General features: G+C 38.3%; 7 protein-coding genes across 11 annotated transcripts in view; 2 read left to right on the top strand and 5 right to left on the bottom strand.

Annotated features, from left to right (window-relative positions):
* The window catches only part of ppargc1a (peroxisome proliferator-activated receptor gamma, coactivator 1 alpha), a 24,840-nt gene extending 10,608 nt beyond the window's left edge, over nucleotides 1–14,232 (bottom strand). The window contains exons 1-5 of one of the 2 annotated variants that reach the window (XM_087789236.1): nucleotides 13,928–14,232; nucleotides 13,088–13,267; nucleotides 2,013–2,204; nucleotides 1,501–1,623; nucleotides 1–1,018 (exon numbers count right to left, since the gene is read on the bottom strand). The exon at nucleotides 1–1,018 is cut by the window's left edge and continues 111 nt beyond it. In XM_087789236.1, the coding sequence (XP_087645362.1) occupies nucleotides 1–1,018; nucleotides 1,501–1,623; nucleotides 2,013–2,204; nucleotides 13,088–13,267; nucleotides 13,928–13,975 (1,561 nt within the window). In that variant the 5' untranslated portion in view covers nucleotides 13,976–14,232. The remainder of the gene's footprint in view (nucleotides 1,019–1,500; nucleotides 1,624–2,012; nucleotides 2,205–13,087; nucleotides 13,268–13,927) is intronic. The other variant, XM_087789237.1, reaches the window with a different exon arrangement.
* A 16,668-nt stretch (nucleotides 14,233–30,900) lies between these two features.
* On the bottom strand, nucleotides 30,901–43,157 carry LOC148082124 (coiled-coil domain-containing protein 149-like). Its single transcript, XM_087789234.1, has 12 exons — nucleotides 43,026–43,157; nucleotides 40,089–40,250; nucleotides 39,494–39,532; nucleotides 39,314–39,421; nucleotides 38,788–38,904; nucleotides 38,311–38,483; nucleotides 38,162–38,234; nucleotides 37,427–37,508; nucleotides 35,301–35,445; nucleotides 35,153–35,229; nucleotides 32,940–33,014; nucleotides 30,901–32,510 (listed from the first exon to the last, which is right to left on the bottom strand). Exons 1-12 carry the CDS (start codon nucleotides 43,086–43,088, stop codon nucleotides 32,110–32,112), a joined length of 1,515 nt encoding a protein of 504 aa, XP_087645360.1. The 5' UTR covers nucleotides 43,089–43,157; the 3' UTR covers nucleotides 30,901–32,109.
* A 1,727-nt stretch (nucleotides 43,158–44,884) lies between these two features.
* Nucleotides 44,885–52,969, bottom strand: lgi2a (leucine-rich repeat LGI family, member 2a). The gene is made up of 8 exons (XM_087789233.1): nucleotides 52,704–52,969; nucleotides 52,569–52,640; nucleotides 51,473–51,544; nucleotides 48,838–48,909; nucleotides 48,688–48,759; nucleotides 48,454–48,623; nucleotides 47,593–47,757; nucleotides 44,885–46,548 (listed from the first exon to the last, which is right to left on the bottom strand). Exons 1-8 carry the CDS (start codon nucleotides 52,877–52,879, stop codon nucleotides 45,731–45,733), a joined length of 1,617 nt encoding a protein of 538 aa, XP_087645359.1. The 5' UTR covers nucleotides 52,880–52,969; the 3' UTR covers nucleotides 44,885–45,730.
* An 801-nt stretch (nucleotides 52,970–53,770) lies between these two features.
* On the bottom strand, nucleotides 53,771–64,761 carry sepsecs (Sep (O-phosphoserine) tRNA:Sec (selenocysteine) tRNA synthase). 2 transcript variants are annotated; one of them, XM_087789256.1, is made up of 12 exons: nucleotides 64,747–64,761; nucleotides 62,140–62,255; nucleotides 61,914–62,068; nucleotides 58,708–58,826; nucleotides 58,490–58,648; nucleotides 58,263–58,416; nucleotides 57,335–57,437; nucleotides 56,954–57,083; nucleotides 56,661–56,752; nucleotides 56,152–56,245; nucleotides 55,995–56,085; nucleotides 53,771–54,881 (listed from the first exon to the last, which is right to left on the bottom strand). In XM_087789256.1, exons 2-12 carry the CDS (start codon nucleotides 62,251–62,253, stop codon nucleotides 54,638–54,640), a joined length of 1,455 nt encoding a protein of 484 aa, XP_087645382.1. In that variant the 5' UTR covers nucleotides 62,254–62,255; nucleotides 64,747–64,761; the 3' UTR covers nucleotides 53,771–54,637. The 2 variants fall into 2 exon arrangements, with proteins under 2 accessions (XP_087645382.1, XP_087645381.1); XM_087789255.1 differs by lacking the exon at nucleotides 64,747–64,761 and adding an exon at nucleotides 62,420–62,509.
* On the top strand, nucleotides 64,466–74,028 carry aco1 (aconitase 1, soluble). The gene is made up of 21 exons (XM_087789250.1): nucleotides 64,466–64,522; nucleotides 65,144–65,279; nucleotides 65,394–65,562; nucleotides 66,315–66,452; nucleotides 66,529–66,598; nucleotides 66,671–66,854; nucleotides 66,963–67,102; nucleotides 67,828–67,999; nucleotides 68,157–68,257; nucleotides 68,348–68,464; nucleotides 69,069–69,228; nucleotides 69,295–69,430; nucleotides 69,845–69,929; nucleotides 70,983–71,139; nucleotides 71,810–71,934; nucleotides 72,073–72,177; nucleotides 72,915–73,057; nucleotides 73,156–73,303; nucleotides 73,385–73,507; nucleotides 73,580–73,765; nucleotides 73,830–74,028. Exons 2-21 carry the CDS (start codon nucleotides 65,168–65,170, stop codon nucleotides 73,944–73,946), a joined length of 2,688 nt encoding a protein of 895 aa, XP_087645376.1. The 5' UTR covers nucleotides 64,466–64,522; nucleotides 65,144–65,167; the 3' UTR covers nucleotides 73,947–74,028.
* A 2,029-nt stretch (nucleotides 74,029–76,057) lies between these two features.
* Nucleotides 76,058–121,485, top strand: LOC148082120 (uncharacterized). Of its 3 annotated transcripts, none has more exons than XM_087789246.1 (43): nucleotides 76,058–76,349; nucleotides 92,264–92,365; nucleotides 94,070–94,168; nucleotides 95,734–95,832; nucleotides 95,901–95,999; nucleotides 96,903–97,088; nucleotides 97,453–97,476; nucleotides 99,656–99,754; nucleotides 100,660–100,758; nucleotides 100,905–101,003; nucleotides 101,433–101,627; nucleotides 101,700–101,798; nucleotides 101,915–102,013; nucleotides 102,082–102,180; nucleotides 102,261–102,458; nucleotides 103,682–103,780; nucleotides 104,274–104,372; nucleotides 105,101–105,298; nucleotides 105,366–105,464; nucleotides 106,020–106,118; nucleotides 106,350–106,448; nucleotides 106,667–106,765; nucleotides 106,842–106,914; nucleotides 107,352–107,493; nucleotides 108,225–108,276; nucleotides 108,789–108,889; nucleotides 109,195–109,419; nucleotides 109,766–109,864; nucleotides 110,794–110,948; nucleotides 111,025–111,236; nucleotides 111,789–111,993; nucleotides 112,063–112,159; nucleotides 112,230–112,458; nucleotides 112,651–112,776; nucleotides 112,859–112,981; nucleotides 113,340–113,366; nucleotides 113,469–113,490; nucleotides 113,965–117,450; nucleotides 118,307–118,499; nucleotides 118,651–118,696; nucleotides 119,338–119,490; nucleotides 119,570–119,728; nucleotides 120,674–121,485. In XM_087789246.1, the coding sequence occupies exons 1-43, from the start codon at nucleotides 76,125–76,127 to the stop codon at nucleotides 120,674–120,676; spliced, it is 8,541 nt and encodes a 2,846-aa protein (XP_087645372.1). In that variant the 5' UTR covers nucleotides 76,058–76,124; the 3' UTR covers nucleotides 120,677–121,485. The 3 variants fall into 3 exon arrangements, with proteins under 3 accessions (XP_087645372.1, XP_087645373.1, XP_087645375.1); XM_087789247.1 differs by lacking the exon at nucleotides 76,058–76,349 and adding an exon at nucleotides 81,790–82,049; XM_087789249.1 differs by lacking the exons at nucleotides 76,058–76,349; nucleotides 92,264–92,365; nucleotides 94,070–94,168; ... (2 more) ...; nucleotides 96,903–97,088; nucleotides 97,453–97,476 and adding an exon at nucleotides 99,277–99,313.
* Nucleotides 121,486–124,573: 3,088 nt separating this feature from the next.
* LOC148082119 (retinal guanylyl cyclase 2-like) lies at nucleotides 124,574–139,839 on the bottom strand. Its single transcript, XM_087790185.1, has 23 exons — nucleotides 139,596–139,839; nucleotides 139,286–139,516; nucleotides 138,841–138,996; nucleotides 138,567–138,709; nucleotides 138,336–138,491; nucleotides 137,310–137,459; nucleotides 135,364–135,583; nucleotides 135,218–135,293; nucleotides 135,060–135,144; nucleotides 132,533–132,649; nucleotides 132,382–132,465; nucleotides 132,126–132,302; nucleotides 131,752–131,905; nucleotides 130,990–131,133; nucleotides 130,771–130,919; nucleotides 130,517–130,680; nucleotides 129,625–129,748; nucleotides 129,495–129,563; nucleotides 129,242–129,416; nucleotides 125,066–125,164; nucleotides 124,916–125,001; nucleotides 124,756–124,841; nucleotides 124,574–124,667 (listed from the first exon to the last, which is right to left on the bottom strand). Exons 1-23 carry the CDS (start codon nucleotides 139,837–139,839, stop codon nucleotides 124,574–124,576), a joined length of 3,183 nt encoding a protein of 1,060 aa, XP_087646311.1.
* Between the last annotated feature and the right edge of the window lie 4,340 nt (nucleotides 139,840–144,179).

Raw genomic sequence — 144,179 nt, 5'->3', positions numbered from 1 at the left:
ATGGACCCTGAGATCGCACTACTGATGTCCCGTTCATGACATGGTCGTAATTTTCAACGCCATTATCATTATCAACATCATTATCAGTGTCTTGAACAAAGTCACTTCGGCAACCTAGATCTTGTCCAAGTGTTGGGTCAAGATCTGGATCAGACCAGTGACTCCATCTTGAGACCATGCTTTTTGATCTTTTACCTTGTGGTTTGGTTAAAGGTATCACCTTCCGTTTGGGTAGGGGTGGTTTGAAGGAAGCAGGACCCAGTTTGGAGGTGAGCATTTGGCTAAGTAAAGGGTGTTCTGGCCTATTGTTTCTTTTTCTTATTTTAACATTGACATGTGTATGTGGTGTATGTATGGCCCCACATCTCTTTCTATGGCTTGGCCTGCTAGCCTGAGTGGGGCCTGCCGCCTCTTGGCAATGCTCACAGCTGTGACTCACCTCTCGGGGAGGGAGGGAATAAGAATGCATATACCTAATAAACCTAGCAACAGCCAGGTGGCCCACATCACCTGGTGGCCTTCCTTCTTCAGTGGACGCTTTGGGACAAGGGTGGCTGCAGATGGAGTTTCTGTTGCTGGCAGGGTCAGAAGCACCCTCCAACTTTTCAAGCCCAGAATCATCAGTACAATGTTTCCACTTGCTAGCCCCAACACCAGCCACATTATATGTGCCTGCAGCCTGGTGCTCACCTCGCTGGTGATGCTGTTGCGATGACACTGCTGACTTCTTCTTGACATCAATCGAGGAACAGGGAGAGGCAATAGAAGAGTATGAGGATAATGAAGAGGTGGATGATGAGGACGGTGAGGATGAGGTGGAGGAAACTTCCAGAGCTAGCCCGTTGCTGTCTTTGCTACTGGCAGTGGCCCAGGTACCCTTGGCATCACTGGCTTTGGTGTAGAGCAGGACTTTGTCAGTGGCTGTGAGGTATTTTAGAAGCTCAGTGCATGGCCGTCTCAGAGGGCGATTCAGAAGGTTGGAGCCTCCCCTTCCTTTGGCATTCCATGGGCTCTCCGCCTGTTAAAAGCAGTAGCAGAAATGTTTGGGGATAAGTAATCCTCAGGAAAAATAACTTACAATCAACTGAACAGAAACAGTGCCATGTGCAGCAGTAAGAACTTACATACATGTGAGTAATCTATTGACCTTCACCATAATCCATTTCTAGCTAATCTAAGTGATGACAAATGATGGACAGTATCCAATAAATTCTGTTTCCTTAATGTATTTTCTGTATTATGACAAGGACATTTGATACATATACATTCACATGTGATGTTTCATTAGAACAGTTGTTCAAAACAAAGGAAAATATTGCAGAGACGGCCATCTAGTGGGCTCTGAAAATAATGACACTGCTTAATGAAGCTTCAACAGACCATCACTACTTACTTACTGAACTTTAATCATGAACAAATGCATGTCCATTATTCTAAGGTCTATGAAACCCTGCTGACATTTTTTTTACATCAAGATTAGAGTAAAAGAGAAAGAAGTACCTTCAGGATGGGAGCTGGTGGTCGGTTTCTGTGTTTGCAACTGGTATGGTTTTCTGTCTTGCCACCTATGTACTGTGTGTAGCCAAGCTGGGAGTTTGCCGGTGTCAGAAGGAGTCTCTTCAGCTGTTGACAAGCCCAAGTGCGACAGAGGAAAGCAGCCGTCAGCTAAGCAATGCAAATTCTATTTGAGTGGTAACTGCATTTTGGTTGTTCAAAATCAACCCAAAAATGTAAATTTATTCAAGTCAATGAGGAATGATGGTTATAGATCATGGTGTTGGTAGAATGATACTTTGCATGATATTTTTGGCATATATTTGAAAATGTTTATACAGTATTACATGACTTGGATGCTTATGCTTATGAAAAAATGATGTGTTCATGGTTTCAAAAAGATACTCAAGAAGATGTCACAGTTTTCACAAGTCAGAAATGTCAGAAATGTCACACATTACATATGTATCCAGAGGTAGACAGGATTTACAAGCATAGAAAAAACCTCGAGGTCTTACAAGCGAGGGCTCCTCCGGGTTGGGATTTTGTGGCCAACAGTCAGGGGAAGAGGGACAGCTCTGGTCGCTGGCATTGGTCATGCCCCCGTCTGCCAGGGCCTCAAACGAAGGCAATCCATCCTCATCCACCGGGATACTATCCAGGGTCTCTGTAAGTACTGCCAGTAAGTTGGCCTCATTTTCTTCATCTATCTTTAGAGGATAGGAAGGGGGTAGACAGACAGAGAACAGGGATAGAAAAATAGGACATTTTAGTCAGAACATCTTTCTTTACCTCTGGACGGAGAGACTCCTGTAGTAACGGCAGACAATGAGACTGAGACTGAGACTGAGACTGAATGCCTATATTTTGTTAAGCATTGAAACACCAATTGAAGCTGGGGGGGGGGCATCCCATCAGTAAGAATTTACATCTCTGTAGTTGCTCTGTAGGTAAGGACTGAAACAGCATATGGAGAGGAGGTGGGATTCCCAGGTTATTCGAGAAATCGTTAATCTTGTTCCCAGTGGGTACAGAAATAGCTTATTAGTATCTCACCTACAGTATAAAGCAGTTTACATGATTGAAACACATGTGATCCAATTGAATCAAAGTGCACCGTAGGGCAGAACTTCGGCTGCACTTATACCATAATAGCAGCAACCCTTTCAGATAGACTGGTTTTGTTTTGGCCCCCACTCCTTTTCTCTAGTCCATAGTCCCTCCCTTCTGCTTCTAAATTGATTTTCAGTGGCAAGGATGTATTTGTTTACTGCAGCCGCAACCAAGAGAAAACCCTACGCCTCGGAGACTCAGACGAGGGGAGGATTAGAGCGAAGTGGGTAGAAAGCACAGAAGCAGTCGGCGTATAAGGAGATTCTGTAGCTGAGTGGATCTGGCAGATGACCCAGGATGCCACAAGTTTGGACAGCCTCTGTCTCCTGTTTTGTGCTATATTATTCGTCTCCATCCTGGCTTGAGTCTGCTTATTCAATCAAAAATAGCTGCTCGTCTACTAACTGAGCAGAGAATAACGCTGCAGGCACACGGGAGAATGAGGAGGACTTGATGTATTCTTATAAGAGCTATTAGAGAACAATAGCAGTTCTATAACAGGAAAATGTCAATTCAGTTCTGGGAGTTAAGGTTTCTGATGTTTTCTCAAACATTGCATAAATTTGCAAAGGAAAACGGGATGGCATTCAGTGGGGGGCCGGCACAAACCTCTGTAGTTTACATGTGCGGGTTTCTATTTGTAGGGCTCTCTGAGGTAGGGATGGGTGATGTGGCTTTTTACTCATGTCCCGATATTTTTAGCTGATTTGCATTAGCATCAAATTAAAACTGGCATGTAATCAAGCCAGACAATATGATGCTTATGTGTCTATGTTGTAATATTGTTACCATTCTGCAGTCATACATATATTATATAATAATAATAAATTCTTTCAAAAAAATCACAACCTAACTTTATTTCTTTAAAGTTTTAACCAGTGGCATGAATACAATGTCATTTCAAATGTTAGGTAAGTTACTTTTAAAATATTAGTTACATTACTAGTTAATTCTTAAAGATAAATAAAAATAAATCAGTTTACTTTAAGTTAATTATTACTTTTTCCCCCCTAGGAATTTAAACACACAAAAACATTGCACCGTATTAAAAAACAAAACAACATATAAATTAAAATAATAAACAATAAAAAACTCAAACTGTTAAATAAATTAAATACCTTGTAAAACAAAACGAGTGCAAAACACAGTGAACTAGTCAAACAATATAAACTGCTAGTGTTCTACAAAAATGATGAACAGACAAGTTGTGTTCCTGTTCTAAATGCTTCTGCACTTTCTGACGTCAGCTCCACAGCTGAGCATTCACTACAGATATCAGATGCCAAACATCATTTGAACTTAACAAGAGACCTTCATGAACATCCACAGGTCTCCAACTCCAACTATTACCTAATAGTTACCAGTCATCCACGAGTTTAACAAATAATCTTCTGCCGTTAAATGCCTTTCCATTTTCTTTTACTTTTTCTTCTAGTCTTATTCTGGAGCTGGTCTTTCTTTTTTATTATTTGTATTTTTTTTGTTTTGCAAAAAGGCCTCCTACTCGTCACTTTTGTCCGCTCCCATTTAAATCTTCCCCTCTAACCACTGGAAATAAGAGCATGTCAAACAATTACGTGCTTGCTTTGATACTAGCTAGTGTTTCCAATAAGAAATAAGAATAAGATAATAAGATAAGAATAAGATATAAGATATAATAATAAGAGAGATGCTTTTTCATGAAGTATAAAGCAGAAGTGTGTTTTTATTGGAGTTGTTAATTCCGCCTTGTTATAGAATCCGGAGTAAACTTTATTCTGCTACTTAAGCAGGTGCACATATTTGACAGACATGCCCAGAGAAAAGAAAACACATGTAGAATGTTATCAACATGCTCTGACCTTTTGCACTGAAAAAAACACTGAGCAGCAGAAACCACAAGACACCTTCCTGCTTTTTATATCCGCCAACAGTATTTGAATCAAAGAGGTCGGCCACAAACACATACTTCAATGCTGTTATCTAAGGTTGAACATCGTAACTGATTATGTTAACCAGACCTGAACAACTGCAGCCCAATATAGTCTGTGGTTATTCACACTCTGTCTCTTCGGAAAAAGGTGTCAAGTCTGCTGTGCCAAGAACTGTGTCTGTTGGTACTTGTGTGTGTGTGTGTTTGTTTGTGTCGCTGGGTTCTCGTACGTTTCCTCTACATTTGTCAAGTTCCTACACCAAGGATGCCCATTTCATTGAGGAGCCTGATTTAGGGAGATGTCTTTCACGCTGTATTTTTTAAAGACTGGCTGAGGAGTCTTATTTGGCTGCAGCCGTTTCACACATTGCCAGCGTTATCTTGGCATGGGCTCTGTTTACATGCACAGTGTACTCCGACTAGGACAATAACATCATTTAGTCGGCTGCTCATATGTCATATGTCTTCATATACATTCATGCAAGTGCAGTAATTTCTTTTTTTCTTCTTTTTTTTACATTATCTTAACCCTGCAGCTTTAGAAAATGATGCAACTGATAAGTCTTTTTTTTTTTTAAAGGCTAATGGCCTCCAGGAGGCCTTCAAGCAGGAAGCTCAGGAATAAAACTGAGGAGATGAATTTGTAAGACAGACAATATTTTTGATTTTGTTTTGAACAGTCAATTTGTGCATTTCACACACATAATGTTTAACACACTGAGAAATACATATGATTGTCTTGTTGTTGGAGAAGGATATAGAGGTGCTGCGCATCACTTGGCATCAGTGAATCAATGGTGAGAGGTTGGAGACGGCAGCGTAAAGAACTGACTCAATCTAAAAGCAGATGGTCTGAACTTGACAGTGACTGTTCTGGTATGCAGTTTTCTTTTCCTTCTTGCCATTTTACTGCTGTGTTACAAACAATGTTTGTGGTCAAACATTTTTTTATTTAATTGATTATTCTGTGTACACTGTGACATTCTGTGGCCTACATGTGTGCATTATTATTTTAGATTTAGTTGGTGCGACTTAAAGTAAGGAACATTAGTTACATACAACAGACGTACAAGTCTTAAGTCACATCAGGGTCATCTTCGACCGAATAATTTTGTTCCAAGCTGTTGTTTCTGCAAAAATTATTGGACACGTCACTTTAAAAATAAATTCTATCCTTTTTTAGACCTGTGGTGCACGAGAAAGTGTTTCTAAATGTATCACTTTTTCTGTATTTTATCTTTGTATCTTTTATTAAATGATACAATATGATCTGAGAAAGATGAAGACATTTGTATTCACATCAGTTAATGCAGGTTTAAAAACCAGTTCAACGTCAGGTCTGCTGATCAGCATTTCTTTCTAAAAAACGATGACATCATCCTCTGTGTCTCTCAACTTTCTTCCTGAAGTCGTCACTTTAGAACAATAACGGAGCACTACAGTGAAACGCTGTTTCTGCAACAGCTGCCGAGCTGAGTGTAAATATGGACACACAATCTTCAGCTCCTCTTTCATTATTTACAGTGTGTGTGTTGACCATAAGGCTGCAGCTAAAGCTCGCGGCAAACAAAACATACATTCGACAGAGAAGCCAAACACAACAAACAAGTTTAATATTTGAGTAACAAATGTATTTTCGCCAATGGGGAATCAAACATGAACTTGGATTAAAATGTATACAGATTACAGTCTGGCAGGTGCCGTGGAGCGTGAAATAGCAACTGCTGTTCAGAACGCTCACAAGCCATGATATCTTTGTCTATACGTAGTCAAGTGTGACTAGAAATAACGTGTCAGACCCGTCATCAGACCAATACACTTTCTTCATGTTGGGATTACTATCCTACAGACCACATGCTTCCTTCTGCACATATGTCGTCAAGCTGTTAGTTGTGAGTAGTGGGCAGGGGGGGTGGTCAGATAATATCCATATGGCGACATATCGCAATTTGTATTTGTAAGGAATTGTATTGAAATCAATTTTTTCACAGTTCAATTAAGTGTGTTTACAATAAAATAATTTGTTTATTTTTTATTTAGGATTAACACGCAAATATACATGGCGTTTGTTCATCTTTGTGTTGAAATTAAACTTCCGACTGCTAGATGGCAGCAGTCATTATGTCCGGAAGGAACAATCAAATCCTGCGTGATCCTGGCAAAGACTGAGGATGAGAGGATACAGTCACTACCACCAGTTTTTAAAGCTGATCTATGGACATATTTTGGTTTCAAAACAAATGAAATCAGTTACGACTTCGTCAAGAGTCATGTGGTCTGTAAATTCTGCAACACCAGAGTCAAGTACTCGATAATAGTACAAATATATCCTTGTTCCTACTGTATTACAATAACTCACTATATATCATATTCTTGTCCCAGTATCTTGATATGTATCATATCACCAGATTCTTGCCAATACACATCCGTTGTTGTGAGCGTGAACTTCATATTTATCAATCCTGTTCATCAAATCTGTGTTAATTTATCTCAACACTGCATACGTTGCTAAGAATAAATAATGCTGCGTTGATTTTCCAACCCATTTTCCAGGTAAGCTGTGCGGTCTGAGCAGATTGGGTTGTTTTTACTCAAGGTTAATTACTTTGATCCTGCAGATTGGATCACATTTTGCGCATTTAAGAGATGATATTGAACACACCAGCTCCTTCAGCTTCAGAAAGATCTTTATTATAAATATTTACAGAAGAATCATCTTGTTATTGAAAACTTTACAAAGCTTAAACAAATGCATATGTTTAAAGCAACAATCCTTAACATTTTGACGTTATTAATATTTTAATATATTATAATTTAATATATATAATTTAATATATATATATTTTGTCACGATTGTTTGTTTTTTTTAATCCTTTTGTGGTTGAACTAGCTGTTATTTTAACGATTTTCTTTACAACGTCATTTTGGCCCACCCGGAGAGTCTGTGGTTGTCATGTGACCACCAAACTGCTTTACAGCAGTGGGTCAGAGTTTGTGTTTTTTTATATATAAAGTACTGGGAAAATATTTGAAGATACCAGAAAAATAGAAAACAAACTGAAGAATATTTATTCTATTTTATAAAACATGCTGTATTTGGCATTGGCGCAGATTCTATGGCACTGTTCACTGTTACACTGTTCTGACACTAGTACCATTTTAATTGGTGTTTATTGTAAGTATTACTTACAAACCCATACATCAGTTCAATGCCTATCAGACTCATTTTTGATGTTGCTGGTACACTTAATCACATTTTGTCATTTTTCACCGCCATGAAAATATGGCACATTTTGTATCCAACATTTGATGGAACATAAACAGTCAAAAAAGAGAATTCTAGGAATACAATTGACATGTAGGAAGGTTTGTGTATCAAATACATTTTTCTCCATGCAAGACAGAGATAAGGTTACGGTATACAGCACTAAAACACTAAACTGAAGCACTCAAGCGATATCATTAGTTACAGTTTCTTTGTCACAATATTTATTGTACTATGACGTCACTACTTAAGCCATTACATTGTTATTAGCCAAGAGACTACTTCAGACATCATGTGACATCACATCAACTCCTGCTCGATTTTTAAAACATCGAAAAAGATGAAAGCAAACATAAGCGCCAGTCCATGTTTCCATTGTTTTGGAAAATAAACAAAAAAGTAGTTTAATGCCTTATGATTTTCATTTGTTGTTGTAATGTAATAAATTACTTTAAAATGGTACAAGTAATAAATGATAAACGTCTCAGAAGAGATGCTGCATAAGCAAAGACAATTTATATAGTTAATATTCCCTTTCATATTATTTATCAGATAAAAGTTTTTTATGAACCAGTTTAACAAAAAAATTAGAATATCTTAACAAACAAAAAATGTTCTGTATTTAGAAATAAGCATCAACAGTTACCATTTCCACTTGTCATGACGTGTTTGTCTGGTATTTATTCATTTTTATTTTACATTTTTTAAATTGTCTATGTTTGTCTCTTCCAGAAGAACAATTAGTGACTTAACACGCTTGGTGTTCGCCGGTATAATTACTCGTCAACTGAATCTGAACAGGTTGTTTCATTCAGAACATCGTAAGTCGTCTGAAGCACAACTGCCAGGAGAAAGTTGAGAGAAGCCACACCCGACAGAGCAGAAGACTTTAAGGCCGCTATCAAATCTATCTGGATTTACATCACAGCTGTGTGACGGGCTGATCGTCTTCATGCCGCATTGATGCAGTGATTCAAGTATCAAGTGCATAGAAATGAAGATACTTTTCACAAGCTGGAAGTTAAAAATCTTTTTTTTAAAGATCTTATGTAACATTTGTTATTTTTCAGACGCTAGTTTTGGGGGTTTTCATGGTCTGTTATCTATTAATTAAATTTGAAAAAACAACGGCTTGGAAAAGTATTCTTGTATAAAAAAAAGATTAAAAACCAATCACCCCAAAATCTCAGAAGAAAGGGGGAATAAAAAGGTAAATTCAGGATTATATGCCTCACACTCACTAAAGAATGTGAAATTCTGGAAATCATTATTATTTAATAGGTATTAAATATGTAGTAAATTTCAATTTTTTGGGGTCTCTTCTCTCTATGAGCTCGCATTGTCTGGTGGTTTGGCCTCCCCTTCACTGAGAAGTATATATATAGACAAGTTGAGTTGTGTTGTGCTGCTCAACATAATGGATAAAAGATACATTGTTATTCCTGTTCTTTTTTTCATATGTACTGTATATACACAATTGTATGTGTAATTTTTATTAGGGATGCTTTGATGAAGCTTCATGAAGCTACAACTCTACATTACAATCCATTGATTTGAACATCTTGTCTATAGAATCCTTAATTTCTCACGTCATTTTTAAACCAAGGGCGCCACCTAGTGAGCTCTAAAATAACAGCACACTGCTTCACGAAGCGTCACACCATCACTAGTTTATTTAGTTATAGCAATATCGTTATCCCATTTCTTGGTGTCTTTGAATGATCAGCTTTAGTTGTTGTTATTGATTCCAACTCTCAACACAATGTGCTGGAGACGCATCAGTCAGAGCAGAGAACCCATGTGGCATCTATTTACACATACTTGACTTTTCCTTTCTATTCATGAACTTCACATATTGTCTTCAGTTTTTCCTGATTGTACAGCCGAGGCGCAGCAGATGTTTACGCTCTCCCTGATCACAGATCCTAATCTAGCTAATAGTCACGCGCAGGCTTATTAATCGATCCGTTAGCCACATCATGAGATAGAAATCTCTGCTGCGTGAAGATTAAAAACTAAATCTGTCGACTAAACTAAAGCTAAACCATGCTTCTTATTTTATTACATGCTTCTATTGTTTGATATTTGTTCTCTTCCTGTCTCTCCTCCCGCTTTACCTCCCCCTCTCCCCCTGCCAGCCACAGTAAACACTGAGTCTGATTCTGCTCTAGGTTTCTGCCTTTTAAAAAGGAGTGATTCTGATGAAGCTTCATGAAGCAGTGTCATTATTTTCAGAGTCCACTAGATGGCGGTTTCTGAAGTATTTTCCTTCGTTTTGAACAACTATTCTAAAGAAAAATAACATCCTTTTTAAACTTATGGCGCCACCTACTGACCTCTAAACAACATGACACTGCTTCATGAAGCTTCGTCAGACCATCACTACTAAAAAGACGTTTTTTCCTCAGCACTTTGATTTGGACCTGTTTTCTTTGATATTATTTATTTAATTAAAACCTTCTATAATTTGACACTTTTAATTAAATGGAATTTAAATTAAACTCTGCACAAGAAAACACAGAATGCCTAAAGCTATCTTTTTGTCAGGACAATGACATGGCGACTGAATTTAAGTGGTTATTATCATGAAACATGTTTAGAGATCCGCTCTTAAATTAAACTCAATTTGTCTTATTATCATTGCATTTCCACAAATAGCTCTGGTTGTACCGACAGCTAAGAAAACAGATTTTTGCCAAAGCTAACGTTCAAAACACGAAGCACTTCTTTCACCAGAAAAGACTGTGAAAATACATAACATGTCAAGATTGATTAATAATAACTTGGAACATAATTCCCAAGACATTGTTACACACACACACACACACACACGCACAACATTCCCTCACACACCAAATTGGTCCCCTGTAATTTCCCTCCATAACTTATGACAGGGTTATGGATGCTCGTCTTCCCCCCGTGCAGGCCAATCAAGGGCTGCTGTCTAATCCCTGCTGAGCAGCAAACTTTCCCTTGTCAGATTAATAGGGATTAGCCGCTGTATGGTGACGCAACCCCTTCATGTGGTGAATTTTAAAATCTAGAAAAGAAGCCAGTTAATGGAAGAGTCTGACTGCCGGGACACAGGCAATTAAGAGTGTGTTTCACTTTTATCTGCGGGTGTTGTTTTTAAACAGTGACCTCTACACCAGGACAATATTTATGCGTTGGCAAATACGACACATCATCTGCCAGGCTGGAGGTGCCACTTACATGATAATCTCCATTGTGCGAGCAGATAGAAGCCCGTATAGACGTGTCTCTCTCGCTCTCACAGGTATTTTTATCCTCCCTCTGAGGGTGATGGCCGCGGGCCACAGTGACTCAGCCTGCATTTCCACCTCTTGACCCGAGTATTGAGTCGCTTCGTAATGTTGTCAGATCAACAAATATGCCACTTTCGTTCACTGACTCTTCATTTATTGATGTTCTTTTAACATTCTCTTTTAACATCAATAAATGAAGAGTCACTGAATGCTATTTTAAACGTGTATATTGTTATGTTGTCTTATAGCACAGAGCCCCCCAAACCCTATAACCGACCCCTGAGGCTTTTATTACCGTGTCACACACAGAGAAATAAATATATATACATTGATAACATCTCAGATATACTTACTTATATTTTTATTTTTCATAATTGTATTTATATTTTTATAATTTTATTTGATCTATTTATTATTATTAATTACATTTTGGAGGGGCTTTCAAAACATTCTATTTTTTACACAAGGTCTTTTATGGTTTATGTTTAAGTAAAGTGTGTAGAATAAAATGATTATTTCAATACAATTAAATTGCAAATATTCACAGTGATAAAATATCACGCAATAAAAACTTCCGTCCACTAGATAGCAGTAGGCATTACGTGCTGCGTAGCTAAAGGAACAATGCAATTCTGGTGATGACTGAGAACAAGAGGATACTGTCGACTCCAGCAGCTTTTAAAGCTGATATTTCATATATTTTTGTTCTAAACTAAATAAAGGAGTAACCATGCTTACCATGCTTACGAAATGACAATCAGTTAATGAGCAACTTTACGACGGCATTGTCCAACCAAGTTAAAATTACCCTCAAACATAGAAGAAGAGACGCCTCCTCCACGTAACTTCCTGTTTGTAAACAATAAACATGACCCGCCCTCACGATCTGATCAGGCATTTAGGGCTCAACACAAACATACGTATGACGAATATAATAATGAAACTAATGCAACATCTTTTCGGTGATAAGAATCCAGGGTTGAGTCAAACTCTGCAGTGAAAATTCTGACCCGCTCTAGTAGAAGAACTCACATTTCCTCGATCCTTAAAACTCTTCACTGGCTGCCAGTTTCTTTCAGGATTATTTTTTTAATTCTGGTTCTTACTTTCAGAGTGTTTGTCTTATGTGTCTTTGCCTTTCAAAGTATATATTTTAACTGTGTATTGTTTTTGATTGTTAAAGCACTTTGTGACCCTGGTCTTACAAAGGCGCTTTACAAATATCCATTACTTACTTACTTACTTACTTTTACAAAACGATCAGAGATGATGGTCGTATTAGACCACATGTGTCAAACTCATGACCCAGGGAGCAAATCCAAAGTCCACTAAGTCATTTTATGTTGCCTGCTCGAATGGTTGACCCAAACTCAAAGTGGATTAATGTTCATGTTGATATGGTGACCTATAAATATATCAGTGTTTAGGATAAGACATAGATTATTGGTGTCAACAATCCGACAGAGACTTCCGAATGTCCCAACTGTGGGACAAATAAAAGGTTTATCTCATCTTATCTCTTATCTAAATAAGAGTCAACTGATGTTGAAGGAAAGGATTTTGAGTCTTTGATGAAGGAGGACAAACAAGAGATAATTCAGTTGGATTGAGCCTCAAAGAAAGAAAAGACAATAACAATAATTTTGGCTACAGACATTTTGGTACATTCCGATTTATTTTGAGTTAATCACCCGATCCTAAAACCATATTAAGGATTAAGATTGTGTTTTTATTTATTTTGGATTAAGGATTATAGGGCTGATATAAATACATGCTTCTTAGTTTAGTCATCGTCGAGATTCCCTGAACATCACTTTAGTTTAAATCATGTAAATGTTGCGACTCAGACACACATGTTTATAGACTGCCTGCCTAAACAATGGTACTGACAAGATCAATCAATTTGACCCTGGAGCCGAACAAGGCGTCAAAAGGTCCACAACCCACTTCCCCTCATCTTCTGTCTTCACTGTTGTTAGCATGATCAAACAAACAATGCAACATTTTTTTTTTAAAAGGACAGCTGTTGTTACTTACTTCGAAAAGATTGGACGCCTCGTTGCCATACTGCAAGGAAATTATTTCTGATTGGTCATTGTACCATTTCAGGCCACCGAGGAAGCTGTCAGCATCCAAGTCGCTGACATCCAGCTCAGACAGGTCCAGCTCAGGAAGGTCTGGACAGAGAGGCTGGTCTTCACCAACCAGGGCAGCACACTGGAGGACCACACAAAAAAAACACACTAGTTTTTACCTGTGTTTACACAACATGCACACACAGATCGGAGTGTTTGTGTGTGGTTTGGGGGTGGTGGTGGTGGTGGTGTTAGGGGGGGGGGGGTTGATGTCTGGGTCTCACAACCGTAAAACAACGGAACCCTCTTAAAGTTGTGACAACGAATTGTGCAGGAACAGGTGAGCTGACGCATGAATGACAACCAGAAGCAAAACAAAAGACACAAATCTGCGTAGGTGACGCTCAGGTGGTGGGATCACGGAACCGAGTGGCCCGGTTTCGAAGATGGATCGGGAGACTCCGGGAAGACAGACGGAATAACAACTCTTGTTGTGCTGCGTTCACTGCGCTTTTGCAACAAAAAAAAAACCGGCGTCTTTTTCTCCGCAAAAAAAACGGCACGCCCCCCACAACCACTACCCCCCGCCCCAATGGATGCACCATGAACCCCCCCTTTCTTGGCGAACAACACACATCTCTGAGGGGTCCAGATGATTCTGCGCATAGATTAGGACCGTTGATCCAAAAACGCACTCCGCGCGCCTCGTGTTATTTCCCTTTAGAAATAAAAAAAACCCCGCGACAAAAAAATAAAAAATAAAAGATCCAAAAAACCATCACAATGAAAAACGTCGCCTCACCTCTAATTCCTTCCACACAGAGTCCTGGTTACACCTGTCCCACGCCATCCAGCCACTGGATGACGAACCGAAAAGAAAAAAAAATAAATAAAAGAAGAAAAAAAAAGCAAATCCACCAGAGCTTCCCAGCCGCGCTCGCGCAGACAACTGCAGCCCCTCGTCGAGAATGAACCGAGGGCACCTGTCTTACAACTGCTTTCCATCACATGACAAATCTATTAAAAGTAGGCAGGGGAGTGACTTCGCTGTCCACGCTGCTCTCGCCCGTGACGCACGAGGGGGCGTGACCGTCCACGCAAATAGTAGAAGCGCCTGGTCCTCGCCGGGTATCTCTCTCCTCTTGTGATGCGAACGCCACAGCGACAGAAAATAGCCACATATGGTCCAGGGGGAGTCAGGGTTGGGGGGGGGCTGGAATCATCCCGTGACACAAGAAGTCAGAGATACGTGATCGTTATTCGTCATATAAACACGTGCAAATGGAAAATTCAACTGTTGCATTCTATCCAGGTGACGTTGGTCCTGTTTTTTTATGCAATGTTCTCTTTGTAAGACAAGACGTTCTCTTTTTTAAAAATCCACACATCCCATGACGTTCTCTGGCAAGAGAGCAGATGTCATTTGTTCACCTGGTCCTGGGTCTGCCTCATGGTCTCCTCCCAAATGGGTATGCTTTGTAACAGTTGTACCCCTTTTTTTTCAAGCATCAAATATCTTTTTTTTCCCCCTTATTGTCATTTTTGGTTGATTATTAGTTTAGCTTTGGGGGTTATAACTATGGGTGTTTATTGGCAAACATCTGTCGCATCACGATACAGGGTTGATATATTGTGATACTGGAACAAGGATATATTTGTAGTATTCTCGGAGTACTTGACTCTGGTGTTGCAGAATTTACAGACCACATGACTCTTGATAAAGTCGTAACTGCTTTGAATTGTTTTGAGACCAAAATATGTCCATAGATCAGCTTTAAAAACTGGTGGGGGTGACTGTATCCTCTCATTCTCAGTCGCAGGATTTGATGGTTCCTTTCGGACGTAATGACTGCTGCCATGTAGCAGTCTGAAGTTTAATTGAAACACAAAAATGTTGAGACCAAAACATGTTGGTAGAGTCGACTGTATCCCCTCATCCTCAGTCATTACATGGATCTCGCAGAACTTAACTGTTCCTTTAGCAGCGAAGGAGGTAATGACTGCGGCCCTGTATGGGCTGGAAGATGAATTGTAAAAAAAAAATGAACAAATAATGTTGATGTTGAAAGATAACAAAAATAATAATTCAAACATGGAATTATTTTGAAAACACTTTATTAAAACCATATAACAGTAAAGAACTACAGTAAAAAGTGGATGTGAAAGCAACAAAATTAAATTGAATAAATCAAAATAAAGATGTTTCTTTGGAGAAAAAGAAAGATACAGTGCTTTTGAATATCGATGCAGTATAATGGGAGAAAAAAAATATTGTTATATATCTGTGAATCTATATTTTCCCCCACCCAAAGTAATAACTGGGAACACTGTGCAGATCTTGAAATGAATTCCAAAGTTATAATTGAAGTGTGGTTCCACTTGTGGAGACAGCAAGGCTATATTTCTGTGACAATAAAAGGACAGCTGACAGATTCCCAAATGTATATACTGTCAACAAGTGTGTATGGACAACAGAGCATCACCAACCAACAACAGGAGCTGTGTTGACATTTCAAACAAATGTGTTCCTCCCCCCGCCCCCCCTCTCTTTTTTTGTTAAAGTTCGTGAAATTTACCACAGGGCAGGTGAAGACAAAACAGCTGGTGAATAAAGAACTAGTTAAAAGCACACGTCACCCTTCTTGTTTTGAACAAAGCATGTATTTGTATGCATTGATTCATGTATTATCTTTGCTCTAGTTATAAGTAACCACATTCCTGAACTCATCCTTCACCTTTGGATCTCCAAACAGAATGTCCTGGTTTGGTTTTACCACCCTGGTATTTTACAGGACCTTGAGTCACCCCTTAGATGGACACCCGTTGAGAGCAAAGGCTGAATAGGTTATTGATAAAGGGAATCCGAGCTGAGTCATGAGTTTGCACGTAGCAAAGGAATCCTACCATGTCAGTTAAGCATGTGATCCGATTTCCGTCCTGTGATGTAACCTGTGAATCCTGAATCTACCACGACTATATTGAGTTTAGAGTTGTTCTAATGCAATGTCGAGGTAGGAAAGAATCCAGATCAACTGCCATTTAAACATCTCAGGGTTGTTTCAAAAGTAACATTTAGGACATGTTCTAAATTTAACCAATAGAAGCATGACAACAGGTGGACCTCAGAGTTCAGCAAGGAGGCATGGAGATGAAACTCAAGACAATGGGCACCGTGGAATTTAGTGCTGTGGAAAAGACTTCCAAAATACTGCTGACCTACCAAAAGGCACGACATCACCGGCCTTTGACACCCATTGAACTGACTTCAGGCTCGACTCTCTTAGTTCTGTGGTCATCCCTGGAGACTTCTTCTGCTCCACAGACCTGATCTAAACATCTAATGGATAAGACGCTGAACACTTGTCCCTCTTTGTACGGATTGATTTGTGTCAACCTTAGTTTCAGTCTGATGTGTAGAGGTTGGCCGAAGCTTTCTTAGTGATATATTGCCTAATAGTTTATTGATAATCATACATAAACCACACAATAATGTCATGTGTCCGTATTGTCAGCCATACAATATCATTTCCTCCAATAAAACTCGAAAATGTAGTCAATGTATGACACTACATTTTGTTTAAGTATAGATATATATATATTTAAAAGGAAAAAAAATACATTTTTGGATATTTATAGGGGTCCTTCGACCTGATTGAGTTGCCCTCCGCTATAAAACCTTCACCGAGAGGTCAATAGTCCACTTTTGTCTTTGGATAATAGCGTGTGTGTGTGTGTGACTGTAGTCATGTAACAGGTCTAAAAGCTGAGTCAAACATGTATGTAGTTTTTCAATGTATAACATGATATCGTCTACAAACATGTCCAGTGTTCTTGTTTCTTGGGCTAATTTGCAATTTATAGGGCAAACATGTGCCTCTCTTAAACTGAATATAATATAATATAATATATTATGCTCAAATTAATGTAACTTGGAGGTATTTGGTAAAGTAAATGCATTTTCATTGCATTATGTTTTTAAATAACCTTTAGTTTGAATATGATGTGAGGTTTCTATAGCATAGCTCAAAGCAATACATTCTACAGACCACCTATCTAAAAATAAGAACACTGCTTCACAATGCTTCCTCATCCTATCACTACTGTAATGGTACGTTGTCTCCTCTTTCATTATCTTGAACCACACTGATGGAATTCCTCGCTTCATGTGGATTTATTGGCCTTAAGTCTAAAAATAGATAGTATTAGTCCCTTTTGATGCGATGGCAGCTGTTTTTGTTGATTTGTTGTATTCCTTTAAAACACAGATCTGGACAGCAGAGAAAATCTTGTGTTAATTTTCTGTCTTGTTGAGTGGTGGTCAGTATTTGTAGTTATTCATCAAGGTTTATTTCATTTCCTTTGCATTATACAGTATACTAATTTACATGTATACATATTTTATTCTGTTTGTTATTATTTTGCGAAGCAATTTTAATTTATCGTATTTTTTAAAATATGACATTTTGAACAAAACTGCTAAAATAAAGGATGTCAGACACTTGAGTTTGTGTCTTTAGTCTCATTATAGTTTTATTTTCTTCCCATGTTTTGTTCCCGTCGTTAGGTTATTAAAAAAATTAATTTCCTCCTCCATCTGTTCACTCAATGATAATGAAATCTTTTTTTTTTTCTGTTTCACTTTTTTTTAACTGTTCTTCTGTTCTTCCCCTTCTTACAATTGCTCCCTACTCTGCGAGCCCACCTTCTTACCAATTTTCTCCTCCTCATCCATTTTACTACAATCATCTGTTATCGTTTTCATACCTCTAATTTTCCCCTTTCTTTCTCCTGTCCCCCCTTCCCTCCCACAACATTTGTCACACGCTCTCCCTCATCCACACACGGCCCTGTGTATTTCATTACTCACGCCGTGTGCTGGATCCGGCAGCATCTCCATGGAAACGCTCCTGGAGCTGTGATCAGCCACTCGGAAGAGGTGGCTGGTCCTGAACAAGAAGACGTCCCGGGCAGAGAGCGCGGAGGTTCCTGCAGGCCAGGTGGGGTCAGATCACAATTTCTCAGAAGGGAAATCCCTCTTTTCTACAACCCAAACATTCTATCATGGATGTAGTGGCTTAAAAAACACGTCCAGACGGGATGCAACAATTATGGAAGGAGGGGGACGTTTGACAGGACCACCTGGGAGAAGGGCTGTGCCAATGGCATGGGGAGACCTCCTCCACTCCAATGAAAATCAACACCGCTGTTCATCAAAACCCTCTAATGACGTGTTGCCCGACATTTTCCCTACAGTCGGATTAACTGTTTTCAAATGTATTGTTTGCCATTCAACAAAATCCACTCCAGCCATGGTTTATGCCATTGAGAACCTCAAACCTTTAACCCAAAAAACAGCTCAAATAATTCAAAATATATTTGATCGGAAGGCGACGTTTGACAACCAGGTTCTTAGTCAACATCCATGAGTGGGGGTTCTTTTCACACCGCGTTTGCATTCAACCCCTTGAGCAATGTCCCTGTCTCCAGAGACACCAATCCATGGAATGAAGTGAGAAATGTCATTCACACCCATTTGATCCAGAACATGTTGCTGAATGATGGACCGGACTTCTCTTAAAGGGGCCATATAGGAACGTGGGAAGTTTGATTAATAAAATCCCCCATTTCTTTTCATTCGAAGGTTCAACATTGCTCTGGTTTGACCAATACTGTACAAGTTAAATAACAATATTAATATATGTCTATGAATATAGTGACTTATAACATAAATAACTGTTATTTTGAATCAACCCAATGATCGCTAGCATGTTATATCAACAAAAACCAATTTGTGCTCAACTTATCTAGATCAGATAGAACTCTGAGCTCAGGACAAAGCACTGACAACTAAACCCCCGAAGACAACCGCAGAGCTGTAAACAAATACTATTTAAATGGCAAGGATGAACGGTCAAGAAGTATACAAGGCGGAACCAAAGTGCAGGTGAGTGTAACCAGCAGAAAACTTTTTACAATAGGAATAAACAACAATTCAATACATAAAAAGTCCAAGCAATACAACACAAATACTAAACAAAGAAACCTAGAGTCTAAAATCTCGAAATTTCTAAAAACCAAAGCGTCCACTGAACCTGGGAATAAAACAGGAGACAACAGGGAATCTTTAAACAGAAAATAAACAATAAAGAATAAACTAAAGCACTGAGGCACAGGACCAAAAAGGCAAAACACAAGATTAGCAACATTTCGCATTTTTGCATTTTGTAGTAAAGGCTACTGTCATAAGTCTTACCGCCGTCACCCCTTCAGAGTGGTTAGAGGGGGAGATTTAAATGGCTGAGACACAACTACATACATATTTCAATTTTAGAATACCAATCTGTCCAGCCAGAAATTAAAAATACAAAAGTAAGTGGTTTTAAAAGTTAAAGAAAAAGTGATATCACTGATGAAAATACATAATATTATGCATGATTTGTTTCTTGTTTAGAGCTTGTAACGTAACACTCTCTTTCTGATGACACACCTTTACCACAGCATAAAAATGTGATTCATTACCTTACAGTTTTTACACTGTTGATTCTTTTGTTGTGACATTTTCTTGTGATCCTGGTTTTGTTACAACACACAACACTGTCTCCATACAGTAGTCCATGCGGTGCTCTGGTTCCTTCGTTTCCTGTCAGTGTGTTGGTCCGATACTGTCTCCTTGCGGCCTGCCGAGCCCTGATGAGGATTCTTCCCCAACCATATTCACATTAAGTTGGCACAAAGTAGGGCAAAGCAATTTGGCTCTCAGGCCATCCACGCATGTAGTGTCTGGGAAGGAATTAAGTGATTGGGATCTTTTTTTTGTGTCAAGGCTCTTTGTCTCCATTGTTGCGACATAGAAAGGGAGAGTGAGAGAATGAGAAAGAAAAACAAGTTTGACCGCAGCCCAGTCAATTATCTCCCAGGTGTTTGACTGAAGTGATTGTAAGCGATAGTGGCAGTTCCCACCAGCAAGGCACTGAAACGGACTGAAATTAGCCTGTGACAAAAGCCAATTCAGCAGAAGTGAATAAAACCCGACAGAGAATGCAGAAACCTCTATCGCACATCCATGTGTGGCGATGTTCTCACCCCGTCTCTCCTCATTGCTTGCATTAAATGATCGCCTTACATTCCGCGCTTCATATAAATCATTGTGTAGATTAATTACCGGAACGTTATGAGTAAATCACATTAGCATAATATTGTTAAATAAACACTGCAACACCAAGTATGCATGATGTTGCACAGACAAGAAAAATATGGAAAAAAGCCGACCAACCGAATCAGCAACAAATATCCAGTATATTTATCAAGTAAACGGAAGGCTGGATTCAGGATATTTAAGCTATAATGTCAGTTGGTCCAGAAGTTTAAGGAACTGTGATTAGGGGATTTTCTTTCCTAAAGAGCCATCTAAAAATACTTAGTGGAGTTAACCAATTAGTTGAGTTCTGCTATTCAAAGGTTGGAAAATGACTACTTAGAAGTGGCGAACTTTGAGCTCCACAGCTGTGACTTGACCCCCCCCCCCCCAAAAAAAAAAACATAAATAATATCTCTTTATCCAAATTCTTACTTAACAGTGTCTTCAGAAAACATACAGCCAGTATGTCTGAAGCATCAATATTGTTATGCCAAAAAGGGCTTCTTCCCCTTTATCTTTTAACTTGAAACCAAACAAAAATGTGCATGTTGTTTTATTGGCGATAGATCGCTTTAAAAATGTTACAAAACATAAAGCATGAAAGAAAAAAGAAGACATAAGGAATTCACGTGAGAAACTGAAAAACGCTGACAAGCTGTCAGGAAAAAGTCGTGTCACAAACACAAAGTAGTCCAAGGGGAGAAACAAACTACAAATGGTAGCAGCATAAGCTGGTGAAGAGAGTCAGTTCTCTGCCGGCTTCTTTAAGGCTAAGAAGCTGCTTATGAAGTGAAGAAACAAATCCAGCTTTGCTCACCTGCTTTCAACAAAGTAAACCCAGAAGGGTAAAAACAAAACAACACAGAACCAACAGGAAACAGTAACAGACATAAATGCAAATATTACCATAGAAAATGTTGTTTAACTAATTTATAATGTTTTCTGTAGATCTGTAGGGAACAGTCCATGTGGAGTTTAAAAAATGCATCAGCAAACAAGTGGAACTGTTATAATCAAAAATAGAATAAAGTACACAAAGTCACAGAGTTTCTCATTATCAATGACTGCATATAAAAATGTCAATTGACAATGATTTCATTGTGAATTGATGTGGTTATATGAGGATGACACATGAAAAGGAAAAGATGTAGGAATACGTGACAACCGTCTAAAAAAAAGATTCACTAGTTCACGTCTCATGAAAGAAGCATCCCGCCTCTTATGGCGTGGTTTAGAAAGTTCTCTGCCCCGCGTGGAGCCTGTTTTGTCACTGTGTCAACATGACACAGTTCGACTGTACAAAAGTAGCACATTCAAAACTCCCGTAGGTTTCCTTTTTTTTAAATCACAGCTTTGATTCCTGTGCTCCCGCATGTCTCTCGACTACCCAGCTGAGCCGCTCGCACAGTGAAAAGATCGTCGGAGCAAACTTCACATTTCGTAAAGATTTTGATCTTTTGGAGAGAGAACACGTTTAGAAATTCTGAGCAGCAGTTGGGATACTGGTAATTGGTATTTCTACGCTGCTGTGGAAGCTGAAACAATCGAACGACAAATCTTCTCTACAATTTGTCATCATAACGTATCTCAGGATATTCCATAGTGCAACACATGAAGTGAATTCTATTTACCTTTTATATTTTTTCACTTTTTATACTAAATATTTAGTTGTGACAAAGACCCTTCGCTATTAAAATGTAAAACCATGTGTACATTTGTCTTGAAATACGTCAAGAGGGATTTAATAAATCTAGTATTGAGTCTAGTTTGCTTTGGATCAGGATTCCATGTTTTTTTTTCAAAGCAAAGTCTCGAGGGAACACAGTGACGAATATAGTCTTCTCACCGTGTCATAACGTCTGGAGGCACTTTAACAACCCGCCAATGCAAAAGCACTTGGAAATACCCCCCCGTCTTCCTCAAGGAATATGTCTGGGAATAAAGTGGGTTTAAGGTGAGAAGCTGCTCTGACGAACTAACCCTGAGAGCCGGAGGAAAGTGTGGGGGTGCATGAGCAGGAAGGCAGGAGAGAGAAAGAGGTCTACATCTGTGAGAAAATGTCTAATCCCTAAATTGCTGAAGCTACAGAAATCCTGGAAATAGATTAGAGGCTTCACTGGGCCAGTAGTAAGAAGGCCTGTTTGGCTTGTAAGACATGGAACAGCACTTGCATAATGTGCAGAGCCGCCACTTTTTGTAATTATAGTTTTCCCTGCTTGGAAAATGATTCGATAAACACTGATCCATGTTGTCCCGTGCATACTGACAAGCTGCAGATGTAACATGCCAAAGCCTGAGGAGGAGAACAAGCCAGCTCTGGTGGAGTGGCTAATCTAAATACAGGGGGATGAGAAGCGAGACCATAATCAAATTTCGACCGACTGTATTGACAGGACGACACTGAGGCTGTTTGTCTGACATCTGGTGGTCACTCTCATCCCTTCACACATTTTTAACCCCCTTACATGTCTTTTTCCTTCTTCTCTCTAACGTCACTGTCTTGCATTTCACCCCCCCCCCCCTTTTCTATCCAGCTTCTTTATCTAAATGGAAACCATAGAGCAGACCCAATTATTTTTGGAATTCATATCTTGCCTGCCTTCAGGTCAAGTGCGTTCATCCCCGCAACCTTCTCCTCACATGGACCTTGAGTAGGATCGTCGGGTATGTTTTCTAATGCTCTGGGAAAGTGCTGATTTGATTACAATGCCCATCTCCTAAGTAAACAAAGCAGCAGGATGATGAGCCCCCCTGTGGACCTCCAGGCTCACCACACCCGGAAGGGGGGTCTCCACTTCATTGGCTACATGAAAGGGGTTTCAGGTAGCGGACATATGTGCCAGGCCGTGCCATTTATTCCCCCACTACACCAGGCGTTGGCACGGGTTAAGAATCTACCCCAGTCTTTCCTTTTTGGAAATACCTGGAACCGTGTTGGACTTTGCCTTCAGTAAAGCTTCATTAGAGGACACGTGTAAGAAGAAGAATCTCCAGCTTATTCAATTCACTACAAACCCCTGTAAATTTGTGCAGTGCTCTCTAAGTACACCATCACTGCCAGCCACTCGGTTGACCGTGTCTGAACGGAGAATGGAGCTATGCCAGCACCCGCCTCTTATATATGATGGATCTCCATCGCCTGCTGGGTGGTTTGTGCAGGCATGTGGTGAACCAATAGAGAAACTCCTCTAGAAGGCTTTGCAGGTATTCATAGAACCAAGTCTATGTTAAATAACCATGAATATTGTCACCCCTGCCATTAGACAGTTGGAGGTCTCAACACAATTTTAAACGGCTGAAACATACACAACAAAATGGTGCTTTCAATATTCAACCTCCCCTTCTTCTGCTCTGTACATCTGGATTCATCCTGTCTCATTCCGCTAAATGAGCGTAATGTGCTATTAAAAACAGAGCAGATTTTCTATCCCCTGGTGGCTTGAAAGTGGCGTGGCCAGCTGTCCGCATCACAGCACCGACATCGCTGTCCACCCACCGCCAACAAGTGGCAGGTGGGCAATGAGGGGGATGGAGGGATTTAGAGTAAAAGGGAAACGAAAGGGGGGGGGGGAACGGCATTAAACCTGCCAAGCAACACAAAATGACGCTCGTGATTGTTTTACCTATGGATGGAGGAGACAGAACTGAATGATATGGAATCTTGTTTGACATGCAGATATTTAAATGAGACAAAATGTAAATGTAAAAAACAATAATGACAAATGAATCTTGAACGTAGAGAGTGGTCACATCGTGAATCCAACCTGCCTCTGTCAAAAGAACTGGTCAGATGTGCCATCACTCTGTAACCAGTCTGTCCATTGAACCATTCACTTGAACTCAAATTCCATTTTGACAAGCAGCCGACATCACTGCAGTTCAGCTTCGGGCCATTTCTTCCCTCCGCTTTATTGGCAGCAAAGAGTAAATCTTAAGTTTCGGGCAAAAGAGCCAGAATATTAAAGCCTCCCTTTTCAGTTATCATAGCAATTTATGTTATTTGTGTTTTGATTCTTTCGTCTCTTTCCCTGAAACTTTAATTGTTCAAGTTGTATTTTCCACCTGAGTAGTGGCACAGAATTCCCTTTTGGTACTTAACGTTGCCCGCTTGATGGTTTGTTCAAAAGTAGATAAATGTTCATTAATATTGACCTATTTATATGCCAGTGCTAATGATGAAAAAAAAATAGATTTTTTTTTGTTGTTACCCTTCTGGGTTTATTTTGCTGAAAGCAGGTGAGCAAAGCTGGAGTGACTGAAAGGCTTCTTTTTTTCAATAAAACTGAAACTTTTAATACGAATAAATGTAGGACAGGAGTGTACAGATTATGAAGACAGATTAAGCCTCATGTAATGATTATACTTATGGTTTAGACAGTTTGAAGACACCCCCTAAAACACATATGGAATATCTGTGTTGTTAGTTTTGTTGTTCTTGATACTAGTGTCAATATCACTGAATTGTGATGTTGATTTTGTCTTGGTCTCAACTATTGTCCCAGTCATAGTGAACTCAAATAGGACACAAACATTTTCACGCCCACTCCACAGAGTGACAGAAGAATGTCATCAAAATCAACTCCAAAATTATATTTATTTTGTCCTATTCAGTTTTATTATTTTGGGGTCTTGGTCTGCAGTCTTTTGTTCTTCTGCGTCTCATAGTCTTGAGAATAAACAGCCGAAGGTTTCTCTGCAAAGTCAAAGTGATCCTCATTTCAGAACCCTAACAGTATGGCAGGACACTTGGTCCTGGATCGTGACCCAGCACTGCGAGGGTCTTTAAGTGGTTCTGAGATGGAAGAAGTGATAGAGGCTAAGCCCTTAATAGCCACTTTTCTGTAATCTTTCCTATGGAAGGCTCAAGTAAGGGGGTATTGATTTGTTTGCAAAGGAGTGAGGATGAGGGTGCGCGGGTGAGAAAAGTACTCCATCAGAACTGGCCATCTTGAAATGTGACAAAGCTTTTAAGCATCTGAGGAGATAAGCTTAGATTGTCCCATTTCGTTCTAGAAATGTTTGCTTGCGAACAATGACCGGCTTATCAAATCTAAATCAACAAATGTTGCAATTGACAGTTGTGTCTTTTTTCATAGCTTCTCTGTTCACACAGAAGTTCTTTGTTTTCTGATATTCGACCCTTGACACTTGGGGTTAAGCTTACTTTTCCTTACTGTACTTGTCAATAGTTTTTTGTGAGTTACTTTGCATGGGAGTGCTCTTTGAGACTCACAAATATAAGTTATGGCTACAAGGTCATAAAGAAAGCGTTTACACCGTCAAAATAAAATCCCATTTTCTTCCCTGTCTGTGTGAAGAACACCTCAAAAGATATTTTGGATGTTAGCTACACCAGCCATTGAGGTGATGGTGGGCATCATATCGTTACTATGGAGCTCAGCAGTCCACTGGATTATAGTTGATGTCGGAGCATCCTTCCACTGAGTTCGGTCGTACAAATTAGAAAGCCCTTATTTAACACAATGGGAAGGAAAAGAGTCTGGGGACGTTGGTGCTCTTGTCCCAGTGTAGTCGATGAACTGGGTTATCCAGTAAACCAATTGGATTGACAGCTGATTGATCGAGCATGACCAGTTGAATAGATTCAGAGACAACTTTATCGGACTTCGTCATCCATCATTAGTGGCATTGTTTTTGTCATCTGCTCACCTATGGAGATGGACCACAATAAGTAAAGTAAGTAAAGTGTTTATTTGACTCTAAACATTTTAATGTTTATATCAAAATGTTTTTTTCCTATGTCACCACAGCAAATGAGTCAGTATGCAGTTTTAAGGATTATCATCTTGTTCTCGTGGCGACTATGGAATGAAATAAATGGGGAAAAAGCATGATACCATGAATCTCTTTTGATAATGTTGTGCTCATGTTTATGGAGATGAGCTTGAATTGTAAGTAATGACCTGCGTGACATTATTTTCTTCTGCAGAATTGGCTCAGAATAAACATTTCTCACAAAGGCTTCGCCAGTGGACAGCTTAGCCTCCATTATCAACACCGGGGGGATTTTACATTTCTTGTCTTTGCAAGCATTTTCCTTCTTGTGGCAGCTCTGCTGTTTTTCCTGGTCCTTCCCACATCACAGTGGAATATAGTTGTTCTAGACAAATGGTGGATGAAGCAGACGATGTGTCCAACGGGGACCTGCAGCCATGAATGCAAGTCCCAGACGCCCAAAGTGCTCCGTGAGTCTGTAACTACTGATAAATGCCATACTTTGGCTAATTAGCTTCTCAGTGGATGTCGGCTCTAATGACAAAACTCATCATAAATGCCAATGTGGATGAATAGCCAGTAGAGGTGGTGGTATCAGTGCGACCAAGCATCCGAAGAACCCATCAACTGCATCTTCTCACCCCATTAGGTTGAACCCAGAACTCCCTCAACCTTGCTGTCAATATCTGAATAACTGCGGCTCACGTTCATCCTCAGCACCTCACTGCCCTTCAGTCAGTCCAGCAGGCCAGTTTCATCTTGGCCCATTTGGCACCCCCCACGCTCTCAGGCAAGTTTTAATATACCGCCATATAAATGGTCTTCATGATAACAAGCCTCTAAACGCTTGAATCCTGGTGCCTTTCACTCCTTTATACTGTGATGACAGCAACTTAAATCTTCTATTCGGATGGGATTTCTAAAACAAGAGGAGTTTCGTTGGCTGTGCTCAGGAATCTCACGGCCAAGCATAAAAAACAGTGATCATTCCCTCAAGAAATCAGTGTTGATCTTCCTTAAATCAACTCTCCAGTCTTTAGAAAAATGCTAAAAACAACCAAAACAACCTTTGATTCCTCCTAATGTCAAAATAATAACCCTCTACATCATCGGTACCTTCACTACAACATGCACATAAAAGTGTTTTCCCACGATGAGTCCTCTTGGCTCGCTGTCGCGATGCAGATCCCCCTTTGGATGAGCAGCGGAATCTCACGAGGAGCCTAATTTGGAAATCTGCTCAAGCATGAAATATGGAAAAGAGTTGCTAAATGAGCAACTAATCTCCAGAGATAGACGCTACCTGCCGAAACTATGATGGGAGTTGGACCAAGGAAAAGAGGAAGTTAATTGAATTAGCTTCATCAAAAACATTTTGTTCTTTCGTTGACCCTCACTATTGCTGAAAACGTCGCTCACATTTGTGGATGTTTGTGAGTCATCAGCAGTTACATCTGGAGAGACATGAGCTGATGTGCCTCTGATGTCTTTCCATTAGCAGAATAATCTGACAATGTCCCATGAAACTAAAGACCTTGTGCATGGAAATCTCATCTGTACTGATATTTTTTGGAGGTTCTTTTTGATGCAATTCAGTGTTTGAAAATCCATGTGGACATTGATCCCCATTCTGTCTGGTGCCAGTTCATTTCATTGAACTTCATTTTTATCCAATCTGACAGAAAAATGCTTGAAGCTAGTGCTTAACCTCGAATAAAACAGTGACTTTTAAGGCATGAATGATTTATAAGAGATTAATCATTAAAGTTTGATTAGAAACTGATCTCGGAATAATCTTAAATCTGTGGATTTCTCACTAAAACCTAGAAATGCACCGATTAAAATATCCTACTCACAAAAACTTGAATTAAATGCGAATGATGCATTTCCAAATCATTCTGTTCTATACCTGCCAGAGAATGAATGAATGTCAAAACGATGATTTCCTCTGAGATTTACACCAAATCGATACTAACACCTGGGTAACACCTGATGTCAAAAACCGAAACAACTGCAGTTCATCGAGTGACCACTTGAGGCTTAACCAGGCTAACAGACTTCTACTAAATTTAATTATTTACTGTCTTAAAAAAAAAAACACAAACACTATTTTCATCATCAACACTGAAATAGAATAGCCTATTAATTGCAAAACCCTCACCCACATGGCCACAGTTTCATCGACCTTTCATAACATAGCTCAATTGAAACTCCACCTCTTGACCGGAGTCTGGCAAAAACCAAAACAGCCACAACTGCACACCTTCAAAGGTAACAGACGTTTGACGAAATAAATGTCTCTCTTAGGCTCAAACTTTCTAAAGTTTGACAAGAGAGTCGACTCTTTTCCATCTACCTGAGCATCAATTGATCAGATACCACTTCCTCATTATACTTTCGATTTTCTTGACTCTGAACAAGAAAGGAAGTGCAGAGAAATGATAAGGCAAAAAAAAAAAAAAACGAGGGAACTGAAAAAAACATTTTGTTGATAAAAAATAACGAGAGTCGAATGCACAAGGTGTTAAGGTGTCAGTGCCTTTTAAGCACAGCAGGAAGAAACCCGTGGAGATCGCTCTCAGGTGCTGATAGTGCTTGTGTTCTGCATTGAAGGAGGAAGTGCACCATCAAAATAAAAAAACAGTGGGGATACTGAAACTTTGTAACCACAGATAGTGGTGCTAACTCGTTGCTATGTATGAAGACAGAGTTTGTTTTCACCACCATGTGTTTAATTTGGGTCTCATACTTAATATACAGAATAAATTCAAAAAGAGGATTTGAATAAACACCATTTCAAGCTTGTCTTAAAAATAAAGACAAACTGGAGACCAAAGATAATAAATCCAAGGTGGCCTCTGTCCACTTTATTCATGCAGGAAAGCTTTGAATAATCGCACTTGTCCAATAGATGATCCGAACCTCCTACACACACACACACACACACACACACACTTCTTTACAACAGCAATCATGATAATCACTGCACTCGAGCGGGGTCCCTGGATAGGCATTATAGTCAAGTGGCCACCTAATAAATGATGACACAAATAAAGAGCCGGTCCATTCTCGTGCCAACTGATTGTGGAAAATAGGTCAATAACACTTTCCTGGAGGTCACAGACAAACTGTTTGCTCTTTTATAAGCTGGAGTGCAATCCCCGAAGAATTAGGCACAGTCACAATTCATCGTTGCTGCAGCGGTCTGTGACAAAAACAGGAACCTTCTGAGGGAGTGACAAAATCTATTAGTCTCACAAGGTTATAAGTGAGTCTGTTTCTGTCCAAAATGGGTTGACCTGAATTTAAGCCGAGTTACTGAGACATACTCTTGATCTTGGTGAAAACTAAATCTGTATTTTATTGACTTACTTTATAAATTAATTTTAACTATTTTAATGTTCGATCTTTCTTGATTCAACCTTTGTATTAATCCATTTTCTCTGCCCTGAGGACAGACTTCGAACGTCTTTATTATGACATGCAATCATTCATTGTCCACCACGTGTACAGATAAAACTATATATATGATTTTGTTTGGTCTTTACCTGAAGTCAGCTTAATCTTTTGGCTCAGCTCTGTTTTCAATATTCAATTCAATTCAATTCAAAGCGTTTATTGTCATAGGTACTACGTACCATGAAATTCTTACTTTGTACCCCCAACAAAAGTGCACAGTAAAAATAAACATATACTGTATATATATATATATATATATATATACATACATACATATATAAATAACTATATATCCATTTGAAAGAATAAAAATCTAAAAAAAACAGAGCAACAAAAGTACAAATAGAGCAACAATGCCACACTGAAACATCTGTCAATCTCACGAACCATCTTTCTCTTTACTCATGAGCCAGACCTGGTGAAGTCTCTCCACAAACCTGAAACATTTCACCTTTGACGCATCATTATCTCTAAGATACAGCTAAGAGAGTAAGAGGAGCTTATTCTCATTGTAGCCGCGTCACACTCAGCTGTGAAGTTAAACGGAAGGTTCTGGGCTGAAGGCGCCAACAGCAATACATCATCTGCATAACAGCAATGATTAAATCATGTGGGTGCAAAGAAGTTCTGTCTTTCCTGAACAGAACCTGTGACAAAGTGGAGCAGCGAGTCCAACCCTCGCCGGAAAGGAATTTAACCTATCACTATCAATTTGGACCAGACTCCACCAGGAGTTTCCTGTTTGCACGTTTTAGCTTTCAAGCTCTGAGCTGAGCTCCTTTAATCACCTCATTGTCTAAGACATGTCAAAATCAAGGCCCGCCAAGTTATTATATGTGGCCCGCCGGATGGCTGTCTCAAAATCAAAGTATGCTTACGTTTATGTGGTTGAAAATAAACACGGCAGTGTTTAAGGTAACATACAGAACAGAGATATTGTGTGTGTCAACAATTATACAGAGAAACAACAGATAACACTGTAAAACTGTAGTTGAAGAAAAGGAATTTGATTTGTCAAAGACAATATTAAATCAGACTCAATAAATCACATTTCATATCGGTATATATACTTATTTTTTTTAACCTAATACTGAGTCTGTTTACAGATTTCTGGGCCCTAAGCATTCTTTCCAAGACTCCCTGTCGTTTCCCACATGAGCCTTGAGTCCTCCCAGGAATACACTGGAGTCACACCGAGCAACTCTTTGTAGTACTCCATCTATTATTACGTGTGTTTGCAAACTGGTTAGAATAACTTGGCTTTGAAATCAGTGAAACAGCCAAATTACAGTCCTATTTAAATACTGCACTCCTGGAAGTCCCAGGCCTCATTGTACTTTCATTAGCTGCGACAGCGACGGTGAGCACCAATATTCCATGCACTCGACAGACTTGCATTTCAAATACCCACTCTTTTATTTTTCCCTACAATTCTTCCACCATGCTTATTCCCTCCTCTTTTGAAGCTTCCTCGGGTGTGTCTTGTGGGTAAAATAAGCAGGATTTCAGGCAATCTGATGCACTTTGATATACAAAACTGATTTCCAAGATCTCTCCTATTAATAGCTTGTTTTAGCTTTAGGGGCCACAGGAAATCGTGCCAAAAGGGGGGGAGGAAATGAAAGGAAAAGAAAAATCCCTGTAGCTAATTTGAACACACATATTTGACGGAAAGAATAATAATCCTCGGCAGCGTTAAACGCGAGAATGGCCAAACATGAAACACAATAGTGAGTGTCATCGCACAGACGTTTTATCTATTTCTTCAGTTTAAAGGTAATCCAAGCTGAACCTGGAGTTTCTCTTCCTGCTGTTCAAACAACAGCTTGGAAACATTGGCACATGGAAGGAAAACAAAAAAACATGACTTGCATATGAACTTGCAGGTTTTTTAATGCGGCAACTAAATCCTGAAGTTCTGAAAATCGTTTTAGCTCCTTCTCCGGTACAGGATCTCCAGCAGTTCTACAGCAGAGAACATGGCTTTATGGCTCCATTTGCTGTGGAAAAGCCTGATGGGAAATTTTGAAAGAAGCTCTTTTGGAAAAATATTTCCACAGCATAAGACCGAAAACTAGTTTCACAGTCGGCCCACAAGACATTTTCTCAGGCCTCCTTTTGAAACCTCCTGATGTCATACAACAGTCTTGAATATTAAAAACATCTTTTCATTGCCTCATAGCAAGAAGGTTGCGGATTCGCTTCCAGCTTGAGGCGAACTGTCGCTTTTCCGTGTGGAGTTTGTATCCCTGTCTGTTCTTGTCGTGCACTCAAGTTTCCTCCCACAATCCAACAACATGCAGAGGTCGATTGGGAACTCTAAAATTGTCTGTAGGTGTGAATGGCTTTGTGTCTCTCCATCCCCTGCCTCACACCTGAAGTAGCTGGGATTGGCTCAGACCCCAAACAGCGGAATTTTCTTTTTTTTCATGAATAACAAGGTGCATAACATTACATTTATATTTAACTTGTACATGTTTGCTGAACTTAAAACACACTTAAACCTGAGAATATATTATTCTACTTAACAGAGGAATCAATTTTGAAATCCCAGACACGACTCCCCTTTCTTTGTAATAAATATCTCTATATTTGTGTTTTCTTACATGTATTTAATTTCAGGTTCAGGGTGTTTCTAGTCTGGTCTATCTCTACGTAAATGTATATAAACTTGGGGGTTCAATGGGTGACTGAGGCACTGGTGAACGATCCTTCTTCTGCAAATTGAGGTGCCATCGTGAGACATCCAGAGCAAGTTCAGCCTCCTCTTCCGCCTCCACCAGTGAAACCAGATCTTTGTCCACGCCACCTTCCACCTCCAGCCCCGCCTCCTCCATCGGGCCCCCTAAAAGCTGGACGTCTGAACGACAGGCGGTCTGTGATGTGATTTGCCCTTCGTGGCTGTCACTTCCATTCCTCTCGGAGGCAGCAGGACAATGCAGGCTGACGAGAGTCTCAGGTGTGTTTCCCACGTCGACAACATCTGGCCCAAGAACAGCGGTGACCACGTGACCGTCCCATAAAAAGGCATCTGAGCTTCTCCTGTCATCTCCTGCCACAAAGAGAAGGTGACATCAGAGAGGATTTGATTTTGTTAATGCTCAATTTATCAGCTTTGATCTCATGGCATCGATTGGGAAAACCATTTCATCGGAAAACCAGTAACAGGTTGTAGAGACAAGATGGACTTTAAGACAATTATATTTCAGAGAAAATGTTCCAGAGAAATCTGTCGCCATTTAAAAAAAAAATCATTTGCGTTTGCAGAGTTGAAGAAGCTAATCTTCATACTTTTCAATTATCATTCATATTTTTGTCACGCCTCTTTTAATGCATTTTTAAATATCTGACACATGGATCGCGTAAGACACATGAAGTTACAAAGTGAAAAGGAGGTTTAAGATGAATCACTGCCAGGAACACACGGCGAAGCCATTCAACAAATTTAGCGGCTAATTGAACGTAATATCTTATCACTTACTCGGGTGTGTTGTGGGTCGTATCGGATGAAGCTCTGGCTGCAGTTTGTCACCAATTGATGGGCGTTCCTGCACACCTGTGAAGCAGTATTTCAGGGACCAAGGAGGAGATGTTTGCACGCTGATGAATTCAAACAACGGGTCAAGCTTGTGTGTGCGCTCACAAGCAATCATGATCACAGAAAGTGGTCTCTATAAAAGTGGCTTATCCTGCTGATTCAATATCTGAAATGATATTAGGGCCGCATTGAAAAACTGCAGGGCGTATCTTTTTGCATATTTATTTAAATATTTACATTGTAAAGTGTACAAAGGAACCACTGAAAACCCTCCCCAAACTCACCCTGCTGTCTACCTACAAACCTCTTTCCTGCCTCCGGTTAAATCTGGATAGAAGGAGGGAGGATGGGGGATGGGGAAGATGGACTCAGTCTATGTTTATCCTCTGTTTCCTGATTGATCTATGCGCACTTTAACTGCACTTTCTTTGTACTTTGTTCTCCTGTGTGGTGACTGGAACCTCAATTCCACAAAGTAATGTTCCTACAGGATCAATAAAGTTATTCTATCCATCTAACTATTTGATGCCGCGGTTGAAAAGGTATATTCCTCCACTGCCTATTCGATTAGAGTCAACAATCACAGCTATGTTGAGCTACTATTTGCGATGAGTTATCTTTCTTACGTAAGAGGATGCAAAACGTTAAGGTCACTATATAGCATCTTCAGTTTTAAGGCTGATACTCATTGTAAGATTCCGTGACTCCTACCTTTTCCACTGCAGTCAGGTCTTCCAGTAAAAAAAACATTATGTTTTTAATTATTTATTTTCTCACATTTTCTGTACTTCTGTAGGGTTCTTTTATCTAATTAGTTCTTTTATATATATATTTTTTTTAATTAGATATTTTAATTCGTTTTTTTAGTTTCATGATTTTTTTTAAATCATTATTATCACTATTACTATTATTATATTGTTTTCTTATTATTAGCTTGATGTTTTATTGTTTTTATTGTTGTACTTGGGACTATATGTCCTAATATGTGTTTGTGCATCTGAAACAACTAAAATATAAGGATAAAGGTATATCAAAGAATGAATCAAAATCCAATACATAAAAAACGCCATTAATCAACCAAAGGCTAAAAAATACTAGTTGTATTTTGTATCAGATATCTACCATGCGGCTGGTGAACAGAAAATTAGACTTTAATTTTGACTCTTTATTTTAACGCTCTCGCAGGCCAAATAGAATGAGTTGGCAGGTCAGATTTTGGCGCTTGAGGTATTCGAAGGAGATGTTTTGCACTGTATGGATTTTCTTGGCAGAGGAGAATTAACTGAGACAGATTTAAGAACAATATTTGAGAAGAAAGAACACAAACATACACAGACAAGCAATTGTTTAGACAGCGGTGTATCTGGTGAAATCCTTGAGTGTATTAATGTCATTGTTTTTGGCTCAGTCCCGTCCACATAAGACCCACAGGTCCATCATCACATCTCATAAAGGTTGCAGAGAACCTCTCTCACTGCGGGGCCAGCAACTACAAATTCCCTAATAATGGCACATTCCCCCAAATGTGTTTGTAATGTGGGCAATCATTTTCAGTAATGGGCGCTTGTCAGGTTTATGGAGCTGAGAATGATGGTCTTATGTCAGGACATCTCCACCCAGCGAAAAACCACTTACCAGGAGGCTCATTGTAGGCACAACAGCACCATCTATCGGTGAGAGGAGGGACTCGTTTCCAACGACTTCAATTGTTCACTTTGTCTGTCTAAAGGGCAACTCACGTGAAAGCCCAACTGGCTTGACTCTAATATTGTCTTCCTCTCCAGTCAGTTAGTCCCTCATGACGACGATGTTTTGAAGTTATTACTTTATAAAGTTCTCCCCCGTCTGAAATCTTGGTGAACAAAAGTTACGAGAGCGGAGTCTATTATGGTGTAATAATGGCTTCACTTCCCCTCCAACCAGCTGTAATCAATCCCACTTTGTTTATATAACAAGTCCCTTAGAGACTGGATTGATGATGCACAATGACAAACTTAAAGGCTTGACCAACTAAGTAGAGCTACAGCGCTGGATCTGGTTGAAAGAACATGTTTGTCTTACCTTTGTGTCATATTTGTGGATGTATTAAGTTAGAGAAAGATGTGTGTTATTCTAAAATTGCTAATATAAAGAAGCCAAAGAAAAAACAAACATACCTGGAAAACTCCAAAGGCCAGAAACCTCAAGAGTTTTTAGCTTCTGTTCCAAATCTGACACTCGGTTTCCTAAAATTCTGCAGAAAGGTTGTTTTTTTTTGTCAAGCTCTGTTAATAGAATATGCTTTCTTGAATGACTTTTTCTCACCTATTGGTGTTCCTCTGGTGCTGGATGAGCAGGTTCTTCTCATGGATGGTCTCCAGCAAGGCTGTTGCCAGAGACTTCAGATCAGAGATGGACTGAGGAGTGGCAGGCAGGCTGCAGCGCTGCTCCTGCAACAGCATTTCCTGGACTGGAGGATGAGAAAATATTGATGACAGAGATATTATGAACAATGCAGGCAATCTCTTTCAAGCCGTGTTGCTGTCTCCACTATGTAAACCAGCTGAGCTGCACTTTCCTTATCAGAGGCAATGCATAATGCATATGAAGCACAAAGTCAAGGTGGTCTACAGGGGCCAAGGCTTGTTCGAGAGATCATGTTGAAAATAATTGATGGAGTGAAAATGGACCTAGTTAAAAGAAACACGTTTGCCATGTCCATGTGATTTGTCCGTGTTCAATCCTGGCTCTGATCGAGCTCGTTTACATTTATTCATGATGTGAAATAAAACATGTTTAATAATCTCAATTAATCAAAGTCAACCATATGTGTCAGTTGTTAATAATACATTGTTCATTTGTTCTGACACCTTAAATATATCTGATATATAATGTATAACGTTGGGTCCTGGGACTGAGACTTGTGTTCCCTTTAACAGGATTTAATTTGACCTATTTACACATACAGTTGTTGCTGAAGTACTTTTTTTTCCAATATGTTGTTCAACTAATTTGGTGAACTTGTTACCATTAGATCTGTATGTGAAATTGTAATTATTTTTGTCGAATATTAGATCTAGGCACACTGTCAAATGATTTGTATTGTCCAACAAGCTCATTAATACTGTCAGTTGAACTCATTTCTGTGGGGAAAACTCGATATTTGTGTGACTTGTTCACACTTTAAAGCTTTAAAAAGCAAAGGAAAAAGAGAGATAACAGACAATAAACACTAAACGAGAAGAAAACCAACAATCTACTGCTTCTACACAAAGGTGTCTTTATAAGTATATTTGCAGATGTGTAACTTGGGCGACAAATTCAAAATATGTATTCTTTACGCAGGACGTTTGCTAGTCCAGCTGTGGTCTAAGCAGGAAGTGATCCGGAACTGATGTTGATGATGATTTTGTTGATAAAAATATGTGCGTGTTCTCTTCAATCTTGATTCACTAATATTTATTTATTTTTTAAATTGGTTACCAATGAAGCGTCTGACATCTGAACTTACTGTATGCGATTCCGCCACCTGCTGGCGAATATCAAGATTAAAAAATAGATGTATTTTGAATGTATAGGTAATGTAGTAGTGTATGTTTAATTTCGATATGTTTTGCACTTCATGGCCATCTTACCAATCTCAAAGAAGTGTATAATTGTGTGTGATTCTTGACTTGTCTTAGTGTTAAGATTGAGAAGAATGAGAATTTTAATAAAATTACTCATTTTAAATCTAATTAAGCTTTATTTTTATTTAATATGCATCTCTGCATCTTGTGGTAAATATTTTTATAAAAAAACCTGAGGTAAATCTTCTATGAATGTATCAAATGCGATTTTATGTTGACTATATTCCAGCCATGCTAGAACAGAATTTCTATGCCTCTACAATGCTTCTTTCTTTATTCCTCTATATTCCATTTCAGTCACTTTTAGGTCCCACATATTTAGTCTGAAAATTGGTTAATGGTCACTCACTGCATGTCTGTGTATAGATTTGAATGATTCCCCATGTTGTTGTTTTTTGGATGTACACCTCTGCTCTACATGAGGCTGGAGGTACTTAGATGTGTTGTCACCTGTGTCCATCTCTGGTCTGTATTTCATTTTACCATCCGGTTGGTGGTAGTATACCCAGAATAAGTATTAGCTTAGGTAGTTTCATCTGCCTGAGGCAAAATAGAGCACCCAGGCTGAAAGAAGTCTGGGACAAAAATCAACCTTTCTAGGAAGTCAAGTCAATTTCTTTGTGTTCCAATATGGACTCTTGTGCAAAACAGACTTGGACCTGGTAAGCTGGTAAGCTACTTAAAAATAATAATAATAATAATAATAATAATAATAATAATAATAATAATAATAATAATAATAATAATAATAATAATAATAATAATTAAATCATTTTCTTCGAAGACACAGAAGGAAACGAAACTCAAGAGATGGATGTTCACCTTGTTTGGCCGAGATGACTCCAGTCAAGGGACGGTTGTTGGCTTTTCCATTCATGGTGTTTCTCTTCTTCTCCAGTGCCGTCTGTGTATTTACAAATTATTTTAGATACAGTATTTACAGTGTTTCATGTGTACAAAAATACCAAATACTATCAAATAAATTAATGGCAATGAATGTCAAATCCTAAAGTTCACCCCAAATTCAAAGTTCACTCAATGTCCAAAAAGACGCACCTGAAAAAATCCATATACTGTACCATCATAATGTTCGTCTGTAACGTCCACCTTGTATTGAAGCCTTGACATGAGGAATTGTTCAGAAAAAAAGAAGTCTATATTTTAAGCAGAAGCCACAAGGTCATCAGTGTAAATCTTGTTCTTTGCACAAAACTGAACTGCACTGACACTTGCAAAGCATTTAACAGAGGATATACTTGTAGCAGGAGCTGAAAGACCTGAAGTTTTTGATACAAAATAACTTCAAATATACAGACTTGTTTCATAATTTTGGACAAAGAGGAAGATACAGAGAACTGAGCTCCAGTTGCTACATTAAAATGAACAAACATTTTGTCTATAACTCTAAAAAGGAATGAATTACCCTGAAAATAATCACAAATCTTAGTTGAAAAGAGGGTTAATAGAACATGTGTAATGTTTGAATTTTGGGTGAACTAATGAAAATGTAAAGCATTAATCAAGTGCAGAAAGAGAAGACTCCATCGAGTGTCTCACCTTGTACTTCATGATGTTGGACTTGAGCAGCCTGACCTCCTCTTGTAGCTGGTTATAACGCTCATGCAGGTACCTTCAAATGCAAGCATATAAAAACATTAGTTTCATCCATGAATGAAGGGAAAAAAAAGGTATAAAATTTGTCAGACTTGTTCTCCATGCAGAGGGCGTCCAAATCAAAGATCCGGGAATCATGATTGCCCAGTATGTGGTTGAGCTCCAAGTTAAGTCTTTCCGTCTTCTCCTTAAACACAGCACGCTCTTCCTTGACGTCCGCCATCTGGTCGGTCAGATCCTTCATGTCGTTTTGCATCTCCTCGATCTGCAGAGGAACAGGATGTTGACCAGAAACGCTGAATATTAAATTATATAGCAATAACAAAATCAACTCGAACGTGAAGTTTAGAGCATGATTTTGACTCAAGACAATAATTCATCACTTAAAATTGACCATTTTACTTCCTTTTTGTGGCCAAATTTGGCAGCACAGCTCTTCTACTAAATATGATGTTCACTGTTCGACACCGGGCGCATGGAAGTCATCAGTGATATGATGGTTAAGATAAGAAAGTTTAAGGTTTTTAGGGGATTTCTCTTTAAATGGACTGTTAAAAAAAAGAAAAAACCTGCAGTCCAGCTTTCTCAAGTAGACCCACGAGATCTTCGCGCTCATGAGCTGGAAAGTGACGGTCGCCAACCTCCACATCTCCAAGTCTCTGTCGGGTGATGGTCATTCTCAGCAGCTGTTCAAGAAGAATGAGAAAGAAAAGTTTGTTACATGTAATGTCTTTAATCATGGGCACTATTTGAGGGTCTTTTAATCATGAAAATTGATTTTTTTTAATAATTAAATAACATTTGAGACCTTTCAACACTGTATCCATGGAAAATACATGGTTTGGTATTCCATGTATTGTAGTTTGAAAGGAACAAGCATTCAATAAAAAACATCTAGATTTTCAAGACCCTCATCATTTACTTTAAGTTTCAGTTTTTCTTGCATTTCCGCCTCATTGAGGAAATGTGTTGTTCGTATTGTCCCACTAATAACTGCGTATTTTAAAACATGAACAGGTTATAGTAGCAAAATAAGAGTAAAATGTAAAAAGAATAAAACATATTTGAAAGAATTAAATAAGGCTATATCCTCGCCTTGTTATCTCCGTGAGCTTCAGTCAGCCTCTGATTCAGCTCTTTCACTTCCTCTGACAGACGTTTCACCTTTTCCCGACAGTCGCACAGCATTTGAGCCAGATTCACCTAAATTTTTTTTAAAAAGGATTGAACTTTTACATCATTTTGAGAACTTTATTACATTTCCAGCAATCTTACCTGGTTACGCTTCTCTGGAGGTAAAGATGGGTCACCATCCTGAAGAAGAAAGACTTTTTTAGGAAAATACAAACTGGTTATGAATAGATTTTTATGAACAGAAAGAGGCTCTTTTTAACCACAAAGTAAGAATAATATAATAACCACACCATGGTTTTTACTCTGATTTATTATGACAGATGGTGGCAAACATTGCTAAAGGAGTGGGGAATTCTTGTTTGTCAGAAGAGAGGGGAACAGTGGGTTGTATTGAAGAAAAGTGCAGAAGGAAACCGCAAAGAAAGAGCACTTAACCAGGAAAAGAAAGGAGGCGTCTTGAAGGAGATATTGAGTTTGGTTCAGGAAAGTGTCAGGAAAAGAAGGAAGCAGGAACATGTGAGATAAGCAGAGGATAAAGAGACAAAGTCATTGTTTGAAAATGACTGTTTTTTTCCATGTCGACATAAAAAAAGAAATCTGGTTCCAGTTCCAGTCATCAAGAAGGGTTAACTCCTGGCGTTGTTTCCTGACATCATCAGTGGTACAATTAAATATCGTGTTTTTTTTGACAAGAACGAGTTAAACGATCGTGTGTCAGAGGTGTTGAGACACCTACTATGAGTTCTCTGTACTTGTTCCTCAGTCCCTGGTGTCGCTCCCTCAGCTGGTTGGCCATCAGCTTGTACTGGTCTCGCTCCTGCTGACACGTGTCCAGCTCTTTAGAGAGGATCAGCAGCGCCTCTTTCTTACTCTCCAGCTTGCGCTTGCATACCAGGAACTGCAATAAACACACGGATGGGTTTTACACTTTATTTTATATCTGCGATGATATTCAAAGTCTTTTTCTACCAGAGAACTGTGTGCAGAATTGTCAAGATCGCCCCCGCTAGAGCATATGCATCAGAAAGTCAAAATCAATCAAAATTAAAATGGCGGTCATTGATACGTGTTGAGGCAATAATTAGACGATACCTTCATGGATTACATTATAAATAAACAATACAAAATGATTATGTTGGAGGTGTCAAACTCAATGAGACTATGGGCTGAAATCTTTAAGCAGACTAAGTCTTTGGCTAAACAAAACTAATATTCACCTATAGGCAGTATGAGTCTGATGGAGACATTTTCTTTTAATTTAATCAGTTTATCTTTAATCTACTTTAATATTCGCTCATTGTTGATTCACTGGGATCTGTTTCTTCTTTTCTCCAGTATAGTCTTACTTAAACTGTAAAGTGTGATGAGGTCACTTTGTTATGATACACTTATGAAAGTGTCAACTTTGAATAGAATTGAAATTTAATTGAAAAATATGACCAAAGCATCCAACAAACCAAGTAAGATGACTTAGTTTGATAGTTTGTAACACGTAGATTATGCAGTGACCTCTCAGTTATGGAGGCTTGAGAAACACATGTAATTAAATCAATTCTTGTGTTCAAGTCTTAACTTTTTATAATCTTGTTGTACAATTACTATAGGTTTGTAATCTAGAGAGTAATACAATTTCAAAGCACCACTTGAAACATGTCTGAAGAACAATTGTAATTTAAAAATAAATATGTTTCTGAACAAAGTTTGGGTGTTTTTATATCTTCTAAGCATCAACTTAAAAGTCCTGCTTTGGCACCAAGATTACATTATTAGATTTAACAGAACATTATCAAAATCCTTCTGTAGTTAAGTGTATTTTTGCAAACATCTTCTAACATTATTTACTAACTTAATTGGAAAAACAAGGAGACCTCCTGAGGGATCAATAAAGTTCTACCTAACCTAACAGTATTTACAGTACAATCTGAGGGTCAAACTTAATCACACAAGCAACCGAAACGCCAAAGTCATAGTTTAAACTTTCCCTAGCTGTCTGTTACAGCAAGTATAAGTCTGATTGTGATATTGTTTTATTCCTGAATATATCTTAATAATATCTGTGTCTTCTGTCATACACTCACCAAGCAAATTCTTCAACACTATTTCTACTATTATTGGACGCCTCTGTAGAATCGTTGACATTGATGAGCCATTTTATCTTAAACACTGACGTATTTATAGGTCAACATAAACATGTTTGAGCCAAACGTGGTCTATGTTAAAATAGAATAACCGAATGAACAATTCCTCAAAACATTAACTTACAGCACTGAGCACAAACTGACGTTAAAAACATCATGGTCAAGGGTGTGCAAGCACGGTGTGTATTTTCACAACAATTCTAGAAATAATATAAACCAAATTAACTCCAAGAGATGTGACGGTCCGAGTGAGATCTGCTACTTTTAAGGAGCTGATACACTGTTTTTCTGCAAAGATAAATACAAAGGATGGTTACAGTTTAGCCAATCAGATCGTGTTTCTCCCTTTTTTTTCTTAATAAGAGACTGTTTCAAAAAGCAAAATGTGCTCATGAAATAGTAAAAAAGAGGCATTTTAGCAGGCTGAAGACACTTTGAATATAATTGAAAATGCACTCAATTGAGTCACCTGTGTACAGGTATGTAGCTGTCGGCCTAAAGGAATTAATATGTAACTGTCGATGCTCCTGCCCAGCCGTTCCTGTGATGGTTAGACTTTTTTTTTAAAATAAAAAGAATGCACCCCAGAACTGTGGATGTTAGACACATCATTGTTTTTACATCATGTGTGTATTTCCATGCAACAGGCAGGTAAATAAAGAGATCTAAATGTCTAGAAATGTGGTTTGAACAGAAACAATATCAGCCTCAGAAGCAGTAGGACCGGCTCAAGATCAAACAGACCTGGCTTTGTTGTACGGGAGATGAATTAGTTTACATAATGTGAATACTGGTATGTAGTGAGACACGAGACAAGTCAGTTATCTATGTTTCATTTCTTTCAATATTGCCAGAAAAAAGGCAACAGAGCAGTTACTCTGTCCACAAGCAGATCCTTTTTTCTTTCTTGTTTATTCAGGTAAATGCCTTTTGCAAACAACTATAAAACACAGGTTTGTATCCTGCTAGAGACTGAGTCGCCTAGTCACACTAGAGAAATAAAACAGTTCAATAGAATATATTATGTTAAACTTTTTGAACCTAATTAAAACATCATTGACAAAAAGTTGTTTTATTAATTCAATGTATCTTATACAATTAGGAGCAAAGATATTAGACAAGGCATTCAACTAATGTTTTATTTTGAAAGTTTTTAAGTTTAACACGTATTAAAACACAACAATAAAGTACTGAAAACAGTAGTAAACGCAATATTAAGTAGTTTGTTAGAGTCTTTCGAATCTTTTGTTTGTCTTGTGTTTGTTTGAAGTGAGTTAAATGTTCTTCGTCACAGGAGGATGTGCACAGGAAGTGAAGGATGTCCATCATCATAACGTTATCCCTCACCTGTTATTACACGGTTATACCATTATATTAAACGTGGACAACTTAAGGTCCATTTTACATTTGAACTACAAACACACACCGGATAGAAAATGTCGGTTGAAAAAAGTCGTGACCGTGACAATATCGGTGACGACTCTCTTCCATATGGAGACTCTCCAACTCCAGTACCTGGTCTGAGGCGCACTTACCTCGGCGACAAGACCCTGCCAGTCCCCGTCCTTCCTCGGGAAGCCATGAGCGGTTCTCAACATGATTCCAAGAAGAAGTCGTGACAGCGAGACGAAGATGAGAAGATGTCGCTGGTTCCACTGACTTGACTGTCCGCGTCACCTGTGCGAGAGACACACCCGGAAGCGGGACGACGCTAAAGTTTTGTTACACGTTTTTTTTGGGGGGAAACATTTTGATAATAAATATGAATTTATTATTTATTATTAATCAACTTAATGTTGTTTGGCAATCGATTGTTTATTTATTTTAAAAAAAAAGAAAAAAAGGCGCCAGGTGAGACAAATCCTGCTGGATGTGATGGAGAGGTTGTACTTTATAATTATAAATCTTTTTAAAAAACGTCTTTAGTAAATAGAAGTAGTTTACCAAATAGTGATTGTTGTCGCGGTTGATTTAAAAAAAATAATATATATAGTTATTTTGTATAACCTCCTAATGATTTCGAGTGACATTCTGATATCCACGGTGGCCGAGAAGTCCAATATAAATATAATTTAAATAACTTGGCTAAACAAAACTTAGAACAGTCTTACGTCAATCATCGAAAAAGAAAATAATTACAATTTAAAAACAAATTAAAAACAACTATAACTGCAAAACTGTTTTATAATTACAAACTTCTGGAATATTTTAGTTGTGATTGATAAATCTGTTTTATTTTCTATGTGTGTTTGATAGTTTTTAATTTTCACAATTTCAAAATATATATTTTTTGTCAGTTTGTTATGTTTTCTATATTATTTTGTACTTCCCAGACAACGTCGCTATGAAATGTCACTAGTCTAACTCACAATTAAAGAAGGAAAAAAGTTAAACCAAGCCGAAGGATCAAACGACACCTATACACTATACAGTGGGTAAATAACAAAATATTGTAGTTTCTCTATTTGAAATCGTTTTATTTCAGTTAACATCCATGTGCAGAAAATGTCAATAATTCATTACACGTTTACTTAGTGTAGTGGAGTACAGAGCAGTACAAGCAGAAATATTTAAAATTAAAAAAAGAAAATTATTTATTTTTTTGTGTGTAATAATCAGAAAAAAACATTTGTTTTGAAATGTTTGCAATAAAAACATACATATATGCACATTCCCCCTTTTTATTATTATTATTTTACATACAATACAAAAAGTATTTTATCGTTTCCAATGTTTATATTCTACTGTGGAATATAGCAAATGCACCAAAAATGTATTTTGTTAAATCAGTCTTTTAAAAATATAATTCATATTTAAGAGTTGATGATATTCAGTATCATCAAGTTAATTTAGGAACATATTTAGAAAGCTTTCTTTGCTTCACCCATTTATAACTCTGTTTAACAGAAGCTCACACAGGCAGTCATTTCACACAAACATTACCTGCTGCACCGTTTAAGAGCTGATTCTGACATAAGAAACATGCATAGCTATCTAACCCTAACCCTAACAGAAAGAAACTCAAAGCATTTTTATTTTTTTGTTGCTGTTTTATCCTTAAATGTACCAATTTAGACATGACTTCTTTCTGTGTCTCCTACGATTAACCGATGACCTGTCCTTGGTGTTAAGACATTCAACACTACAGGTTGATCTGGATGAAGATCCTTATGACTCCATCTTACTATAGACTAGATCAGGGGTAGAAATATAATTGGCTACAATATATACTTAAACGGTTGTTAGTGGCTGTCAATCCAAAAGAGTCAAGATTTAAATTTGATGAAAAAAACATTAAAAAAAACAAGCACAAAAACCAACATAAATTGAAAAACATTAAATAAACCCAACAATGCCAATTATATCGTTCCTAAAATTTCATAATAATAAAATATTATCTAAATCTTCACTGACATTATTTACAGAGAAAATAAATATTCACTAAAAAAAAGACAAGAAAATAAATCCTAAACAGGAATTTGTGTTTCGAGTTAACTCAATAATAAATACAAAAAAAACAAATTCATACCAAAAAATGTTGTTTGGTGTCAGAAACATTTTCTTTATGTTGTATTCTGACATAATGAGGGCCACATAAATACGACCAAAGGTCTGCATGCGGCCCCCCGACCACTCTAGATTAGCGTTTTAAAGTTTGGAAAAAAATCTGTTAGCAACTGTTCTTAAAAAAATGTCCATCAATCAAGTAGTTATTTGTGTGTGTGTGTCATGTGACTAACAGGCAGAAAAGAAAACATGCAATGCCAAAAAGCAGTGATTTGTCAGTACAATGTTATAGATATTAATGTAAGAAAAATTAAAACTCGTATGAGCTATTTTTCTTCTTGTTTTTATATTTTTCCAAACAAATGTACCATTAGTTGTACCAGACATTAAATGAAACAAGATTTTAAAGAAAACAATCCTGTTTTTTTTAAGTGAAGATATTTGAAGACTAAAATCCCTACACAAGTTTTTTGTTCGCATAGCATTTAAAAGTGACGGAAAAAGCGTATTAGCCAATGGAGAAAGAGCAGCTATTTTGTTTTTTTGAAATAAACCTCTCACTGGAGACGATGGGAAATGGGTCACAGATAAAGACGGAGAGAGCACTTTGAGAGTTTGGGTTTCTGATGGCTGAACTGTACACCATCAACATAGTGAGGATGAGTTTTGTAACCTACGCACGGTAGAGGTCTCTAAGAACGGCAGCAGAGTCGAAAAATACGGTCACAGTCGATCACAAACTCAAGTCGATGATGATGTGCTCGAATATCTGCGTGTTTCCCTTGAAGCTGGATGCAAAAACGAAGTCCCTGCGGTCGGTGGAGACCACGGTGAAGGAGCGCGGCGCTTGGATGTACACCTCCTTCAAGCGGTCGAACACTTGCTTGTCGTCGTCCCACAGGTAGATCTGTGAAAAGGTGTAGTCGCTGCCCAGAGCTAGATAATGCCGCTCTTTGAAAGTGATCGGCTGCAAGATCATGGAACCTCTGGAAGGAAGGGATTGGATTTCTCTGAACTGTTTGGCCTCCCAGCACAGGACCTTGGAATCACCGATGTAGCGTGTCATGGCTAGGTAGAGCTTTCCCTTGATGTAAAAGTGCTTCACTGCGACCACGTCCTCCATGTTTGGGATTTCTCCCTGCACGATGAACTTCTGGCTGCTGCGACTCCACTGGTAGATCACGGGCACCTGAGAGCGACTGGCCAGGATGATATGTGCCTTCCCGTCCACCTCCAGGAACTCTGCGTCCGTGTCTCGGTACCACTCGTGAAGGGACTGGAAGGAATAGAAGCCCTCGTTGTTCCACTTGTACATGGTGGACAGGCCCGCCTTGGAGCTGTCGGCAATCACGAAGAACCAGTCCTTGTCAACCTGGAAGACCTCGATGTCGTTGGGCTTGGATATCTTGGACACCTCGATTTCCTGGAACTTACTGAAGCTGCTCTGGTCTTCGTCAAACTTGTATATCCGAGAGCCACCAAAGAGCTGTGCCATGATAACAAACACTTGGTCCTCGATGATGACGGACTTGCAGCCCACAATGGACTGTCCTGGAAGAAGAAACACAGAGAATTACATCTATTTTCCTCTAAAACTACACAGCCCGGGATTGGCTGCAACAACATTGATAATATGTCCCTAAATGTAACGTCAGACAGGCACATTAAATGCGTAAATAATAATTCCAGGATATATAGAATAAAAAAGGGAAGAAGGTGGACAGATGTGACTAACCTAGAATGCTAAATTTGGGAATATTGTAAGAAAATGGCTCCGAAAAGGTCCAGAAATATTGGCCTATACGGTATTATTAAGATAGTGTTGCAGAGTTTACAGACCACATGACTTTTGACAAGTCCTAACTGTTTTCACTTGTTTTGAAACCAAAATCTGTCTAAATATCAACTTTAAAAGCTGCTGGAGTCGACTGTATCCTCTCGTCCTCAGTCCGGAATCTGGTTCATTTAGCTGCGGATGACTGCCGCCATCTAGCGGCTCGAAGTTTAATTGCAACATAGATACTAAAATTATCTCTGAACATCTCGTCTATAATGCATTACAAACATAAGACGTCAAAATCAAGTTTAGAAAATTTAAAGAAGACGTGGTGATGGTTTATAATCATTAATGGCAACTGGTAATAAGATTTATTTAGTATTATACGTGGTGGATGTTAAGAGCTTTAAGTAAAGTAGGTATACTGTCTTGTAATTACAATTTAATAAGAAATAACATTCTGAGAAGATGTTCAGATCTACTTAATACAATGTTAATTGTATTTAAAATGTAATGTTCATACTAAAGGGTCACATTAATTATGATAATTGTATCATTATTATGCAATTTTTTTTGTGACTTTACATGATAACACACGGCATCTTGTTTTTTGTGGAAATTTGGAAATGTATTATCAGATTCGTCTCAATCTCAAATGCATATCAGATTATAAAAATAAATTTCACTGACTTTGTTCTAATGAAGGCACTTTCCAACTGTGTTTGTATGTTTTCTTTCCCTTTCGCAAAAATAGAAGGACGGTGGCGCCTCCCAGTGGCCTGATGAAGACTCACACCATCTGCAGCCCCGGGTCATACCTGTGATGTTGTCATACGTCCTGAAGTTCATCTCGATGTGGTCCCACTGCAGCACCATGCAACTCTCGGAGCTCGGAGCGGCCAGAGTCACGTACACGTCGTTCTTGTAGCTGAACGTGTCGACTGTGAGGGACTCCGACGTCACCGACTGGTGGAGCACTAGATCTGGAAATTTAGAGACGAAAATTGTTTCCATCAGAGTTATTTTGTGGTTTGTATTTAATGGTTATGGTTTGTAGTGTCTATTAAATCAAATTATTTGAAAAATTATTTTATTTTTTTTAATATTTATGTTTTATTTCTCAATTTTTCTGTTGCATTTAAACTTCCAGCCGCTAGATGGAAGCAGTCGTTAAGTACTTAACAGCTAAAAGAACAATTAAATCCTGCGAGATCATACCGATGACTGAGGACGAGAGGATACAGTGGACTCCAGGAGCTTTTTAAGCTGATGTTTGGACATATTTTGGTTTCGTAACAAATGAAAACAGTTTACGACTTCATCAAGAGTCACGTGGTCTGTAAATTCTGTCAAGTACTGACTGATACTACAAATATATAAACGTTCCTACAGAATCATAATATATAGTATCGTTACTCCTGCATCGTGATACTATATTCTTTCAAGTAGTTCTTATATCTTTAATTTCTTGTGAAAAAACATATATTCTAATCATTAAAAACTCAAATTAGTATTATTGAATAATATATATATATATATATATATATATTCATGTGTAATTACATTTATGTTGTGAATTGTTTGTACAACAAAACATATTTTCATGTTTCAATTTAATATTGCCAACAACTGTTTTTCTTACTCGGTTTCACTGAGTAAAACCGTAGGACAAGCCTCACCTGTGGCGACGCATTCATTGTGCAGGCTGCTCATATCATTAAGACGTTTATCTTTCAACTCCTCTGGGCCGCTGCAGACCACGTCCGACACGCTGGCGTTGGTGGTCTTCAGCCACGACATGAGCCACTTGATGGAGCAGTCGCACTGGACAGCGTTTCCACGCAAGTCTCTGCAGAAGAAGGCAGGCGATGTCAGCGAAATTGTCTCGGTAATCAACAGAGAAGGATGCTCACAGCTCAATGAGAGACTCCAGATCCAGGAAAAGGTCTCTGGGCAGGAACTTGATGCGATTGTTGGCAAGAGATCTAGACGAGATAAAGAGCATCAGGAACATAAAGCAGACCAGGAAGGACCAGTTGGTGTCGGAATCATCCTGATCTTACAAGTGAGTAACGTCCTTGAGACCTCTGAAGGCGTATTTCAAGATGTTCTCCAGTTTGTTGCCTTCAATAAACCTGCAAGATAATAAAGTCAAAGAACACTTCATTTCAAAATACAAATGTTTTTGTTTTTGAAGACGATAAGATTTCTACCAGTGCCATCATGATATAACGGTTTGATATTTCACTAATTGTTTTTTTAGTAGTAGCAGCTTTTTAGATTATTTTAAAATGATGGTATATTAGTGACACCAGTTAGTACCGAGCTACTGTCTGTCTGGTGGCACATCTTAGATTGAGTTTAATAAAAGGCTATACATTTAAAAGAAATATTGAATTTATTCATTTTCTTTTATTATTATTGCAATATGAATATGGGACTCTATGTGTAAAAACTCTCCAGATTTAAGTTTGGCTCGAGACGAGTGGTGCCGTAATGACAGATAGACCCGCCTTTCGTTGCTTATGATTTGTTAATATTGTATCAGGCCTTCCGGGATTTGCTAGATTTATGCAAACCGGAACAATGTTTGTTATGGTGAAAAATTAAATATTGAGTATTAAATAAGCGTAAAAAAAAATAATATATATATATTTATTTAAGGCCATTTTTCTTTGTCTTATCTCTTTTTTATACGATTGAAATTAAATCCCTTTCTGGTCTTCATTTTATCTGTAGATAAAGTCCATGCACCCTTCCTTCGCCACACAAACTTTGTTACTTTGTTGTAAAAATCCACGTAATTTCCTTTAGTTTTAAAACTCTCTCCCCCTCAATGGAGATGTGACGTAGGTGTGGAGGCTCAGTGGTGTGTGCCTCAAACTTTGCCTTTTACTGCAGTTGTATTTCCGATCAGCGAAACTAAATAAGACACTTACAAACATTAAACTTTAATGGTTAGATGCATCAGCCAGACTGTGGAAAATCAAGGCGTATCTAATACGATAAACGTATCTGTGAGCATTTTATTGGAGACATTCCGAGATACGGCAACCGGCGCGCGTCAATTGCATGTATCAACGCAGTTTGTGATGGATTTGCGCATCGAGAGGTGAGGCACTGCCTCACCTGACTGCACGTTCCTGTATACTTCCATACCCCCTGGCAGAGCCCAAGTCAATATGAAAACGTTTTAGGAGGGTCTGAAGAGCTGAGGTTAAGTTAAGTTAAGAACTCTTAAGACAGGTGGTTTAGAAGTCTTGGTTCTTGAGGTCAGATGATGCATGTCAGAGTAGAAGTGTTGCCTAAGTAACGCCAGGAGAATCCATTGACATAAAAAAGAATTGCTATCTTTCCAGCTCAGTCTGCAGCACCTTCAAATGTTGTGAGTTCACCAGAACAGTTGTTGATTATAGAGCAGACCATCTAGTCAAGTCAAGTCAAGTTATTTTATCGTCAAATATGCATGTATTGAGGCATACAGCATAAATGAAATTGTGGTCCTCTCTGACCCACGATGCAAAACATTAAAGACATTACAACAAAACAAATAGACTCAAGGACTCATTCATTCCTCGGGCTATTAAATTGGACAATTCTGAGTTTGGGGGCAGGAGTGGAGTAAAAGTATCTGGATGTTCTGTTCTATGTTAGTCTTTGTATCCTTTGTCTTTTTTATTTTTCTTTGACCTATGTTCTTTATCTTTATCTTTAGAATTATATTGTATCATCTTCTCTTTATTTCTCTTTGTTCTTGTTCTTATTTCATTTTATTTTGATTTATTTTTTATGAAAAATTGCTGTATTTGCGGTGGCTATTGGAAAAAAACAATATCAATAAAGTTCTACCTTACCTTACCTTACCTTATTAAACACTTAAAACAATTAAAGACTTAACAGTTAAAGACTTAAACAGACATTAATTAAGACAATTAAGAAAATAAATAATCAACAAACTTAAATAATCAACTAATAAACAGAATATAAACAAAAAATTAAAAAAATAAGGACGCTGTCTCATCATCCACACAGAGGAGAAGAGATGACTGAATGACGCTCCGCACCCTGTGGATATTTTCAGCGCCTGCTGAGTGTGGATTAAATTCTCCTGCTGGGTTTCAGTAAAGATCAGCAGGTCGTCCTCTCGGTGGATGCAGAGCTGACTCAAATACGAGGCCATGATCCCACCATCTGTACGTTTGTTCTGAGGTGTGCACTGTTGCCACACACGCTACAGGTCTAGTCTAGTATGGAGCTTGTGACACGTTAAGAAGCTGCAACTTTAAATGTGTCACGCTCAACAAAATCCCCGTCGGTCAGAGTATCCAACAAGAGATCCTAGAGTTTCATCTTTTTTATTTAACCCTTGTGCTAGCTCGAGGTGACCAGGGGGCCTGAAAACAAATGTGTTTGTGGTATCCCTTGTGTTGTGTCTGTGTCAAGGTGAACAACTTCCACCACTGCATATGTATTTATGGAAGCCAGGGAGGTTGTTCACCTTCACCCAGAGACAGCACAAGGGATACCACAAACACATTTGTTTTCAGGCCCCCCGGGGTCACCTTGACCCAGAGTCAACACAAGGGTTAATAATCTTTCAGATGAATCATAATAAACAGTTGTCAACTGAAGTGTATTTTCTTGTGTGAGTGTTTCCATTTTAAAGGAGTGTAGGAAATATAATGGCTGAGGACTCACAGATATTCCAGGTGTGGAAGGCCTGAGAAGGCATCGTCTCTGACTGTAAGGAAGGAGTTGGAATTGAGCAGCCTGAAATATTGAAAAAGAAACTTTGGTGATTCATCAAACTTTTGACAGAACAGGATAATGCAGTTTTTATCCTTAGTCGTTTGTTACCATTACTTTGACATCAACCATGAAATTAAATATATATATACTGTGTATATATAAAGCATGTATTTAATATGTGTATTTGGGAGATCTGTTTTCAATAAAGTCATGAGACATTATTATAAAACCTTGTTTATAAAACACATGTTTCAAATATTAAAGTCTTCCTCTCCACGATGCAGTAAGTCTCTCATCCTGACCATGTTTTGATGTAAGTACTTCATAAAGTTCTCCCCCGTCTGAGATCTCGGCGAACGAGAGGTTACGAGAGTAGAGTTCATTATGACGTAATAATAGACTCCAGCCGGCTGTAATCACACCCCACTTTGTTTATACAAGTGCTTAAAGTGGGCAGGGCTTAAGCACATTTCCTAATGTAAATAAATCAATGAAAATAGAGTTTTGTACAAACAGACACAAACTGATGAGTACAATAGAGGTCCAAGATCAATTTAAGACACACTTAAATCAACACACTAGGTGCCCTTTAACGTCTGGTACAACTAAAGGTTTATTTGTTTGGACAAATATAATGATAATAATTTAAAAAAAATAACCAAAAAAGTTTAATTTAAACATGTTCCATTAAATAACCAGTTAAGTTACAGCAGCAGCTATATTGTTATTATTATTATGCCATTGCACTGACAAAAACATTGGTTTTTTAGGCATTATAGGTTTTATTTTTTGTCTCTTAATAACACACGACACAACATTTGATTGTTTAATCTTCTTCTTTTTAAAAAAAAAAACAAGGCTCCTATAATAATGTTTATATGACTGGACATGATCTGTACTATATATTCCGTTGTTTTCCTGCATCATATGTCGTATATTAAAACTACCAACAGAGCATTGTATCTGTTCATTACATTGTTTATACAAAACAAAACCTCACTCGTCAGTTCCAGCTAAAGAAGATGATATTAGAAGAAGTTCTTACAGGAGCTGGAGAGATGACATGTGAGAGAACATCGCCTCTTTGACCTCAGAGAAAGTCCCGTTGACGAAACTCCTGCACACACAAGAGACCACATGAGGAGTCCCTCAGATCCTTCTCTCAGAAACATCTACTCACAGCGAGATGACGTCGTTGGGGTAGAACCTGGGGACCCCGGAAGAGCCCACACAGATGATGGATTCCTTGGAGCAGCTGCATGTATTCGGGCACCTGAAAGTCTTCTTCATGAGAGCCGGGGTGCTCAGACAGATCACGAGCACCAGCGTCCAGACGAGCCTCATGGTCGGCGCCATCGTCACGGTCCCGCCCGTGTGGGGAGAAGTTTTGGGGCTGCAGCTGAGGGGCGTCTACACACCCTGCACCATGAAATGCTGCACCGACCATCTGACATCAGCAGATTCTCCGCAGCTTCGCTGTCCCGGCTGAGCGATCCACGCATGCGCGCCGCCTCTGTTATGGTCGATTTTTAAAATGGGGTCCCCTGAAATTGAAACGATTCTTCTGTGTTTAAGAGGAAAAATTGTGGATTTGGTTTCTTACATTTCAAAACTAATTTATTAAATTTGTAGTTTTTAATAACATGAAGCGCAAAGCTGAGTAAAAAGAAAACTATCAATTTAAAGCCTTAAAAGACTAGTAGCCCTGTAAAATATCCGTATTAAAATCATAAATAAATATAGAGTATTCTCCTATTACGTCTCTTGAGCTTTTCCTTTTACGTTTGCGTGGGTTCCTTTATTTTGAAGGTTGCAGCTACTGCAGTTTTACATTTCATTTTAATTCAATTTTATTTAAAGTTACATCATACTTATCTCGAGATACTATACAGTTAAAGTAAGACAATATTGGAGAAAAAACAGATCCCACTGTAGCAACAATGAGTTAATCATTGTGTGTTAGTGGCTTCCTTTAAGAAGGCCGAAACCTCGAGCAGAACCAGACTCAGTGTTCTCCTGCTGTGACCGGCTGGTGGGGTGGAGAAAAGGGTGAGGATACAGTGAGAAAAAAGAGGAGAGTATTGAAAAATAATAACTGGCGTGTATCATTTTAAACAAAAATGTTAGAACATAAGAAAGAGATGTTATTAATCAAATAAAATAAAAGAAAACACCACTTGGTGTCACTATAGCTCAGTTGTTTTCAAATCCTCTGTTGCAAACTGGAAAAAATACAGGCAACGATAATTCAGATTATTTTGTGATTTATTTCATCGTTTCAGTTGTCATTCAATATCACAGGAGATGCAGTCAGGCGCTTTTCCACATATTGGTCGCTAGAGGGCGAGTGTCGCCGAGGTTGAAAAAATGTGTAAAAAAATGTGGTTGAGGTACATTTTAATAATCTTTCACATTTGAAGTGCAGGTTAATGCTGCTCAGTGGTAACATCTAAACGACGCTAGTACAACTTTTTTTTTTTTTTTAAAGAAAAACATTTAGAAGGAAACAGAAATGTCACCTCATCATAGTTTTTGTCTCTGACAGGAAGATGTTGCACTTCACTGATGGATACTTAACAGATAATCAGGGGAAACTGATAAAATATATATTTGAAATCTATTGATCCTTGACCTTGAAGATTTTCAGAGAGGTTTTCCTAATCGCTCTTCAATTTGTCCTCAATAAATAATGATTTAATGAATGAATTCAAACCAATGTCTTACTATCCTAATTCAATTTCATTTATTTGAATGACCTTTGTCTTGATAATCTGCTTATTGTTGAACTAAAGAAGTTACCATAATACAATTTGTCATGCATTGTGTGCATACAGGGAATAAAAGTTATTATATAATATTTACACAAACCTGCCCTGGAAGTGCTCATGGGTTCCAAAATAAATAGAAATTTTGATTGTTTTTTAACTAGATCACATGATTTATTTTAATTGATTATAAATTCATGGTTGGAAATAGCAACTTAAAAAGAATCGGATGCATCAAGAGCATATTTTGGGTTGTTTTAAGCTTCTACTGCGGATTACATGATTTGTTTAGTTGAATTGTTGACATGATTAGCAGAACACATGTCACCATCACAAACCCCTCAAATCACTACTTTTCTCGTTCTTGCTCCTCCTGTGATGGAACGACGACATCTGGGTCAGAGATTTTCCCTCGTTTTTTTAGAGCCTTCAGACACTTGTCGAGTCTTTTGATGAACAGCGTCACATCTTGGCGAGTGATGCCCATGGCGGAGGCAGCGTTGAGGTACGGACATGGGTAAGAATCATGATGACTCATGAAGCCCAGGAATGTGTGTTCGTTGATGGTTTGTTGCTTCCCCAGCGGCACCGCCCTGGACAGGAACACACATACATTCAACACACTGGTCTTGAAGGTGTACCTCAAGGTTCCATATTAGGCCTATTATTGTTTACAATTTACTTGCATGTTCTTTTTGATAATTAAATCTGTAAAAAAGATTAAATGAAATAGACTTTTTGGTCATTATTGTACTTATCATACACACATTTGAGCACCAGTTTTCATGGACAAGGTAACCTACACTTGATTGGCTCGTTCTTATAAAAAAAATGTTTAATGTAATTCACTGTATTACACTTAAGTCTATTTGTTAAAAAAGCAACTACAATTACATCTCATAGAGAAGCATCTATCTATCTATCCATCTATCTCATATACATTGTGGTAACAAAAAATTAAACAAGTAATTATGCAATTGATTTTGTTACCATTGGATTCATGGCTTGAACTGTGTGTGTTACTCAAATTAAAGCATCACAACTGTGTACTTTCATATTCATGGTTCAATGAATAAATCTTTTAACTGCCATTTCTTATAATGTCTTCTTACCATCACTTTTGTTATAACATAAGTTCCTATGTAAAGCACTGTGAATCTAAAAGGGTGATATACTTTGCAAATAAAAACCTATTTTTAACATTAATATTATTATTTTAACTTCACCAATGCCCAATAGAAAATAAATTGAAAACTCAAAAGTAAATGTTTTCTAATTAAGGCAAGCATAAATCAAATTGATGCTTTTGTTTAAACCCGAGTTATCTTGGGGTCAAGGTGACCCAAAGGTTTGATAAAAAAAATGTGTTTGTGTAATCCCTTGTGTCGTCTCTGGGTGGAGGCGAGCGACCTCAGCCACTGCACATGTATTTCTCTTTTCGGGTCTTAGTGTCACCTTGACCCTGATGGTTACACAAGAGTTACAAAGTTTTGTTTTTTGGTAAAGATAATGCTCGTTAAAAGAAGCAGAATTATCACGTTAAGTGAAAACTTAACTTACTCCTGGTGTGACAGCAACAGTTCAGTTAAAATAAAATGTTAAAACAAAAAATAAAAAAATATTATACGTAAATTAAGTGTTTTTAACCATACAATTGCTGTGATATTATCATCAAACACAGTGTCCCAGGGCATCATCATTCATACCTCGCTCCTGAAACCTGGCGTGTGAACAACATGGAGCCCAGCTCGGTCACAGCAGAGTCGCTGCCTTCATGCAGACGTTCCAAAGACATCGCTGTAGCAAGAAAGACACAAGATTTACAGAGAAAACCGACACAAATAAGTTAACAGTGACACTCACCCAGGGAGATGGGATTGTGTGGCGTATGCAGAAGTCTTTCACCATGTAGTGAAGCCAGCTTCTTCAGCTCGTCGGCAAGAACGGCGTAGATCTCCTGAACGTGAAACATGGAGACAGAGTTGTAAGGGAAAAACAAGAAAACACACACGAAATTGACTTTAGATGCAAATGTTTAATTGTTTTATAATTACAACAGTTGGACTGGACAGACAGATTAGCCACAATATCCTTTGTAACATATCATATCATATCGCAGTCCAACCCAACATTCCGGTGTCGGAAAATGAAGGTCAAATAATCCTTATCATGAATAATTTAACACATTGACGGGATGCAGGAACGCACTTACTGTAGCTCCACAATGCATGTACAAGCATCCCAGGTTTATTACACATGACACTAGAGATGATACTTTACTCTTATTTCAACGATTCATGCAGAAAGCACGTATACAAGTGATGGGGAAAGCGAGAGGTCTGCAATATTTTCATTAAAGCAGACGGACACACCTTTCTCTCGGCCAACAGCTTCCTGTAACCGCTGGCTCCAAGTGTGAGCAGAGTGATGAGGACGTCGAGGGACGGAGAAGCAGACGCGCGACCTGCACAGGCAGAGATGCAAGAGATGCTGTTTGAAACTTAAAATTACAAAAGATAAGAATAAATAAGTAAATTGTTTTACAATGTGCTTTCCTATTATATACAGTATTATTAAAGTGTATATGTATATATAAATAAACTAAAACAAAATCAACATAAAAGCATTTTCAGTTTTTGTTGGGATCTTATGATTCTTTACTCACCAGGATACATTTTACTGATTTCCTGAACGAACGACTCATCAAAACCTGCTATTATGGCGCCACCTACTGGAACTAAAAAGTTTTTGTCCAAACTTTGCACAAATGCGTCGATTCTTCCCACTTGATGGCCCTGAGACATGGAAAAGAAAATGAAGTCGGAACTTGATTTAACATCTGGTATTGTTACACATGAAAAATTGTTATAACAAGAGAGTAGTGAACAGGATTTAAGACAAGAAACACAAGTTTTAAATCCTAAAAATGATCTGGCCTGAAGAATCAATTGTGCTCCTATTGTTGAAACATGGAAACATCTATTGAAACATTTAGAAGGCGAGTTATAACTTCATTTGGCCCTTTATCTTAGTATATGTTACCTACATGCTGGATCAGATGCATGCACTTCGACGACTGGATTCCATAAGCGTTGTTCACGATGTGAGGGAGGTCGTATTTAGCACACAGTTCAGCCAGTTCCTCAATCCTGAATGTCAAAAACAAATCATAGGGAGCTTTAAATTAAAATTCATGGAAGTATTTTTATCAGATCACATTAAATAATACTGTATATCCTTTAAAGCATAAGAAAACTCATACGGGCTATCATGAGATTCAAATAACAAATGACCTAATTGTAAACGCTTTGGAAGATCCAACTACAATAGCATTTCTAGCCCCCCCTTGTGTCAGCGTTGTGTATTCTCTGTTTCACTATCTGCAATTTTGTTGTTAAGAGAGCAGTAGGTGGCGCCAGCAGTTTAAAAATTATGTGATGTTTCATTAGAACAGTTGTTCAAAACAAAGGAAAATAATACAGAGACCGCCATCTAGTGGGCTCTGAAAATAATGACACGGTTTCATGAAGCTTCATCAGACCATCACCACTCACGGACTCTCTAGGTGTGTTGTCATGAAGAGCATCATCATTTAATTAAAAGTTTAATAATACGCCTAAAAAACTATCATTTTAAAATTGTACACAAATGTGCCCAGCTGTAAAAATATTAATAATGTATTGCTTTCAATTGATTTCATAGAACTCGTTTTGAGACTGTGGTAAGAAAAGAGAAATATAAAAGGAACTGTATCAGTACGTTTTGGTGAAGATGGAGTTAAGCTAAAAATCCTTGTTTGGATTTTTTCCTCCATGTTTGATGGTAAACTAAAGTAAAGTATTATGAAAGAAAATAATAAATACTATGAACTCTGAGCGCTCGATTAGTTTTGAATTCATATGATGTGATTGAATCTGTGTTTTAACGATATACTTTTAATGTTTTGTAGGTGTTCGTTTCATTGAAAACTATACCTGTCTGGGGTCCGTGGAGCGAAGCAGGATGTTGTAGAGTGAACACAAAGAATGTTCTCAGGCCCCAGATCCAAGATTTTCTTTTCCATGCCTTCAAGATCTGTTCGAAGTTCGTCGCCAACCAAAACGTTCTCCACGACCACTGGTTCAAAACCTGAGAGGCACAAACACATCCGTTGATGTGACTGTTAAGCAAATAATGCATCTCACAACAACATCTAGAGCACCTGCGGTGACCATGGATTTGAAGCAGGACTTCTGGTCGATGCGCGGCCAGAGGATGTAACGAGCGCGAGGTCTCCGATGACGAAGAGTCAAAAAGCAAAGTGTCAGACTCATCCCTGTCGCCATCGGCACCACGAAGCAACTGGCCACGCTGCGGACACCTGGGAAAACCAGGTTAATAAGGAGAGAATAACATAAATGAAACAGTTGGTGTTCACACCTGAGATTTTGATGACGTCCAGCACCAGGGAGTTGGTCAGTTTGTTGAGCATACTTGACCCAGCAGCTTTGGGTTGAACTGCAGCGATGTCCCCTGATCGGCCGATGCCATGAATTAACCTGTTTATCATTGATAATAGTGAGAAAAAATGCGATTTAACCCTTTATTTAACCCCACAATCCTGCTTTTTCATTTCATTTTTCCCAAAGGCTGTGTGCTGTGTGGGACTGTGATTAAAATCCTACTCTCAGAATGATTTAAACATAATTGCTTTCAGTCACCTGTAGTTACACTTTCCAACCATTTTAACCGCCCCCTTGGAAATTATTGGATGGCCACATGTCCATCAAACTCAACTGTAAATAGACCCCACTCGTTTTCTAACCTCTCGTTGCTCCTTTAATTCCACAGAGAGGGCTGGTTTTTAACTAAGGTTAATTGCTTTTGGATTCAAAAATATATCTTACTCAACCACTTTCCATCATTGCTAATCTTAATTTATTTCCTAAACATTGAGTCAAGAATGTAAGTAAGTAAGTAAGTAATATTTATTTATATAGCGCTTTTCGAGACCAGGGTCACAAAGCGCTTTAACAATCAAAACAATACTCAAAACAGTACATACTTCAAAGATCAAGACAACACCGAGAACAACACAGGAGTTCGAGAAATTCAAGGAAAAGCCTGAACAAATAGAAACGTCTTAAGATGTTTCTTAAAGGAGTCAGTAGACTCCATCAAGCGCAAAGAGAGAGGAAGATTGTTCCAAAGCTTAGGAGCAACAGCCTGAAAAGATTTCTCTCCTCTGGTCCTGAGCCGTGTGCGTGGAACCATAAGTAGATTCTGATCCACAGACCTCAGAGACCGAGCTGGGGTGTAAGGCTGGATCAGATCAGTGATGTAAGGAGGAGCCTGACCATGAATAGCTCTGAAAGTAAGAACCAGAATTTTAAAGTTGATCCTGAAAGAAACTGGAAGCCAGTGAAGAGTTTTAAGGATCGGAGAAATGTGAGTTCTTCTACTTGAGCGGGTCAGAATTCTGGCTGCAGAGTTCTGAATCAACTGCAGACGAGACACATCCTTCTTGTTAAGACATGAAAACAAACTGTTACAATAGTCCAGACGAGAAGAAACAAACGCATGGATTACAAGCTCCAGATCATGTTGTGACAACATTTTCCTAAGTTTAGAGATTTTTCTCAGTTGAAGGAAACAGTTTCTGGTCAGTTTTCTGCAGTGTTGAACAAGAGACATGTCTTTATCAAATACAACACCCAGGTTTCTCAGGCTCAGTTTGACAGACTGACCTAAGTCACCCAAGTACTGACTCAACCCTGGAATCTTATCATCAGGAGCAATCACCAGAGTTTCAGTTTTGTCCACATTAAGCTGTAAAGTGTTTTCACTCAGCCATTGTTTGATTTCTAGCAAACAATTGACTAAGCTGTTCAGCCTTTGGGGCTCAGTTGGATCAAAAGAGCAGTAGAGCTGGATGTCATCAGCAAAAATGTGATAAGAAACATCTGGAAATCTCTGAATGATTTTACCAAGGGGAATCAAGTACAGCAAAAACAATAAAGGACCCAGAACAGAACCTTGAGGGACTCCACACAACAGATCTGCCGATTCAGACCTCATTTGGCAGATTGGCAGATACACTAAAACTGCGCCCAGAAAGGTAAGATGAGAACCATTCTAACACAGACCCAGACAGTCCCACTTCATCCCTTAGTCTTCTCAGCAGGATCTGGTGATCAACTGTGTCAAAGGCTGACGACAGATCCAAGAGAACCAGAACAGTGAATTTACCAGAGTCAGCCGACATCATGATGTCACTGGACACTTTCAATAAAGCTGTCTCCCTAGAGTGATGTTTACGGAAGCCAGACTGAAACTTCTCATGGATGTCGCTCTGATCCAGGAACAAAGACAGCTGCTCGGACACCACCTTCTCCAAGATCTTGGACAAGAAAGGGAGCTTAGAAATAGGCCTGAAATTACTGAGGTCAGTTGGGTCTAAGCCTGGTTTTTTGAGCAGAGGCTCCACAATGGCATGTTTAAATGCATTGGGAAAAACCCCTGTGGAAAGGGAGAGGTTCACCATATTGGTAACCCAGGGGCCAATTACATCAAATACTTTGATAAAAAGCCTACAAGGAAGGACGTCATCTGAGCAAGAGGAGGGTTTTATCTTGTTCACTAGTGCTGAAATATCACCCAAAGATACAGCAGTGAAGGATGACCAAGAGGAGGAGATGGGCTCAGAGACAGTAGGGGTTCCCAACAAAGGGGGAGAGATTTTCTCTTTGATCAATTTAATTTTGTCAATGAAAAATCTCAACAATGCATTGCTGTCAGCTTCACAGAAGACCGGCGTGATTTGAGGAGCAGGAGACACGAGAGAATTAATCGTGTCAAACAAAACTTTGGGGTTTTTCCTATTTGCTGCTACCAGTTTTCTGATGTAATCAGATCTAGCAGTTTCTACCATCTCATTGTAAGAAGTCAACAGATCCCTGAGGTGAAGTCTGTGCACCTCAATGTGGCAGTGATCACCTCCATTTCACCAGCAAAAGGGAATCTTGTATATAGTCACATTCTTTCATAACTGGCTATTGGTTTATTTTAAGCATTTCAAAGGCAAATAATGCAAAATATCATCTTCAATTATATATTGATTTACCTATTGATTCTTTTAAATGTTATACTAATTATTCATGAATTCTCTTACCATCTTAAAAATTATACTACAGTAGTTTTCCCTTTTTTGTGTTCATAGGAAAAGTGTCTATTTACAACAAGAAATAGATTTAAAAAAAAAAACAATATTAATAATAAAGACACATTCTGGCACATACTGCATCTTTATTGATCAGATTAAAAGTTTGACACGATATATATATATATATATATATATATATATATATATATATATATATATATATATATTTACAATGTTTTGACTGGAGAGGGTTAAAAAACAATAATAATATTTTGTCTGAATAATGATTTGTGAATGAAACATTTGCAGTTTTAACATTTCATGTCAGGATAAGCAAGTTGTGGAGAAAAAGACATGAGTTTAATTTGAAATTGTCATTGTTCTTGTTTCAAACGTTGCATGTCATTTAATGTTTACAGAATTGAAACATGTTTTAAGTATATTCAACCTATGCTTTATTCATGATCTGAGAGAAAGATTGTACCTGTAGTGCCGTCTGGCCACCATACTGGACATGACACGACCTTCTCTTTCACCGACTCCACAGTTGCCAAGGAAATTGTTGCTGTCCATCATCGCCAGTTCGTTGAGAAAGAGCTCGATGGTGCTCTCACCCCAGCCTTCCTCGGGACATTTCCCCTGCAAGCACATTCAAACCCTCACTCTCTCCACATGTCCAGTGGGATTATTGACAAGAACTTTTCACCAACCTGCTCCAACAACTGTCTTATGAGTTGCTCGTGGGCACGTCGGGCTTGACAACCCTGACGTACGTAAGAGGGCGACACCGTCTTTTCACACAGGCTGAAATTCTCTTTGTTCATGTCTGCGCACAAAAAATTAAAAATACTTGACGAATTTCGTTAAATAAATGCCATGTGTCAACAGTAGTGTCGTCAGATCACTACGTCAGCTGATAATCACGTGACCGGAAGTTTGAGAGGGAATACGAATAAACACAATTGTCTAAATAGAGGAAAAATACTTTACCGATTCCTTCAAATAGAAATTATTAACAAAAAATGATCACCACCAAACTTGAAGCAAATGTCGCGCTCATTGATGACGTTTAACACCTCGTCAGAAAGGTGATGGAAGGCGTTACTACGGATACTCCACTAGGACAAAACACAATGACCCGCTTACTTTTTAGAAGACAATTTTATTTAGAAAAGAGGTAAGACTGTAAAACCACAAGCAAAGTGTGCTTTTTACAAATGACTACACGCTGGACTGATGTGAATATCTAAATGTTCATATTAATAAATAATACATTTATGAGACAGAAGTTGACAACATCTTATATGTATATTCCACAGATTATTTTTATTTTTTTTAGTTCATCAGCTTTCTTTTTTGTATTTTAATTAAAAATATGTTCAACATATTTGCAACATTTCTAGTAAATGGAATGTCATTTATATATAAATTCAAAAGTAGTACATTGACAACATACAAAACAACTTTTTGAAGCTATGAACTAAAAAAAAAAAAAAAAAAAAAGTCCTTTTGCGATTATTAAGTTGTATATGGAATTGTTGTAAAACAAAACGAGACATGATACCTTGTAATGTAAGACAATGTTCCTTTTGTTTTAGTAATAAACTTTTAAGAGCAGTAAAATGTCTTGAATACAGCTTTAGCGCAATGTAAATTAATTTGACGTATCAAATCATGAATTTATTTCAAGGAACAAATCACAACAAATCACAATTGACGACAGTAGTCAGGAAAAAAAGTTAAGAGGCAGAAACCTTAAGCAGAACCAGACTCGTTTGAACAGTCGACTGCTGTTATCTGCAATGGGGGAAACATATTTTTTCAGGTGAAATCTTCATTCGTATTACTCTTAAATAAAACTCTGTCATCTGTTTCATTCTACTGACTCATGATATCAAATCTGACAATCACTTCAAAAATCTATCACAGTCCAGTACGCTTTAATTGCTAAAATACCGATTTAAGAAATTAAACAATTGAAAAAATATCAACTTTATTACAAAGCATTCATAAAATTAGAATTGTATTTATTTATTTATGTAAATGTTAATTAAAGAGCAACTACTGTTAAAACCTAAATCTCCTGACTCACTTACATGTTCCAAATTTTGAAGTCTTCCTTCCGAGATGTTTTGAAGTTATTAATTTCTAAAGTTTGTCTGAAATCTTGGCGAACAAGAGGTTACGACAGGTTGAGTCCATTATGACGTGATCATGGCTTCACTCAGCTGTAATCTCGCCCGCTTTATTTATACAACAAGTTGGAGGTCGAGACTTACAGGATTGATGCCGGGCAGTGGCAAAACCCTGATGCTTGACCAATCACAGCAGAGTGGGCGTGGTTATGGTAAACAAGATTTCATCTCCAGAGTGTTTTCAATGGGCGGGGCTTACGCTCATTTTCTAATGTAAATATTTAAATGAAAAGAGAGTTTTGTACAAACAGACACATACTGATGAGAACAATAGAGGTTCAAGATAAATTTAAGGGACACTTAAATCAACACATTAGCTGAACTTTAGTTGAAAATAAATGAGAAATAATATATACTACAAAACTCCTTGCACAAAATAATTGTTTAATTTGTGTAAAAAAATTCTACATCATCAGTTTTAAAGGTATACTCTTTTCTCACGGCCATACATTGCCCAGGTCAGATCTAAAAGGAGGTAACAGCAGATTACAAAGTCGTTTTCTCCTTTATGACAGAAAAATAAGGATTTTTACAAATTCTTCCAGCTCATTGTGGTCATATTTGGATGCAACTTGAGAAAGTAGCCTCTGATTCTTTCCATATCTTGTCCTGTGTTACACAACCAGTCGTTGCCTTCAGGACAAAAATCGCACCCTCGCTTTTCCTGGAAAAGTCAGAGGATTCCGGGACCAAATTCAATCCAACTCTCCATGCGCGACCTGAAGCCAAAGTCAGTTTGTGTCCCAAGTTTTGTGAGCAAAACAAACAATGCCACAGGTCCTATTTGTGTCATTTACCCTCCTCGCCAGCAGGTGGCGCACAATCCCTGCAGGTGGAGCCTCCGAACTGCTGATTTATCACGTGACAACCTTTCGCTGCACTTCTCAGCGACGTCCGTGTAAGTACATGTCTTTATGTCAGATGATTTACTTTACAAATATGTCGTTATTTATGTGCTTTCATCGAATGTCATCTTCCCCTCACGACTGCACGTACACTTGAACACGTCATGCACATATTCATTTGGTGTATTTGGAAAGTTTTTTAGCGTTTAACACTTATTATATCACGATTATAATGTTAATAATGTGATAACAACTAAAAAAAATTGCTGCATCTTACCTGGTCAATAGATGAAAGTGTTCTATGAAGTCTTTATCTTTCTTTCGATCGATGTCACAACCCTCAGTGTTCTCTGGCTGAAATACTGCAAAAGTTAATATTTGACTTGTAAAATTATTAACTGTAGCTTTTTGCACGTTATCGATTTGTTCGTAACTTAAATTAAAGATATTATTTCAAAGACGCAAGACGAATGGGGGCGACCCGGAAATGTAGTCCTGCCTGCACAGGTGGACTTACATTTTTTTTATGGTTCTCAATCCCATGACTGAGACTTTTGTTTATGTTTTCCCTATCCATTTCCTAAATACTCTATGATAATATAGTATCCTTATTTGAAGAAACGATTAAAAAAATATTTAACATCAACATTGATCCAAGCACTTATGTAATGCAGGTAAACAGTCGAGTCAAGTACATCATGGTTCCTGGAACTGAGAACAATCCATTCGAGCATGTACTTGAACCTTTGGACCCCGACATTCCAGGGCAACGCTTTTACAATCTGACCAAACTTGGAGATCCTAGATATGGTAATATTAAGTTTTTAAAATATGTTTTTACATGTATAATTTATTTTTTTCAACCGTTGTGTGCAAGTGTTTAATTCCAAATCCAAGTTGCTCACTTCCTGTTTTCTTTCTCAGATCGTCTGCCCTTCTCCATCAGAGTCCTCCTGGAGTCCGCAGTCAGAAACTGTGATGGGTTTCTAGTGAAGAGTTCTGATGTCGAAAGCATTTTCAACTGGAAGGAAACCCAAACACAAACGGTTGAGGTTCCTTTCAAACCATCTCGTGTCATACTCCAGGACTTCACGTAAGTCTAGAAAAATAAATTAAAAAAATATACAAAATATATTATAATTTGTATGCATATGTTCCAACTGCAAGCTGTATGACCTTAAATCCTTATTGGATTTAAGTGTTTTAGGTTATGTGTATTTGTGTAATGAGGGAGGGTGTGGCCTCAGGGGAACAACACCCTATATGATGGTGAGCTTAACGATTAAGCAGCTTCTTCTCCTTGGGCTCACCTGGCAAAAAAAGCGATTTTAACTGACTTCAAAATGTCAATTGTAAAACAAAAAATGTTGGCTATATTTATTTTGTTTTTTTATTTATTTATTTAACAATTGTGCACCTGAATATTCTCCGACAGTAGGAAAATAAAACATTGCGTTTAATTGAAATTGTTATCGCAACTTTTTTCATGTAATTGTATAAGGTTAGTTGAGTGTAACAAATGAAACAAGATATTTTATACATTTTTACAATTGTGTTCACCTAATAAAATAGATTACACGCATTATTTTAGTTTGTCAGTGTAAACAAAGGCCAAACCTCACTTTTACTTTCTGTCTGAGGGTTTATTTACATTTTGGATTGACCAGGACAACTTTGGTTTTTCAATATCAAAATTAATCCTCAATTATACATGCCTATGAGTGTGTGTGCCTTATAGTTTCTTCACAGTATGGAGAGATTTTAAGACGGTGTATTGCGCAAAAAAACATGAAATGTGTGTTTTAATGCAAATTCATGTATTGATCGTAAAGATGTTGTTCACAGAGGCGTTCCAGCTCTAGTGGATTTAGCCGCCATGCGTGATGCTATAAAGAAACTGGACGGAGATCCTGAAAAGATAAATCCAGTTTGTCCTGTTGACCTTGTCATCGATCATTCAATCCAAGTGGACTTTAACAGAATGTAAGTTGTCTGATGCCAGCACCATCAACATCCTCTTAAGTGCTAAAAGATGTCTTTTGCTTTCTTCATATTGAAGGACTGACAGTGTTGAGAAAAACCAGAATTTAGAGTTTGATCGCAACAAGGAGCGATTTCAGTTTTTAAAGGTTTGAAAAACTATAATTATATATTTATATAGAATGAATTTTCAACCCATTATGTTCCTCCTCACTCCACAGTGGGGCTCAAAAGCATTCCAGAATATGCGCATCATTCCTCCAGGCTCCGGGATCGTTCATCAGGTCAACCTGGAGTACCTGGCCCATGTGGTGTTTAACCTTGATGGGCTTTATTACCCCGACAGTCTGGTGGGCACAGATTCACACACCACCATGATCGATGGCCTCGGTGTTCTGGGTTGGGGTAAGTCAGGGCCTGATAATGACCTGTAATCCTTTTTAACATTATTTATTTGTCCCCGTTTCCTATTTGTTCACTGGAATTCACCGCATTTGTATATTTTCTTTGAAGGTGTTGGTGGAATTGAAGCAGAGGCGGTGATGCTTGGTCAGCCAATCAGCATGGTTCTACCAGAGGTGGTGGGATACAAGTTATATGGCTCTCCAGACTGGTTGATCACATCCACTGATATTGTCCTCACTGTCACCAAGGTAATCTTTATTTAAAAGTCAACGTTAGCAATGGCATTAAACTCACTTATATTCTAGTGAAAGACATTTGCAGGTCGCACTAAAAAGCTTTTATATTTTCATATAAAGAACAGAATGTTGTCGACTGGGAATGCCTGATGTATGCGGGTAAACTCGCTGAAATTCTATATTCTTAACATATAAATCATAAACAAAAGAATTGGTAAATGCAACTTTATTTTTATTTCTGATTCATTTTTTCTTTTTTTTGCAAAATGAATCAAAACTGTTGAATTAATCTAAAGTAAAAAATAAATAAATAGAAAGCACTGACCACAAAGTAAGTAAGAACTTAGTATAGGTCACACATTTAAAATGTGCACATGGTGCTGGTTTAACATGAAAGAAATAATAATTATAAAAGGAACACTTTCTATTTTTCATGAGGCATTAAAGTTTCGACATAGCTTGAAATAATGAAATTAATTTAAACAATAACTTTGTTTAGCTGCTGTTGACGTGCAGGATAACATGCTAATTGTACTAAAAAAATATATATATTTTTGTTGTTTGACACAGGGTTTAATTTGATAATGTTTTCAATCAAGCATCTACTTGTACACGATTAAATGATGCTTTTCTAGCTTTGAATATCTTAAATTTTGGCATTTTATTGAAATTGTAATGTATTGTAATGACACTGGCATGTATTCAACTGACATTGTGGGTTCCAACTTACTTTGCAGCACCTGCGGCAGGTCGGTGTCGTTGGGAAGTTTGTCGAGTTTTTTGGCCCAGGTGTGGCTCAGTTGTCCATTGCTGACCGAGCTACTATTGCCAACATGTGTCCTGAATATGGAGCCACGGCAGCATTCTTCCCTGTGGACGAAATAAGTATCCAGTACCTGCATCAAACTGGTGAGGTCACTATTGGGAAATGTACTGGTCAAGTAGAGCAGTAACATTCCAAAGTAAATAAGTTATAGTTTTAATGTCATTCATTTAAGTGACAAAGTGGCTTTGAATCTCTTTAAACCCATTTCAAGACCATCAAAAGAGTCTTGTCTTGTTATAGGACGTGATGAAAAGAAACTGTCTTACGTTCGCAAATACCTGAAATCTGTGAGAATGTTCCGGGACTACACTGATGCCTCACAAGATCCTGATTTCACTCAGGTAAGTCCTTTAACTCGAACAAAAAAAATCCTTCAAAACCGTCTTTGAAATCAACTTTTCCAAATTTTTTATTTTCTTTTACGTTCTCAGGTGGTTGAACTTGACTTAAGCACGGTGGTCCCCTGCTGCAGCGGTCCCAAGCGTCCTCAAGACAGGATTCCTGTGGCCGACATGAAAAGTGACTTTGAAAGCTGTCTCGGAGCAACGGTCAGTGAAACTATGTGAGAATAAAAAACTGGTCATGACCTGATTAACTCTTATTAGCAACACATGTTTGTCTTTAATTATTTGAGTTTATTTTATTACCTAAAGTAAATTTAAATTAAAATATAAATAGCAAAAATATAGAGTATATGAAGTAGCACTGTGGAGTCAAAGTCACTCAGGATGCAAAAGAAACATTTGCAGAAAAAAAAGAAAAGATTTTGGAAACAAATAATGTCAAATAATAAATATTCAACCTGGGAGATAACGTCTTATTTTTCAAAATGTGCCATAATTTAAATTCCTGTCCCTTATTGTAACTAGGGGAGAGAGTATACTTTGCTAATATAATGTTTACTGAAAACGTTTTTTGTAATTTGAGGAAAACCAAATTGTTATTTTGGGTATTGATGGTTTTATAGTAAAAAGAATAAATAAAGACGTAACACGAATGTTTTCATGAATCAAATTAAAGCTTTCGAAATGGACACAGTAGTCCTCACTGAACTTGCTAAAGGGCAGAAGCTTCGTGTACAACCTAAAAAAAAAGAAAGAAATATAACCTTGTTTTTTTATTAATGCGTTATTTTGCTCTTTGATTGATCAGCAAGGCTTCAAGGGTTTCCAAGTGGCTCCTGTCAATCACAGCACGGAGATGGACTTCCACTTCAATGGAGACAAATACAAGTTAAGTCACGGCTCTGTAGTCATCGCCGCCATCACGAGCTGCACCAACACCAGCAACCCGTCCGTCATGCTGGGAGCCGGTGAGCAGCGACTCGTCCTTCTGGCGACTTGTCAAGCCGTCGTTTAAAAAACTTCTCTTCCTCCAGGACTTCTTGCCAAAAAGGCAGTGGAGCTGGGTCTGAGCGTGAAGCCGTACATCAAAACCAGCCTCTCCCCGGGCAGTGGAGTGGTGACCTATTACCTGAAGGAGAGCGGCGTGATGGACTACCTGCACCAGCTTGGGTGAGCTCTCCTCATGTCACCCTGATGTTCAGTTACATTAATGTCTGTCACTGCAGAAGTGCTGCAGAAAGGAAGCTGTCGCATTAATGCTGAAGGATTTATTTGTCAAATTAAAGCCGTTTAGCTTCAGAAATATGTCAGAACTGTATATTATTTTCATATAACACCTGCAGCACTTTCTCTCTAAAAGTTTAGGGATTTTTAAGTGCCAATCACTATGACAAACAACTTTATTTGTATCTGACGATTACTTTTGGAATTAATTGTTTCAATCTCTGTCTTTCGAAACATTAAATAATCTATAAAATGTATAGTATTTATATATTTAAATGAATTAATAAATGCAAAAAAGTTTGGAATTTGTTTTCTTTTCAAGATAGTTTGTAGCATCCTTCTTTCTTTGTTTTCCTCCAGGTTTGAGGTTGTTGGTTATGGTTGCATGACCTGCATAGGTAACAGTGGGCCTCTGCCAGAGCCAGTTGTGGACGCGATCACTCAGGTATTCTACAACTGAAGATTCTGTAGAGTTTCATTTTGCCACTAAACTGCTATTCTTAAGTGGGTCAGAGACTGTGTTTTTCAGTTGTTTCAGTTGACAGGAAGATGAGTCCAGAAACAGAGAGTTTTAAAAAGAATTGTGTCTGACAATTGAATGAAAATGTAGAACATTGTAGTTACTATTTTCTGACAGTAGGGGGAGCCAGAAACGATATTTTCAAACTTACTTTATTAATGCTTTATCACAGTTTTAAACATGTGTTTTATAATAATTTTCGACAACATTAATCTACCCACAGTGTGAGAGTGTATGATTGTTACATGATAACCATGAGGAGAACAAAAGGTTACACCTTTAACACAGAATAGTAACGTTTGCTTCTCTGCGTTGTATTGTCACCCAGTGGCTAGTACAGAAATTGTGTAGCAAAAGTTTCTGTTAATACTTGTGTATATAATGGATCATAGATGGATTTTATTGATCCCTCTGGAGGTCCTCTTTCGGGAAATTGTTTTCCAGCTCACAGCAACAGAGATGAAAGATTCATAAAACAACAACAACAAAGTGCAATAAAAAGAACAAAAATACAAATGAAAGTATAAATCTAAGTATAAAGAACATGGATCAAAGAAAAAGGGATCTTGTACTGAAGTAACCATATTCCACTTAAATGAATTTGCTTTGATGTCGACTTTCTCTTGTTGATGAGCTGAATATGTTGTGAGACTAGATTAGATTAGATTAGAGCGATTTTATTAATCCCTCTGTAGATCTCCTTAGGGAAATTAGTTTTCCGGTTTACCGCAGACGAAGGAAGTAAATGATTGAATCAGCTGTAGACTACCTCCCTCTGTGTTTTTTGTGATGGGAGGTTATATATGCTTAAATCGATACGTAAGACTAATTTTTTGAAATCCAATACAATGTGGGAAAGAAGGAAAACACAGTGAAGGTACCTCGTGTAAATTGGGCCAGTAGTACAGAAATGATTTTAACGTATCCTGAGTTATATATTCACTCATTGCTAGTATCTGACACTGACTGTGGTTCCAGGGAGATCTGGTGGCTGCAGGAATTCTGTCAGGGAATCGGAACTTCGAGGGGAGAGTCCATCCCAACACCAGAGCCAACTACCTGGCATCTCCACCACTGGTCATCGCCTATGCTATAGCTGGAACCATCAGAATTGACTTTGAGAAAGAACCTATTGGTGAGTAGACACAGCAGAATTCAAGAAGGTGGTTCAATTATTAGTTTTGTGTTTCTTGATATTTTTCTTTTCAGTTTGGCTTATGCAAAGTGTTGATATGTCTTAGTGTCTAAAAATTCAGTTGAATGCAAGAACAAAGTTAAACACTGTGTACATTTGAAATAGAGGCTTTGTTCTTTATTTTTTCTAATAAAAGGGGTTTTTTTCAGTCAAACTATGGATGAGAAGAATCACAATCCAGGAATCTTGTCTGTGCATTTGGGTTCTTGATCCCCTTTGCTGGTTGAAATCACAGCAGAGGGAATATATTTAATAAATATTGTAAAATTATCGTATTTTCCAGAGTATAATAATTTGTACATATTTTCTATGCACCTGTCTATGAGCTGCAGGTGGTTTAATGTTGTAATATGAGATTTGATCACAAAGACCTGGTACACAGCAACATAAAAAAATAGAATTTTAACTTCACACTACAAGTGCGACATTTTTGAAATTGTACAAGATTTCAGATAATCAGCCAGAATACTGCCACATTTAATCCGTCTGTGCCTATACCCACTGTCAACATTTAATCTATTTATTCACAATTACTTTGCTGTCAGGGAAGAGAAACGGATACTTGCCAACAAAAACATGATTTTATTGAATGTATCTTGTGTCTTCCCAGCTATCAATCACGAAGGCAAAGCGATTTTCCTGGCTGATATCTGGCCCACACGAGAAGAGATCCAGGCTGTGGAGAGGAAGTTTGTCATTCCGTCGATGTTCAAAGAAGTCTATGAGAAAGTTGAGGTTAGTCATTCAACTCCTACATTGTTCATCCTGTAACAACACTGTTAAACATGTATTGTTGTGCTGGTGCAACCACTTTCATTACAAAAAAAAATACATGTTTTTTGGAATTAAAAAAAATGATGATCATAATTTCAGAAAGTCAATGAACGCTGGAATGCTCTGGAAGCTCCGTCAGACAAGTTGTACACGTGGGACCCAAAGTCCACCTACATCAAGTCACCACCTTTCTTCGACGGTTTGGTAAGTTCTTTTATTGAATCTACGATTATCACTTAAATTGTTCCCACACATTTTAGCATCTTGTAAACCAAGATAAATCTTGTCAGTTGTTTATTCAAAAGGAGACGTGCACAGAGAGAAAATCTTTTTACACAAAATAATAAAGATATTGATGGAAAAATTCATCTTCATAAAAGCAGGGGCTCAGCAGCCATCTTTACATTTAGCAGGGGTTTCCACTGTTCTTTTTTGTACTGAGGTCTAAATCAAAGCCAGTATTTAACAGCAAGCAACTGATGTGTCTGTTGGAAAAAACTAATGAAGGGCTGATTAAGCTTAATGAGACGGCGTCCTTCAGATCCCACCAGATGGCGCCCTCTGCTCTGTAATCTACAGTGCAAGAAACGGTTATATATTAAGAAGTCAGTAGGTGGCGCTGTCAGTTATGAGCTGTAGTTTTAGAAGTATAAATATAAAGTTGTGTTATTACACATTTTTTACTATAACTATTACTACTACTATAAAAAAACATTACAAAGTTATTAGAACTTCTTCCAGAAACACTACCATTATCCTCCTGAAGGATGTACCTGCACTTTAGTCTGCTTCTGTGGCTTTTTGAGAAAACTAATTGGCATATCCTGGTGTTCCTGTCGATTTCTCATTCTTTACAACCTCCTCAGATCATTGAGATGAAGTCCTGTGTAGCATTCTTGGTAAGTCTAGGGTGCAGTTCAAATGTTTTCTTTCTTCTGCAGACATTAGATCTGCCGGTTCCAAGCTCCATCGTCAACGCTCAAGTTCTGCTGAACTTTGGGGACTCGGTCACAACGGACCACATCTCTCCTGCAGGAAACATCGCCCGAAATAGCGCGGCCGCTCGTTATTTAACGGAGAGAGGGTGAGTCGCTCTGTCGCCAAGAGATACTCCAGGAAAAACCTTTTACACGACTTGTTCCAGAAACGTACCTTTGGTTACATTTTTTATTTTCTTTACAGCTTAAGTCCCAGAGACTTCAACTCGTACGGCTCTCGTCGTGGCAATGATGCGGTCATGGCTCGAGGAACCTTCGCCAACATCCGCCTTTTCAACAAGTTTCTAAATAAACAAGCTCCACAAACCCTCTACCTTCCCACTGGAGAAACGGTGGGTGTGACCCCGGACAGCCTCTGAGAGGGCACTGCTGGTCATGTGATCTCACGTTCATCCTGTCGTCTGATCCTCCAGATGGACGTGTTTGACGCTGCCAGCAGATACCAGCAGGATGGGGCCCCTCTACTGATCCTGGCCGGGAAAGAGTACGGCTCCGGGAGCTCTAGAGACTGGGCCGCAAAAGGACCTTTTTTGCTGGTGAGCGCCGATTCTTTTTATTCGGTTCAACACATGTCTCGGGTGGAGTTAAAAATGATGATGTGTTTTTAGGGTGTAAAAGCAGTTCTGGCTGAAAGCTACGAGCGCATCCATCGCAGTAACTTGGTGGGAATGGGAGTTATCCCACTGGAGTACCTTTCTGGTGACACAGCAGAGAGTTTGGGATTAACTGGACAGGAACGCTTCTCCGTTCAGGTCCCGACAGATCTGAAACCCAGAATGCTGGTGGATGTTAAGGTACATTAAGACAAAACATGCATTCCTCTTCTCTGTTGTAGAGACCATCGTCTTTTTCTTGCAGGTCAGCACAGGAAAGACAATTAAGGCGCGGATGAGATTTGACACGGACGTGGAGTTGACGTACTTCCAACATGGGGGAATCCTCAACTACATGATTCGCATGATGTCACAAAACTAATGTAGAGTAAAGTTAATGACAAATGATTATCTTTGAAACACTAAAAGTCGATTGAAGAAAATAAATACTAAAAACAAACTAATTTATAGGTTGTGCTTGTTTGTTTCTCAGTTTTAACATGTTTTATCAAGAGTGAAATTACCTTATCACATCTATTAAGACTATTTTTAACCACAAAAACTATTGAAATACTATATTATTAAATAAATGGTTAATGTGAAACCCCAAATCTTCTGACTTACTCAAATGTTTCAAATATTAAAGTATTTCTCCCCAAGATGCAGTTAATCTTTCATCATGATGATGTTTTGAAGTTGTTTCTTCCTCTGAAATCTCGGCAAACAAGAGGTTACGAAAGTGAAGTCAGTTATGACGTAATAATGGTCTTCACTCCTCCTTCAGTCAGCTGTAGTCGCACCCAACTTCATTTATACAATGAGTCCCTTGGAGGTGTAGACTTCCTGGACTGATGACAAACCTATGCTGAACAAATCACAGCGGAGTGGGTGTGGTTATAATAAACAAGATTTAATCTTCAGAAAATGTAAGGCTAAATTAGGCCCATTATTCTAATGTAAACATTTCTGTGAAAAAGAGTTTTGTACAAACGCGTACTGATGAGTACAATAGAGGTCCAAGATCTATTTAAGACACACTTAAATCAACACGTTAGTTGAACTTTAACTGATAATTGACAGCCTTTGTAAATTTATGTTCAACTGTTTTCTATGGTTTTCCTGCATGTATTTATGTTTTATCAATGCTTTTAATACTCAATGGCACGTTACCATTCAACAGGGTTTAAAACAAACATCAAAAATGGATTTTTTTTTTAATTGATTACAATCTTCTTCTTCATCATCAACATGAGGCTGCCATCTGGCCACAGCCTGGGGGTCTCAACCGGCTCCTTTCTTACTGTTGAGTTTGTGTCTGAGAGTGGGAGTGCACAGTAGGGACCATCCAGTAGTGAAGCAGTAATGAAGCTTCATGAACCATCCAGGTGTTCATTCTGGATGCAATGATGGATAGATGGATAGATTGATGAGCCGTGTTGGATGGATAGGATTGTACACAGTAGTCAATTAGGGTTTTGTAGAGTCGGTTGTGGACGTCAGGACAGGAAAGCGTAGCTAAGATGTTTTGTTAACAGAGTTGTTTCTTCCTTAACCACCATCCATCACCAATGTGACCAAAAACCATTTGATCCTTTTAGAGGCAATCAAACATGTTGAAGATGTTCTGAGCAGGATGTGAACCGAGCCCTCACATCATTACGATAATCTGGATATGAGTTGAAATGATGGTTGCAATAGTCCGACCATAAAAAAAATTACTTTAATTTGTTCAAATTCCCATTATCTTCCACTTCTCCGAAGTCTGGTAGTGAGTGTTGAAGCTTCGTTGAGCTGTGTCGGTAATGGACGCCCCTCTTCTGTCTGTTAGTCACATGATGCACACAAGATAATTGTTGATCTGGAGCTACCTGCGACTTTGTAGGTAGAATTTTGAAATAAAAAAAAACATGCTGGAGACCTGTTCAGGGTGTCCCCTCCCTCTCACCCTCAGTAGCTGGGATAGGCTCCACCCCGTGTTGACCAGTGAAATACATGATCGAAAATAATAAAATTATGATATGATAAGAGCTCCTAAAGTACTAAACAATGTTGCAGATGTTTGGGGTACCTGTGTTAAATACATGAGATAATTTAAAATATACAATTATTGTCAACATGATTATTATATTAAGTGTATGTTATTATGTCATCATTACTTTTAATTGTTTTAAATTTTCTATTCATTTACGTCCTAATGATTGTATTAAGTATGAGTAATAATAGGATCATATTTTAAAGATATTAAGTATTATTGAGCTAATTACTTTGAATCTTTTTGTTTATTTATTGTCATGACAATTATAGACTGATAATTATATTAAATGTATTAAGTCATAATGAGATCATTGTTTTTTAATGTTTTAAATGTATATGGATGTTCATCATGGTTATTGTATTAAGTGTACTTATTAATAAAGCAAATTAATTTTTAATTGTGTGTGTTTGTGTGTGTGTGTGTGTGTGCATGCATGTGTGTGTGTATAGAACGTAACTGACTCGATAATAAAGGGCGGGTCTCTCCGTGAGCACTGGTGGCAGCTGCTGCCATGGCAACCATATTATGCACCCTACCACTCCTCCCTTGTGCTTTCTTCTCCCCCTCCTCTGCTCCTCCACTCCCTTTCCTCGCTCCTCATTAGTCACAGTACCACAGAGAAAAAAGGGTCTGCCTCGCCTCATCCGAGCAGGTTTTGGGGCGAAGATGAGTGAAGACAAAAACACCTACAGACTGGACCCCAATGATCACCTCAATGTTCTGGGACCCCGGAGAAAAAGACCCAAAAAGGTAAATAAGTGCTTTGTTTACAAAAAAAAAAAATGAAAAAAGGGGGGATTCCTTCCTGTGCTCTCCCCCACCCTACTTTACAATTCTACCATCTTGTTGTGACTGTCAGCGAGCGCTGATGGTGATAGTACGGGGCTCCTGCACATGCTAGGGTGGGTCTGGACTCTTTGTGTGCCGTCACTGAGCAGTGTTGTTGTGTGGCTTTTGTGATTCTTCTTCAGCTCTTTTTCATTCTATTGATGCCCGATGAAGCAGCACATCCATCCACATGGATCTCTTTAAGCATTTTTATTTCTCTGTCTACGAGGTCTCAGGGGGGGGAGGAGTTTAGAGGGGAGGGTGTGAATGAATACACCTGCCATTGTGTTTTTATTATCCTGCATGTTTTATGGAGATAATGCTGTTTTTTATTAGACCTGCGACTACATTCTGACCCGTTAATAGAAGGGCCGCCATTATTGTTGTGTGTGTGATGGAAATCCAGACACGTCTGAGGCTAGTGTAGAGAATGTTACACCATCATCATAGTACAGTACTTGTATGTAGGTCAGTATTATTTAGCGATAAAGTAGTTTTTCATTGACAAACTTATTCCTACCATGGCTGTCTTTTAATTGAAAATGGAAGAACTACAAGGCTTTACCTACTGTCTCTCTAGATCAGGGGTCAGCAACCTGTTTCGTGTAAAGATCCATTCAGGACTGTTGCTCTTCAAATTAAAACCACAATATCTGTTTATACTTCTTATTGTACCTTAAAATCTACCATTCAAAAACAAAATAACACCAGATTAATTGAAAAACTATTGGAATTCATTGTATTGTTTAATCTCTAATAAATGTTGCTTCCTGTGAAGGTTTGACTCTTTAATCTCTAGAAAGGAAAAATAAATAAAATCTGGTTATATTCAAATGTTGACATGGAAAGCTAACTGTACTCTAACAATCTCTCTGGAGCCACACCTTCTCTAGAGGAAACTATTCCAAGGATATTGCCTGTTCATCATTATAATGGCAGGAGATCAATACAATCCATTAATGAGATCCAGTCACCGTGCTTGAATGAAATTGGGTCAGATTTGACTGCTGGTGTGGCTCGTTGAAGGAGGTGGGAGGCAGACATGATGTTTACGTGGGAGTTTACATCGTGTGGAGTCACTTTAAAGCAGAGACATGTCGTGATCCAGCGCTGTAGATGATAGCTAACAACTAATGGATCTCTAGAAATTGTTCCACACGTGTCTACTTTTAAGTCAGATCAATCTTTTCCATATTTATTTCACATTTTTTATTATAAATCTGGTTTAGTAATCATGGACTTATTTATCATTTATCATCATATTGTGAAAATGCATTCATCAAAATCCTGCCATGAGAACTTTAGCCAAATGTGAACAGTGATAATGGATCAAAGTTTATCTCGTTCAAAAGTCTAAAATATGAAGCGTCTGTATGTCCATCCATTTCAATATAAAACTGTAGTTATTCATGGACAGAAGGGAAAGGGTTTTCAGTATTTAGTCATTCACTTTGTGCATTTAAAGTTCTTATTTACTGGATATCTCCCATTTTTTCCATTTTTATTCCACTACTAAAGGTATCCCATTAATATTCCCTTTAACTAACCGGTACATTCTAAATTGTATGTAACCATTGCTTGGTTATAACAAATATTTTCTTTATTAAATCAAGCATTGGAAAATGTACAAAATGGAACAGTTTTTCTGCATTAGACAGAGAGACACAGAGATGCTGGTACAGTTTTACGATAATTGAGTTCATCCTGACCACATCCAGCAGCTTGAGAGGGTGATCGGCTGTAAACTACCATCCCTTCTTGACCTGCATGTCTCCAGGACCCCGGAGACATGCAGGTCGGATCACCGCCGGGTCACTGGTCACAGGCTCTTCTCACCTCTGTCATCAGGCAGGAGACTGTGTTCCATCAGGACCAGAACCTTTCGCCAACAACAATTCCTTCTTCCCCTCTGCAATCAGAGGACTTTCACACTTATGTGGGCAAATAGTCTTAAACTATTTATTTTCATCTCAACCCTATTGTGTGTTGTTGTTTATTATCTGTGCTCGTCACAGCTTGTGCAAAACAAACCATGATTGTGTACATGGGTGTCGATAAGAGAGCATGTTACCAGGAAACGCTGGCCCATTTATGGTACATTTTGTAACTGTTTCTTTTCATCTGCTGCCCTATGTCTTGGAAATTGAGTGAAGAGAGAACCTATCAACTGTGAGTTGCTCAGAACGTGTAGGAGGCTGCTCGACCTGCAGAATTCTTGCCACATCTTCTGTCAGAATGATCTACAACTGCAACCTTCACACATCACACTGAGTTGAATCTACTGCACTCTAGACCTCGACTGTTGATGCAACAAGCCTGCTGAGTCCACTAGATGGCGCTCCCTGCTCTACAATATATTGATTTGAACGTTTACTCTATTGGAAAATCCCATTTTTTTTCAATTGAGGGCGCCTCCCACTGAAAACACACTTTATCAGCCCATTACTACTAGCCTCAGCTACTGTGGTGATCTATGATGGTGATGGTTATAGTCAGGCTAAAGATGAAGGTTATCAGACATTGTCAGATTATCAGTTTGACTCGTATGGACAGGCAAAGGAGTGTGAATCTGTCTAAAATTCTGAAGTGGGAATCCCTGGAACAGACTTTGTCTGCCTGAAAGAGATTCTAAACCACCATTCGACAACTCAAGATGGGAAGAAATTCCAGGTCAAAACTGTGTGTATTATAATGGAGATGTGAGAGTGGGACATTAATGGAAGGTGAAAGTAAGTAAGTAATTTTTATTTATATAGCGCTTTTCCAGACCAGGGTCACAAAGCGCTTAAACAATATTCAATAATGTATATACCTTAAAGGGCAAGATAAAACTGATAACACAATAACAATAATAATAATAATAGTGATATTGTGAGTACCTTGTCAATAACAGTGAGGCAGAGTTTGAGTACCTAGAGTTGGTTTTGAGTCAAGACTGGGCCTGAAGTTTCTGATGGAATGAAAAATACTTAGTGGTCATGCTAAAGACCGGTCATTGCTAAAGCAATTATGCTTCAATGACTGGAGATGTGAAGAGGTGAGCAGTCCACTGGCATGCAGTGTTTCTCTTTCTTTGTAAAGAGAGTATAATGGAGGATGGACAGTGTTTTCCAACTAGAGACGAATCATACTCTTTAGCCTCCATGGTGGCAGTACAATACACCAGCTCTTCAGCCAGCACTTGTTTTTGTGATCTCTGAGAAGGCATTAGACCACGCTTTGTCACGGGTGATATGATTTAAGTCCCCAGGGATTAACATAGGAGTCTTCAGAATGCAGAGTTTGTGGTTCAACAATAACACTGTGGTGGATTTCACTTGCAGCTATAACATTAGCAAACATTGGCATTGCAGGTAAATGTGATTCCCATCAAATTATTTGACGACTTGAGATGTTGATGTTGACATGTCGAGGATTAGGCCAACGTTTCACATCTTCCTTTCAGTAGTTGGTTCTCTTCGATGTAGATATTGTGTTCGCCCTCTTAAGGCTGATTATATTGAAATGTGTATCAGATAATGTCATGCGAAACTCTAGTCTTTATAGTGGTACACACTGATTCTAGCACAGAGACACTTCTATTTTTGACCAGATAATCCCCCTTAAGAATCTGCACACATAGGTGTACTTGCCTCTGTCTGTGGGTCAGCGGCAGAGTGCTAATACCTTCAGCAAATTACAAACCAATCCACTCAAGACACGCGTTCCACCTTTCCTCCGGATCACACGCTTTTGGTCTCCACTGAAGATATTACCATCCAAACGGATTTGGATATATTTCATCCACAGGAATACACCGAAGGTTTCACCCATGAGTGCTAGCAAGGGGGTTGGATCAGTCATCCAGGTAAGATCAGAAGTGATCGGGATGGTTGGACGAGAATCTTCTTGTCATTATATGTGATACAATTTATATTACTTACTATTATGTTCTTATAATTGAATCAAGGAAAGATATTGGATGTATATATAAAATGGTTCAAGATTGTTACCAACCTCTGTATTCTCCTCACACAAGCTGGTGAAGCTGGTCTAGATTTATTTTAAAAGTCATTATTTGCCAATAGATACTTCATCTATCTTGAAATTAAATCTCAGTAAACAACCCTTTTAGTGCAGAATTAATAAATTGATTATCTGCCAACGAATTACATAATATATTTAAGTAAGTAAGTGTTTATATACTTATATTTCTTGTTTTATGCATGAAATGTTGACAAGAGGATCCGGAGATGATAGTCGATGCAGGAGACGGCAACAGTTGTTGAGTTTTGTTTTGCTGGTGAAGAACTAACATCAAATAAATTGCATGTGAAAAAGGAAAACAATTTCTGAAGGCGATACAGCAGTAATGTTGCTGTTGTTAGCTTAGCATTATTAGCATTGCTGTTTTTGTTCATTTGATCATCTAACATGCAGGTATTTGTTAAAATAATGTAATACCGAGTAACATTAGATGGTTAGTTGAGTAATAACTGAATATTTTCAAAATCATCTCGAAGATATTCAGATCAGAATCAGAAAAACAATGACACAAACCTAAAAGGTATACATCCTGAATTTCCTTCCATCTCGACAACATGACTAGAATTTAGGGATATTTTGGTAAGAAAGAGGGATTGAAAAATAATAAATATCTTAGAAATAAGGATTGTTAATTGAAACTATCAATTGACTGTTATAGTTGGGGTTTTTTTTTCAGTTTATTATGTAATAATGAATTGGGATTTTTTTTTAATTTTCATTGTTTCCTTGCTTTTTAAATTATGTTTAAACAGTTTTTTGTATTTAATTGTACTCATAATATGTTGACAAAGCTGGTTGCAGTACTAACAGTGACCAAAGGGAGGAGTTGTGGCATTTAAAAAAACAAAAAAAGGGTGAGGTTGTGAGGATGCACTGCGCTGCTGGTGTTTATATTTTGAAGGTGGAATGAATAAAGCAAATAATATAAATTCAGATTTTCTTAACTTCTTAAAACTAAACAAAACATTGTATCATGCTGGTGTAATGACTGTTGTAGACAACTGTAAAATACCTCATCACAACCCCACTCCCCCCCCTTAAAACAACCCACCTCCTGTCCATCTTCCTATTATGGTATGGTCCAAGTTAGTGGCTTAAAACAATAGCATGCTTCTACAGCCCCCCCGTTTACAACGGCATCAGAGAGGTGACGCGAGCTGGTGATGCTTACATAAGGGAGCAACAGAGGAGGAGGCAGGGCTTCAATCCTGCATCACATCTCTCTCTGAAATTCAATTGGTGCCCCTGCCTGGTGGCACACACTAGTTCACCCCTCCGTTTCTATTCTTGCCTCAAATGCAGCTCTCAAAAGGATGCTCTGAGCACACATGGATACTCCCTGCACCTGCTCCCATCACTGACCGGATACACAGTAGTTGATCTGTGGGATTTTTTGGTCGTCAATGAAGTGAGCTGAGCCCAATTCTTTTTCTTTTTTTTTAAATAACTTCCACTAAGAGAGCAGCTATGGCACACGCTGCTGCCCACATTAAGAAAGCCAGGTTAGAGATGGATCACCCTCCTGACCTTAAGGCTCTGGAAAAAGCGAAGGAGAGGAAAAGGCGGTCCAGGGAACGAGCTGAACGCAGGCAGAAGGTAACTTCTATAGAAAAGAATAACATACCAAGCTGCACCCCCTCATTTGATCCAATCCCTAATCATGCCAGCTCTACATCATTCCATCATTAAATGATGTTTAATCTTCATGCAATGGTCCTTCACGCGCTGCAGTCCAAAATAACATTCTGTTCTGCAGTCACTGAAGTCACAGTTAAAAAGATCATTAGTCGATTCTACTTCTCGGTTTGTGATCCACAAATACGCTTTTTTTTATCTCTTAAATGGCATCAACAATGATGTTTGTTTTAGTCTCCAGTTAATGAATAAACATGTTGTGTCTGATGCTTAACATAATCCATTTTATTCAAGTTCTAAACTCTTACTACGCACAAATATCCTGTCAAGGATTGTTCCTGGTGCTTTTTTGATTGTTTGTCACAGTCAATCACCACCGATCCTCGAGATAGTTCAGTGTAAACTGTGTCATACTACACACATACGACATGCATATGAGCGTGTGCAAACCAAGGTGTGGACAAAACGGTGTCTAAGGATCGAAGAACCTGCGGGGAAATGGTTTTCTGGCTGCAGATTCAATATCAGGAGGAGAGCACGCAGGTAGATTACATCGTGAGCAGGAGGAGGCATCTGAGTTGGTGCCAGGAGAGATTCAAGGACATCTTATTGAAATCATTTGATTCTGAGGCCAGTATTTAAGAGCAAAAACGAGTGACAATGAAAGTGTGTTGCCAGGCAGCATAAGCCAGTGATCTGTAGGATGAGGTTAGTGACTGATGAGAGTGAAGTCATAGACTAGATTCAGGCGGAGAGACGTTAACACCGGCTCAGGGTGGTCGGGAGGAGCTAATGTGTTGAAGGAAAGTGCAAAGATGGTGTCGGGGTTATCGCCAAGAAGGGCGAGAACCAGGTGTAACGATGAGTTCCTGGAGAGGAGAAAGAAGGAGGCAAAGAAAATGTGGGATTAGCAATGAGATGAGGAGAGTAGACTGTCGGGAGTGCTGAAGAGACGTTGTTTCAGGATAGCAAGATACACCAGGTGAAGAGGTGAAGGTATGAGCTAATAATGAAGATAAAGAGGTGAGACACTAACGATGAAGAGTAAAAGAAGTAATAAAAACTGATTAATTATCCCATCTACAGTGATCAATGTAGGTGAAGAGGAAAGTGCAGACAGGGTGCAAGGTTGATAGTGAAAGTTAATCTTTACCATCAATAATTAATTGATGTTTCCCTAGAACACTACTCTTGTTATGTATATATTTTAAATACATTTAACTAAAAGAAAAGGGTAACGGAGTTCTTTCAGATACTGATGTCAACAGATGGGAAAAAAAAGATAAGGAGTTTCGGATACAAAAGAAGGATATAAATATTTTATCGTCGTATGATAAGTTATATAAATATTTAAATTTAATTAAATTTCTTTAAGTTTAATTTCAAAAGTTGAAGAAAATTATCTTTTGTATTTTTGAGTTAGATACCCCCCAAATTTAGTTTTTATGTATCTATTTAATATACATTTGACGTCAAGAACATGGTAGGATAGATCTGTTACTGTTTCCTTCAACTAAGAAACATCTCTAAACTTGAAAATGATGTCACAACACTATTTGTAGTTTATAATCCATGCAATTGTGTCTTCTCGTTTAGACTATTACAACAGTTTGTTTTTATGTCCAAACAAGAAGGAGCTGTCTCGCCTGCAGTTAATACAAAATTCTGCAGCTAGAATTCTGACCTGCTCTAGTAGAAGAACTCACATTTCTCCGATCCTTAAAACTCTTCACTGGCTTCCAGTTTCCTTCAGGATCAACTTTAAGATTCTGGTTCTTACTTTCAGAGCTACTCATGGTCAGACCTTCCATCAGTGACCTGATCCAGCCTTACACCCCAGCTCGGGCTCTGAGGTCTGTGGATCAGAATCTACTGATGGTTCCTGAACACGCTTCTGGACCAGAGGAGAGAAATCCTTCCAGACTGTTGCTCCTAATTTATTGGTGCTTTTTCTTAATTTTCTTGGGGCTACTGTATTGCTTTAGGTTTTTCAAGCACTTACTTACTGACGTATGTTCAGTCATGTAATAACATGTATATAGAAGTGGGCAGTGATAGGTAAACTTTAAATTTGAATTGAATATTTTTTTTGATAGTTATTGTTTGTCTTTAGTGTGTAAGTCAAAATTCGTAGATATATATATATACATGTTTTATGTTTGTGAAAGTAATGCCAAGAAGTTGGGACTTTAAAATTGTGTCTGATTTCTTACCTCACAAAGAGCATCCCATATATATACATATATTCATAATACCCAACAAAACCCCAATTTATTTTTAATGTATTTCCGTTTCCACATGACTCACAGTAGCGATGAGTAAGGGAGTTCATCCATTTTTAAAAAGCAAGGAGAGAAAATCAATCTTTTACATCCCCATTGGTCTCAAGCAGAGTCTGTGTTTAACCAGTCACAATGAAAGATGCTAAACGGAGACAACTGAGAGAAACGTACGTTTTTATTGCACATAATTAAATTTATATGAATTGTTTTAGTGGAGGAAACTTACTATACAGATCCACTGTAATATTAAATTAATTTAAAGCCTCTGAAACCGGCATAATATGAAACATTTAAGAGGCGAGTGCTAAGTATGTTTAGGTTAAAATAACTTCAGGTTAAAGATTGTTTTGATTTGTATCCACAGAACAGATCTGACTGAGTGAAGATGGTTTCTTCCCTCCACACATCCCCCACCACACCCATCCCCAGTATTACATTATTTAGCTGCTCCGCTGGCAAACTCACTCCCTGTTTGTACGTCTAATCTCAGGCACAGCTGGATGCTCAGATTTAGCGGGATATGTGACGTGATGTTAATCCCCGCCTTGCAACCCCCTACCATTCTCTCTTTGAACCAGGAACTCTTTTAGACACTTGGTCCTCGTACTGAACACACGCAGGTGTCCAGGTGTTTGTACCATGATCTCAAATATAGTTGCTGCGCAGATAGTGTGTTTCAGATTATAAACTTTAGAGTTAAATTCTTCTTAAAAAAATGTCCAAAATGAGGAACACCTGCACAGTGACTGAGCCCTTTAAAAAAGCAACGTAAACATCTAGCCCAGGCCTCATAATGGAGAACTGGGATTGGTGAAATCCTGGATTAGAGCAAGCTTAATCTGGTTGGTGCAGCACTATAGGACAGGCCAGGGAGAAGAGAGCAGTACCATCGCCATGGCAACCAAAATCAGGGATTCCACCGCAAAGCTAAATGCTGTCGGTTTCTAGACAAGGCCTGACCACAAATATATATTCATGTTTTACTTAAAACCTACTTTTTTATTTCAGCAACTATATAAATTTACCATGAATCATCATTTAATCTGATAAAATCAATTAAACAGAAACACTTTTTTTAATATAAACAACCATTCTTTAAGAAAACAATATTTTTGAAAACGGCAAACATAAATAAAATAGGAAATGTGTGGAGTATTTAATAGATACAAGTCTCTGTGAGCTGAATCGGGGGTGGACAATATGGTTATTCTTGTCTTGTTATGATGTAACTTCAGTGTGTTTTTTTACTGTGGTGCACCTGTCGAGGTTTTCTGACTCGCTCCTTCTTCTCTACATATACACATCTTCTGCAAGAATATACTTCATCTCAATCGATAATAACGATCCCAGTCTACTGTAGGTTTGTATCTGGATTTTTCCTTCTAACACCTTCCAGAATAGGCTTTAAAAGGGAAAAGGAAACCGTTAAGATGATGGTTAAAACTAAATCAATGTTGTCTGTTGACAAAGCATTTATTTAAAATGACGGCGATAAACAATGTGGCCCAGGGAGTGATCTGCTCTCCCCATGATGGCACACTGTTCATAAGATTATGTAATAAATAAACAACTCTCGAGGCTTTACTCTCATGAATTCCACCGGCTGTTTACACTCTTTGTAAAGGCGGAAACACAGAAGACGAATTCTTTCAGTTAACTCCTTGAACATTTATTTGACATCGTGAAGAAAATTATTTTCTTTTTACTTTTGGGGATAATTTGAATTTGAAAACGAAGATTGATTTTTTTATGATGCCAACTTGGTTTATTATGGTCGATATAAATGGAAAAGTACTGCATAATAAATAATAAAATGAGGAACAACTAGGAACGATTTTTTTAATTATTTAAATTTATGTGGCAACAAGCATTAAAGTTAATATATGTCGGGTCTAAAATATTGTTTCTGGCTCCCCCGTGTGTCACAGCAGTGAAACTGCCATGATGTAGCACTCACAAAATGAGAAAAAAAAATGATTGTGTTCATTTCTGTTATTATCTTCACTAAATAAATAATAAATTCAGAAAGTCTCTCAGTACTTCATGTTAACTCCCAGGGTCGAAGTGACCCAAAGACCTGAAAACAAATGTATTTAAGGTATCCCTTGTGTTGTCTCTGGGTCAAGGTGTACATATGCAGTGGTGGAAGTCGTTCGCAACAGAAGGAATACCACAAACACATTTGTTTTCAGGACTCCGGGTCACCTTGACCCTGTGGCCACACAAGGGTTAAATACTGGCTCTGACCCACAGCTGTAAAGCAGCTTGTTGGTCAGTCGTCTAGACAGAATTAAGTAGTGAAGAGCATCGTTAAAATAACAACTGAGAGTTTTATTTTATCAGTCATGACTGTTCAAAATTAAAGGTATAATTGTGATTATGGAAAACTACTACATATTGTTGCTTGAGGACAACTTGTGTCAAAACATGGATTCTGCCCACTGATGATGGATCAGGAAGGTCATGTTGTTTGTCTGTTGAGGTCGATCCTTGAACGAGAAGCAGTGCTGGACATCAGATGATTGCTTAAGATGTTACTGTTGTCACCATGAAAACATTTTCCCAGAAGCCTCTACTGACCTTTCTAAAGGTGAAACGTTCTCACCCTAGTAACTATCATATATTTTTTCTCCCGATCTTCTCAGCTTGACTTCATCTACTGTGATTTTGACTGGGTTTCTCTGGTTAGTTTTTTGCTCTCCTGCTTTGCCACAAGATTTATGAAGTTGTGTAAGTGGAGTAAAAGAGCTTTAAGTAAAGTAGATATGTTTATGTCAACTAAATACAGTGAGTGTTTTTTTTTTGGAGTCCACATTACTTGTTGTTCTTCTATTTACTAGTGAATTATGTAGTTATTCTATTGTGATTTGGCCTTCTGTTTCTGTCTGCTTCCTACGCTTGACTTCCTTGTCTGTTAACTCTTATGACAGCATTAGTTTTTCTTCAGAACCAGACCTGTTGTGTTTAAACCGTCACTCATTTTAAAGGGCACGAGTGGTCGTAATGAAACCAGCAGTAGATTAAACGTGCATGATGTGCAGCAGAATCAATATCGTGAAGCTTTGGGCTACAGTTTGACACAGCACTGCAGTAACACAATTCCGTGCTGCTACAAAGTTCAAATGAATCAATCTAACACAACAGGTTTTTTGGTGAATAAATTGAAGCGTAGTAATAACTGTAATATCAAAACACCTTCAGTTCTTTGCCATACATGCCTCACTTCCTAACAAGTTTAGAAATCACCATTGGGAAGACAACTCTCCACCCAGTCGCCCAGCCCCAGAAGTACCAAAGTTTGGTTCTTCTGGTCTTTGCGTCTGTTGTTGTTCATATAAGCGAACATGGTAAAGTCCAGTGGCATGTACCATCTCGCTCGGGTCATCTGGGCTCAGGAGGGGTTGAACCTCTTGCTACTTAATGGCTGGGCTTTACAAATATTGCACGAATGATGTTTATTGCAAAATACACACTGTAATTATTATGTATTTAATGAATTGTCTCTCGGTATGGAAAGGAGAATATTATTTTGCTAGTTTATTCAACACTCTTCACCTCTTCAACTATTCTGCAATTCCTTGCAATTCTTTTGTCATCCAGTGAATTAGTTCATCATCATCAGATATGAGTGGCTATGAAAGTGCTACTACAGTGTTAGCAGGTAGAAGTCGGACTGTTCGGTGGACAAGAGAGCTTTTTAAACATGGGTTAGCCTCCTTGTGTTTTCCTGACTATGGTTTAGAAAGAGTCTGATTAGATTTGCAGCACAGCCTGCATTTTAAATAAACCTTAGTTATTCAGGTTGGTTTATTCTTTTTTAGCCAAAATGGCACCTGAAGTTTTCACTCCTAGAGAGATGCATTTGGCAGCAGGGATGATTGTCCCTCTGGTTCTCACTGATGGTGTCAGACAGTCCTACGTCTACTCCGTTGCATGACATACCAGGCATTACTTTCATTAGCACACTCTAGAACCTCTCACCTCTCCAGCTGCAGAGATCTTATTATTAGGAGGGAACCCCTTATTCACCCTTGACACTCTGACAGTCATGGATTCATGATACTACTGGTTTATTTAACAAAATTCTTAAAGAGCAACTAGTGTGAAAACCCAACTCTCCTGACTCACTCTCATGTTTCAAATGTTGTATTCTTCTAGCGGACAAGAGGTTATAAGAGTGAAGTCCATTATGACATAATAATGGCTTCGCCTCCTCCTCCAGCATCAACGAACGAGCTTCTTGTTTCTTTATACACGAGTTCCTTGGAGGTGGAGACTTTCTGGATTGATGGTGCTGCATGACAAACCTTGATGTTTGACTAAACACAGCAGAGTGGGTGTGGTTATGGTAATAGTTATGGCTTAAGAATATTTTCTCATGTAAATATTTACCGTATTTTCCGGACTATAAGTCGCTCCGGAGTACAAGTCGCACCAGCTTAAAATGCATAATAAAGAAGGAAAAAACATATATAAGTCGCATTTTTGGGGGAAATTTATTTGATTAAATCCAACACCAAGAACAGACATGTCATCTTGAAAGGCAATTTAAAATAAAAATAGGCAACAACAGGCTGAATAATTGTACGGTATGCTTACGTTACATGACACAACTGAGAACTTGCCTGGTATGTTAACATAACATATTAAGAATTATTCAGATAACTATAGCATAAATAACATGCTAAGAAGTTTACCAAACCATCCGTGTAACTCCAAATAACTCAAATCAAATGAAATCTTCATCCTCGGTGTCACTTTCAAACAACTCCGCTAACTCCGGAGGTAGAAGATGCGGCGCTTCCTCTTCTACGTCGAAATTATCAACACAGGCCTAGAGCGCCCTCTTGCGGTTTAGTGTGAAAATAACAGGTGAAATGATATACCGGTAATAATGTGTTAATAATTTCACGCATAAGTTGCTCCAGAGTATAAGTCGAACCCCCGGCCAAACTATTAAAAAAACTGCGACTTATAGTCCGGAAAATACGGTAGATAAAGAAAGTTTTGACACATACTGATGAGTACAATAGAGGTCCAAGATCTATTTAAGACACACTTGAATCAACACATTAGTTGAACTTTAAACGGCCTGAAGGCAAGAAAGCGCAGATCAAATTACTTTGCACAAATTCCTCAAGAACTTTGAACACAATCCAGTCAGACACCGTTATTTATTAAGAATATTCAATGCACTTGTTTTCCTCTTGGACTTATTCACTTTTTAACTGTTGGTTTTTTGCTGTATAAAGTGAGGGAAAGTGGTTTACAGGTTTCCAATCTAGCATTGTTTGGCGAATGCTAAAGCTAATGTCACTAAAGGTTTAACTCCCCCTTAATTATAATCGTCAGGTTTGCAGGAGGAGGGGGAAGGGCTCAAAGTAGATTAGCAAAGTGATTAAAGTGCCCTTCTGCCGCCTGCCGAGAATTCTGAGGGTCTATTTCTGAATATATCAATGCGGGTAATTCAGCCACGTGTGAAGTATGTGACTTGGACCGGGACCTAAGAGTTGTAGGGGTTCCAGTCCCATCCTGGCAACAAGGTCTTGCAGGATTTATATGGAAAGGAACATATGCCAGCACAACCTATTCAATGGGGGTAAGTTGAAATGAACAGGAAGACATAACAATTTGTTATACAAGCTTTATAGAAGATGTCATGACGAACTACAAAGTATTATTATTTAGTTGTGCACAATTATTCAAGTTAGATGGGAACACTGTCTTGTAAATACATCTTTACTGTATTTAGTTTCTTATAAACATCTTTTCAGAACGTAATGATTTGTAATTACATTGTAATTACAAGAAGGCATACCTTCTTTACTTAAAATTCTTAACATCCACTACATATACTAGTATGTAAATGTGATAATGACTTGATAATTAACCAACAAAACTGCTCCTATAAAGCCCTATGAACACACTTTAATGTCTTATGATTGTGCTCATAATGTAGTGTACATAAGAAAAACAACAACAGAGGTTTGAGTTTTAACTACCAGCTGACCTCAACATGACAACAAGCTTGTCCAAACACCTTTCATTGATGCAATGATCATGACACACCATCAGTGAAGAGCGTGAGCTGCTTAGCAGAGGTCTGCACTTTCTTGTTGCTTTTCTAACTTGAAGAGAGACGTCACAATTTCCTCGAATATGGTCAGAGAAATATTCACATTATTATAATAATCACAGGTGCTTTGTGCAAATCCTTTGATGTAAATAAGACAAAAAATAAGGAAAAATGTAAAATTCGGCTTTATTGTGCTTTAACTATAATGAGATAGATTATAGAGGTGGACACACCCCAGCCGCAGAGAGGAGAAAGAAATGAAGACGAGTTTAAAAGTTCACTTACTGAGGAAGGACCTTGAGAAAAAATTATCTTCACGAGGTTATTGCCCACTGACAGTTAAAGTGTGATCGACCTGACACCACGTCTACATGTGAAATGTTGCACTAAAAGCAAATGACAGGCCAACATTACATGTCCTACCTCATGCTGCAGAAGGACAGCGATGATCTAACACATGCCGGCTTCTCCGTGGTTCTTCCTGCTGATTGTACATGAGAAGCTGAGACGTAACCTCTATGTTCCTCAGAATTATGGCACGCTATAAAACATGTCAAGCATGTTGATGGAATGATCATCCGGGTTGTATCTGAGATAAACACATTCGACTTACTAACTTACAAACTTTAAGTACTTGTTGTGTAGGGTAAAAAACAACATTTTGTGTTGCAAAAAGCTGATAATCTAGATGATCATTCTGACACTGGACTCTCTTCTAACGGGAAAGAACTGCACAATATGAACAAAATGTGAGATGACACTGTTCACTATCGTAATGACAATATGATTTAATGACTTAAATTTGCATGCAGTTCCTTTCACTCTGATACTTTTACGTTTATTTTTGCTTTAAAGGATTCCCTGATTATTTCAAACACCTAATAGCGAATAATAACTGTAATAACACACAATTAAATCAGAAAAATGTAAATACAATTCCCCTGCTATAGACCAGAAACGATAACAACAACTTAAATAATCGATATTAATAAATCAATGTAACGTGACTGTTACAGTTTCCAACTTGTACATATTGGAATGATTAGAGTGTAAGAAAAGCAAGAAGAAAATATATGTTTACCGCTGGGGCGAGCTTCCTTTTTTCTTTCTCTATTATTTACTTTTATTGAGTGTTGTTTGCCATGAACACCTTTTGTCTGTTGCAGTTATGTTTTTATTCCTGATGTGTTTAATATGGGTTTATGGGTGAAATATTAGGTCAATTTATCTCTTGCTTTATTTCAGAATATGCCAAACCCTAGTAGGTCAGACTTTTAGTCAGAGGTTTCATTCCTGTCTAGAACTACTTCCTGCCTTTTAAAGCACACCTTGGTAGACTAGAGCAAGTCATCATTTTGTGTCTTGAGGCTTGAAACACATTGGTGTTCTCTGTCTTTGATAGGAACCCCACTGATCAGTTTGGTCAATAATCCGAAACGGAGCTCAATGATTGGCCAAAAGAAGACTTGGATGCAGAAATAAACATAGAGATAAAGATAAAACGAATGGATTAAATTGGATATTTTCAGTCGTCACATGTTTCTCCTGATGCTTTAGCAGTTACACATGGTTTGTCTCTTGTTGAAGTAAATATTTATTGCAGAGTGAAATCTCATGGGCTACACTTTTTGACTTCACAATAACTTTAGACACCCCAGCATATTCACCTTTTTAGTTGCCATTTGAGAGGCAGCGGAAAGTCATCTGAACCTAAGATTGTGGTGTGAACACACCTTTAAGTTTCCTCTTTTCCTTCTGATTTGAACTCTCAATAATAAACTAGTTAATGTTGAATTGTTCCTCTGGTTTTCTTTCAGTCGGACAGTAACACCAGTTTCCTGCGGGCAGCAAGAGCTGGGAACATTGAGAAGGTTGTGGAATTCTTGAAAGGAGGAGTGGACATATGCACTTGTAACCAGGTAAGAAATTCTACTTGGCTACTTTTAAATGTATGATTGTTTGAAAAAAAAGGGGTTCTTCCTAATATGATGGGGTTAGTCAGTGCGAAAATTAAAATGTGTTTTTCCTTCTGTGTGCACACTCGACGGAAACACTATACTCATCCTCCATTATTTTTCCATCAATATTGCTGCCTTCTAATGTCATTAACGAAATGTGTTTTTGAAAATGAGTTCCAGCCTTGAGACTTATTAATAACAAGCCACAAACAAACAACAAATGAGCCAAATTGTCACCAACTCTTTAGTAAGGAAATTTTACATACAAACGCCTCTTAACAGTTCTTGATGTTTTAACCTGAATAATAAATATGAATATAAATAAACCAAGTTGTTCATGTCATTTGCAGGAACACATTTACATGTCATTGTTTTTTTTTGAAGAGTAATTCTTGACAAACTCTGGTTAATCAAATCAAAACCTGCTGTATTTAAAAATTATTTTTCATATGTTCGCTGTGTCATCGCACTTTTCTTTTTTTTTTCTTATATTTTACATTTGAATTTATTAGTTTGTTCATGCTGCAAGAGTGTGTCGGCAAATATCAAAATTCATAGTCCAGAGTAGAAAAAATATACGTCCTAGCAGCCTAAAATAAAAACAAGTTTGTTGACACCACAAGTAGCAATGAGAGAGTCATTCTTTATATCATTATGCAAATCTTAAACCTCACCCACCATTTCGATATAAAATGTTTGAAAATACTCTTCACGATTATTATACAGCGAACCGGCTACATGCTAGCTTAAATTAGCATGTAGCTTGATGTGCGTTACTTTTGTTTTTTTGTTTAATTCATTTTCAGGAACAAACATGCTTTGCTAATTACAGACTTATTCCGTGTAATTATCTGTCCCTGTTATTTTTGGCGGAAAGCTTCTGTATATATGGCGAAATTCCAATTTCTGGTTTCTCAGTGCATTATCTTTTGCTGTCATAATGAAAGTATTACATACAAAATATGGTCTCATTTTAATTGGTTAGACTTTTAGTAAGTTGTGTAACTTTATTTTAATTAAAATTCTCCACTCAGCTAAAGAGGAAAAAGGAAAAATATTTACTTCTGTGGAAGATTTGGGTGATGATGAAGAGATTTCGTGGTCTCACATCTCAACCCATCTGGAAATGTTTCATCATTGATTTAAAAAGCAGTGAACACAACACATATGTTTCTAAATAGAAATATAAAGATATGACAGTAATGTGAATTTACATTTGTCAAACGTATCATCAATAAAACATACATCTTTGTTTTTAGATTAATATGAATTTAGAGATACGTTTAATCAAGTAAATATATCTATTTATCCATCTGTATGTCTGTCTGTCAAACCTAACACATGCCAAACATGCTGTAGATGCAACTTCTGTTTGACTTTCAACACGTCAGACAGAATAATATTCACGGTAATGTCTCTGAATTAACACGTCCACTGTGTCAGTAACTATTCCTACCGGCACCAGATTTTGTGGAAGTCGCTTGATTTTGAGCTATTTTTAGATGAATCATTAAAACAGTGGGTTGATGCCGAAGACTAAAATAGCTTGAGATTCTAAGTTCACTGTATTTGACGGATCAACTTACACTGCAGCAGTTCTTTAACCATGTTTTTTTCTTTATCTTTTGCTTTTTCAATGATCAATTCCTTCCACTCTGTGTCCAGAATGGACTGAATGCCTTACACCTGGCGGCCAAAGAGGGTCACATAAACCTCGTCCAGGAGCTTCTGGACAGAGGGGCTCTAGTGGACTCTGCAACTAAGGTCAGTACAAGAAGTCGTCCAGGGCTACATGAGTTCAACCTCGTCAAAGAGAAGCTTAAACAAAGAAGGATATTTTTCATTGTTCACACACCTACACACTTTTACACAAGTTTCTCAACAACTATACGACAAAAATGAGCGTTGACAAAAGTAATATCAGGTTATCGGCCGAATGTAAGTCAGTTGGGATGCGAGTTGGAAAATGTTGCAATGTCCTGTTCAGGTTTGAAAAAGGTGAAAAAAAGACAGAGGCTAATGCTATTAATTCATTGTTAATCCATCTTACTACTCTTATCCTTACTCTTCCTTATACTCTTATACCTTCCTTATACTTTATACTTTCTTATACTTATACCTTCCTTATACTCTTATCCTTGTCCTTACATCACTGATCTGATCCAGCCTTACACCCCAGCTCGGGGTCTGAGGTCTGTGGATCAGAATCTACTTATGGTTCCACGCACACGGCTCAGGACCAGAGGAGATAAATCTTTTCAGGCTGTTGCTCCTAAGCTTTGGAACGATCTTCCTCTCTCTTTGCGCTTGATGGATCTACTGACTCCTTTAAGAAACATCTTAAGACGTTTCTATTTGTTCAGGCTTTTCCTTGAATTTCTCGAACTCCTGTGTTGTTCTCAGTATTATCTTGATCTTTAAAGTATGTACTTTTTTGAGTATTGTTTTGATTGTTTAAGCGCTTTGTGACCCTGGTCTCGAAAAGCGCTATATAAATAAATATTACTTACTTACTTACTTACTTATCTATTGCATGATATGAACTTTGAGTTTGAGTAAAAATATGCATCTAAGGAGCAAATATTAGTTTTCCCAGCAGTTTCTCAGTAGTTTTCTCTTAGAGATCAGGTGAAGAACTCAGTCATTCAGACTGAAAGTTGAACCTCAAAGAAACTTCTCCACATGGAGCGAGTGGCCCAGGAACCACCTCCATGTATCTCCTTGGTACTGAACACAAAGACATACAACCATTCACACACTCATATCTACAGACAATTTCCCCATTTCCAAAGTTTCCAATCAACCTCTGTATGTTTTTGGACTGAGGGAGGAAACCGGAGTGCCCGGAGTTAACCCACGCAACACATGGATTGTGCTAACAACTGTACCATGGATGTGCCCTCACTCCATGACAAATTAAATTCACTGGTCTCAGGAGACCAACATTTAACTTCTTGGATGAATTAAATTACACTTAAAAACAGTCAACCATGGATCAGTTTCTGCCTTGAAATTCCTTTTGACTTAAATGAACCCTTTTCTACTATAACTGTAATTCTGCAGTTTGTCTTCTATTTTTGATTATTTGTAGTTTTTTAAGAGAAAGGATGCATTGAAAAAGGCATTGCCACATTACTAGACTTATCGTTGCTCCCATTTAAATCTCCCCCTCTAACCACTCTGCTAAGATGACGATTGGTTGACATCTGGATGTTATCCAATAAGAATCATCTGTTTGGACCTTTACCAAGATTCCCCTCTTGATTCTAAGGTTTTTTTCTCATTTTGAATACAAACATTTTTTTTCAATTCATCCTTTCACCACTCAGAAAGGAAACACAGCACTTCACATCTCGTCTCTGGCTGGTCAGTGCGAAGTGGCGAAGACTCTGGTCAAGCGAGGTGCCGACATCAACGCTCAGTCACAGGTAGGTGTCAGTGAAGAGTCATTCTGAGAAAAGTATGTCTCACAACATCTGCTTCCCTTTCTCTTCAGAATGGATTCACGCCGCTGTACATGGCAGCTCAAGAGAACCACATCGACGTGGTGCGATACCTGCTGGAAAGTGGAGGCAACCAGAGCACGGCTACTGAGGTGACTTTACTTACTTCTCACACCTGCTAGAGTGAAAGGCTGGAAGCATAATCCTCACTTTCCAACTGGATTTCATCACTGGAGACCAATACTAGCTTTGATATAGCACTGATAATAGCAGGATAGCATTAGCATCTAACATCGAAAATGTGTTTTGGAGAAAATTAAACGTTTTAATTACAGCACTTAAATATTGAATAATTTAATCCAATCAAATTTACAATGAAAAGTTGAATTATTATTAATTTTTTTTAATACTTTTATTAACCATTGTGTTATCTCAGGGTCAAGGTGACCCAGATGTCTGAAAATAAACGTGTTTGAGTTATTCCTTGTGTTGCCTTTTGGTTAAACAATTTATATATATTAAAATGTTAAATTAAGTTTTTTGTATAGTAAAATTAAAGAAATGGTATATTTTTTAAATACATTAAGTTTTTGAGTTTTATATTCTTATTCAAATTAATAAAAAACAAACATTCATAATCTATTTTTCTTTAATTGTGGCCTTTTACATTCAATATAAAAATATTTGTATTATATGAACATAATGATTTGCTAGAGGTTTGATCAAGTAATATGATACTCTTTTGATATTGTCAGGTTTAAACATTTGAAATGGTAAACCATTGAATGTCCTGATGACACTGAAATACATATACTTGTTTAAAAAATGTAAACTGAGATATCAAACTTCCCACAGTTTCAAACACATGTTATATTATATTATCTCAGGGTCAAAAGGTCATTCATCTTGACCCAAAAGTAACACAAAGGATAAAACATTTATTTTCGGGCCCTAGGGTCACCTTGATCCTGATATTACACACGGTTTAAAAAGGTATAGGCTATTAATTATTATAGGCTATTAACTCTTCTTCTTGTTCTTCTTCTTCTCTCCAGGATGGCTTCACTCCTTTGGCAATTGCCCTCCAGCAGGGTCACAACCAGGTGGTTTCCATCTTACTGGAGAACGACACTAAAGGGAAAGTCCGACTGCCTGCTCTGCACATTGCCGCCCGCAAAGACGACACCAAATCTGCTGCACTGCTCCTTCAAAATGACCACAATGCTGACATTCAGTCCAAGGTAAGAGGAAGCCACTGTGTCGGGAGGTAGATCGATGTGGACTCAAATGTCCCTGGAATTCCTCTTTTCCTCCCAATTCTTACCAGTAAGAAGAAAAATACACTGAACAGTCCTACTATATATTACAACCTGACAACAGCAGACCATAATCAGTTTGCTCTGATCTGGATCACATGGTGAATCATGTGATATTTTTTTTAACTTGTGTTATTGTGACAGCGAGAGCTTTTCAAAGGCTCAAATATATTTGTTTTCTCTCGTCGCACGTACAGCTGCTCGTGCCAGCTAACCTCCCGTGTCACGCTACATAGAAATCAAGCAAGTATTTAACTTATCTTTCCCTACACCATTTCTTCTGCTTCAGATGATGGTTAATAGGACTACGGAGGTATACACTGATTTCAATCTCTATCACTCCATCCTGCTTGCCTGTTTCTCAATACGCATATGCATGAGGAATTCAACATTGATTACCTTTGTGATGATTTAAACGACGTTTGTGTGTTTTCTTCCACCGTGCTTCATCCTGTCTATGTTTATAAATGTTTTGTTACTCATTATTATTATTATTATTATTATTATTATTATTATTTTAAGACACTTTGAGTGTGAATTGTTTTTTGACTGTGAACGCTCATCAGTGTTTCATTTGGGAACTAAAGTTCCTGACAATGGCAAGCATAGGATGCTTGGATCAACATAAATGATAACAAATATGAATCAGAATGATATATATATATATATATTTATTTTTTCTATTTTATTTAATTTTTTATGGATGTTAGTGGATAGTTCAGGAAATGGATTGTGCTAGAATTGCTTTTCTTTTCTTTTTTTTTCTTTTTTGAAGTTGGAAGCTGCATTCTAAGCCAAATCTTATAAATCTATACATTAAATTGTATACTTGTTTTTTTATTAAATATAGAGTAAATATGAAGAGTAATGCTGAGTGGGATATGAATACTTTAGATATTAGAAACAAATGTGGTTGTTGTAAGTGAGAATCTCAACAAAACAAATAGCTTTTTATCACTAAAAACAAATGATCTTGAAGTACCTTTATCATGTCTATTTTAAGAAAACGTAAGAAATAATGATAACAATAAAATGATAATAGAAAATTAAATAATATTTTGCAGTAAATTGTGATTAAAAAATGTCTAAGAATATAATACAATTTAAATATATAATTATCTGTGAATAAGCAAAATTTGTTTATATCACGTTGTGAACAAACCTCTGAGTTATATATATCCTTTTAATTCATTTATCTGTATAAAATACAAAACTCAAGTATTAATCTAATATTTTATTTATTACTGCTTTCAGTCATTTGTTTTGCTTTTAAATAAGACAATAATGTACTGACAGAAGTATAGCAAGGACAAGGCGTTGACTAGGTGGGTGTGGATTTCCACTGCTGAATAATTGGTTAACTTTATGTGATTTACCTCTTGTTTGCTCTCACATGTTCAGACAGTAGTACATAAAAAAAACATGTACCAAGAACTCCTTTGTGTTTTTAATGTATCAACAGACAGAAAACATGGAACATCTAATGTCTTTAAAAAAAAAAAGTATAATATCATAGCTATTGATAAAAGAACATAAGTGGTTATTATCAGGAAATGTTTATCTTTTTTTTTCATCATCATATTTGTCCAAACAAATATGGTTTTAAGTGCAGCAGACGTTCAAATCAAGCAGAGAGTGAACAGCTGCTTAAATTATTATTTACATGACTGTATGCCAGGAGAGCAGATGTGGACAGCGTCACTTACACAAATGAATCCATCCACAGTGCGTAGTGATTCACAACTTAATCCACTTAACCCTGATGCCTGACGTTTACAGTATTGCCGTTTGTTTTGACCTTTGAAGGGAAAAGTACTTCACGTTAAGAGTCCTGCAGTCCCGTCATTTAAATGATATTGTAAAACAACACTATACAAAAAATAATCTGATATAAATAATAGATGCACACAAAGTGCTGTTATAAAAAATAAAAATAAACTAGTAGCCTTCCAACTTCTTGCTACTTTCCCCCTTTGATTTCTGATTGACATGCATGATAATATAAATCCCTTAAACCGACATGTTATCTTTGAAAAGCATGGAAACTTTGCACCGTTGTTTGAGTGTTTTGACAACATCACTGTAATCTTCACAATCTTGTACACAACTTTCTTACACGAAAATCGGACCTTCACTTTCAGAATGGCAAGGTAAGGCAAGAATTTCACCACCAACCCTTACTGCTCATTAACCTCTAACACTTACTGAACACTGTGTCTGACTTTCCAAAAATGTGGTGTTTCTTTAAAGCAGCTTCAAAAATCGTTTTGTTTGTTCGTCTTTATCCTCATCTTTTGTTTCTACGTGATCTATTCGATCCAGTCTCGAGTCGTTTCTATTCTTTCACGTGCATGTTTGGGTGGCTTTTGACGCAGTCAGTGGTGAAAGTGTAAAAAAAAAAAAAAAGCTGCTTTGTTTTGGTATGATCTCAACCTTTGCTGCATGGAGAACAGTGTTGAACTACATCTGAGTCTACGGTCTACTCCCTCTAGAGCGGATTTACTCCCCTGCACATCGCTGCTCACTATGGGAATCTGAACGTCGCCACCTTGCTGCTGAACCGGGGAGCTGCCGTCGACTTCACAGCAAGGGTTCGAGCACACACACGTCTACACACACAAGAAGCACGCACACAAAAAAATCATGTAGCGGTATAAGATTTACACAAACTTAAATATCAAACTATTTATTTTAGATGATAAGATGGATTATACTATAACATTTATGATACAAATACACTACAAAGTGCATATTCAAAACAGTAACAAAAACAATAATATGTTAAAATAACATAATAATACGAAACAATACTCATAATGATGATGAAATAATAATGACCATGAAAAGATTAAAAAGATTAAAATAAAGTAAGCTCAATAATGAGTATAGTAATGAAAAACAAAATTTTTTTTTTTTTTTTTTTTGTTTCTTTAATGTAATTTAACAGGCAGGAGAAGAAAAAAGAGCAAAAATATGTAATAAACAACAATGCTATTGTCGATACACAATGAAAAAACAAAGCATAATAAATCCAGGACTCCTGGAAAAAACAAGACACAAGAGACAAACCGCTAGAGTTTATTGTGGTTGAAACGGAGCTTGAGGCCTGTCAATCACAGTGGGCGTGGCCTGTAAATCACAGTGGGCGTGGCCTGTATCATTAGTAGAATATTGACTTAAACGGAACACGGAATCAAGAAATTCTTCTTCAAGTCAATATCACATGTACATTATGTGTGGAAATAATCATCCTGTGGAAAACATAAATAAAGAAAAAAGAAAAAAACTATTTTCTCAGAACCTTCTTGCTCAGTTAAATTGAAATAAAATTGATAATACTCAATTTTAACTTGATGATTTCAATAAATGATCATTTTATGTGGAATATAAATTGTTTTCGTCTACTTTAAACCAATAACTACAATAACTGACATACTAATCAAATATTGAGTGATTATTCTGGATTTTAATAAATGGTTTCTTGTCAACGTTACAGAATGGAATCACGCCTCTCCACGTGGCCTCCAAACGTGGCAACACAAATATGGTGCGACTGTTACTGGACCGGGGGTCACAAATCGATGCCAAAACTCGGGTAAGTGTCATAAATAAGCGTGTAAATAATATTATTGTGTGTTTCAAGTACAAACGAAATGAAAATGAACTGATGAATGAAACGACAAAAATGTGTATTGTGTAATTCATCCAAATATATATCATGTATGACATGATTTCATGCAGGACGGTCTGACTCCGCTCCACTGTGCATCGAGGAGTGGTCACAACACAGTGGTGGAACTACTGCTGGAGAGAGATGCTCCAATGTTGGCAAGGACAAAGGTTTGTGTTTTTTTTTCTATTGGTATCAGACGAAAGAAAGCAACATCTGGCAAATTTTTGATTGTAAACAATTCAATTTAAGCTAAAATTCATCCGATTGAAATATTGTTTCTGGCTCCCCCTAGTGTCAGAGCCATGGATCGTTCATTGCGCCATTGCCACATACAGCATGTGATTTTGCCTAGAAAACTAGAGAAAAACTCTTTTGTGTCATTTTCTGGTTTTATCTTCCTCACGTCTGATGTGGTTTATATATCATATAAAACCCAATTTCTAACCCACCATTGTCTACCTCTACGCATAATCTTTAGTCTCCTGGAGGCCACTAACCAATCAGAATCTATAGATTAGTCGCATCAATAATAACATTGTTTCAAAGACTCTGATCTGCTAAAATCAAACTGAATATGTGACTCGTTCTCTCCCTAGAACGGCCTGTCAGCTCTACACATGGCAGCACAGGGCGACCACGTTGAATGTGTCAAACACATTCTGCAGAAGGCTCCCGTTGATGATGTCACCCTGGATTTTCTGACAGCACTGCATGTATCAGCCCACTGTGGCCACTACAGGGTCACCAAGCTCCTGCTGGACAAGAGGGCCAATCCAAACGCCAAGGCTCTGGTGAGTGCAGTCGACTCCATATTAAATAACCACTGAGTTATTCTTGTTTTTAACATCTGGTTTATTTGCCAGAATGGGTTCACGCCTCTTCACATCGCCTGTAAGAAGAACCGTGTGAAGGTGATGGAGTTGCTGGTGAAATATGGAGCTTCTATACAAGCCATCACGGAGGTAAGTCCTGATATCGTCACGTGCTTCTCTATAAACCTGGTCATGATCAGGACGTATTGAAGTTTCTTCCATGTGTGGTCAAAAGAAGTCATTATCTTTGAACTTTCATTCCTCAGTCCGGGTTAACTCCCATCCATGTGGCCGCCTTCATGGGTCATCTGAACATCGTCCTGCTGCTGCTGCAACACGGAGCCTCGCCCGATGCCAGCAACATCGTGAGCCGTTAACGTCGACCCCCGTGTCGCAGGAATACAAAGCTAACTGTGATCCTTTATTCCGTCAGCGTGGAGAAACATCTCTGCACATGGCAGCGAGGGCCGGTCAGGTGGAGGTGGTCCGCTGTCTGTTGAGGAACGGGGCTCAAGTTGATGCCACGGCTCGGGTGACTCTTTGGTGTTGTCATGGTGTAGTTTTTCAACACAATAGTTTTCCATCGCTAATCCTCGCCTCTTCTGTGTCCAGGAGAACCAAACTCCACTCCACATAGCGTCACGTCTGGGTAAATCCGAGATCGTGCAGCTGCTGCTACAACACATGGCCAACCCCGATGCTGCCACGACCAACGGCTACACGGCGCTGCATATCACAGCCAAAGAGGGTCAAGTGGACTCAGCCTTAGTTCTCCTGGAGGCCGGAGCGTCGCACTCACTTGCGACCAAGGTGGGTACAGAGAAGCAGTGACTTCTGACTGAGTGTGTACCTCTGCATGTGGACCACCTGTCGGTGAAGTCTGTTAGCTTGCGAGTAATGAGGTTTAGTTGCAGCAACAATGGGTGCTTTCAGGATCCCTCAGGCAGACGCAATACTGATCCGTACTGATGGGGCTGACACTGTCGCATGAATCTCAAGAGAGACCCATGGCCAAGGTGATAGAAGGAGACTGCTGTAGTTGCTCCTGATCCATCGCCCAAGCCTGACAAAGCATGGATACTATGCTTTCTTGTCCAACCCACAAGTCAATATAATGAAATAGAAAATTGCAGGATATATTTTACTGCATTCAGGTGCTGCTACATTGGAAGTAATGACAAAAACAATAAGTCAGTTTGGCGACTCTGCCTTTTATTTCCCAAATTGGCCTGGATCACAGGTGGGCATACAAAAAAATTGAGAGCAATTGTTTTTAAAGATTTTTTTTCTGTCGTGTACTCCACATGATGAACATTACTCTTTTCTTCTTATCTTAAACATTGCATAGGTGAGCCCAATGACAAGCCCGACTATGGCATCCTTCGTTTTGTCCTATTGGTGGGCGGCGCATCTTTGTCCCACCCCGACTCAACTGTCATTATTTAAACCATTTTTAGAAGGAAACAGTAACAATAACTACGCATCAGGTACTAGTAAGGAAATGATATAATATCCAATCAGTATATGATCATCATCTCCTTAAAGAGAATTCTGTTGAGTATTTGCGCTTCATCACAAGAAACCCACAGTTAGTTGAAGAAAATCAGCCAGTGAGTAGCTTTGTTTTAAGGCGTTTATTGACCAGGTCTTACTCAGAGTATTTATTTGCACTTATTAAATATGTGTTAGACTTGTTATAGAAGCAATCTTGGCCCCCTGTGCTAGCTTTCTCCCAGCATGCCCTTGGAGCGCGTGTCGGTCAGATGCAACTGAAGCCACCTTCCACAGCCCCCCTGCTGTGGGGGCTCCCCAGGGATTTAGATAGCAACCTTAGTGATGATGTCAGTGCTGATCTGCTGATCTCTGGAAACCCTGCCCCAAACAAGAATGCATTGGGTGCCTACCGATGCAGATTAGTGCTGCATTTACTTGAATCATGTTCTTTGTAAAAACTTTGTTTGATTTTTCTTGCCAACAAGTCTAGATATTTCATCCTTTAAAAAGATCTAATGGACTTATTCTGTGGTCCACAGAAAGGTTTCACACCTCTCCATATTGCAGCAAAGTATGGTAACCAGGATGTGGCAGAACTTTTGCTGCAGTGCTGTGCTGTCTCAGATTCTGCTGGGAAGGTAAGAACCCCCCCCCCCCCCCCCCCCCTTTTAAATCACACACAAAGGACTCAGGTTCACTGAAGCTTGCATTTATACCAAACGTTTATACCAACAATAAGGGCTTTATTTGATTGACAAAGTCAAGATAACATGAGATAATAAAACCTTTGTATATTATTTTACAGTAGGTTTCTTCAAATAAAGAACCTCTGTCAAGATAGACAGGGTCTCGTCTGGAGGCATGGACAAATAATGCCAAGTATCTAAACATTTTATCCTCTTGTTTATTATACATCTTCATTAATACTGAAGCTCTGCTCCATGTCTGCCCTAATTATAAGTTTTAAAAAATGGGTGAAGAAAACTTAAAATACATTTAGGCTCTGACCCTGAGACAACCTCAAAACATCACTTTCTATGTTTCACTGTCTTTTCTGTTTCCAGAGACGTACATGAAGATATGATGTTTGTGTTTTTATCTGGGATTGTAACTTCATAACACCTGTTTCAGAGCGGTCTGACTCCTCTCCATGTGGCTGCACACTATGACAACCAGAAGGTGGCACTTCTGCTTCTGGACAAGGGAGCATCTCCCCACACTATGGCTAAGGTAAAACATCTGTATATGACGACATTAAAACGATAAAGCCAGTTAATTGAGGACAGAGATAAAATTAAAACAAATTCAAATCTGATTCGAAAAAAAAGGTTAGGAATATTTCCAAACAAGTATATGGGAGAAGAATATAACTGATGATTATGAGAGATAAATCTAAAAAAAAGAATGTTATTCATGGTTATATTGCAATTGAATTGGTATTATGGCAATGTATACCAATTTAATTGCAGGGATTATAATAATAAATGTAGTGTTTATGTGTATTTATTATGTATTCTAGTGGATATTTCTAGTGGAATTAAATGCATATATTATACTATATCATGTTTTATTGTGGAAATAGATAATAGGAGGCGAGATATATGTTGTGTATTGCTATGAATGCTTATATATAATGTATTTTTAAGTATATCTGTGTAGATATATCGGGCAACAAACTGAAGAATAATTTAAAAGGGGTAGAAAGGTACTTTTTATGTCTCCTTTTTCGGACAACAGTATGTCTTAATTGAATTGGGTTCATTTATTTGGGTATTTACAAATGATAAAATATTTTATATTGATTTGAAATAAATGTATACATTAATTTTAATAAAGCTTTAAATAGTGATGAATTGAGTTAAGGAACTCAAAATCATCTTGTATCTTCACAACAAACATTTACTGCATATATGAAGAACTGCTGAGGAAATAAACCATTCATCACTCTCGTCCCCCAGAATGGCTACACACCACTTCACATCGCTGCCAAGAAGAACCAGATGGAAATAGCTACAGTTCTGGTGCAATACGGAGCAGAGACCAACATCCTGACCAAGCAGGGGGTCACTCCTCTCCATCTGGCCTCCCAGCAAGGTCACGATCAAATGGCTGCTCTTCTGCTGAGCAACGGCGCTCAAGTCAATATCCCCACAAAGGTCTGTTCTTCATGAGAGCTTAAACGAACCGACTGAGCGACGGTAACACTCGCCTGTGCTCCTGCAGAGTGGCCTCACCGCCCTTCATCTGGCTGCCCAGGAGGACAAAGTTTCTGCTGCAAAGATTTTAGTTTCATACGGAGCAAATATCGACGAGCCGACTAAGGTGAATGCTTTGATTTTACTGTAATATATTGACTTTTTTGTTTGTTTCTCATCTTGTCAGTTGACATCAGTTTGTACTGAACTCAAAGAAAATAATAGAGATTTAAAGTAGAGAGAATAACATCCGTCCCATTTGGATACTTTAATCTTAAAAAAAAATGGTTTGTAGTAAATCAATGATTTAAGATTGTTGATTTTTATTTTACCCGTTTCTTTGAAGTTGGTCATTTTTTATTACTTTGTTGTTGCCTTGTGCTTAAGGTTGTTTTATTTATCAGTTGTGTTCATCTGTAAACTATGCAATGATTCAACACATGTTATGTTTTATAAACTCTTTTTATGCAAAAGTATTTTGATGCTTATAAAAAAAGAAAAGTATTGTGTACTGAAAGTCTAATTTCCCGAAGGAGATCTCCAGAGAGATTAATAAAGTCTATCAAATCTATTTTATCTAATCTAATCTAATCTAATTATCATGATTTTGTGATGACATTGCTTCTTACGTTTTTATTATCCAGTTTACAGATTCAACTAAATAAATACTTTTATTTTTCAGCTTCAGTACACTCCTTTAATCGTTGCCAGTCACTACGGAAACATCAAGATGGTCAACTTTCTACTTCAGAAGGGGGCAGATGTTGCAGCGAAGACGAAGGTACTGGTCTGTTGTTGCTAGTTAATTTTTTTTAAATGGATTTAGGTGTTTTCAACAGTAAACATTTCATGTGAAATGTTGAGAATTTGAGAATCAAATTATTATTTTTGCTAAGAACAAATCATCAGTGTTTAGAGTCCTACCTACTGTTTGTCTTTTAAAAACTGTTGATGCACCTATGAAAAGTACACAAATATTATAATTGAGTCTCCCGTTCTTTCTACACAACAGAGCGGTTACACAGCTCTTCACCAGGCAGCACAGCAGGGAAACACACATATCATTAATGTGCTTTTGCAGAACGGTGCAAAGCCAAATGCTGTGACAGTGGTAAGTAGAGACACAATTGTGTTGTTCTTTAAAGCATTGCAGAGATGTTTTTACTGTTTACTTTAAAAATATAATGTTTATAGTTGAATTAAATGTAACATTTAAGGACTAATGCGAGTTAAATCGTTTTGTTTTTGCAATATACGCAATTTACCAGGACTTGGACGTATAAACATGATGAAACAAATTTCTCAAAGTGCTTTTGTTTTCCTACACAGAATGGAAACACAGCTTTGGGAATAGCAAGAAGGTTGGGCTACATCTCTGTAGTGGACACATTGAGGGTCATCACGGAGGAGATCATCACCACCACCACGGTGAGATATTCAAACATGCTGAAATAAGATCTATGTTGAATTTTCACTTCATTCAAAATGGTTCCCCCTCCATCAGACGGTGACAGAGAAACATAAACTCAACGTCCCTGAGACAATGACAGAAGTTCTGGACGTATCTGATGAAGAAGGTATGGCTGTTTGTAGATAGTTCCTTTCAAAAATGTTTAAGCCGGAAGTCAACTTTCCGGGAGCAAAACTTGACAAGAATTCAACATTTACATCTAAAAATAAGTTTTAGAAAATCTCATACTGGTTGTGTATTAGTTATAGCATCTTGTTTATCATGAACATACTATTCCTAAATATACCGACAATATTTCTTAACATAACCATAATTTCTGCTCTTTAATCGTACGAATAGAAAATTTGTTGTAATGTTTGATATATCTCTCCTACTCTAAAGTGTTAACAATTTTCCAATTTCCATTTTTCAATCATCATTAAATTCTTAATTCAATAGTCATTTAAACTAATGTATTTTGTTTGTACTAATGTACTAATGTTTGTTTATTTCTCTTTAAATACGAATCCTGCAAAAACTGCACTACTGCATGTTGTTTTCCAGGTGACGACACCATGACAGGCGATGGAGGGGATTATCTGCGACCTGAAGACCTGCGAGAGCTTGGAGATGATTCGCTGCCAGGACAATATTTGGATGGAATAAACTACCTTCATTTCAGGCTGGAGGGGATGCGCAGCGACAGGTGAGAATGTAGATTTACTTAAACTTCTATTTTTTTATCGAGTGAGGTCATGATATGTAGAAATAACTGAAGAATACATAAAAGGTTATAAACTGACAGTTAAAAGAGTAGGGGAGACATTTTCCAGAGGTTCTTTGGGCCTTAAAGAGATCTGGACCAACTTAAGAAGGTGGAACAAGGACCCCTTAAATAACCTCGGTTCTACAAATGCAAGGCCCTCCAGCCACTTTGAACACCTCGTGGCTGAGTACTTTTGGAGGGCTTCTTAATGGGAGGGCTCCCCTTTTGTAGATGAAGGGAGCCTGCCACCTACTGGTAGATACACCATCAGTGAAGCTCCACCAGAGGGCTGAAGCATGCGTGAAGTAGAACCGTTTATGGCACCTTCCATTGAACAAGTGAAGTCTTGGTGCTATTGACATGTAAGGTTACAGTATGGTTTAGTTTCTTCCTGACATTATCCACTTAGTGATGTAAATCGTCTTACAAGAGCTTCAAGAAGTTCATGTTCTGGGAGAAAAGATCACTTAATTTAAGATATATCTTAATTATTTTAAATTGTGTTCTGATACTTTTATATACACAATATAATATTCATCTATGATCCAATGAAATGACCATAATGAACTTTTACAAGTTTTCTGTTGATCATTTATCTCAAGTTATCAAATGAAAGTCCTTCTCTTCACTGAGTCTGCTAGTAAATAGTCTTTCAATGTTTTCTTCTGCAGACCCTCCAACAGGAGTGATGGGATGTTGGATGACATGATCACTTATCATCAGGTGCGTTAATGATTCAAACAATTGATTTGATTTGTGAACAACCATTTCAGCTCACTGTAAACTGGAGACTTTATAAGATGTTCCTGAAGCTGTAGAACAGGTTAGTCACAGTGTATCACACTACTGACAAAAATAAAGCAGAGCCAGAAGACTTTCTGTTTTATCTACCTTTGTACCAAACCCCATCTACGATCATTCTGGTCGCCCTCCTGTGAAGGTGTTCCAGGCACGTCGAGGAGTGGGGAGACCATCGGCTCAGAACCAAGAGCCTCAGAAATGATTTAATGGCTTTGGAAATAAGGCTTTGTCTCATTTAACAAATGCTGATACTTGGATGTTAAGATTATACAACCAAACACAATTTTGAAGTAACTTTTAATAAAAATGTTAAAGTTTGAAAATCAGTTTTATTTCAAAATCTGCAATTGATGATTGATTATAGAAGATAACAAGTTCAATTTACTCTATTAATGGATTTACTTTCATATAACAATCCCTTTCTGTGGTTCCAGATGTCATCACTGCCCAGAGATAATGACAGAGACTACAATGACAGTTGTGTTACGGACAACCAAGATAATGTGGTTTTATCCTTGAGTCCAATGAATTCTGGGTAAGTACTAGCATACTGCAGACACTTAGTTAACATTCAATACAGGACATGGAGGGTGAAGCAGGCTGGACAAGACAGCTTAGTATCAGTGATACATGCAGTACGACTGGCTTCCTGCAGCCAATAGTAGTTTGAGAAACAACATAAATAAACATTAAATAAATAAATCCATGATAACATAGAACCAATTGTATTGTTTGTATATGGGTGTGAGTGCAGTAAACACAGACTCAAACATTGATGTTCTTACACTCGATCTTCTAATATTTGCTCTGTAATTAAAGTTCACATCTTCTGACTTCCAGCTTCCTCGTGAGCTTCATGGTGGACGCCCGAGGTGGCGCCATGTGCGGCTGCCGTCACAGCGGCCTACGCATCATCATACCGCCCTTGACATGCAGCTCACCCACTCGTATCACTTGCCGACTTGTGAAGAGGCATCGCCTGGCGACCTTGCCCCCCACAGTAGAGGGGGGTGGTCCGCCAGGTCGGCTCGTTGAGGGAGGTCCTCCTGTATCAAAGTTCCTGGGGTAAGAAATGAACTATTCCTTTACGCACCAGAACTTACAATGTGTGTTTACACAGTAACCTTCTTAAATGTTAATATTATTGAGTGACAATTCATGTGGACATGAATATTTCCAGTCAGTTCTTTTTGTTAAATCATTATATTCATATTATATTGTCATTATATAAATGTAAGCATATTTAAGATATGTTAAATATTGTACATTAAAGATATATATTTTCACATGCAATAAGTGACGTCCATGTTTTATGGTTGTTACTTATAATTGCCCTGAACTGCCCTGGACCAAACCCCTGTGTTCTCTATTCCTCTCACTGCTGCATTTGGATGAACTCTTGATCACGTAGCAAACTTCATCTGCCCAGCACCCCCCCGCCCCTCAACGAGGGGGAGAGTCTGGTTAGCAGAATCCTCCAGCTCGGTCCGCCTGGGACTAAATTCCTTGGGTAGGATTGAAAAACATCATCATGCAGACTTAGATCTGGTCACGAGTGGTCTGTGTGGTTGTTATTGTGTGTGTTCTTGTTCGGTTGTGTGTGTGTGTGTGTGTGTGTGTGCGTGTCCTGTTCTCACATCACTACACAAACTGTGTCTCGGCAGGAGACCACCCTCACACACAAAATAAATCTGTTTATAAGTCAAAGTGCACGACAAATGCATGCATCGTTTGTTGATGAACTTGTTTTGTGGACAAATTTACAAACCCAAATATAAGAAAAAGTATGAGTCTGGGAGTAGTCAGGAGAGGTAACTTACAAAACAGGCTTGATAGAACAGACTAGAGACCTGTCTGACTTTTCTACCAATAGAAGCCCAACTTTTATGTTACAGAACACTGTAGAGAATCAAAGATAGATGGTAGAAGAAAGGTAATCGTGACTATATAAAGAAGTGAAAGTACCAGATACTGAAAAATTGACTCATTAACTTTTGATAAGTCATTTATATTGACATAGTATGACAGAGTTGGAGCAATAAAGCTGACTCAACCTCTGACCAGTTCATACAGACACACTTATGTTCATAATTTGTCCAAATAGCTTTGGTAGAAACGCAACAAGTGTTCATTTGTGGGTTTTTCTATGTCCAATAATCTTGCTATCAAGTCTAGACTGGACTAAAGAACTGCTGTTACAACATAGTTTTGTTAATAATAAAGGAATATTTCTATATAATAGACTTTTCATCACACTACTGGTAACATGCTCATTTTAACTATGGCACTGTTGTGTCTTTTTATTAGTTTAACATGGTGCTAATATTTTCTAGTTGTAATGATTAATAGTTTGCTGTTATAAAGTGTACCGGCTCCACACACCTTTTAAATCTGCTCAAAAAAAGTATTACCTTAATGTGACATGGAATCCGTCTGTAGCCCTGTAGTCGTGGAAATCCCCCACTTTGCTTCTCTGCGGGATAAAGAGCGAGAGCTTGTCATCCTGAGGAGTGAAACAGGAGAGAGCTGGAAGGAGCATCACAGCGAACACACCCATGTAGAACTCAATCAGATGATCAACAGCTTGAGTCACGGTTTGTATTGAATGGACACAAAGTTGCTGCTACTTTGCTCTGAACTCTGGTTGACCTTGTGTTGCATCTTCTCCAGAGCTGGACTCACCGGATGAACTGCAGAGGAAGCGCATTTGCACAATTGTCACTCGGGATTTTCCTCAATATTTCGCGGTTGTGTCTCGTGTCAAGCAAGACAACGATTTCATTGGGCCTGAGGGTGGCATGCTGAGCAGCACCGTGGTGCCACATGTGCAAGCCGTCTTCCCAGCGGGGGCGCTCACCAAGAGGATCAAAGTGGGATTGCAGGTACTAACAAAAATCCAATGTACCAATTTTCAATCAATGTCACTTTAACATTTAATTTGTGTAACCAAATTTCAAAAGAGCATTAGACTGGATTACGATGAAGATGAAGGGTTACAGCACCCGACATGTCCTTGAAAGTCCGGTGGTATAGTTACTCAATATGTCAAATATGTCAGTAAATCAAATTGTCCATGATTTACTGACATATTTACAAGAGACACAAGATCATAGGAAAGAAACTGTCTTTCTTGTCGCGATTCATTCGATTATTTTACACATGTATACTGTATAGTATTACGTCGATGTGTATATTGAAATTGTTTGTGTAACAGTCACAACATTTGGCAAACTAAGTTGCAGGCCATACATAGTGTACATTTACCAAACTGTCTTCAACAGGTAGCATGAGTCTGACATCATAATTGATTATTGGATCTAATGTATATGTTTGAACTTTAATCTATTTTAATCTTGAGGCAACCAGGATTTGACACACGTGATGTAGCCATCTTGTTTTACCAGAGTTCCCGTTTTTTTTTTTTTCATTTCCAGACACAGCCAGTTGGTACAGACGTGATCCAGAATATTTTAGGAAGCAAGGCCACCCTCAGCCCCATCGTCACTCTGGAGCCTCGGAGGAGGAAGTTTCACAAACCCATCTCCGTGACGATTCCTGTCCCCCAGACCAGCTCTGACCAAGGATGCAAAGATTTCGGAGGGGGGAGTCCAACTTTACGGCTGCTGTGCAGCATCACAGGTCTGAGATCCCCTAAGTTGGTTTGATGTCCAAAAGAACAGAGTGCTCATCTTGGTTTCCTAAATGTAGGCGGTACCACTCCAGCTCAGTGGGAGGATATAACCGGCACCACTCCTTTAACTTTTGGCGAAGACTGCATCTCCTTCACCACCAATGTATCAGCCAGGTAAGAGTAGAACACTCTCCCTTTTTAAAAAAAAACAAGCAATCATATAAATACTCTGTTCTGTTTCTAGATTCTGGCTCATCGATTGTCGGCAGGTTCAGGAGTCGGTCAGCTATGCCACCCAGGTCTACAGGGAGGTCATCTGTGTTCCATATCTGGCCAAGTTCGTTATATTTGCAAAAACACAGGATCCCATCGAAGCCCGGCTACGATGCTTCTGCGTGACGGACGACAAGATTGATAAAACACTTGAGCATCAGGAGAACTTCACAGAGGTGGCTCGCAGCAGAGAAGTCGAGGTACAGCATCGTTTCCTTTGCAATTTCCGTCCAATAGTTAAGATATGTTGACGGCGACCTTGGCATGTTGGTCACTGTTCATAAACAGCAAGAACTACAACATGGTGGACATGAACTCTTTGTCAATAAACATGAACCATGTATGTTTTTATGCGTCTTAAAACTGGGAACAAACATAATTGTGACCCACAGGTCCTAGAAGGGAAGCCCATCTATGCAGACTGTTACGGCAATCTTGTACCTCTCACCAAAAGTGGGCAACATCATTTCTTCAGCTTCTTTGCCTTTAAAGAAAACAGACTTGCACTATTTGTCAAAGTGAGTCGATTCATATCCAGAATTTCACACTAAAATCAAATATTTTTCACTTTAAAAAACACTTTTGATGTTGCTACGGTAGATCAGAGACAACATTCAAGAGCCTTGTGGACGTCTGTGCTTCACTAAAGAACCCAGGAATTATCGCTCATCAGTGGGAAACGCCATCTGCAACCTCAATATCAGCCTCCCTTCGTATTGCAAAGTAAGTTCATGATGCTGATGTTGTTCTTTATTTTTGAATACCTTAGTTTTAAAAAGGAAGCGTAGATAAGAACAGTGTGATTTCCTTCTATTGGTTACAATAACACATTAAAATGCTCAATTTTCGGACTATAGTTTATGTCCTGATGAATAATCCTAAACCGTCAGTAAAACAAGATCGCTACATAGTTGTTTTTACCATGAACTCTTAAATGTTTGAAAGAACGAAATCAAGTCGGACCAGATCAACACAAGGATGTCTATCCTAAAGTATTTTTTGGATCCATTTCTACGATACTTTTTCCCTCCTGTTCCTGCTGTTGTTTTTACCATTTGTTTCTTCTTATTTTACATTAAAGGATTCAGATTCAGACCAACAGGATGAGGTAAAATCATTGTCAGCTTCTAAAAGCATTTTTCTCATATTAAACATTATTTATTTAAAAATTAACCCTCATGTTTTTGTTGTTTTTTTGCATCTTTTCTAGGCGAGGAAGACTCAATTCAAAGGTGAGTCATTTTACACAATCTCAACAAACACGGCATGCATGTAACAGCCACTTGTTTTACTAATATTGACCGAACGTGTCTAACTTTACTCAGATATAGTGTGAGCCTTTAACCAAACTAATATCCTCTGCACTCACCGAGGAATTCATTCTGCAACCTAAAGTATAAAGCATGATCAAAATATGTATAGAAAACTTGAGTTGTCATCGTGTAATCATTAAATGACCCTTTAGGTTAAAATAAAATCACGTCCTCTCTTTAATGTACAAATGATACGAACAAGCTATTTTTCTTCTTCTGCATCAGTTTAACCATTTGGTGCTGACAAATTAAATAACGCCTCGGTAAATGTATGTTGTCTCCTTTGTGACCCAATATTCTGCTGACCGCATTCTTCTCTTTCCCCCTTTGATTTTTCTTTTTCTGAATTTATTTTTTGATTATTTACGTTTAATTGTTTCTTATATACGTAAGATGAAGACACTCCGTCATCACTCCACCAAGACCCAGACCTTCTATCTGACGTGTCAGAGATGAAACAGGATTTGATTAAAATGACCGCCATCTTGACCGCAAGTCCCGCAGAAAAATGCCATTCCTTATGTGGCTCTGCTCTAGTGGGAGGATCTGAGGAGGTTTCCGGAGAACCACTAGAAATAATGGAAAAGGACTTAGAAGAAGTGAAAGAGGACCTTGAGAAAGTCAGTAAGATTCTCTGGAGCGGAAGCTTCGATAGTGAAGCTTCGGCAGAGATCGGCGTTACGGTGAAGGAGTGTTCCACCTCGAACAGTACAATAAGTAAAGATAGAGAGTTAGAAGGGAGTGCCACGCTAAAGAGTAGCCCTAAGTCACCGGGTCAGAGACCAAAAGCAAATAAGGGCAGTGCCAACGCTAAAGACAACCTCTTAGATAACAAATTAAAATTGAGGAAAACTTCTCCTACTGACAGTAAAAAGACACTCACGCTATCAAATCTTAAAAGCAATACAGCTTCAATCAACGCGAACCAGCCCTACAGCTCCCCAAAAAAATCAAACCACTCCACAGATACTCTTGGTGTAAAAACAGCACACAAACCAGTATCGCCTGGATCCCCCAAGGTTGAAGTTACACCCATTGGCTCCATAAAAGCTAAAGTCAAAGCCTTACAAATGAAAGTGGAGGATGAGCAAAAACATTCAGTTAAAACTGTGGCAAAGCCTGTTTTAAGCAAACCTAAAGAAAAAACCAATGAAAGCATCAAAGTAAAACTGACTCAGCCCAAAAAACCAGACAAGAGCAAGTCAGTGAAAGAGATAATGCAAGCGTTTGAAACAGCACAGGTGTCCTCGAAGAGTAGTGAACTTAAATCACCTACTTCTAAAGCAACGGCTGATGTTGCCGTGTTGGCGTCGAACACGTCATCGTTTTATTCTAAACCTCAGACGAAAGAGAGCCAACAAGTCGAGATGGACAAACCAGTAGCAACTCAAGCTAGAACTGAAATTACCATCTCGGATAAAAGCTCAACAAAGTATGAATCAAAGTCGGTTGGTAGCAGTTCTGGACATGGAATAGCTCCACCAAGCTCAGATAGTTCTAAAGATAAGGGTTCTGCCGCACAAGATGCAGATAGTCTCAGCGTTTCACCTCGAATTGTTAATGAAAAGAAAGACGAAGCAGAGTCTAAAGATAAAACCACCACTAGCCATACATGTTTAACAGGTCCCTCTGGGCAAATAATTTCTACCGACGTTGATGATCTGCTGTCTAAACCTGTTATACAGAGAGTTTCTGAAGCTCTTGAGTGTGCCTTTAGTGATGATGACTGGCAGGCTGCCAATACCTCCTCTTATCCTGCACAGTTCGAGTTGCCTTTACATCCAGAATCAGATCCTCTTAGTGATCACGCTGATCATTCCTTGACAATAAGCCATAGAGACTCTCTGGATGGCAGTCCCCTCATGGATGAAACCTTTTCTCATAAGTCGCTAGACTCCATTGAACCAAGCCCAACCAATGAATCTCCTCCTCATGACTCCTTAGACAACAGCCCTGACGAAAGACAAGACCACTTCCCTTTTTTATCAAAAATAGGCGCTTCATCTACTGCACTCCCAGATCACCTTAAAGCTGCAAACCTTTCCCAAAGTGTTTTTCAAACTAGTCAACAAAGTACACTAACCAGCCTTAATACGACAGTGGTTACCACTGAGACCATCTCCATCGTTTCTTCTACTGAGACGACGTTTGAGACAAATCGTGAATCCCTTCCCAAAACGCCCAAAGGTGAATGGGGTTGGTCGAGTGACACCGAGATGAATGTACCCATTGAGGAAGTACAGACAACTAAATATTGTTTTTCCTCCGAAATTCATGCACAAAATCCCTCTCCTCTTTCAGCAGGTCTGCATGAAGAGTCGCACAAACAGCAAGTCAACAAACAATCAGGAGGCCATATCACTTCGGCGGAACCTCGCTCTGTCTCAGACCAGCAAACCTATAAATCTGAAGTGAAATCCCATTCAGCTCAGTTTAAAAATACCAACAATGAAATCAAGGCTGATAAACAGAAAGAGTCAAGTTCACAGAAATCAAGTGAAATCCCTGAAGATGGTGGAGGATTATTCGTGAACAACATGCATGCTACTTATAGCAGTGTAACAGAGGAAATAAAAGAGGATACAATGAGGCTAAACATTACAGTTAGTGAAGCAAATATAGAAAATAGTCAATCAGATTTTGGTATGTTTGGTGAAACACAAACATTAGAACACATGGATCCACCCAAGACGGCGTCCAGAGGCGTAACTGCAGTCGTTTCTGCAGACTTTCTGCCTAGTGTGACGCAGGATGAACAGAAGCATCTAACGCTGGCTGTAGGCGATAAATGTCATCAAGCCACACCAGACACAACACCTGGTAGAACACCCACAGAAGAAAGCACGCCTACGAGTGACCCCACCCCGTTTCTTTTTCAAGAAGGAAAGCTTTTTGAAATGACACGAAGTGGTGCTATTGATATGACAAAAAGAAGTTATGAGGAAGAAGGACCTGGGTTTCCTTTTTTCCAAATTGGTGACCAGCCGTTTGATGAGTTGGAAGATGGCGAACCAGATGTAATTCAAGCCCCATCAGACTCTCGGGTTGGTCTTAATTTAACATTACAGTTTAAGGCACAAGAACATGTCCAACCAAATGGTGCAACTACTTCTCAGCTCAAGGTTGAAGAAGAAATACCCTGTGAAGGGAATGCATTTGAATGTAAGATACCTGAAGTGTGCAGTACAGGCCTCAGTCAGAAAACGACTGTAGATGAAACAGCTAAAAGCTCCTCCTCATGCTCTGCAGACGTCACAATAGAACACTTTCAAATAACAGAAGCTACTGCTAAACAAGACCAAAGATCCACTAAACCCCCTTCAGATCAGGCTCAGTCAGCATTAGAGACGTCTAGAGCAGGTGAGCCCAAACAAAGTTCAGACAGTGGTATAAAAAAGATCGCCACCAAAGTACAAGAAAAATCGTCGACTCACTGTAGCTCCATCGATCCCTCCGAATCTAAGAAAGATCGCTCCATAGCCACTGAATCCAAATCTAAAATTCCAATCAAGGCCAATAATGCCAAACCTGATCCCAGTACTAGTTGTGGAGAGTCATCCCAACACAAAAAGAGTAAGTTGTCTGTGAAAATGGCCACAAGGAGGAAATCTGCCACAGAAGAACGACCCACTGGTGATGCAAAAACCAATACATCAGCCAGCAAATCCAGAAGTTTCTGCAACGAGGACTTACCAAATGCAAGTCCCACCAAAACCGCTGGCCCACCCACTTCAGTAGAATCAACGAAATCCAAACGTTTCCCATCCAAATTACCACTTCGTAGCAGAAGCATTCCATTAGTTCATCCACAGACGTCTCCAAACCACGGCGCTGATTCCCACAAGGAAATGATTGTCTTCACGGAGGAGATCAGTCAAGGTATTCCATCATGAAAATCTTCTGCCTTCCACGTTGCGTGTGCTTCAAAACTATTCCACTTGTTTCAATGTATCTATAGAGCTCTGAACAAATACCTCACTTCGTGTTGTGTCCATTTGAGTTGACAAGCCTAACCAAGAGCTTATTTTTTTTAATTGAATTATAATTGTGTACATAAAGTTGACCGTAACTAATGTTAGTCTTTATTCGCACTGTTTTGGTTTGGTCTATGTATAGACTGCAAAAAATAATTTGGAAATTATGCCGAAGGTTAGAGCTGTGAGCAGTAATCTCTAAAGGGTCTGTGACATGATTGGAATTAGTGTTTTTTTTATTCTACGTTGTCAAAAGAGTCAAATCTTGGGTTGTTTTATGCAAAATAAACCATATTTTTATTTGTTTTTGAGGGAGAATCAAGATTAAGTTCACGACTAGAAGCTCAAGTTGATGAAGACTTGAAGCATAGTATTAAGCTGTCGGATGGAAATTGGTCGCCTCTAAAACACTAAATGGTGGCAGCAGGTCAAAATACACTTGTTTAGGGTCATCTGAACCTTCTATTTCATACTGGATATGTATTATTTATTGGATTTATCAATGCAAAATGTATGTCACAGACCATCTAATCAGGCGGTTGTGCATCCTTAAACTAATCTTACGAATGTTTCCAAACTGAGTTGAAGCTTAGAGCTGAATAAATGAAATATATACTGCATATATTTAGCAGTTGGATGTGCATGAATATCAAGAGGTACAGAATATCGAGGACTAAAATTCAACCTACATATGAGGGAGTTCCCAGGGTGGTGCTTGTGTAGGTTGGATTTCTCATCACATTAATCCTCTCTTCCTGCAGACATGGACGGTCATCAATCTTATGGTCTGAGGGAGGGGACACAATCTGCAAAATCAGTCACCATCATCTCAGCAGAAGACCTGTCGACTAGAGGGTCATCGCGTCAGCAAACATTTGAAACAGGCTTCACACCCACAGAGTCCTTCAGAAATATTCAATTTGGGACGCTTCAGATGGAGAATGAACCTAAACAGTGAGTCATTTAAGAAATTTCGTGGATCGTCTTCTCCTTGTCTAGTCCAAGCGGGTAGTTTTGTCTGTGCATTAACCCAAGGTTAATAATTTGACATGGATATTTAAGTTGAGATACTCTACTTAAATACTACTTTTGTCCTCCTCAACAGCTCATCACAGGGGGTGTATGAGGTGATCAAAGACAACAGTGAACTAGTAAGTTTTGTTTTATTGCCACGGCCTTTGAGATCATGCATAGAAAACTCGACATGCTTAAGTGAGATTTTGTAATTTTTCATTCACTTTCACGTTGCTTCTTCTAACTGATACCGGAATGCAGGTTGGGTTTGAGGGAGGATGATATTGTTAGAAATAAACGTCACAATAGACGTACCTTTCTAGACGATGCTTCAACCGTTAAAAAAAAAAAAGAATATATTCATGTGACAGTTCATAGCAATTTGTGATGTTGATGCTGGGAAATTGTATCACAGAGATACCTCAGATAAACATGGACACATGGTGGACAAGAAATAGGAAACCATTAAGAGGAGTCCTATCCTGTATTTATACTGGTTCATTTGTATTTTTCACAGTAGTAGTCTTGCTATACATATTGTATATGTGTAGCAAGGTTTGTTTTTTCGTACTATTTTATACATTTGACGGGTAAATTACAGCAGTATTAACACTCCATTTAAGCAAATCAAGTTTTATATTGTAAATTTAAACAATAATATTTATCAACTTTTCATTTTTGTAGCCACCGACAACACTTTTAGAATATTAAGTAAATTGTAAAAAATCGTATAGGATTCATAACGTCTGTTTTTTTTTTTCTTTGACTTCCACACCAGATCACACAGAGGGTGGTTCATAGATATGTTGCAGCAGACGGTATGGAGACCCAGGAAGTGAGCATGGAGGGATCTCATCAAGAGACCACGATCGTGCAGGTCACCAGAGGTTCACAGAAGACCGTTCTTCACACTGAAGGAGATCAGAAAGAGGTCACTAGATGAACTTATGATGATGACACACATTTTAAAGATCCCCTTTTTTTCTTACACTTTGACGCTTGGTCAACAGATGACATTCTCTCAGCAAACATCACAAGCTTCTGCTAAGGGGACCCACTTTGAGGCTGAGCATGTCAAGGGGCGCAAGGTCAGCAAGGTTGTAAAGAGAACGGTTGTGTCAGGCAAGACATCGGAGAAGCAGAGGAGGGGATCTCAGCAGGACGTGGAGGTCAGTCGGTTCAGTTCAGATTAATAGTTTTCCATATGATGTATAAGAAGTTATTCATTCTTATGTGAATTAAAACCTTAGGGATTAGATTGAAAATGGCTGGGTTTTCAAGATTTGATTGTTCTTAAAGACGTAAGAAGGCCCTTAAGAAGGATTTGGTGAAGAAGGGGTGCTAAGAAATAGGTGATTTCTAGACGCATTCTCAATTGCCTTCTTAGGAGAAACTTAAGATCAAGCCAAAGACGCTTTGTAAGTCTTAGTGGGAGCTGTCCAACGCGGTGGTGCTGAAATTGAATCAATCAATGCCAGGCAAATCGATCATCTTGCTCTTTAAAGGCACATAAGACAGACTCTAGGACACTCATCCTTCTTTCACATCATTCTTAAGAGCGCTTCTAAGAAGATTGTAGCGCTAAAGAGCTTCTTAACTAATCTGTGAAACCCGGCCATTATCATTTATTAGTAACAGAGCATTAGTGTCCGCCATTTTGCCTGACAATAACAGAAATACAACTTCGGATCAAACATAATAAAAAACAAAAACATTTAGCAGAATTATGCAGTAGGATTGAAGTAGTCCTGGAAGGTTATGCTTTTGTTAATTGAGACAGACGTTTTCCAGGAAGAGTGTTGGTTGGTTTTGTAAAATTATTTTGTGATGATTGATTCTGTGTTTGCTTTGCTTCAGCGCATTCACATTCTTTTAAAAATATTTTTCTGTCAAACATACGTCAGGTAAAAAGTTGTGTCTCTCAAATATTTGTGATCTTAATATTGCAGGGTCACTTTTACAAAAATGATGTTTGTGAGGAATAGAAGAAAACTTTTGACACCAAAAAATGTTCATCTTATTTTTAATATCTCTTCTTAACATAATATAATTATAATTCATAAACAATTTCAATAAAGTTTTATCTTACCTTACTTTACCTTACCTTCCTGCAGTAGCCAGACGTGTAAATCTTTGGTGAGGACTGCACATAGGAGGCATATATGTACCTGGAGAAACCAAAGGACACCCGAGCCATCATGAGTCTGACATCAGAGCCTCAGGAGGAAAATACAAGGAACGACAAGAGGAAGGCTTGACTGATAAGGTCATGTTCTGTTCTCCATCTTCACTGAATCTCACGAGAACTATTCAGCTTCCTTCGATTGTGATTGAATGTAAAGCCACTTATTCACCTGTGAGATGAAAGATCCAAAGTGCTTCGTTTATGATGACGTCTCTGTATTTGTGTGCATTTACGACACAACCTTTGTGTGCTGTGGGTTGATGAGCATCAGTAGAATTTTTGCTATGAATTCAAAGGATTTTTTTTTTACCTCCCTCGTGAATGTCACCTTTACATATGTATTTATTCATGTACCAGATGTTGACTTACTGAATAGGATAACGACGTGACAAATACTGACTTTTGTTTTTGCGTTTATGTACATAATTGTGCCACAGACCTGAACTCATTATTTATAAACTCCTAGCAAATGTTAGAATGTTTTACTGTCCCAATTTTTAACTTCTAGATTCATGTAGTTCTGTGGCATGAGTGTTTAAATGCATGTTTGATAATAAAATATATTTAAAATCATATTTAAGTTACTTAGATTTACCCGGGATTTATTTTCTTTTTTTTCTACCATTGGCCCACTTGAGGCTAAATGTCACGATTTGAATGTGTGTTCAAAGCACTTAGGTTGAGACAATAATCATTAACACTGTTGATAAGCTTTTACATTAAATTTATTTAAACGTTAAACTGTGTTTATCGTTATTTCACACGCCATTTGGCAGACCCTCGGTCATGTTGTCCATAAAAGAAGATTCCACATTACTACATGTCACTCTTTGCTCTCTAGAATCTATTGATTTTAACAGTTATTCTATTGAAACTGATTTTTAAACTGAGGTGCAACTTGGTGACCAATGAAAAATAGGGCTCTATTTCATGAAGCTTCATCAGGACATCGCTTAAACCCAGTAGTTATACTAGTAAGTTAAGGGTAGAGTCTGCAAGCCAGTCAGCTTTGGTCTGATTTTATCTTGGTACTTCTTTCCCCCTCAACTTATGGAACTGCTGGGTAGTGCAGGGAAGGTATTAAAGTATTACATAAGTAAAATTGTCTTGCTAAAAAAGGCTCGGTCTGAAGACTAAAGTTGGGTGGAGGAAGCTGTTCCATTGACCAAGAAATTTTGGGTATTTCTTGAGGTAAAACAAATGATGTTTGACAGATTACAAGAACTATAAAATATAAGCTAACTATTGTATATGTACCAGCATGGCTGGATTCTACCAAGATTAGGTTGGATTTATATTTAGGGAAATCATGTTAAAATGCCCCATGCAAAGAGGATTTGATGGATCGATATATATTACTTTATAAATCACTTGTGATTTCCTTTGGGGAATCGTAAAGTGACATGATGAAGCTAAGGATAAAATAAGGCTAATAAGTATTATCCTTATTTTTAGAATCCACTAGATGGCAATCTCTGCTCGGGTAACTTGGTACTCCGGGCTAAGAAGCAAGTGACTCAATGGATGAGTGAAACCAAAGAAGATGTTGGGAAAAGATGTACATATTTACTGATTTTCCTGGGAGTCCTATGCCCTTAGACCATTCCAGATGTCACATCCACCGTAGTTTAATGGTACGGTGTGATTAACATCCTTGTGGATGTTAAATTAATTTAATAAGTTTGAGCGGAAGCTTCTTCAGCATCAGGAAGTGATCAGAGGAAAAATCCGTTCCCTCTATATTCCACTCTATGCCTTAGGCATAACTTTGTGTGCAAATGAGTTATTTTATTGACAATCTATTGGAGTTGGGATTAGTGAGACACAATTTTGGAAAATGTTGATTTTTATGAACTCCACCTTTCCAGCCTCCCATCATCTGTCTAGATCAGGGGTGCTCACACTTTTTCGGTTTGCGAGCTACTTTTATAATGATCAAGTCCACAAGATCTACCTTCATCAAATTTGCTCAACGTAAGTAAGAACATACTTTACTCAGATGACTTGCACTGAATGAAGTGAATGGACTGATGATCAGTCATGATGGAAGGATGTGTGGATTTAATCATCTTCATAGAAATGCTGACTTACATAAATAACTAGAGTCAGCCAGTGAGGAGGATATTTCCTCATAAGAAGATACTTTTCCTCTGAGAGTAACTTCCAAAAATGTGTACAAGTGTAGGACTCGTATGTACTAAGAATTGCATTGATTTAATACTAATAAAAATGGTGGTTCATTCGAACCCAAATGGTGAAAAAAAATATTCATGTGTAAGAATCTGTGCTCGACACGAATTCAAGTCTTTTTTCTTTGTTCATCCAAATCAACAAAGAATTCAGACGGGTTCATCCCTTTCCATGCCTCCATTTCAATGTGTCGATCATTTTTAAATGAAGCACAAGACTGAAATTCCTCTTTTCTGTGATCATGAAAAAAACAAAAACAAAGGAAAACGTGAATTCAAACTAACAGTTTATATTTGTTAATTTTAAACATGTCTGACATGAATCACACTATTGTTAATGAGTTCAGATGTGCTCCGGTGTAAATGTTTATATTTTACACACACGGTTATTAACAAGAATACTGAATTTACAGAGGCGACCAGTGGATCATTTATATTTTAAAACATCTTCAGATGAAGTTTAACGAGAATAAAACTGGTTTATTAATACAAGTGTCTTTTAAGGATGTATCCTCGATCACGTGATCACATGAGGAAAACCAGCATTTGTTGCGCTTTCATGCGAACCTGCGTGACGTCTGGTATCTGTGACTCTCGTTGAAAAGACCTGAAGCGATCAAACACGCATTATTTTGTTCGATATATTATTATTTTTTAATAAACAAGCTTATATTTCTGTCGGGAAGTCTGGACGTTTTGCTCTTTTTATTCTCGATTCATATGAACTTTGCCGTGCGTACGCTGGAGGAGGCGGGAGCTCAGATTTGCTGCTGTGCATGTCAATCAAATTGTCAACCAATCGGTGCAATAACCATTTGATTGACATGCAGAGCAGCCAATCTGAGCTCTCTTTACTATTTTATTATATCATATTTTATTAAATCACGCGATCGACTCGCAACAGCTTCGTATTGCCCACCCCTGGTCTAGATATACTTAATCAGTGTCATGAAAGTGATTTCAAAATTTTACTAAAAAACATGTAAAGCGATAAAATAGTAAATGAAAGTTGTATATTGCAACAAAATATTTTATTGGTAAACAGATGGGTGTATTGTCAGCAGGGATGGTATAGAATCACATCCGGACTCTTCACTCAGGTACAGGTACAGGTACAGGTACATAAATCCTCCACCGTTGAAAACAGATTGAAACAAAATAACATTTACAAGATATCATTTTTTTTTAACAGATAGCTTGTAACAAACATCCATCCAATACAATTCCATGTCACTTTATAATCAATATATACTGCCACACTAGTAGGAGTCAGAGAATGTCACATGATGCGAAACACAAGGTTGGAATAATTATTTAAGTCCTTTTTATTTTCTTCCTATTCTAGATAGAATAACAGCCAACATGGCACAGATGTGCTTTGGAAGCTGTGTTTTTTTTTGACTAGTTTGTTAAGATGCACAAAGTGGTTTGACTTTCACTTCTAGCAAAGAACAAAGTGAGGCACACAAAGTGACTGTTTTTAAGTGGTTAGTTAAATGCGTAACTTCATCTTTGTTTCCTGATGTATTCTAAACGTATTCTTTGATCTATTTGGCTTAAAAATAAGCAGTAGAAGTATTTCCTTAGCAACAAATATGTCCCTGAGGTAGCCATTGTGTGTTGTGTTGCTAAAGCTGCTGCTACTTCTTGCCGCTGTTCTTTTTCTGTCTGTCCAAAAACTTCTGTCTTCTTTCAACAGGGATTTCGTCCAGGCTGATGCCATGGTTGCTGGCTCTGGTAGAAAAATCACAAATACATGTTGTCAATTTAAAAGAATACGGATGATAAATGGACTCTTTTAAAACCAGGTTGGCTTCCTTACCCTCCTAGTAGATCTGGAGGGACAGGTAATGGTTTATCGAAGTCGTCTCGTCCCATCAGCCAGTATGTGTCCACAGTGCCTTTCACCTGCGGTGATCAAATAAAGATTCAGTTCACAACAAACCTTGCATTCAGTCAGTTACAAAGCGTTGAAGTTTCACCTGTGCTTTCCGTGTCTCTATGTGGTACCCCAGCTTGAGACTGGTCAGAACCTTCACCGTGCAAAGACTGATGTGGATTCTGTAGGCTACAGAGACGGACAGAACGAGTTCCATTACACCAGACATGGCAACAAAACGTATCCTACTTACGGAGACCGGAAGCTTCCATGTGCGATGCATACGTCACCGTGTCCCCAAACAGACAGTATCGGGGCATTGTGTTGCCCACCACTCCGGCAACAACAGGTCCTTTGGATGGAAACATATCGCATCTTATTTAACTACGACTGCTTCTTTTACAAACAAGCTTGAAATATAGACTTGTTCAATTTTCTTCTGAGGACTTTCTTATGTCGGGGGTTCAACACAAGAGGGACATTACAGGGAGAAGTATTAGGATGTTTTTTTGGAAGAAGAAAAGATGAGAACTGTTCGCAAACGTTGTATGGACATGCCCACCCATCACTTTAAATAACACTAAAATGAACAGTTAACTCTGAAAATGTTAGTCGACATGAAGGTGCAGTTGCAGACCCAGATGCAGACGATCAAGGGGGCATAGCAACGCTTAATCCAAGATACCATTTAAGTTTTTTGAGCAATTAATCAGACATACATGGTGGAACTAAAGAAAGGTTAGTTAAGACCATGTTTCAAACATCTGAATAAATGGTATTACATTGCATTATCTTTAATTCATTAATTGATTAAAAAAGATTTCTGAAAAAAAAAGTTGTTCAAAATGTTATTAGTACTTCATAATAAATGTAATTAGATATATGTATTATAATTTGCAAACATGATATTGTAAATAATGTAAAATGGATATGTAAATCATTTTTCATTTGATTTGATTTAATACAACACTGAGTGTCAATTATAATTATTCATAAATTATTATTTGAATATTAATATAGATATAAAAGGTGAAGCACTTTTCCTGCTTGTTTCCCTCATTTTCATTGATGATGCAACAAGGTTTCCAGAACTTTATCACTCATCTTGCCATCAAAGAAGAAGAAGAAGTCAACTCCATCCCCTGTAAGTCGTAAGCTAATAAGATAACTCAATACCTGGGGGTTGTCCAATCTCGTCAAGCTTAGCTTGGACTTCTATTAAACGTCCCGATAGGCTTTTCCCCGGGCCAGGGGCGGTGGCCGAAGGACGCCCGAGTCAGCCAAGACTGCCTACAGTAAATGCACAACCAGGCAGCTAAGAAGCTGCTCAGTATCCACTATATTAATAATAATGATAATCCATGCGTTTGTGTATTCTCGTCTGGACTACTGCAGTTTATTTTCATGTCTAAACAAGTCTTGCCTGCAATTGATTCAGAACTCTGCAGCGAGAAATCTGACTCACTCTAGTAGAAGAACTCACATTTCCTCAGTCCTTAAAACTCTTCACTGGCTGCCAGTTTCTTTCACGATCAACCTTACAATTCTGGTTCTTACTTTCAGAACTATTCATGGTCAGGCTCCTCCTAACATCACTGATCTGATCCAGCCTTACACCCCAGCTCGGGCTCTGAGGTCTGTGGTTCAGAATCTACTGATGGTTCCTGAACACGGTTCAGGAACAGAGGAGAGAAATCCTTCCAGGCTGTTGCTCCTAAGCTTTGGAAATATCTTCCTCTCTCTCAATCTTTGATGGATCTACTGACTCCTTCAAGAAACATCTTAAGACACTTTTATTCGTGTAGGTTTTTACTTGATTTTCTGAGACTCCTGTGTGAGACTTACTTTAAAATTTGTTGGCAGTTTTTTTATCAGTATATGTTGCTGATCACTGTTTGAACAAAACAAAACAAAAATGGCCTGAATCTTTATTTATTACCCTTAAAACCGTATATTTATTTTCCCACAAATGTAGTGATTTACATCAAGGGTAATACATATTAACTGAAACCAGATATAAGCAAATAACCCACCCTTACTCTCCCAATGGAGAATTTGGACCTAACTCTCATGGGCACGCCCAGAATGGAGGGGAAGGTTGAGAAAAAGGGGTAAATTTGGGGCGCAGCCTAAACTTCATGGAAGGTAATGAAATACTGTTTTGGTGACTATACGGTCTATGGTTTTTTCTTTCCAAATGTCTGCCTTTTACATGTTTTCATATCAGCGAGATAGTTCTGTCGTTGTAACGATCTGAGAAGATCACACATTTTCTTGACGCTTTTTTTAATCTCTATATTTGCAATTCATCCACTTAGACTCTGCATCTACTTTGTTTTTCGTTGGTTCTGAAACCTAGTTTCCATTCTTCCATAATATGAACAGTTAGTACGTTTGCAATGGGAACACAAAGACACTTAACTCCCACAAAATCTCTTAGATCCCATTAAAAACAGTCAGAGCGATGTAGACAAGCAGGACTGTTCATAAACCTAGCGTTTACTAGACTCGAATCGACTCGAAATTTCCATCTTTAGTCCTCAATAAGATGCAGTTGACATAAAACATCAACATACAAATAAAGCAAAAACACAATAATATACAAAAACACAGTACAGTCTAATAAGATGCAGTACAAATAAGTGCATTATGTTTGTTCACAGCATTGAAGTGCAGAAGTAGATCAATTGCGATAGTTTAGTTCGAGTTTTAAGTTCATCATTCAGTGTGTCAGCTATCAGATGGTACCCGCACGAGTAGGCAACTGATAGCATAAATACCCAGCTGGTACCATAAGTGCAAACAAAATAACAAAATTACACCAATTATCTGGTACTATTAGTGCGAGCAGGACTGGTTGTCTAAAACCCAGTCTTTGACAGCCATGAGGAGCGATGAAAATCTGCCTTGTTCATTAGATTGTCTGGGAGCCCGTTACATTCTTTGATGGCTTTGTATGAAAAGGCTGATTAACAGAACGCAGACTTTCTTTTGGGAACATTGCAGTCGCTCCTGGACACTGACCTTAAAGCTCTGCTTGTTAATTGAGAACGTGGCTGTACATAGGTCTTTAGGGGAGGAGGGGCAGCATCATGCAGGACTTTATGTACCAGACAGATATTGGAGAACCTTATCAAGTTGTCAAAGCTCAATATTTTATGTTGTGCAAGTATTTTGCAATGGTGGTAACGCCAAGGTTTTTGATGAAGGAATTTTAAGGCCATATTATGCAAAGATCTAAGAAAGTTTAAAACTGTGGTTTTCTATGATGACAAGCAGTAAACAAAAATTGTGAGATTATCATTGCATCAGTTATAACAGAATTCTCTGACACACCAGATATTTTTATCAACATCTGCAAAAAGATAGATGAAAACTCAAACTTTTGTTTCCTCACCAAGAAACCAATTTTACCTTCACCTTCATTTATAACAAAAGTATTATTTCTGATCTCTAGTCTTAATCCCTGAGATGATTCTCATGTATCCATCCATCCATCCATCCATCCATCCATCCATCCATCCATCCATCCATCCATCCATCATATCTATCTAATAACAATAACAATAACAATAATACGATTAATAATAATACCCTAAAGAATCAATACAGTTCCATTCATCCAACAATCAATAACAATAATACGATTAATAATAATACCCTAAAGAATCAATACAGTTCCATTCATCCATCCATCCAACAATCAATAACAATAATACGATTAATAATAATACCCTAATGAATCAATACAGTTCCATTCATCCATCCATCCAACAATCAATAACAATAATAAGATAAATGATAGTATCCTGAGGAATCAATACAGTTCCATCCATCCATCCATCCATCCATCAATCAATAACAATAATAAGATTAATAATAATACCCTAAAGAATCAATACAGTTCCATCCATCCATCCATCCATCAATCAATAACAATAATACGATTAATAATAATACCCTAAGGAATCAATACAGTTCCATCCATCCATCCATCCATCAATCAATAACAATAATAAGATAAATGATAATACCCTAAGGAATCAATACAGTTCCATCCATCCATCCATCCATCAATCAATAACAATAATAAGATAAATGATAATACCCTAAAGAATCAATACAGTTCCATCCATCCATCCATCCATCAATCAATAACAATAATAAGATAAATGATAATACCCTAAAGAATCAATACAGTTCCATCCATCCATCCATCCATCAATCAATAACAATAATAAGATAAATGATAATACCCTAAAGAATCAATACAGTTCCATCCATCCATCCGTCCATCAATCAATAACAATAATAAGATAAATGATAATACCCTAAAGAATCAATACAGTTCCATCCATCCATCCGTCCACACTAACCATCTATGTAAAGTATATGAGTGTGTTGGTAAGTGTGTGTCCATGTGTGTCACCTGAGTGTAGTCCGATGCGAATCTTGACTTTGACATCCGGCATGTGCTTGATCTTGAACGTTCCGATAGAGTGCAGGATATCCAGAGACATGTTGGACACTTCTGCTGCGTGTCTGTGACCATTTCTGTTGGGAATCCCCGACGCCACCATGTAGGCGTCCCCGATGGTTTCAACCTGTCAACGGACACATAACAGAGACCTTCCATCAGTCTAAGACCGTCTCATCGCTGCTTTAGTCCAACGTGGATCTACCTTGTAGACATCATGGGAAGCAATGATGGCATCGAACATGGTGTACAGATCGTTCAGCAGGTCCACCACCTGCAGACACGTGAGGAGGTTAATCGACGGCTGCTGAGAGAGCGGCAGGAAGCAGTCGTACCTCGATGGGTTCGCTGAGTGCAGAGATGGTGGTGAATCCAACAATATCGCTGAAGTACAGCGTGCAGTCGGAGTAATGTTCCGGTCGCACCGGCTTCCCTTTCTTCAGCGACTGAGCAACTGACCTGTGGAATAATCCCATGGTAAGATTATCAATGACATGGGAATATTGAGAGGTTGAATTTAACATAGCAAATTTTGTCGTTTCATTTTAATTTTGATTTAATTAAATTGTTTTGAATATTTACTTGTTATTGTTAAGTAATTTAATTTGTTTTTTGAATAATATATTCAATATAAAATAAAATCTATTATATTTTATTTTCCCTGTGTTTTTTTTTTTGGTACTCAAATTCCAATATTTCAAAAATACATTTCTAAATGTCTAATTAACTTTTAAAATCAATTCAAAAGTGTTGGTTTAATAGTGAATTGATACTAGATCAAACTTACAGCCAATCATGCAACGCCTGAATAAATGTCATGTGACCAAACGATACTCTTTTGTTAAAGGGTACGCATTGAAAAATATTGCATGTATTCATGCTTTGGATTGTTGGAAAAAATAATTCATTTTGAAAATGTTTGCTTTAATTTAATCATTCCAACAAAAAATGTTACCTCTCAATAACAAAAATCCATCTTTGATATAGAAATGCTATATTTCAATTGTAATTTAAATGTTTATATTTTAGATGTTTTTTCTGAAAAGGTCTAAATAAAAACATGTTAAATTCAACTATTCTTTACTGATGTCACTGATATACATCCAATAAACAGACAGTTGATGAGTAAATGTGAAAGAGAATGATGTTTTTAAACTGACTCTACAATGTCACAGACCATAGTTTGTTTTATGCACTGGTTGATCAGAAGATACCCAGAAGACTCACTTTGGCAGAAGCTGACCAATCAGCTTATCCGTTTTAGTCCTTTCCACCTCCAGCTCATCGGTTCGTTCCCTGATCAGGTCCTCCAGGTTTGAGCTGTACTGTTCCAACATGCGCAACATGGAGTCAATAATGTTCGCCCTTTGACCCCTGTTGATCCCCCGAAACTGCAGCAACAGAGAAAACAATCCGACTTCATTCCTCAAAGTTTTGATTTTTTCTCTTTTATTTCCTTCTTTTTTTTCAACATTCCTCACCTGTTTGAAAATGTCATCAAAGGTCGGACGTTTGCGAGGATCTTCGCTCCAACACTCGCTCATCAGACTGAGACATTCCGCCGGAGCCTCGTCCACCGAGACGATGGGTCTGCAGAGCGGGGGTGGGTTCTTCAGGCGCTCCACTATCTCTGCGAGTCACCAACACAGACAGATGAGCCGAGAGGACAGTAGATAAATCCACCCTAGAGTGGAGCTCACCGTGGGCCGGCATGTCCATCATGGCGTACGGTAGTCTACGGGAAATCACCTCCTGGATGATTATGGCGAAACTGAAGATGTCTCCGGAGAACGTTCCTCCTCTGACTGGAGCCTTCAGAAGTTCCGGAGCCGTCCACAGAAGTTCTGGAAGAGACGTTACTTAAATATGGATTCGATATTTTCAGCTCAAAAATAACTTCTAATGAAATTAAGATCATCAAAGTAAAAAACTTAATACAGATTTTGAAAAACTGAAATCCTCTTCAGTATCCCATTAAACGCACTCGTCATCTTTAAGTTCTGCACCATTGAAAACCAGTACCAGGACAAGAGACAACATCACATTAGTCTCTGGATTGAGTTTCCATGGGTTTAGGAATTAATAAAATATGCTTTTGTTGGTTAATAAACTTAGGGGTTATGGTTAGATCTAGGGTTAGGTTAGACTGGATACTTCTGTTTAAAGACTTTCTTTGGTGCTTTTATAAAGGTTTTCTGCCATAAATGGCTACATTTTATTTACATAGGTTTAGAAATAAATCAAATATGCTTTTGTTGGTTAATAAACTTAGGGTTATGGTTAGATCTAGGGTTAGGTTAGACTGGATTCTTCCGTTTAAAGACTTTCTTTGGTGCTTTTATAAAGGTTTTCTGCCATAAAATGGGTACATTTTAAATTTCCAGTACTGCGTTAAAATACATTTTCTTGATTTGTTTCCCCCCTTTTTACGACTGTCGGTCAGTCAAACAAAAGAGATGCACCTTGTTGATCTTCAGGAGTGCTCAGGTTCTGAGTGTGAAGGAGCATGGGAAGTCCATAATCGGTGATCTTCAGGACGAACCGTCCATCGACCAGACAGTTTGTGGACTTGAGGCGACCATGACTTAAACCTCGCAGGTGAAGATATTTCATTCCCTGGAAAACAAAAGCAGACAACCTGTGTTATATTTTCTTTACTTTATATTTCTTAACAACAATTATCGTTATAATTCTTCTTATGATTATATTTGTCCAACCAAATGTAGATTTAGTTGTAACAGACATTCAAACCAAGAGGAAATTGAAGAAAACGAGAAGCATTTCTTCACAGAGTCTATCTAGAAGTGCATGAAGACGTGGTTTCCTCTGACGTCACCTTGATCAGGTCCGTTAACAAGGAGGACTTGAACATCCAGTCCAGCCTCATGTTTCCGTCGGCGAGCAGGTCGGCCAGACTCCCACGAGGACAGTGTTCCTGCACGATGGCGAAGATGCCAGAGTCCATGAAGAGACCCAGCAGGAGGTTCAGGTTCTCGTGTCGCATATCCCTCAGCTGAAGACAAAACGGAACATGAACAGATATGTTTGTTTCTCGTCGTCTTTCGTCGTGAGTCGTGGACGATGACACGTACTTGGCTGAACAGGTGCTGAGTGTTTTGATTGACGGAGTGCATGGATCTCTCAACGTAGATCTTCTTGAGCCAGACCCAGTCACCCTGGTGAGAACACGACAACGGTCTAGCAGGCGCAGAACCGACAGATGAACCAGGGAGTTGGGGGTACCTCTAAAATCCCGATGTTGGAGTTCTCAGGGTCGGTCAGGATGTAACTCTTGGCGATTGATCGAAATGGAGTTTTGATTTCCAGGAGACTCCTCATGATCGACTCGTCGTTCAGTTTCTGGAAGGAATAGCATCAAGTCAGGAACTGAGACCAATCCAACCAGAGTGTTTCTCATCCTGGGCTAGAAGTGAAGCCTGATCTTCCTACAGTCACCAGAGACACTCAGAAAGTAAAGCTGAGGCTTCATAGTTGTTTCTCTTATTTTGAAACACCACCCCAACACAACAGCTTAATTGAAACACCACCCCAACACAGAAGCATCATTATAAACCCCACCCCAACACAACAGCTAAATTAGACACACCTCCCCAACACAGAAGCTTAATTCAAACATCACCCCTCAAAACAGCTTAATTAGACACACCACCTTAAAAGATAAACATAATTATAAACACCACAGACAACACAGAACCATCATTATAAACACCACCCAACACAGGAGCCTTATTAGCGCACCACCCCAACACAGAAGCATAAAATGACACACAGCCCCAACACAGAACCGTATACACGCGCACCACCCCAACACAGAAGTGTAAACCCGTACACCACTCCAACACAGAAGCGTAAACAGACACACCACCCCAACACAGAAGCGTAAACACATACACCACTCCAACACAGAAGCGTAAACAGACACACCACCCCAACACAGAAGCGTAAACACATACACCACTCCAACACAGAAGCGTAAACAGACACACCACCCCAACACAGAAGCGTAAACAGACACACCAACCCAACACAGAAGCGTAAACCCGTACACCACTCCAACACAGAAGCGTAAACAGACACACCACCCCGACACAGAAGCGTAAACCCATACACCACCCCAACACAGGAGCGTAAACAGACACACACCTCCAACACAGAAGTATAAACATACCCACCACCCTAACACATTAGCATAATTAAAAAAAAACACCCCAACAAAGAAGCATAATTAGAAACACCATCCCAACACATAAGCAAAATTAGACACAAGATCCTACACAGAAGCCTTATTAGACACACCACCCCAACACAGAAGCATAAAATGACACATAGCCCCAACACAGAAGCGTAAACACGTACACCACCTCAACAGAGAAACGTAAACACGTACACCCCCCTAACACAGAAGCATAAGCAGACACACCAACCAAATACAGGAGCGTAAACAGACACATCACCCTAACACAGAATTGTTAAGAGATACATCAACCCAACACAGAAAGATATGCAACCCTAACACAGAAACAGACACATCACCCTAACACAGAAACAGACACATCACCCTAACACAGAATTGTTAAGAGATACATCAACCCAACACAGAAAGAAACGCTACCCTAACACAGAAACATAATTAGACACACAGCCCCAACACAGAAGCGTAAACAGATACACAACCCCAATACAGGGGCATAAACAGACACACCACCCCAATACAGGAGCGTAAACAGACACACCAACCCAATACAAAAGCATTAACAGACACACCACCCCAACAAAGAAGCATAATTAGAAACACAACCCCAACACAGAAGCATAAGCAGACACACCATCCCAACACAGAAGCTTAAACAGACACACCACCCTAATACAGAATTGTTAAGAGACACATCAACCCAACACAGAAAGATACACTACCCTAACACAAAACGTTAAACAGACACACCAACCCAACACAAAAGCATTAACAGACACACCACCCAGATACAACACCCCAACACGGAAGCGTAAACAGATACACCACCCCAATACAGGAGCGTAAACAGACACATCAATCCAACACAGAAAGATACGCTACCCTAACACAGAAGCATAATTAGACACACCACCCCAACACAAAAGCGTAAACAGACACACCAACCCAATACAAAAGCATTAACAGACACACCACCTCAACACAGAAAGATACGCTACCCCAACACAGAAATATAATTAGACACACCACCCAAACATAAAAGCGTAAAAAAGACTCACCACCCAACACAAAAGCATAAACAGACACACCACCCCAACACAGAAGCATAAACACCAGCCAAACACTGAAAAACACACCAACCCAAACCAGACACATTACCACACACATCAACAAAGAAACATAAACATGCCAAAACAAACACAACAACATGAAAATAGTAACACACACAAATGTGCATAAGCATACATAGTTTTGTTCTCCGGTTCTATTTCTGGGTTAAGTTTTAGCTAAGTTGTGTGGAAAACTTTTGCAGCAGATCTATGGATTATTAGTTCAAAAAAATAACTAACCATTTTATATGTAATATTTACTGCATCTCCTAATCGTCATCTTGAGGATTATAATGAAGTAAAAAATATGAAGTTTGAGATGCGATGGTTAGATCACGACCATCTTTATTCACACATGATTGACATCATTTTCATTCACAGCCTGTTTATGTATTTATAGAGCAGTCATCATGAAAGTACAGTAGTAAAAAAGAATGGTGTTTACAACCTTTCTGCTGACTTGAGTGTCTATAAAAACAATGTCATCCAGATTCAGGACAATTTTGTTGATGTTTGATGCTCTTCTGTACTTCCTGTCAAGAAAACATAGTTGTTAGACTTTGTGCGTGTGTGTGTGTGTGTGTGAGGCAGTTGCTTGAGTGTTACCTAAACCAGAACACGCCAGCACCGATCAGCAGACATAAAATCAGCGGAACAAAGAGCATCATCACCATGTCCACACCTATGGAAGAATCATAAACATTTAGAAAAATACTTGTGGAATCTTCAGGTCCAGGAATGAATGAACAGACCCCCATTGCAGGCCTCGTCAGGATTGAACCAACAAAAACTGGATTTAGATGGCTGCCCCCCGGGGAAGATGAAGGTGCGACCCAGTGGCTTCAGAGCTCCCACTATCCCGTCTGTGTGAGTCGGGGCGAGGGTGTGTGTCGGGAGAAGCCGGTCTCCATCGCAGTCCAACACCACGTATCTGGCCTGCAGGCCACGCCCTCCTTTGCCACCGTACAACATCTGGAGAGACCATGGTCCATGTGAAAAGATTAGTATTAAAAAAAGGATTATTTTCATCATATTAGTTCTGCTTCGATGTCACAAGTGCATTATGTTGTTATTATTATTCAGGACTTGGTTTATTGATTGACAGAATAACAGCAAAGCTAGACAAAAAGGATTCCTAAGTTAAAGCTAACAACGAGTCACACAACTTCCAGCTTTGAACCAATATTCATTAAATCATATATCTTCATATATATATATAGAATACAGTCCACTTACACATTTGGCCCGGACCCCTGAACAATACCAGAGACACATATGGGACCACCCATTTTCAGGGGGTCAATTATTTTTTTGGAGTAGCTGAATAAATATCAAGACTGTATGTTGATTTTGTTGTTGCATTCTAAACCTACCTACATTTATTTTGCTCTCTAAAAAGTTCTGGTTTGAAAGATGTTAAAGTTTTAGGGCCTTAAATTATTTTCCTGACTTTTACCGATGAAGAGGGTTATTTGATCATCATTTATTTTAAAACTAGTGTTATGTAAGGAAATGACAAATTTACTGTAATCAATCATCTAGATTTCACACACATTTCAAATAGTCACTTGATTAACTGATAATCTTTCATATTTAATTCATATTAAATAATCCTATTCTTGCATTGGATTCACTGACTGCAACACAAGGCCCGAGGTCACAAAGCCTCACACACACAGAAAGATTAAACAATCCCAGATTCCAGGAATTCAGTGTGAACCTGTTTGAGAACTCACACTGAAAGACACAACAGTCCAGCAATTCGCTGGGAACCGATTCTCTGGAGAAGACAACAACTTTCAGTAAGTTTCCACTACGATCACGTGCGATGGCCATCTTAGAATCAAGTGTTTACAGTTACTGACCAATCCTACATGTACATTTGACTAGAGGTGTTAACCTGAATATTCTACTATAAAGATCCACCATTTTGTCTGATCTTTGCGTTCTGGCATTCGAAGACGTCTGCGATAGATCTCTCTACTTGCTAGCGCCCGTGTTCACGTAAGTTTGTCTCTGACTTTTGCATAATTCACTAAACGAGCATTTTTCTTAAACTCATCCTTGTGTCTGTCCTTCATTCCACCACCACGTACGAGGCTGGGGAGGGGTCGGTTCATCGTGAACACAAAAACCCCTAACAGTTATTTATTTCCTGAATTTTTTTAATCGAAGAACCTGGAATGGGTAATTTGGTTACATGTGGGTTCCTGGAAAACAACACATTATTTTGTGTAGGCACCTGTACAAATGTCACACTTTTTCTGTTAAAAAAACAGAGAAGGGAAAAGTTACGTGGCCCTCACATTAAAAGGTCTGGGACCCCCTGTTGCACTTGATTAGAACATTGAATTCAATTCAATAAAACTTTATTTGTACCCGAGGGGCAATTACAAAGCTCACACAGGTAGTTGTTTCACAAAAAGATAGGGATGAAAGAATAACAAAACTCTATTAAACATGACAGTGAAAATACAAAAGTGCAAAGTTAAGGTGGACTGAACTAACAGTGGGGGCTTTAAATGTGTGGATTTAGGAGTTGAATAACCCTCGGGATTAAGATCATTTTCTCTTTATGATTCTGAATGTGAATGCAAACTGTTGAGATATACTATACCTCCTCACGTGTGTACATTTATGCCTTAAACATTATAATGCATGTTCATATTTGTGTGTTTAAATGCAGAGAGTTCTTAACCTGGTTGAATCCCTGGAACTCAAACCCTCCGTCAGAGTTGACCAGCTGATCACCGGTCACCCAGCGTCCACCCCCCGCCTGGCGTCTCTCCTCCACTGCCTTGGCAACATAGTAAACCATGTTGAAGATGGTTCCAAAGACTGGCGACACCTGAGAGGTAAGCAGACGCACAATGATACAAGTTAGTGTGTTCAATAATATCACAAATACATGTTTTTAGACCATTCCCTCCATCCCACGCGGGTGTTTGACTTTTTGTAAAAGGATTGGGTGAAATTCAAGCAATTTTATTTATATATTTTCTTAGTTTTAAATACCACAACCTCAGGTAGAATTATACATTCTTTTAAATAAGGCCATGAAATCATATGGTCATGGACTGGACTCACTAAAGTAGTCACTAACTTATTTAATCACTTCTACACACTTTTAATCTCGCTTCGCTCATCCTTGTTTATTGATACTCTGTGTTTTATTACATTGTTTCTTTCGTTTAATAATTAGTTGCAAAAAATAAAGTATTTGACAACTTTTTCTGTTGGAAAAAAATAATAAAAACCATGATTTTGAAAATGCATGTAGATTAGATTTGTTGTGTGAAAGACAAGGGATTTGTTCTTATAACTAGTTCCTTAATTTGTTCATCCTTGAACGACTGTTGTCATTTAGTATCAGCCCTATATCAGTGCAGGAACTAAAGTTCTAGACAGAACATAGATAGAATAGAAACTTCTGTGAGAAATTTTGTTGAGAAATATAAATATATATACATATAATTCTTACACTACAATACAGCCCTCAATATTCACTAAGGAAGATAATTTTATAGAACTAACTTCTATACATAAAACACGGTTTATTAATCACAAATAGATGCGACAGTTTGTCACTGATATACTCTTGAAAGATTTATGTTTTAGTTTTTGTGTTTTCATCAAATTAGTTAAAAATATTCCGAAACCTTTCCTTTGAGGAAGAACATTAGTCATTTGCCATGGTGCTAAAGTATTAAAAACAATATCCTACTTGTGTTGCAGACACAGCCGACCGGATTTCTCTCGTCACTTGTGCCTCACGGAAGGCTTCATAGAAGCTCTGGTCCGATTCCATGGTGATGGTCATCACAGAGCTGTAGGCGTGACGGAGCTTCGTGCTGTTGCTCAACTGAGGGAAGACGGAGTCCTGGAAGGTTCAAGAAAAGAAGAAGGTTTTAGTAAGTGCTTAAGTGTGTAGGTGTCTATGTCTCCTGGTGGATACCTGGTATGGCATGGCATACAGTAGAGCATCATAGGGGATGAAGATGTAACCCTCTGAGACCATCCCCATGTCTAGTGCCGCCAAGAGCAGATCCTTTTGATGCTCTCCACCAATCAGGACAGAGCTCATGCACATGATCACCACTGAGGGAAATACAAAGTTATTATTATTATAAATGTTCATATAATGAACCTTTAGTTGTACAAGACATTAAATTAAAAGAGACATTGACAAATACGTATCTATCTAATATATCACAAAAAACGGCTCTGACCTTTGACCTTATCCATCTCCCTGACTTTTTTAAGTGCCTCTCGTGATCCATCCGGGCTCTGCGGGTCAATGGAAACCACTGGGGTAACTGGTAAACCCAGGGCTCTCAGAGCTGAAGCCACTTCCTGACCAGTGCCCACCCACAAGTCAGTCGGAGCTGATGAGCGAAGGAGAAACGAGAGATGAACATACTATAGTCATGGGTTAATGCCTCGTGAAACAGATGTTGAGGTATCATGATACAGTTTCTTGAGATTTCACTGTCGGCTTTATAATCTCTGACTCTGTTCTACTAATTCAAAGAAACCTGGCATGATTTTTTAAATCGGAGTTCCATCTTGTAGTCTTTCAAAATGACCACGGTTTCATGATACCTCATCAGCTGCTTCATGAGGCCTCATCCACCCTCCTCCACCTCCAACCTCCTTCAACTCACGAACAGTTACCTGTGATGATGCTGACATGCGCCCAGCGGAAGAAGCGCAGCACCGTGAACAAGACGGTGCTGGGAGGAGTGATGGGAGGAAGGCTCGGCGAATCCTCGTCCAGACATCCTGGAGAAGCGAGCCCCGCCTCCCAGTGCTGAGTCAGCAGAGACGCGGCATGACAGAGGGTGGGGTTGAAAGGTCCGATGTAAACGTGACCGTAGCCTTCCATTTCTGCCAGCCCCATCAATGCTGGGAGGTCATTAGATAAAAAAGACGTGAATACGAGATCCGACCCTGAGACTCTGAGATGGACCGATGATGGACTCACCCTTGGACACGGAGCAGTCCTCGTCCAGCAGCTTGACGTCATACCAGTATCCTCTGCTCAGACTGCCGTCGCTCCTCAGCCTCGACAACGCCAGGTTGGCGGCCGCCGTGGGCATGGCCCGGGAGAACATGGGGTCACACGTCCACGGGCCCACGAGAGCCAACTTAAAAGTGGCCATCCAGACTTGGGAAGTGCTGCCGAGCAACAGGAGGACCACCAGCAGAGCACTCTGCGCACACAGCATCCTCTCTTCGTCTGCGGACAAACACACAATCTAAATTATTTCTCGCTTGTTTTTGACACATTTCCACATTCCTTCGATCAGCCCAGACACATGTTAACGTCTTGATCTACCTGCAGTGTCATGTGACGGGTCAAAAATAATGCTCTTTGTCAAGTCTTAGGAGTAGCAGCTGTCATCTGTTTTATATATAGACGAGCGCGGCGGCTGTAATTAGCCAGCTTACGGCAGGTAGCATTAGCTAAAGCTTCAGACCATGTAACAGGAGCTCTCGCCATTTTGTTGCAAATAACCTAGAATGACTAACTCAGGGGTCACCGACGTGGAGCCATGTTTGATACGATCACCATCTTAATATGTTTCATTTTTGTGGCATCATTGGTTATTATACAAGAATCAATTAAGTGATTAGTGTATTACAGGGATATCATGTATCATCCATAATAATAATTTATCATCCATAATAATATACATTAAGTTGTTTCCGAAGTGTGTGACAAACTGATGGAAAACATTCGAGTCACCTTGTGCACTTGGACCTAACTGGTGCCGTTTATTATAAGGTTTGTATGTAATGCCAAAATCATTTAATTAAATGTTCAATTAAAGTGTTAAATATTAACAGATTTATCTCAGAACAATTAACAGTTTCAATACATCTCTCTACTCTTTCTACTGTGACCGGCTGGGAAGTAATTATTTTTTATTTTACATTATTTTTTATTTTATTTTCATCATCAGGAGATAAACTACACAACTCAGCTGCAGGACAATATTTTTTTAAAACCCTCGACATTCACAAAGATTGGTACCTGTTCATAAAGGTGAGAAGATTGATCAGATAGGTGACCAACACATGATTTAATGCTAGTTTAAGTTTTCAATATTAGCCTGGTCTTGACATCAGTCAGCTCTATGTGTGCTCTCTGTGTACACAAACTCACACACATACAACAGGTGTAATACAATTAAAAGATATCAGCTCTTGAACTAAACCAGGATATATAATTATTATTTTTTACATCACAGTACATGCCCCCTAACAAAAACGCACCTTGATAAAAAGAAATCCCTGTAAATAAATGAGTGTAATATTGAGATGCAGGGCCGGGTCTAGACAGGCATGTATGAGGGGGCAGCCACAAATCTTGAGGGGGCATTGTGCTGTTACTTACTTACTTACATGTAAGTTTGAGGGGGCACAACATTTATTTGAGGGGGCCAGGCCCCCTCTTGCCCCTGCCTAGACCCCGCCCTGTTGAAATTACTTCATTGGCTGCCAGTTTCTTTCAGGATCAATTTTTAAATCCTGGTTCTTACTTTCAGATCTATTCATGGTCAGGCTCCTCCTAACATCAGTGATCAGATCCAGCCTTACACCCCAGCTCGGGCTCTGAGGTCTGTGTATCTGATGGTTCCTGAACACACTTCCAGGCTGTTGCTCCTAAGCTTTGCAACGATCTTCCTCTCTCTCTGCACTTGATGGATCAACTGACTCCTTCAAGAAACATCTTAAGACATTTTTATTCGTGCAGCTTTTTCCTTGATATTCTGAGACTCCTGTGTTTGTTATCTTGACCTTTTAAGTATTTACTTTACTGGGTAATTTTGATTGTTTAAGTGCTTTGTGACCCTGGTCTGGAAAAGCTCTCTATAAATACTAATTACTGACTTACTTACTTACTTATAGTCTGGGGAGATTGTAGACAGTTTCCTATTAAAGTAACTCAAAATATTTAACAGTCAATTATCCCATTGATTATTCTAATCATCAGACAAAACCCTAAACATGTAGAGGGTTCAAGGAGGGTCAAATACAATTAAAGTACAATTTGGCTTTAGTGGATTATTGTAATTGTGAACTTCTCTCCTGCTTGAAAAAAATGTGGCCTTTAAAGGTATGAAAATAGCCTCAAAATTAATGATGGACTGATCTTCATGAAGCAGTTTCCTGTTTTAAAAGAGGTTTCAATAAAACCATATCAGTGCTGTTGAGAGATCTAATCACAATAGCAACACAAAAGAAATGTTTAAAAGATTTTTTGAAGAAAAGGCAATCTATTAGTTGATTATGTTGAACCTTCTTGACCCTTGTCAGCATTACTAAATGCTTGATTTAAGAAGAAAATGTTTACTCTACAGAGGGTAAATGGTATAAAAATGTTATATGATGCGTCAATAGAAGTAGAATCATGTCTTCATGTATTGTCCATTGATCCGTCATAGTAGGGAGTAAAGTGTACTTCTTTTGTTTAGTGTGATATTGAAGGTTTTTTTTCCACTGTAGAATCTGTCAACTCTGGTGAACAACTTTTCCTTCACTATTGCAAACTATTCTGAAAATTTGACTGTCTGGACTTTACGAACGTCATTCAAAAACATGGACATTGAAGTGAAAGTCAAAGCAAAGGCTAAACTTACTCAAGTTGTGAATTATGGCAACATCATGTTAGTTAGCGACAATGCAAACCAGAGAACAGTTTTTTGACTACTTTTTGTAACCACAACTAAAGTTCACTTGGATATTCTTAAAGCAGCGACTTGTGCCAGAGAGATGTTGTTAATGGTTTTGTAAGACTTTGTGTAATGTGTTAAAAGCATTCAATGCTAAGTTGAAGCTCTGAATTCAAATCCAGCTGAGATATAACCAAAGTTTCCAAGTACAAAACGATGTTTAACCCAGAATATACTTACATCAATACTTTACCACCTAAAGTCACCAGTATAGTGCTTTGTCACTGGTCAACTACAAAGTTAATAATCTTATCTCTGGATCCAACATTTGCTTCTGACAACATCTGCAGCTGACAAGGTTGAGTATTTGGCTAAGATGAGGTAGTAAACAATTATTTAGATCAAAAGAACACAATGTTATGACCAAACTCCAGAGTAGGTACATAGAATAATCAGCAAATCAAGTGTTTTGTCTTTTAGCTCAGCTCTTTCTTCTTCAACACACCCATCTTTTTTCACTCACTTGGATAAGACCCCGAGACACTTGGGCAAACATTCCTCCCTTTTCTGAATGAGCACCACAATCTCAGCTGCTCATATTTGGCTGATAATCTCCTCAGTGAGGACTGAAGGTCCAGCCAGGAGAAGCGAACATTAACACATCATCTGCAAGAAGTAGTGATGAGATCCTGTGGTCACCAACCGTAAGAATGTCTCCACCCTGGCTGTGCCGAGAAATTGGATTGGGTTGGAAATAAATCGAACTTATCACTGGAAACTCTGCCAGCGCTCGTACAGGGTTTAAACAACCTGGTCAACAAGTTCGGTTCCCAAGATACACAGATCAAGTCTACAAGATTTGGTTGGAACGTGTCATTGCAAAGTAGTGAATACAACAGCACTGCTGCCTCAAACTATTATGCAGACAAATGCTTGTCTCCAAACTAACACCATACAACCAGGCCTGGTCACATTTCTATAGTGAAAATAATAAATTCTAGATAGAATTTATTATATAAATGGATGTTTCCTTTTTTTTTTAAGAAACAACTGTTTTATAAAGCATTTAGAGGCCCAAACATTCTATATTATACATTTGTCAGAAACATACATGCATTTCCATAAGTAGTAATGATATATTTGGTTTAGTACAAAGAAACAGAGAAACTTCAACCAAGACAAAGAGACAACTTCCCTAACAACGATGTTATGGGAGAAACATCTTCACAAGGAAATCCACAATCAGTGCTTTGATATGATGCTTTGTAAATCGGCTGTTTGAACCATTTGAACTGAGCTCTTTTAAAAGCTGAATCAAAGCAGCATTTAAAGTGTTTAAGAATTAAAGTATCATTTACTGTGTGTCTGTGGTTTATCTTAATAGAATTCTGCTGCCTTTTGCAAGGCAAGAAGTAGTACTTGAAGAAATACATTCATCTGGAGAAGAGTGTTAAAGTGGAACGGCTCCAGTTAACCGTGGAGTTAATAAAAGAAAGCTATTAATATTATTCATATAATTATTAATACTGTCATTACAAAAAGGTTTTCGCAGCGTCATTAAACTATCCCTTTGGATTTGATTGATAATGGAGAGAAAGAACTAGAGCTTCTTCAGCAAAAAATATGGTGCCTTCAATCCAATGTGTTTTACAATACATGACGTAACAATTATACTCTAGAAATATCTTCCCGAACTGTTTTGGATTCTCTTTATATATGAAGCTCGATCAATCTAACTTGACAATATTCAAGATTAATTTATATTTATTCATGTTTTTCACATCAAATTCATAGTTTACGATCCACATGATCGTTTCTTACTCCACTGACATCATGATATCAACAGTACCGACATACAGTACTGCAAGTACATGATGAATTAACCGTGT

The sequence above is a fragment of the Callionymus lyra genome, chromosome 4 (genome assembly GCF_982586985.1).
Source record: "Callionymus lyra chromosome 4, fCalLyr1.hap1.1, whole genome shotgun sequence".
Lineage (NCBI taxonomy): Eukaryota > Metazoa > Chordata > Actinopteri > Syngnathiformes > Callionymidae > Callionymus > Callionymus lyra.
Note: the sequence above shows the minus strand (reverse complement) of the source record. Positions and strands in the feature narration are given on the sequence as shown.

What these genes read in the sequence shown, in the direction of transcription:
- LOC148082124 (XM_087789234.1), bottom strand. Translation starts at nt 43,088, where the DNA reads ATGTTGAGAACCGCTCATGGCTTCCCGAGGAAGGACGGGGACTGGCAG. An exon ending in GGCAGGGTCTTGTCGCCGAG is followed by an intron (nt 40,251 to 43,025) that starts GTAAGTGCGCCT and finishes TGTTTATTGCAG; the next exon opens with TTCCTGGTATGCAAGCGCAA. An exon ending in GCCCTCTGCATGGAGAACAA is followed by an intron (nt 38,235 to 38,310) that starts GTCTGACAAATT and finishes TTGCATTTGAAG; the next exon opens with GTACCTGCATGAGCGTTATA.
- lgi2a (XM_087789233.1), bottom strand. Translation starts at nt 52,879, where the DNA reads ATGGCGCCGACCATGAGGCTCGTCTGGACGCTGGTGCTCGTGATCTGT. An exon ending in CTTCCACACCTGGAATATCT is followed by an intron (nt 48,910 to 51,472) that starts GTGAGTCCTCAG and finishes ATTATCTTGCAG; the next exon opens with GTTTATTGAAGGCAACAAAC. An exon ending in CAATGAATGCGTCGCCACAG is followed by an intron (nt 47,758 to 48,453) that starts GTGAGGCTTGTC and finishes CTAAATTTCCAG; the next exon opens with ATCTAGTGCTCCACCAGTCG.
- sepsecs (XM_087789256.1), bottom strand. Translation starts at nt 62,253, where the DNA reads ATGAACAAAGAGAATTTCAGCCTGTGTGAAAAGACGGTGTCGCCCTCT. An exon ending in GTGGCCAGACGGCACTACAG is followed by an intron (nt 58,827 to 61,913) that starts GTACAATCTTTC and finishes AATGATAAACAG; the next exon opens with GTTAATTCATGGCATCGGCC. An exon ending in GCTCCACGGACCCCAGACAG is followed by an intron (nt 57,438 to 58,262) that starts GTATAGTTTTCA and finishes TTTGACATTCAG; the next exon opens with GATTGAGGAACTGGCTGAAC.
- aco1 (XM_087789250.1), top strand. Translation starts at nt 65,168, where the DNA reads ATGGTTCCTGGAACTGAGAACAATCCATTCGAGCATGTACTTGAACCT. An exon ending in AAAGCTGTCTCGGAGCAACG is followed by an intron (nt 68,465 to 69,068) that starts GTCAGTGAAACT and finishes TTGATTGATCAG; the next exon opens with CAAGGCTTCAAGGGTTTCCA. An exon ending in GTCCGTCATGCTGGGAGCCG is followed by an intron (nt 69,229 to 69,294) that starts GTGAGCAGCGAC and finishes CTCTTCCTCCAG; the next exon opens with GACTTCTTGCCAAAAAGGCA.
- LOC148082120 (XM_087789246.1), top strand. Translation starts at nt 76,125, where the DNA reads ATGCACCCTACCACTCCTCCCTTGTGCTTTCTTCTCCCCCTCCTCTGC. An exon ending in ACATATGCACTTGTAACCAG is followed by an intron (nt 92,366 to 94,069) that starts GTAAGAAATTCT and finishes CTCTGTGTCCAG; the next exon opens with AATGGACTGAATGCCTTACA. An exon ending in GGATCAAAGTGGGATTGCAG is followed by an intron (nt 111,237 to 111,788) that starts GTACTAACAAAA and finishes TTTCATTTCCAG; the next exon opens with ACACAGCCAGTTGGTACAGA.
- LOC148082119 (XM_087790185.1), bottom strand. Translation starts at nt 139,839, where the DNA reads ATGCTGTGTGCGCAGAGTGCTCTGCTGGTGGTCCTCCTGTTGCTCGGC. An exon ending in GATGGACATGCCGGCCCACG is followed by an intron (nt 130,920 to 130,989) that starts GTGAGCTCCACT and finishes GGTGACTCGCAG; the next exon opens with AGATAGTGGAGCGCCTGAAG. An exon ending in TCGCATCGGACTACACTCAG is followed by an intron (nt 125,165 to 129,241) that starts GTGACACACATG and finishes TTCCATCCAAAG; the next exon opens with GACCTGTTGTTGCCGGAGTG.